Source organism: Saccopteryx leptura, chromosome 2, assembly GCF_036850995.1.
Source record: "Saccopteryx leptura isolate mSacLep1 chromosome 2, mSacLep1_pri_phased_curated, whole genome shotgun sequence".
Taxonomy (NCBI): domain Eukaryota; kingdom Metazoa; phylum Chordata; class Mammalia; order Chiroptera; family Emballonuridae; genus Saccopteryx; species Saccopteryx leptura.
The window spans coordinates 200,908,310-201,052,488 of record NC_089504.1 but is presented as its reverse complement, the minus strand read 5'-3'; the positions used below and the strand labels follow the sequence as shown (position 1 = coordinate 201,052,488).

The following is a 144,179-nucleotide window of genomic DNA, read 5'->3' as shown; positions in this document are numbered from 1 at the left end:
GGAGCTTGTATACTTCTCTTTACCTATGTGTGTGTTCCTCAGTCACTCCTTTATTTATTCACCAAATATGTAATCTAGAGTTTACACCAGTCTCAGTCTGGCCTTCTCTACAGGGTCTGTTTGGAAAATGTCTAGAACTCATAACCCACTGTGTCAGGTAAGAGATATGGAGTGCCATTATCCAATGGCCCATGATTTTTAAAAATTAACATATACACCCGACCAGGTGGTAGCTCAGTGGACAGAGCATCAACCTGGGATGTTGAGAACCCAGGTTTAGAAACCCAAGGTCACAGGCTTGAGCGCAGTTCACCCAGCTTGAGCACAGGGTTGCTGGCTTGAGCAAGGGTTCACTACTCAGCTGGAGCCTCCCCCCCCCCCCATCAAGGCACATATAAGAAAACAATAAATGAACAACTAAAGTGCTGCAATGGTGATGCTTCTCATTTCTCTCCCTTCCTGTGTATCTCTCTCTTTCTTACTAAAAAAAAAGTTAACATGTAAATATAGTTTACCCTCAGTTAAGCGGTAAGTTTCTGGAGGTCTGAGTCTGTGTTTTTGGTTCAATGCAATGTGCATAAGAGGTGCAAAATAAATGTTTTACCTTAAATGTTTTTCAGATTTTAGTTATTTATAAGTCCCTTTCTTGACCCATTCTCCCTCTCCCCAAGTCATATATTATTATTGCCACATTTTAATCCAAATTCAGGCAGATTTATATTCTTCTCTCAGTACCTCTCACTTAGGGGTGAGTCTCCTGCATGGAGGACAGCCTTGTGAAAATTCAAATAAAGATATTTATTTGATATAAAGACACAGGAAGTTTGAACCTGGCCTTGCTTATGTGTCTTCTGGAAGAGCAGCAGAGTTTCATTTCCTTGTAATTGTAAAGTTCTTTCCTATCTTTCAATAAGTGAAGAAGGTAACCTAGGGAAGAACCAAGTGAGATCTAAAAATGGAAGTTTCAACATGTCAAGTATGCACAGTCAGCAAAACCGTCTCCCAGGGCAATGAGCAGAGACTGCTGACCTAAGTGAGATAGAGAAGGCTACGAGTTTGGAGCAGTGCAGGCTGGTAATGCCAATGAACCCCCACTGTCACTGTGCATCTGCCATAAGCCAGGCACTCTGCAAAGGTCATTACAGTCACACTATCATTTAATCCTCACAACCTTCTCATGAAAACAAGACTAGTATTACCCCCATTTAACAGATGAACAAACTGAGACTCAGACTATCAAGCATAAACCCGACCACTACACCACACTGAAAATGTCAACTCCAAGGAATAAAAATGTGTTAAATATGAGCTAAGTATTCTTTATGAGAATGAGGTGATTCTGAAGTTGATTTTTCTAAATGGCTCCAGGAGGTATTTATGAAAATAAATAGTATTAGGAAATAATTAGGAAAGGATTAGGAAGTACAAATTGCCAGTTATAAAAAATGTATAGTCTATAATATTGTAACAACTATGTGTGGTGTCAGACGGGCACTAGACTTATCAGGGTGATCACTATAAGTTATATAAATGTCTAATCACTATGTTGCACATCTGAAACTAGTATAATATTATGTGTGAACTGTAACTGAAAAATTAAAAAGTTAAAAAGCAAAACCTAAAAATAAATTAATAAAATAGCTCCAGATACATTCGAAGTAATTTCCAAGTGTTTAGCTTTAATGTATCAAAAAAGCTCTGAATATCATAGAATAAAATACTTATATGATGCAGCAAGCCCAACTGCCTAGTCTGGCCAATTCTGAGAGCTTCACCAACCACAGGCAAAAAAATAAATTCTCCTAATTGTGCAAAGTGGAATAGTGCTCTAGGTGAGCCATCTTGACCCAGACAAGGATCCCACCTTGACCTTGGGGCTTTAATTGCCCTTATTGTAGACATAATGGGCAGGGCTGAAGATACCTGAATCATTCAGCTGCTGGGAAGAAATGATTGGCCAAGTCAAGGCTTTATGTTCAGTGTTCTAGGGCTGTGCATTTTAAATATATTAGTTATTTGTTAAATCAGTTTAGTGGCTAGTAAACAGCATGGAAGGAAGGAAGGAAAGAAGGAAAGGAGGGAAGGAAGGAAGGAAGGAAGGAAGGAAGGAAGGAAGGAAGGAAGGAAGGGAGGGAGGAAGGGAAGAAGGAAGGAAGGAAAAGAAAAGAAGAAGGGAAGGAAGGAAGGAAGGAAGGAAGGAAGGAAGGAAGGAAGGAAGGAAGGAAGGAAGGAAGGAAGGAAGGAAAAGGGGATAAAACCAAGAGAGAAAATAGAGTGCATTCAATACAGTATGTAAAACAATTTTCTGTTGGAAGTCATTTTTAAATACATATGTTTACTGGAACATAATGTAAAATCTAAAAACACTTGAGAAACACTGGCCTTGATTCCTGATGTAAAAATTTTCTTCAAAATACAAACAGGTGAATTTCCACAATTGCTAGGATAAATGGATACACTTCCCAAGTTTTGCTTCCTACTATCCTAGCTTAGCCCATTGGAGAAGTTTGAGAACCTTTCAGGTTTGCTTACTGTATCTCCAAAATTCCCTCCCTATTCTCCATCCACAGAAGCAGAAAAAAAAAACAAAAAAACAAAAACCCCACAAGAGACTACTTCCTGAACTCTTTTTTCTAACCCCTGAGAGAGCTTCAAGCTTTCTGAAATTTCTGATCATTTCTTGGGTTGGCCACTGAGTTTGGGACAAAGAAGCTCAGTGAGCCCACACTGAGTGAGCGACTCCATGTGTCTACCTCAGTAGTTTTCACAGCCTCTTCATTTCCCCCTCATCAAATTGTTAGCAGTTTGTGCTGGTTCCCCAGGTATAAGATGCACCCTTTTTTGAAAATTTTGGGGTCTAAAAACTGGGTGTGTCTTATACAATAGTTGTAGATTTTTTTATTCGCACTTCCTGCTTTTTTGACAGTGATGAGGAGTTGTATGAATTTTATGGTGAATAAAACTTGAGTTCAATACCTTTATGTAATACATTTTTTTCAAATTTTTGGGCCCCAAAATTAGGGTGCATTTTATACATGGGAGTGTCTTGTACATGGAGAAATACGGTATTTAATATTGCAGTGGCCCAACCACCAGTGCTTCATACACAGCAGGCACTTGGTTGTGAGTGAGTCTGCTATCAGTTCAGATCAGTCAGTTGAAGCACCACATTTAACCTTATCAAGCCATTGAGGAGTGAGTTTCTTTCATGCTTGCTGACCCCTGGGAGTGAGTCTGTTTTTCAAAAAATGAAATTAGTTACAGTTACAGTTTTATTAACTTAAAATCATGTTTGTTTGATAACCAATTTATGGAAACAAAAAGAACATCCATCTGCCTTTTTTTAATGTTGCCTTACACATTTTAAAAATAAATCAATCATACTCTGGATGGTCAGGAGGCATGAGGACATATATGAACACTTGTACTACTCAAAGGGTTAAGGGCTCTTGTTAACCAAGGTGTTAATGAAATTTGCTTGCATAGTAAATGTCTGGTTTTGAACCCAATTAAAATTTATCTTCCACTGATTACCAGCGTTAAGTGAAGGCCTCCAAATCACAGTAGAGAATCTAGGAGACATGTGTTCCCATCTCATAAATGGTGGCCCCTGGGAGGGAGAGTGGCCAGGAGGCCAGTTAATTGCCTGAAAAGGTGAAGAATATGTGTGAGAAGAAAAAGGACTGTGTTTGGGAAGGAGAACACTCACCAAAGGAGGGAGGGTTGACAGCAGGGCCAGCCTCTCTGAGAGAATCAGGGGCAATCAGAAACTCACCCAGAGGCCGGGAAAGAAGTTGGTGCCATACGGGTAAACATGTGAGGGGAGACATTTCCGGGAGGCGCCCATAGGACACCTCTCATAGGGAATTTAGTGCCAGATGAAATGGCACCTGATTTAGGTTATGTCACCTTCAGGGAGTGACCGTGCCCCACCTCATTCCACACAGAGCAACCTCCAAACAGTAATGGTGTCACAGAGAGAGCCTTAGGTTGGCTGACAGGGTGGAGGGGACCCTGGCTACATCACTCCTATTCAGATCCTTCAGCATGAGCCGAGTGTGGGACCCACACATGCAGCAGAGACACCACACTTCTGAGAACTTCAGAATCACTTAGAGACACAGAAAAGGAGAATCCTGAGGGGCATTCTAACCCAGACTGTTGAGTAGCTGCTCAATGCCAGCATTAGCTTTTGTTTCTGTCCCCACTATTAGCCCACCCTTTGTCTGATCTTTCCCAGCTAGTGTGACTTGGCAGAATTGTGGAAAATTCTTCAACATCAATCAGCCTTTTTCCAGAGAATTCAGATATCCGCCAGCCCAACCCTGGGGGGTTCATTCATGTCCAGGAAATGAGCTAATGACTCAGGCCATATCTGCATAATTTCATTATTAAAGAAGGTTCCTATTCTATGAGGAACTACAGAGCTGGACTTTGTCCCTTTTGGCCTATTCTAATTTTAGGATATAGGGCTCCATGGTGCAAAGAACACTTCTCTATGAAGCCACAGTAACCCCTTCTGAAATTACAGTTGGGCAGTCCTCTTGTTTCTATTCCTTTATCATACCAGTTCACTGACAACATGTACCAAACATCTAGGAAATTTTCAAGTATTGTACAATTGCTGAAGAGACTTATACATTGACTCATGGTTTCCAATAAGAGGGGGAGAAAACAGACTTCTTATTTCTTAAAATCAATCTATTCATTTGAAAGGTCATCCACTTGTTTCATTAAAGAACTTTGATGCTCACATGGGTTCTTGGAGAAGCAGAGATATGTGTCCTCATGTTCAAAGAGAGAGAAAACATTGGGGTTCTCATGTTTTTAATATTTTGATTTCTATGCTGTGTGTTTGAATGAAAAATTACCAAAAAAGAAATATAACAATAATTGTTTATTCTGATCTACTATGTGCTAAGGGCTTTATGTGTCTTATTTAATACCCAAATTATATAAGCAGAGCTGACATTCAGCCAGTATGTGACAGTCAGTTGTTAAGCTGCTTACCTGCTTCTTTCCTGGTGTATTTATTGCTCTGAGACAACTGAGTGATAGCCACCTCCTTCCTCATGCACCTGTTCCTCTCCTTTGGGGACCACCACCAACTATTCCACGATCCAGGCTAAAATGTTAATATCAATGACTGCTGCCATGGGTCAGTGTCCACACTAGTTAGATATTCCTAATGCTACCCCTGTCTTGGAAGGTAGATATGATTATCCTCATTTGCAGATGAAGAACCAGAAGCTTTAGAACATATGGCAATGTTTCTTTTCCAAAACTGGCTAGAACAATATTTTCAGTCATGCATGCTCTTTAAGAATTTTGTTGCGTTCCCATCAAGACCTGGCACCTATCTCCCACCCCCAGAACCTGGGACTAGGTTAGCCAAGGAGATTCATTTTTCACTGGGCTCTCTCCCAGGACACACACTGTTGGAATACAACCACTATAAACAACGACGTGAAGAGGCAGGTGCAGGTGCTCTGGCTAGCAATCCTAGTTGAGGTCCCAGCTAACAGCTGGCTTCAACAGCCAGATGTGCAATTGAATTAACCTTCAGATTATTTCAGCCCCCAGATGTCAAGCTACCTCTCAGCCTTTGAGTCTTCCAGCTAAGGCCCAAGACATCAGGGAACAGAGACAAAACTGCTGTGCCCTGTCTAAATTTCTGACCCTAAAACTTATGCATATACAAATTAAGAGGACACTTGTTACATGACAATGCATGATCATAACAGAAAAGTTAAACAATTTGCCCAAGGTAATACAGCCAGTACATGGTGAAGCCAAGACTTCAACCAAATCACCTGATTTTGAAAGCTAGTGCTCTTAACCACCAAGTGAGACTGCCAAGAGGCAACATGGTTGATGAAGATGCCGGCTGAGCCACCTTGCATTTGCTGTATGGAGTTGATGGATAGGCCAGGGCTGGAATCAGGCTCCATGGTGTTAATCCAGGTGCCTTTTATCCCATGGCCTTGCTGCGTGTGGTTCCCATTTCCAACATCATCTCCTGATCCAAGAAGGCTACTCCAGTTCTAGCCCTCATGTCTGAATTCTAGTAATTGGGAAGAAAAAGAGAAGAGCGAGTGTGCACCACTTCTTGTACAAAACTTCCTGGAAGCTGCAGACACTGTTTCTGTGTATCATACCACTGTCCAGACCTTAGTCACATGATACAGCTAGCTGCAAGAGATGCTGGCTGCACTTGCAGCCAGCTGAAAACTAGAGGCATCTTTCTGTGGTTCTGGAGTGTAAAATAAGAGAACAGCTGACATCCAGACAACTGACAATCTCTGCCACAGGAAAAAAAGGTGATTGGGTAGGAAATAAATGATTTTTCATGTGGAGCCAGGTCAATCCCTTAATTATAATACTGTCCCCAATCTTTTTTTTTTTTTTCATCATCTATTATTACATATTTTCTAGAGAATTTAAACATACTTTACTGTAAGGTTTTTGAATTTCCCAAGAAAATAGGAATCCCCTGGTTGTGTTGTAAGGAGAGAATTGTCCTGAAGACTATGTGGGCTAACTCCACTATGGTCCATCATGCTCCACAAGACAGGAAATGCTGGGTAGACCTGGAACTTAAAAAGATAGTGTTGTGTTCAAGTATCACACCACTCAGAAACACATAGGATCAGTTAGGGGTTCTGGCCTAGTTGAGAACTAAAAGTTTCAGTGAACTTTGCGGAGCCCACTCCCAGTGGGCAAGGTATATTCTCTTACCTCTTCAGTGTACATCTAGAGAATATGTCAGAGGATGCCTGCTCAGAGAGCTACACTGCTGACACGGTGTGGGCAAACCAATCTATTTCAAGTTTGTAACATGTGTGTTAGGTTTGCTCGCTTATATTTTGTCTAATTGTTGCATTGGTGTGGGGCAGCGTTCTGTGTGTACAGTCTATAAAAGGCTGCAGGTGCTTCCCTCAGGGCAGTAGACTGCTTGTCTCCATGAGGAGGGATGATTGTTTGCTGGAGAAGGGGTTTTTCCCCCCAGCCTCTTTTGGCTGGAGAGTCAAGGGAGAGAGAGGTAGTGCTGAGGGGCTTGGAAACACTGAGATTTCCTCCTGGCCTGTTTGCCTGGGGACAGCTGAGGTTGGTGGGTGCTGAGAGAGAGGGAAGTGGTCTTCCTTGCCTTCTTGCTCATCCACCATTACAAGACTTTAATAAACAGAATGGCCCACTATCTTCTGGCTCCACAGTTCCTTTACCATCTGTCTGAATCCAATGAGAATCTGCAAGGCCATGGGGATGGCCACTGGCCTTACACATGGATTTCACTGATGTGCTCTAAAATTTGAATGTCTCCTCTCTGACATTTCAAAGAGCCTTCCCAACATAGAAAACATTTAGGTGGGTGGAGGTGAACATCACAGAGTCCCTTGGAACAGACACGTTCTTTGACTTTATTACATGCCTAGAGGTATACATTTTTTAGTGCTTGATAACACAAGCACAAAGAATTATTTGAAGAAGAAACATGAAGTGCAATAATAACCAATGGAAAGGAGTGAAGGAGGAAAAACACAGCATTCCCAACACATAAGTTTATCTCCACATAAATTCTATAAAAATTGGCCACCATGAAAGTAAACAGAACAGAAAATGAAGTGTAGCTTAACAACACACAGAGAGGGCACAAAATGCAAAATCTGCTTTTTGAATTGGAGTCTCTCTGACCTTAATTATAGATGCCTTTGACTCGTTTCTGCAAGAAATGGGACTGAAGCCTGTGGGGAATGCTTCCCAGACCTTCAGTGGAGCTCAGGAAAGGGTCTGTACAGAAGCCTAACCCTGTGACTTCCTCCCTGGAATCTGAAAGCCTGATCCAGAACAGAACTCCACAGGAGCTCTGCAATAGCACTTTAGCAGGAGAAAGGGGCAGAAGTTTGGGTTCTGCCCAGAGGGAAAGGGGAGATGTTTGTGTGAGGAGAAATTTTGCTATGGATGCTTCTCTTGACCACATTAAAAAATTAAGAAACTAGCGTGAATATAAAAGTGTGAGTCTGCATAGCATTTTGTGAAATACAAACAGGTTTTCATAAGCATCACCTTAACCCTCTGTCAGGCTCTTTGCCACTTCCAGGGTGGGGGAGCATGTTGCCATATGATGTCAACAGTGGAAACTGAGGTCAGAACCCTTGAGATTTTTCAGGAGCCACCAGCTGATGAGGGAAGAGCCAGCACAAGCCAGGTCTTGGATACCCAAATAGATTATTCTTTTCCAACACATTTCTCTCTCCTTCCACTCTTCCAGGGGTCCGGACTGTGTAAGTCTATATAGCATAGGTATCATGGTTTTAAAATATGTCCACAAATTCTTTAAAACTTCTTCTTTAAAAAAGAGAGAGCATTTCCTTTAGCATGAACTGGACTTAGAGACTCTCTTAGATCAGGTAGAAGAGGATAGAAATGACTGATAGTTACCAGGTCATAAAAGGTATCATGGATTTCTTTCTGTTCTCTCTTAGATTATTCACTCTGGGGGAAGCCAGCAGCCATACAGAGAGGTTGTTCAAGCAGCCCTATGGGGAGAACTACGCCCCTTCCCATAGTCAGCCAAGAACTGAGGGCTCCTGCCTTGTGAGTGAACCATTCTACAGGGGATCTAGCCCAGCCAGGTGTTGAGATGGCTGTAGCCTTGGCTAACATCTTGACTCTACACTCATGAGAGGCTAAGCCAGAACTACCCAGCTAAGCCACACTCACATTTTGACACAGGAACTGTGAGGTAACAAATACATAGTCACTCTTCCAAATTGCTAAGTTTTGGGGGTAATTTGATACACAGAAATAGATAACGAATAGACTAAGGAACCTTTGTTCTGTGTATACTTTCCATTATACCACGTTTTTCTACCTTTCTCCACTTTTCCAGGAGTCCAGACTGTGCAAGTGCAGACAGCCCAGGGAACCCTAATTCTGTTCCTTGGCTTCCAGAAGCCCTACCTTTAGGGCACATTCCCTGAGATTCATGTTATCTTTTAGCTATTATGCTCATCTCACATGCTAAAGGAGATGCTAACATTGAGTTAGCATGTTAATGTTTAATAATGTGTATCATCTCTTCCACATACTATGTTTTTATTTTAACAGAGAACTTAACAACTTAACCTAAAGGGAAGTCACAACATTTGGTAGAGGGGCAGGGGAATTTCTGCCCTTGGAGATCCCTCAAACTGCACTCATAGTATTCCCTGGTCCTTCTCTCTATGCAGACACTCTACAGGCCATGTGATTATCCAAAGCACCTAGCCATCCATACTCTGGATTTGAAAAGGGTCCGACAAATGAAGTGCTTAAGAAATGAAAAGTATGAAGTTAAATCTAAAAAGGCTACACATTTTGGCCTGGGAAAGGAAAAACTAGAAAGATGATAAAAATATCAGTGGTTTCCAAGGGTTAGGGGCAAGGGAGGAATGAATAAGCAGAGCACAGAGGATGTTTAGAACAGTGACACTATTCCGTATGATACTGTAATAATGGACACATTAATATGAACTCATCCAAACACAGAATGTCTAACATCAAGAGTGAACCCTAATGGAAACTATGAAGTTGGGGTGCTAATAATGTGTCAATGTAGTTTCAGATTATAACAAATGTCCCAGTCCAGTGTGGGATATTGAAGGAAATGGCATGACTGTGGGTATACAGGTTGTATAGGAACTCTCAGTACTTTCTACTCAATTTCCCTGTAAATCTAAAACTGCTATTAAAAAACTAAAATATAAATTCTAAAATAAATGTAGACAGTTAGTCCAGATCATAGATTGTACAGAAGAGAGGCAGACAGCATTGGAGGAGGCCACAGTTTTAAGGGGAGCCTTCATCCAACACCAGAATGCTTGATGCCCTTGTACTGAGGAGCCAATATGGCACCTCATGAACAGTGAGGTCTATGCTGTGTGGTTTCTGCTCAGCCTTGGGCTAGATACTGTGAAGCAAGAAGTTCCAGATGGCTTCTCAGATCTAGGATCTACTTAAGGAAACGATACAATACACAAAAAGGAGGGTAAACAGGAGCAACTAATACAACCTAGGATGGTGTGGCTCTACAAGGTGTGGCATGAGGGCAGGTGTGGAGGGCTGGGTAAGACAGAGAATGAGAAGCAGTGGCTGAGGTGTGGTAAACCATGAAGGGTGCACAGGTAGAAGAGAAAAGGTGCAGACTTGTTGCGAAGGGGGCTGTCTCAATGAGGATTTGAGAAAAGGTGTCTTGGAGAAGCTGAATTCTGAGTGATGTTTTGGAGTATTACTGAACATGGATTTTCAAAGAAATTACTATCTATGTGTGAGGTCGGTGGGCAATGAGGGAAGGTCACGTGAGAAGTCAGATCCAGGAACTTTGGCTGGAACCACCCACACCCATGCACCAAAAAAAACTTCCCAGGAGTCCTTTGGAAAAGAGCAACTGTCTGTCAGCCAATAAGATTTTGCCATGTCATATTACCTCAACCACACAAAACAACCCTTTAAATTTCCCCCATGCGGATCACCCCATAAGACTTCTCTGGCCCCTTGTCCCCCAGACCAGAGAACCTCATCGGGTGGGATGCGCTGTACTAAATAAAGCTTTTGCTTATCCACACTTTGTGGCTACACCCTTCCTTCTTCCTCGGTGGGGAAAATACCTTACACTATAGACTTAATTTTACTCTCTAAAGGCTTAGAAAATGGAGAAAACTCCTGGTGATGAAAATGGAACATTCATGTGCTTCTTACATGTAATGTAGAGAACTGCCTGGTGCCGAGTGCCTGCTTTCACAAGAGGATGTGCTGTTTCCACCAACCGCATGCTCGACTGTCAACCCCCAGCAGCCTGTGGGACTACCCATCTGACCCCAGGTAGGGGTTCCAGAGGCCAGCTGGGTGCTAGGGTGAGGTAGTGCTGCTTGTGGGCTGGGGAGTACAGGGCCCAGGACACTCAGACACAGGTCAGAATCAACTTCCAGACATACAGTGGAGGGTCAGAGTGAGGGGGCTGTGAAGAAGGAGGAGACACAGCCAGCAGGACAGAGACTCTCAGAGATGGGAAGTCCAAAACCTGGACCTTTTTATAAAAGATCACTCCACAATGGGAAGAGGGTGGCAAAGTTCCTATCTGTAAAATGGGGGTGATAATTGTACTTGCCTCATAGGGTGTTATAAATATTAGTAGAATTTATATGTGTATAATCACTTACAGCTATGCTTACCTAGCACAAAGGAGGTGCTTAATAAGCATTAGTTTTTGCTATTGTTTCTAAACCTGGACAGCAGCAGCAACAGCTTCTAGAGGTTGCCAGAGGAACCTATACACCACTTCATGACAAATACACCTCTTGACAGCATGCTAGCTACAATTTCAAAAATGCATTTTGCTGAGCTGAGGCCTTCACCCCCTGCATTAGGGGCTGATACATGTTGGCCAAGCCTCCAGTTCCTGACAGCTGCAGTCCTATTCCACTGTCTGTTTGGAAAGCCATGGGGAACTACCCAGGATTGGAGCCCACACTCTATCACACCCCACAGCCACTGCAAGCCTCAGTCTTCAGCATGTGGCTGGTAAGGAACCACTACTTTCTCTTCAGGGGGAGATGTGACCTGGGATAATCAAACTTCAGGCACAGTGACCCTGAAGTCTGCATTAATTCCCTGAGTGGATGGAAGGAGCAGTTTCTAGGGTTATCTTTAGAATTCACCCTCTAAATGCTATAGCAAGGAGAAAATTTCACTGATTAGTGAGCAGATTAGTGAATGGCTTCACTGAGTTGTCACAGTCACAGAGGACAGAGAAGGTAAATGTTTTAAAGACATGCCTGGCATCCTCTGAGAACTCCCACTTTCTGCCCGCTCATGCAGCTCTCCTTGTCACCCTATTTATTTTGTGTGCCCGAGAAGGAAAGATTCAGAAATCTCAGTATCCCCTCCCCTTTTTTACAGAGACTCTCCCCACAGCCTTTCTTGTGCCAGCATCTGTTGTGTACCCCTCAGCTTGGCTGGTGTCCAGACTTGGAAGCAGCTAGCAATGTTGGTCATTCATTCAGAAATATTTATCAAGGACTTACCACATGGCCAGTCACCATTCTAGGCCCTGGGAGAAAAGAGATGGATAAGATAAATTGCTCCAGGGTCCCTGTCCCCTGGTGGGGTCACAACCATGAAAAGAAGCAACACGGTCAATTTTATACTATAGTATTATTATATCATTGTAGGATTTCATGGAGTGTATGTGAAGGTCTGTTCCTTTTTTGGGCCATGGACTGGTTTAATGTCAGAAAATATTTTCACAGACTGGCCTTTAGGGTGGGATGGATAAATGCACAAAATAAAATTGTGTGACCGGCGTAAAAACTGTGGTATTTTTAAATATAATTGTCGAACTTACGATATCTATTGGGCTAAGTTAAAGTAGGAACGAGCATGTCTTCATTATTCAGGCTGTATTTAAATTTGTTATTCTGACAACATTTTATGTCTGACATCAATAGGTAATATGATAGGTTCAGGCTCGCTACCAATCATGAACCTACAACAATAAAAATAAACATGAATCCACTGTGTACTCATATGCAACTTTATTAGAAGCGTCCTCTTAACATCGCACCAACAACATAACATGAGTAACATCCTCTCTGCCTCCAAACACTTTCTAGTCGCTATGCTAACATTTAAACATGCCTTAAAAATAAGATACAACACAAAAACAAATATAAAGTGCATGAAAAATACAACTCACCATTGTTATGAATATTGTAAGTTAAGGGTTATTTATTATTATGTTTATATAGAATGAGAGATAGTAGCCTATCTCTCAACAATCATAACGCTAAATCAGTGGGAGCCCTGAGCATGTTTCTCTGCAACGAGACGGTCCCATCTAGGAGTAATGGGAGACAATGACACCCGAAGTGTGTTGCTTATGTCCAGTCTATTCCGTAATTTTGTTTTGGTTGCTGTCACTGCAGAAAATCCTGCTTCATACAAATAGGATGTCGGAAATGACAACAGGGTTTTTAGTGCTTTTGTGGCAATCTTGGGGTGCTCTGCCATGACTTTAATCCAGAACACCGGCAGAGTTGTAGTCTCAAACATATTTTTAAGGCTGCCATCATTTGCGATCTCCAGTAGTTGATCCTCTTCTTGCATAGACACACTGGATTCACCTGGTTTGTTGACAAATGGATCGCGGATCCATTCCTTGGCAATTCGTGGGTCTTTTGTGGTTGGGAAGTAGCATTCAAACTCTTTTAAAAGCAGATACAGGTGATCGTGCACCAGCTGGGACAATGAAGGCTTGGGTTCAATCTCTTCCAAAATTCCCGCGAATGTTTGAAACATGTCAAATATACCCCTGTTCACGCGTCATCCCCACAAATCCAGTTTGGCTTTAAATGCAGCTACTTTATCTGCCAACTTGAAGACAGTTGTCATTTTCCTCTGAAGTAACCAATTGAGTTCATTGAGGAGGTTAAATATGTCACACAAGTAAGCGAGTTTGCGACCCATTCCTTGTCACTGAAATGTGCTGCTAGTGGTGACTTTTTTTCTGAGAGAAATCTCTGCAGCGGCTCTTGTAATTCAAACACTCTGACCAGGGACCTCCCTTGGGATAACCATCTTATTTCTGTGTATAAGAGAAGGCGTCTGTGCTCTGCGTTCATTTCCTCACATAGCTGCTCAAACAGGCCCGAGTGAAGGGCGTGTGCTTTGATGTGATTAATAACTTTAACGACATCATTCAATACGCTGTTAAGTTCCAGTGGTATATTTCGGCTAGCCAGCATTTCTCTGTGAATGACACAATGCATAGACTCGCATTCAGGTGCAACCTCCTTAATCTGAGTAGTTAAACCAGACATCCTTCCAATCATGTCAGCAGCTCCATCTGTGCATATGCCGACACAAAAAGACCATTGCAGTTTTCCTGATATATAGTCATCCAGCGATTTAAATAGTTCTGCAGCTGTGGTTTTGGTTGGCAATGATAGTACACATAACATATCCTCATGCACATCCTCTTGATAAAGATAACACACGTAAACAAGTAGCATTGCTTTGATGTCAATATCTGTAGATTCGTCAACCTGGAGAGCGTACCACAGTGATTTATTAATCCTTTCCAACAATTGTGATTCAATGTCCTCTGCTATTTCCTCAATGCGCCGTGTGATGCTGGTAGCCGAAAAAGGCATCTGTGCTATCTTTTTTTTTTTTTTTTTTTTTGTATTTTTCTGAAGCTGGATATGGGGAGGCAGTCAGACAGACTCCCACATGCGCCCAACCAGGATCTACCCGGCACACCCACCAGGGGGCGATGCTCTGTCCATCTGGGGCATCACTCTGCTGCAACCAGAGCCATTCTAGTGCCTGAGGCAGAGGCCATGGAGCCATCCTCAGCGCCCAGGCCAACTTTGCTCCAGTGGAGCCTTGGCTGCGGGAGGGGAAGAGAGAGACAGAGAGGAAGGAGAAGGGGAGGGGTGGAGAAGCAGATGGGCACTTCTCCTGTGTGCCCTGGCCGGGAATTGAACCTGGGACTCCTGCATGCCAGGCTGACGCTCTACCACTGAGCCAACCGGCCAGAGCCCTGTGCTATCTTTTTAACCACAGCCTCTCCTAGAAATTCATGACAAATGTCTTTAGTGGCTGGAAAGATCAATTCTTTGCCAATGGTAAATGGCTTCTTAGCCTTAGCAATACAATTAGCCACCAAGTATGATGCTGTCAGTGCACTCGCATTTATTGATGTAGTGGCCACCAGTAATTGTTTCTGTCCTTCTTGTTCATGCTTTTTTCTTTCGAAGGCTTGTCTTTTAAAGTAGGGTGCTTGATCTCCAAGTGGCAAAGCTGTTTTGAAGGCTTCATTGCCTCATTACTTAGCTGGTCACCACATATTATGTAGAGCGGCCTTGGTGCGCGAGAATCACCAGTTGCGATAAATCCATACTTCAAGTAGGACTCCTGGTATTGTCTGTTAAATGAATCCTTCTTTTTCTTCGAGGTCATAGGTTCTTCTTCTGTCTCCTCACTGGCCCTTTTCCACTTTGCAAAAAAACTTTTGATGGAATTTTATTTTTCACTCATTTTGCTAGTTTATGGGTTTAATTTTAGCAGCAACATATCAAGTGACCGAGACAAGCATCAAGAGTGAGTCTTAGACAGATGTAACAGAGGGAATCTGGTCATTTTTAAAAAACAAAACATCGTTCAGACTTAAATATAAATAAAACGGAAATAATGTAAGTTATTTATTCTTTCTCTGCGGACGAGTACCAAATGGCCCAAAGACTGGTACCGATTCGTAGCCTGGGGGTTGGGGACCACTGCTATAACCCACTGCCTGATGGATGGCTTACAGTTTACTCCTGTTGGGGACAGTCATGTTTTAATGAAAGTTCTGAAAGGCAGAAAGGCTTTCAAGGAAAAAAAAAAAAAAAGAACTAATCTCATACCAATGAGAGAGATTTGGGGGCAGAAATTTTCTGGTACCTTTCAATCATCTGAATCCACTTTCCTTAGAAGGCAGCCCAGAACCCAAAACTACTTCAGGTGCCCCAACATCATTCCAAGGGTCTTTTTTTTTTAATCTTTTTTAAATTTTTTTTAATTTTATTTATTCATTTTTAGAGAGGACAGAGACAGAGAGGGAGAGAGAGGAGAGAGAAACAGAGAGAGAGAAGGGGGGAGGAGCTGGAAGCATCAACTTCCATATGTGCCTTGACCAGGCAAGCCCAGGGTTTCGAACCGGCGACCTCAGCATTTCCAGGTCGATGCTTTATCCACTGCGCCACCACAGGTCAGGCCATTCCAAGGGTCTTATCAAAAGAGTCACCTAATAGTAAGAATTTTCTTGAGAGAGAGGAGTAGGTTTGTCTGCACTTAAGAGAAGTAGGATTTTTACCCTCTGTTTATGTGAAGGTCACTATTTCTCCAGGAGTCAACTCCCTTTACAGGGGAAGAGCACATCAGGTGTCTGTTGCTGATGCATCATCACTTGTCTGGTGAAGAGATGTTAATGGGTTTCCAGCCATGGAAGGGGGTTATCATGGGCTGTCCAGTAGCATCAGCTAAAGTGAGGCTTTATCTCAGCTGGGAGGATCTCCCTATTATGGGAGGTAAAGGGATCTAGTTCTTGCCTTTTTACAATTTATTTCTGGCTAAGAATGACTTCACTGAATGATCTCAACTGAAAGGAAAAGGGGAAGCATCCTGCACATTTCGGGCATCCTGGAAAGAGCCCCCTTTGAAGTCTGCCCTGCCCACTGCCACTGACCTCTGCCAAAATTAGGGCCAGACTGTCCTAGGTCCCTACCCCTGCTAGGAACAGACACTCCTTTAAAAATAAACAAAACTGGAGAAAAAGCCACTGGAGTTGGGTCTGCAGGACAACACAATATCCATAGGACAAATGCTGTGTGAAAAAGTCCAAGATAGGGGACCAGGAGAAATAAAGGACATCACCCCTCACCCTACCTTTGAAGAGTTCAAAGCCACTTGCAATTCACCCCGAAGAGCAGAGACTATCTAATAGCCACCTATACCCATGTCCTGATGAGTCCTGATAAGCAACTAAAATAACAAGTGCTATAAAAGGAGGAAAGAGCCCAGAGAGAGAACAGTTCAAGGCAGGGATGGGGGGGGGGGGGTGTCAAAGAAACTTACAGCAGACACAAGACTTGTTCTGGCTCCTTGGATCCCAGAGAAAGGTAAAGTAAGACAATTTCAGGACTAGCCATTGTAACTTAAATAACATTTCCAGGTATCTGAGCCAGGAATTTGAATTTTACCTGTGAGGGAATAGTACACTAACTTCCTAAAGCTTGAGCTGGCTGCATAGTAAATTTTTATTCAACTATGCATTGATATTAGCTGGGAAAGATTTGTTTCTGTGAAATGCCTGAATCAGTTCAAATGGAAATAAGCAACATATTTTTCTAATTAAAACAAAGGCATTTATTTATTCATTTGTTCAACAAAATACTGAGTGCATCCTAGTGCCAGCCAAGTGTTCCAGCACTAGAGACATAGTGGAGAATAGACACCGGAAGGTCCTGCCTTTGCAGCTTACACTTTGGAAGGGGAAAGCCACAATATAAAACATCAAATTAAACAAGGAGAGATCAGGAAGTAGTAAGTGGAAAATAAAACAAAATCATGCACTAGAACTTCTCATTCAGCTTGGATGGTCAGGGAAGAATGTCTGAGGAAGTGACATTTAATAAGAAATGAAAGGAGAAGAAAGATGGTGATGGAGTAGGGAGACGTTCCAACTGCCACTTCCCAGGACCAAATTGGATTACAACTTAATTTTAGAATAAATGGTGTTGGGAAAATTGGACAGGTACATGCAAAAAAATGAAACTAGACCACCAACTTACACCATTCATAAAAATAAACTCAAAATGGATAAAAGACTTAAATGTAAATCGTGAAACCATAAACATCTTGGAAGAAAACATAGGCAGTAAATTCTCCAATATCTCTTGTAGCAATATTTTTGCTGGGTAAGTGAAATAAAGGACAGGATGAACAAGTGGGACTATATCAAACTGAAAAGCTTTTGCACAGCTAAAGACACCATGAACAAAATACAAAGACAACCCACACAATGCTAGAACATATTCGCCAATACGTCTGTTAAGGGATTAATAACCAAAATTTATAGAGTACTTGTAAAACTCAACACCAGGAGGGTAAACAATCCAATCAAAAAATGGGCAAAAGAACTGAATAGACACTTCTCCAAAGAAAACATACAGATGGCCAATGGGCATATGAAAAAATGTTCAACATCACTAATCATCAGAGAAATACAAATTAAAACCACAATGAGATATCACCTCACACCAGTCATAATGACACTCGTTAACAAAACAACACACAACAAGTGCTGGCAAGGATGTGGAGAAAGGGGAACCTTCCTGCACTGCTGGTGGGAATGCAGACTGGTGCAGCCACTGTGGAAAACAGTATGGAGATTCCTCAAAAAATTAAAAATGGAACTGCCTTTTGACCCAGCTATCCCACTTTTAGGAATATATCCTAAGAACACCAAATCACTGATTCAAAAGAAGAAACGCATCCCCATGTTTATGGCAACATTGTTTACAATAGCAAAGATCTGGAAACAGCCTAAGTGTCTATCAGTGGATGAGTGGATTAAAAAGCTGTGGTACATATACACAATGGAATACCATGCGGCCGTGAAAAAAAAGGAAATCTTACCTTTTGCAACATCGTGGATGGACTTGGAGATTATTATGCTAAGTGAAATAAGCCAGGCAGAGAAAGACAACTATCACATGATCTCACTTATATGTGGAATCTAATGAACAGAGTGAACTGAGGAGTGGAATAGAGGCAGAGGCAGGGTCACAGGGAGCAGAGGGACAGCTGTCAGAGGAAAGGGATCAGAAAAGGTAAAGGGATTAGTGAAACTATATATACATAACACAGAGATACAGATAACAGGACAGCAAATCCTAGAGGGAAGGGGGGATGGAGTTAGGGGGAAGAGGACAAAGGGGGTATAAAAAGGGACAAAGAGGTGGGGGGAGTTATATTCAGTGGGACACTTGAATCCATATAAACACAATAAATTAAAAAGTAATAAAAATTTTTAAAAATGTAATGGAAATGACAAGAAGGAGCTGGAATGGCAGGGATAGGGTCATTTCAGGCAAAAGGAACATGTGTGAAGTACCTAAGGTAGAAGCTGAAAGGTCAGCCAAAGGAGGACACCCGAGTTCAGGCAAGAAAAGTTTATTAGGGGGTCATCTGCCGGGCTGACTCCTAAAGAGGAGGTCAGCAACTGGTTCTCTAACAGGTAGGGTTAGAGAGGGGATTTGAGGGTGGGGGCTGGTAGTCATTAAGGGGGAAAAAAGGATTAACCATAAGTAAACTAAGGGCCTTCCACACCCGGGTGAGTCAATCCAGATGTCTGGGGGGGGGGGGGGGGGTGTGTGATCTGGAATGTCCAGTTTTTTAATGTCTCTTTGTCTACTTAAGGGAAGAGGGGGTCATGGCCCCTGCCTGCAACCCTGATATTCCAGCCTTTTGTTATATGGTTAAGGGGCGATGATTATTTTTCTGTAATTGCTTCCTGCTGACTAGGGGTCATGAGTCATGGGAAGGGAGGGCTGGCCTCAGGCTGCGGTGACGAAGTAGAAGTAGGGACTTTCTGGCAGTTGGCTTGAAGTAACAGGAGCTCGTGGACAGTCTGGTTAGTGAAGGCCTTCAGGTGGTCCTGGAGGAAATTAGAGAAAAGGCACAGGAGACAGGCACCAAATGCTAGAATGACAAAAATGAGAGTGAATGGGCCAATAAATGGTAATAACCAAGACACCCAGTTTGTGCGGAGCCACAGATCCCAGGATTCTTCTTGTCTTTCATGGATTCGTTGAGCCTGTTCTGTTAGTTTTGTTGCTGCATCTTTAACCAGCCCTGACTGCTTGAGGCAAAAGCAACACTGTTCTTCTAGAAAAACACAGATACTTCCCTTTTCTGCAGTCAAGAGGTCCAAGCCACAGCGATTTTGTAGTGCGACAGCGGGCAGGGAATCAGGTTGGTCTTGGAGTATTACCAGAGTGGAGGCAATTTCCTCTAGGGAGTTTTGAAGATCTATATTGCTCGTTTGTTCCTCTGCTTGATTAGAAGAGTGCTAGGGATGGGAAGAGGCTCATTGGATGGAACTATGTTGATGTTAGGGGTGAGGTAGACTAGGGTACAGATTACTGTCCAGTTAGTTAGGAGGCACATGTAGGTGTTTGTCCCACACATGTAGAGAGCCCCTGTCCAGGAGATACAGACTTAGAGGTGAGGAGAGAATAGATGGACAAAGGGTCGTTCTCATCCTTCTGTTTCTGAGCTCCAGTCAGTTAGGGCAGAAGAAAGAGCAGCCCCAATAAGGGGGGAGAAATGAGTAGAGGATTGTTTTGAGCTCATCTTACTAACATACCTGCATATTTTTTTAAATGTAGAATTTAGTGGTTTATTTGGTTTTTTTGTTTGTTTGTTTTTACAGAGATAGAGAAAGGGCTAGATAGGGACAGACAGACAGGAACAGAGACAGATGAGAAGCATCAATCATTAGTTTTTTGTTGCGACACCCTAGTTGTTCACTGATTGCTTTCTCATATGTGCTTTGACTGCGGGCCTTCAGCAGACTGAGTAACCCCTTGCTCGAGCCAGTGACCTTGGGTTTAAGCTGGTGAGCTTTTGTTCAAACCAGATGAGCCCACGCTCAAGCTGGCGACCTTGGGGTCTAGAACCTGGGTCCTCCACATCCCAGTTCAACGGTCTATCCACTGTGCCACTACCTGGTCAGGCTGTTTGTTTTTCAATTTATTGATTTTAGCAAGAGAGGAAGCGAGAGAGAGACAGGAACATCAATCTGTTCTTGTATGTACCTCGCCGGGGATCAGTCCAGCAACTCTGTGCTTTGGGATAACCAACTGAGCTATCCAACCAGGGCCACATGCTTATTTTAATAGAACTCTCTGGGGCATATAAGGCTATTCTCTAAAGGAATAGCTTGTAATGGAAAGTCAGGCAATGGGGGACAGGCAGTGATGGGTCATTATCTGAGGCCAAAATAACCAAGATGGCTTCTCCAAAACTCTATGTAATTAGACTACTGTTTTAACAACAGAACCAGTATTTATCAATCATGTGAGTGATCAATGAAACCATTTCATAAGGAGGCACAGTCACACTGACCCCGTTCTTTCTCAGCTCTTTCACACAATATACCACTGTCACCTGGCTTCTGCTAGCTTCTTCTTTGTCTCCTCTTCTGGTCTGTACCTTTTTGGGTGTAAGGCCCAAGTCCTTTTCATCTCTGAGTCCCTGTAGTAAACCCAGCACCTGGAGTCACATGCATATAGTACACACATGCTTAATGCCTTCTGAATCTGCAGCGTATGTTTAGAACTATCTCTGATCCTTTGAAGGAAGCATAATGTTGTGATCGTCCTTTCCTCCCATGTGTCCAACTCATGTGTTAAGCTCTGGGACTATCAACACAACCCTGGAGCCAGTCCTAAAGGGCATACACTCCAGCAGGGGAGCAAGACTAGTTTAGAAAATCATCATCATCATCATCATCATCATCCCCCTTGAGCAGAAATACTTTCAGGGAGATGAAAGAGTTTAGAGAAAGAAACAACTGGGATCTGGTGATATCTGATTTTACCTTGAAGAATGAGGAGACCAGTAATGTGTGCAAAGTTGTTGTGGGCAGAGGAGCAAGGGTACAAAAGAACATGGTACATTTAGGGAAAAGTGACGTCTTTGAAGGTAGGACATAGGGTATCAATAGCAGGATGTAGGAGATTGTGAAGTTGGGAGGGAGCAAGAGCTATGGCAGAATAACAGGTTGAAGTAAGGTCTGAACATGCTTTATACCATTCTAAGAAGTTGTAATGTGTTATATCAGATACAACAAAAATCCAGTGGAGATTCTGACACAGCCAAAATGTCAAAAACTCAAGTCTGGTGAATTAGGTGGATGATCAAGCAAAGCAATCTGCTTTTGCTCTAAGTCCACAGACGTTCAACCAATAAATGACTGTGGAGTAGAGATTGACTTATCTCATGTTTGTTAAAAGACAGTACTGAAAGAATTCTTCTCAAAATGATTGAAGCAACTGAAAGATCTTGAAAATAAATGTACAGTCATCTGGATGGCCCTTGGGAGGACAAGAACCAACTACATGATGATTCTAGGAAGGATTTTAAAGAGCAATGCTAATTATCTACTATTTTTTAAATTAGTTTTTTTTTGCTTCATAGTCACACAATGAAGAGAACCTTGTAGTGGTGCCACGACCATGGGTAGTGTATGGCTTGTGGTTGGAACAGAATGAAAACACAAAAACAAAATATTTTCCCTAGCTAATTTCAGAGCAGAATCTAAAGCAGGTATCACCTTCACACACTAGCTCCTTGTTTCTAGACTAAGTAACAGAACTCAAAGATGAGTGTCCCTACTTTGGAGTCCATTGTGGCCACCAGGAACAAGCCTGTAGCTGACTATGTATTTTGTAACAACTGCAAGAATGGAAGTAATGCAGCATGCTAGAGAGAGCTAGCACAGAGCTCTTGGAGCAGATGTCAGGAGACACCAGGAGAGGTGAAGTTTTTAAAGTCATTGGGGTGAGTCAAGCAAGGCAAAGCAAAAGTCTAGCAAAGTATGTCCACAACACAACTCTTTATTTACCTATTCACTGAATTGCTGGGGGAACCAAAGTGGGATCCTCTAAACTGACAAGTGAGACTTTGAAAAGCTGAATCAAAAGCAGTGGTAGGGTTAGACCCAGGAGCAGTTAAAATATTCAACCTTTACCTGAAGAACAGATGTTTACATCAAGTGCAGCTACATAGCAAGACTGAGTCAAGAAGCAAGTTAACCCCTCTTTCTCAGATTCTTTCTCTCTCTCTCTCTCTCTCTCTCTCTCTCTCTCTCTGACTTTCATTGAGACAAGATCAAGGTTAGGGAAATCATCAGAGGTCTTCCTGGACTCCATAGATGATCCATGGTGAACTTTAAAATAATGAGTGGCTACTTCTAGACTCACTGAAGCCCCTGTACACAAGTGTACACAAGACAAGAGCTATACTTCTCTGCAAGCTGCTGGCTTCTGACCTTGTTTCCTATACCTGAGAAGTAAAGAGACCTTCTCCAATCTCCCCAGTGCTTACTCTTTAGTATATTCTATTTAAATGATAGTATAATTGCACCCCACATTACAGAGGATTTGTGGATTTTTCTGATTCAGCTTCAGATCAGACAGCATCTTGTTTCTGTTCCAATATGATCTCTGTTATCGTTTGATTACACAAATAATATATATTTATTGTATAAGTTTTAGAAAACCTAGAAAAGGCTGAATAAAGAATTTAAAATCCCTTGTCATATTTGATGTGTTTTCTTAAGGATTTTTTCTTCTGTACATATGTGTACATACTTGTAATGACAACATTAAGAAGCAAGTCCTATTTTCCCACAGGAAAAGTTATAATTGAGATTGCCTTCCAATCTGGTTTTCAGCATTCTATACATCGCAGTATGAGATTTCATTCTGTATGAAATGTAGAAATGAGATGGCCACAATGATGTGCATAAAACATAACTACAGTTACAGACATCTGCAACCACTAAAATTTAAAATTATAAATGAATACTTAGCTTTTAAAATTTTGTAATGTTCACAATTCCTACCACAGACAGTTCTCCAAATTACAGTGAAGACACAGAGGCTTCCATGACACTAAGTACTGCTACTAATCTTTTAAAGAGCTGGGCATTTTTAGAACTAAAGACTTCCCTTCTCAACCTTCCAAGAAAAGAAATCTCCAAGATCACCAGAACAACAGTATTTACAACAAAGCTGGTGCCCACCACCCCAGTCCCCAAATCTGACCAGTTATTGCACTGATATCACTGAGGTCTTTGTCTTTACTCTCTGGAAGCTAGAAGTCAGCTAATCCCATAATCCTTTTATCCCTAAACAATAGTAAAAAAAGGCAAGCCCTCTCCAGTTTCTGGTATCTCACATATTCTTAATTCTATATTCCTTAGCACTTTTTTTCTCCATCCTCTTCCATTATAATTTTTTTAAAGGAAACTTTTTACCATTTTTCTCTGGAATTAGCACTCCATGTAAAGAAATTTCTAATCCCCCCCCCCCCCCACACACACACATACAAACATTTCTGGTAATATCATGGGTTATTTGGAACAACTTCCTGCTGGAAACAACTAAAAGAGAGCTGAATTCACTTTTAAGTCTTCTTAAAGGTGTCAAAGAGTTAAAGAAGCAGTAGGGAATTATAAAATTAAAGATAAAATCACCCAATGAGTTAAATAAGCAGGAAAGCTACTGAGCACATTTATCAATTCAGAAAAGTTACAACTTGGTTTTAATGACCTTGTGGGGTGAAGGGAACACTTATCAACCTCAGTACCTGCACAGGGCAGAGGGTCAGGAGACACAGATACACTTTAGAGCAGTGTTTCCCAACGTGGGGCCCATGCCCCCCAGGGGGGCAATTCGATAGTTAAGGGGGCAATTTGAAAATGGACTCGACAGGACTTGAACTCTTTCGCCCCGGGCCATTTAAATGCAATGCTAGATATTGGTGCCAAATTTAACAAAAAATGCAATTCTTAAATCATTGCAGTAAATAATTATTAAGTATAATTTCGTTTGACGAGACCAAAATATCAACTGGGTGATTGGCGTCGTCAAGTAAACTTCGTCCTGGGTTCACCGCGGAGCATGCCTTCTGCCACGGGGAACCCCGGACGTTTTAAAAACTCGCTAAACAACGCAGTTATTCTCACCTAATTGGCCCATCGCAACTTCTGTAGTGTTTCACATCATTCAGTTGGTGTTAATTTGAAATAAGTGTCAGTCAAAACTGTTGTAAAAGCTCGTTGATTTAATAAATATACATATATATATATTGTATAGATATAATTGGTAAGTATTTGATTTTATTTTTATCAATATTAAACTCTTTATTAAGTACTTCTTGCATCGGGGCTAGAAAGCACTAATATTTTATAAATATTATTGGGGCTATAATAGTGCATGCACGACAATTTTAATTTTAGAAGCATAACTTTCCAGAAAATTTTGTCAAGTGGAAAAAATATAGATACCTTTTGATTTGCGGTGGTAGTGTAGTAAATGTGTTATATACATTTAAATAAATATGAATTTTTAGTATACATTTACTCTGTCACATTGAATATATTTTAACACATATTTTAATATTAGTTTTTAATTGATCTTATTTTTATTTCTTATAGCCCATAGTAAAATGAGTGGTGCAAGCAAGAAAAAAACTCATCAATATTCGGAGGAATATTTAAAATTTGGGTTCATACCCGCTGTTGACGATGAGCGGATTCCTTTTTGTCTTTTATGCCAGCAATGCTTGACCAACGAATCAATGAAACGAGGTCGTCTTGAGGCGCATTTGAAGGCAAAACATAGTGCTCATATTAATTCAGATTTGAGTTACTTTAAAACTTTAAAGAAAAATTTTGAAAAAAGAACAACATTAAAGTCTCTATTTACTGCTCATACTTCAACTAATAATCGTGTTCTTGAGGTTAGTTATCAAATTTCTTTATTCATCGCTAAAACTGGAGAAAATCACACTATAGGAGAGAATTTAATAAAACTGTCAATATCAGCATTTCTTAAAACGGTTCTTGAAAAAGATGACAAAGATGTAAAAGCTATGCCACTCAGTGACAATACTGTTAGCAGAAGAATATATGAAATGAGTGAGGATATTGAAAAACAACTTATTGAAAAGCTGAAAACAAGAAAATTCTCCTTGCAAATGGATGAATCAATTTTGAGAGACAGTGAGGCAGTATTGATAACTTACATAAGATATATTGATAAAGGACATTTTGCTGAAGAAATGTTGTTCTGTAAAAGATTAGAAAGCACCACTACCTCCAAAGATATATATAATAAGCTAAAAAACTACTTAGATGTCAATGATATACCAATGAAAAATATAACATCTTGTGCTGCAGATGGTGCTCCCAATATGATGGGCAAGAAAAATGGCTGCTTAAAACTGATGAAAGATGCAAATCCAGAAATGATTCTTGTGCATTGTGTTATTCATAGGGAAAACTTGGTAGCTAAAAACATCACGCCTGTTCTGAATGAAGTATTACATACAGTAATAAAGTGTGTTAATGCTATTAAAGCTAGTGCCAAATGTGAGTGCCTTTTCAAGCTATTTTGTGAAGAACAAAATGAAGACCATGTGAGACTTTTACTTCATACTGAAGTAAGATGGCTATCTAAAGGAAACTGTTTGAAAAGATTTATGGAACTATTTGATACTCTTAGTGATTTTTTAAGCGGCAAACCTGAAATGAAGTATCTGTTAACAATAGATGGTAAAGCATTTGTGAGTTATTGAGCCGATATCTTTGAAAAACTAAATATATTAAATAAGCAACTTCAAGGAACAAATAAAACTCTTGTCGATGCAAAAGCAAAGATATTTGGTTTCATTACCAATATTGAGTTATGTCAGAAACATATTAACAACAAAAACTTTAAACAGTTTCATTGGCTCCAAAAATGTGAAGTAACTGATACCGCTTTACTTGTTATTGTCAATCATTTGAATATTCTATCAGCTGATTTAAAAGAAAGATTTTCTGATTTAAAACAAATTGATTTCCCAACATGGATGATGCAGCCAATGTTAGTGGATTTGTCTGATATATCAAATATGCAGTATCAAGAAGAACTCACAGAATTGCAAAATGATGAGTCAGTTAAAGCTTTATTTAATATCAAAGGAGCGATGGCCTGGCTTTGTGAGGAAACAGAAATCAAATACCCAAATTCAACCAAATGTGCAAGAAAACTATTGCTACCGTTTCCATCTTCATTTTTAGCTGAATGTGGATTTAGTGCTGTAAATGATTTACTGGTAAAAAAAAGAAATAGGCTGGATAAAACACAAAGTGGAGACTTGAGACTAAAGCTAACCAAATTGGAACCTAATATAAAATCTCTGTGCAGCAAGCATCAAGCGCAAGGATCACACTAAATTAAAATAATAAATTAATATAGAAAAATCTGTATTAAAATTATTTGGAATTTAAATTTCTGTTTTTCATTATATGTTTTGAAATTTTACTTACTGTGTTTTGTTAACAATTTCATAGTGATTTCTTCCTAGAACCTATCATTTATGTTTATTAAGTGAACAAATCAATTTTTTAATGTTAAAAATTATGTATGTTACATGGGGGGGACATAAAAATTTTAGAAAGGTTAAGGTGGGGCATGGCACAAAAAAGGTTGGGAAACACTGATTTACATGGTACATCCAGTGCAGGGTCAAGTACATCTGAGCATAAAGAGAGATTGAGAGCTGAGAGGAATGCCAGCTGTGTGCACCTGCAGCCCGAGAACACTTGGCCTACCTTAACATACCCATACTGAATATTTCATATAGAAATCTATTCCAAAATGGTTGAGGCATCATTCTTGTACTTCATACCAAGTGTCCTCACATTTAATAAAAGAGCATATAGCACAATAGTTAAGGACTCACTCTGTAACCAAGCATAAGTGGATTCAAATCTTACTCTATGAACTATACATTTCTCAATCCAAATGGGAACAATAATAATACCCTTTTCCAAAGGTAATTATAAAAATTAAATGAAAAGATACACATAAAATACTGAATATAGAGTCTACCATCCAGGGAACTTAATAATGATAAGCTACTGTCACTGTATATTAGGTTATAGGAGATTCCTTTTTGGCTATTTGAGATAAACAAAAATTGAGTCAGTTTCTTGAATATCCACCAATACCAGCAAACATATGGATAAGATTAATCCCAATACTTGTGATTACAATTTGTTTATTCTAAAGGTGAATTTCATGATTTAAAAAAATTCCACTTATCTTCATATTTATTTATTTATTTACCTGGTGAAGTTGAGGACAATTTAAAAAATAATTCTATATATTTGAAAGTCATTGGAGAAATTTATATGGCCTTATTTCTTTCTTTCTTTTTTTCTCTTAAGTAAGAGACAAGGAGGCAGAGAGATAGACACTCCTGCATATTCCCCAACTGGATCCACCTTGTAAGTCCCCTACCAGGGGATGCTCCACCCATCTGGAGCCGCTGCTCTGCTGCTTGGCAATCAAGCTATTTTAGCACCAGCAGTGAGTCCATGGAGCCATCCTCAGTGCCCTGTGCCAACTCACTGGAACATTTGAGACATGCTGCAGGAGGTGAAAACAGAGTGAAAGAAAGATAGAGAAAGGAAGGGGAGAGGTAGAGAAGCAGATAGCCGCTTCTCCTGTGTGCCCTGACTGGGAATCGAACCCGGGACTTTCACATGCCAGGTGGATACTCTACTGCTGAGCCAGGTCTTGGCCTTATTTTTTTAGTTTAGTATTTCTGAAGTAGCTACCACCTAATAATGGGATTCTTCAGAACAGTAACTTGTCATGTGTGAAATTATTCTTTTTCTTAATTTTATTTATTTATTTAACTTTTTATTTTTGTATTTTTCTGAAGTGAGAAGCAGGGAGGCAGAGAGACAGGCTCCCACATTTGCCTGACTGGAATCCACCCAGCATGCCCACCAGGGGGCTATGCTCTGCCCATCTGGGGTGTTGCTCCATTGCAACCAGAGTCATTCTAGCGCCTGAGGAGGAGGCCATGGAGCCATCCTCAGCGCCTGGGCCAACTTTTGCTCCAATGGAGCCTTGGCTGCAGGAGTGGAAGCGAGAGATAGGGAGAAAGGAGAGAGGAAAAGGGTGGAGAAGCAGATGGGTGCTTCTCCTGTGTGCCCTGGCTAGGAATCGAACCAGGGACTTCCACATGCCGGGTCGATGGTCTACTGCTGAGCCAACCGGCCAGGCAGGCTGAAATTATTCTTTAAAAGTATAAACTTCTATACAAATATCAGGGGTTATTTTAATTAAGTAAAGTCTTTTTTTAAAAAAATAATTCTGTGTATGAAAAGATTTAAGACCATGGGCCATAAAATTCATCATCTGTAAGGGCTATCGATCTTCGGGTAGCCAAAGGACATGGCACATTGTCTGTGCTTAGTAATGATATATCTTATCATTAACATTGACTTTTTGTTTGCTTTTAGTTTTATAGAAAATCTTACACAGAAGATGTACCAACTTAGAGGGATAGTTATGTAAAGAACTTGAATGTGGAAACCATGAACATTCATAGTGTCATCCCTGAGGTCCTTGCATACCAGGTAGATTCCAGTACTGGTCAATTTAGTGCTAAATCACCAAAGACCCAGATTCTGTCTTTCCATTCAGCTATCCTTAGTGTGTCACTTTTACCCTCAGGCTATTTGGCTTCCTGATAACTTCCCATCCAGACAAAGAGTGTCTGAAGGGAGATTTTTTAACTTCCCTCTATGAGGAAAAAAGATTTAGCGTTCTTCTCCCCAGTATACGCATGCTTCTTCCCAGTCTCCCATCCTCCCAATACAGTCATACCACAGCTTTGTTTAGAGAGATGTGTTTAGCCTGACCAGACAGTGGCAGAGCAGATACAGCATCAGACTGGGACACAGAGGACCCAGGTTCGAAACCCTGAGGTCACCGGCTTGAGCACACGCTCACCAGCTTGAGCGTGGGGTCCTGAGTGTGGGATCATAAACATGACGTTATGGTCACTGGCTTGAGCTCAAAGATTGCTGGCTTGAAGCTCAAGGTCACTGGCTTAAGCCCAAGGTCACTGGCTTGAGCAAGGGGTTACTCACACTGCTGTAGCACATATGAGAAAGCAATCAATGAACAACTAAGGAGACTAAGGAGCTGCAACAAAGAATTGATGCTTCTCATCACTCTCCCTTCCTGTTCATCTGTCCCTATCTGTCCCTCTCTCTGTCTCTGTCACAAAAGAAAAAAAGAAAAAGATGTGTTGACATTTTGAGGACTAGTTAGACATTAAAACTCATATTATGATTCATAATCACTTTCCTGTGCAACTTTGTTTTTTTCTGGAGTTAATAATTATCTATTTTTATTTGTTTATTTTTCAATGTACTACTGACCCAACAGCAAAGCCGCTGTTAATCATTTAAATTTCCTTCAAGATGTTTAGAAACATCAGGTGTTTATTAAATCCTATTCCAGAAAAATTATCTCTTGGATACTTCTGGTGTGTTCTGATCTGGGCTAGCTGCCATTTTGGAATCATTCTTTAACATCACCTACATATTCTCCTTCCTGCCTCTTCTTTCAGCAGTTCTCTTTCTTGGTTCACTCCATAGTTTTCATGGTGCATACCCTCCAGTTTCCTTCTGAAAAAGGAATAAATCAGAGGTAAATTTATACAATCTTGAAAATGTCTTTGTTGTGTTTCACTTGATTGATAGTTTGGTGGGTATAAAATTACAGGTTAGAAATCATTTTTGCTTCTAACATTTTTGAGAACATTCCTTCATCTTCTTTTAGATTCAAGTTTGCCTTTGAAAAATCTAGAACTGTTTTGATCCACAATCCTTTTTTTTTTTACATAAGCTGTTTTCTCTCTAGAAGCTTATAGAATCTTTTTTTTAAAAGAATTTTCTGTTTATTTTTATTTTTTATAAATAAATTTTTATTAATGTTAATGGGGTGACATCAATAAATCAGGGTACATATATTCAAAGAAAACATGTCCAGGTTATCTTGTCATTCAATTAAAAAATATGGAATGCTTCACGAATTTGCGCGTCATCCTTGTGCAGGGGCTATGCTAATCTTCTCTGTATCATTCCAATTTTTAGTATATGTGCTGCCGAAGCAAGCACAATATAGAATCTTACTTATATCCCTGTGCTGTGAAGTTCCCTGGGGCTGCCTTGATGTAAGTCTGTATTCATCCATGTTGATGGTCACTCAGTGGGCTCTGTTTCCTTAGTTCTTTGGCAATTTTGTTGAACCATTTCCTTGATGATTTCTTTGCCTCCATTTTTCCTCAATTTTACATTATAAACCTTTTCCTTCCTTCCTTCCTTTTCCTAATTTATTTTAGAGAGAGACAGAGAGAGACAGAGAGAGAGAGAGAGAGAGAGAGAGAGAGAGAGAGAAAGGGGGGAGGAGCAGGAAGCATCAACTCCCATATGTGTTTTGACCAGGCAAGCCCAGGGTTTTGAACTGGCGACCTCAGCGTTCCAGGTCAATGCTTTATCCACTGCACTACCACAGTTAGGGCTACCTTTTTCTTTTTTTTAATTGCCAATGTAATGAGCAAAAACAATAAATTTATTTTTCTAAACTACTTTATTTATTTTTTTTATAAATAAATTTTTATTTTAATGGGGTGACATCAATAAATCAGGGTACATACATTCAAAGAAAACATTTCCAGGTTATCTTGTCATTTAGTTCTGTTGCATACCCATCACCCGAAGAGAGATCGTCCTCCGCCACCCTCCATCCAGTTCTCTCTGTATCCCTCCTCCTTCCCCTCTCCCTACTTCCCTCCCCCCACCCCCGTAACCAACACACTCCTGTCCATGCCTCTTAGTCTCGCTTTTATGTCCCACCAATGTATGGAATCCTGCAGTTCCTGTTTTTTTCTGATTCGCTTATTTCACCCCGCACAATGCTACCAAGACTCCACCATTTCACTGTAAGTGATCCAATGTCATCATTTCTCCTAGCTGAATAGTATACCATGGTGTATATGTGCCCCATCTTCTTCATCCAGTCCTCTATTTTTTTTTTACAGTGATTAAAAGCCTTTAAGCAAACTCTTGGCCAATACAGCAAGAATCCATAAAAGAGTAGTGTCCTTAACATGTTCACCAAGTCCAAGTTGGCCCCATCACCATGCCAAATCCCTGAAAAATGCAACCCAACCACAGTTCAGTCTGTTAGGAGCTGTCACAGGGAGCAGGAGTCCAGGAAAGTTCTCCACAGGAAAAGTCTGCATGGCACTGGAATTGTTGTCTCCATTCTATACTTTGCAGCTCATGTCCAAGTCCCAATGACCGCTGCTTCTAGCTGGTAATGATTCAGGTAGACTGGAAAAAGCCATTTGCAGCATGCGTGGATATGGAGCTTCTGTTCTCCTCTGCCTGGAGAGTTGAGACCAGGTTGCTTTTCCCTGGAGCTCTGTGACTGTGGCCTGGTAAAGAGAACCTTGGGATACACTAAGCTGGGTGGCAAAGGTAAATTCATAATACAAGTTGGCAAAAGGAGAAAAGAGAGCTCTAAATTAGGAGTAGGTTCCAGCCTGAAATATGAGTGGGGAAAACAATACATTTTTACAAGTTTCAATATTCATTTCTTCGGTTACTAGTCATGTTCAGTAACTTTTCACAGTACCTTTACTATTTTTCTTTCTTATGTTAATTATCTTTTTAAACCCTTTGTCTATTGCATTCCCTTTTTTTCCCCAGCAGGACAAGAGTTAAACCAAAATTGAGAGAAAAACTAATCCTATTTTTAAGTGAAAGATTCTTCAGCCATTATAAAAAGTAAAAGAAAAAAGAAACAAAGAGAAAAGCCTATGTAGTTCCACAACCCAAAGAGAGTAGATATTTTGGTGTTTTCTTCCACCCTCCTTTTCTTTCTTTTTTTTTCTATGCATTTGATTTTGGCCCATGATGTTATCTGACAAAACTATGACCATTCCATATATATAATTATGTGCCTTATAATTCTATCTTTATTTATTTATTTTTTATTTTTGTGACAGAGACACAGAAAGAGAAGACAAAGGGACAGATAGGGACAGACAGACAGGAAGGGAGAGATGATGAGAAGCACCAATTTTTCATTGCGGCACCTTAGTTGTTCATTGATTATTTTCTCATATGTGCCTTGACCAGGAGGCTACAGCAGACCGAGTGACCCCTTGCTCAAGCCAGCGACCTTGGGTTTAAGCTGGTGAGCTTTGCTCAAACCAGATGAGCCCGCACGCAAACCGAAGACCTCAGGGTTTCAAAACCTGGGTCCTCTGTGTCCCAGTCTGATGCTTTATCCACTGTGCCACCACCTGATCAGGCTCTATCTTTATTTTTAAACCTCTAGAAGGCACATTTGAATGACTCACTAAATTCTTTTTTAAAGTTTCTTATCAAGGAGTTCTCTCCTTTAATATTCTAATTTTCACATAGCACTTGTTCTGAAATTATGGCAGGGAAAGGGCTGCATCTTGGAGATATGTGGAATTGGAAACTTAAAATAGTTCTGTGAGGAAAGGGAGTGAGTTTAAAATAAGAGTTGTGAATCTCTAAGATTCCAGGCTCAGGAACTCCCCACTCTTGGGATAACTTCATGATTTCTCTGTCCCTCTTTCTCTCATGAACTGTATCCAGATCCTCTCTACTCTCTTCATCTTAGATTCAAGTCCTTGCCTCACCTTTCTTTTCTCACAGCCCATTCTAGATCCTAGTGACTCACATGCCATCATCCATTGACCTATTTCCCCAAGATACCTTTGTGACTCAGTCCCTCACCTTCTCTAAGTCTTTATTAACCAGTGTCACACACATGCACATGCACACAGATTCCTCTATTCCTATACCTTGCTTGAGGGTTTCTTTTATATGTAATTACACAAATCTATTGTGTTTACTATTTATTTATCCCATTTCCCACCCAAATTTGGAGATCTTAGTTATGTTCACTGATGTAGCCCATGTATGACTAGGACGGTGTCTGGTGTTGATAACTTTCTGTTGAATGAATAAATGATTGCTCAAAGAAGCACATGAGATGCTTCTATCACCTTGACTTTTTCTCACCCTCCCTGTGTCAATTTCCGAACCTGAATGTACCCAACACTCATTTTCTCAGCCTCTGATGCTGTGGCTTCTATTTTCAGGCTGCTGAAAGTTGCTAGGGAAAGTCACTGGTATATGCCAGGTGGATCTGCCAGAAAGTCATATTGCTAAACTTCATATGTGCCTGTAAATCATACCTAACACAGCCTTTGTATTTATCTCGTTGCCTTCCTCACAAATTCCATGCTGTGATGCTATAAAACACCTTTCCCTTTGCATAGTGTGGGGTCAGATCTGTGGCTCACCCACAGACAGGGTTCAGGTTTTGAGCAACAGCTTTTCATTTCTGCAATAGGTTCTTCCCAGCTCTTATGTTGTCCCTAATCGTGATGGCCTTTTCCCCTGACTATTTCTAACTTAGGTAATCTTGCTGAATTTTAAATGATTTCACAAGCTGCTTTAAATTACTTTAACGGAGAGGATTTTAATGTCTTTTTATGTTCTTAGGTGAATTTTAAAATCCTTTCTTGTTAATCTTAATGATGGAATAATAATCCATTATAAAATAATGTACCTAACCTTTACCAGTGTTGGACATACATGTATTTCCCCATTTATTTTGTCATTGTAAGAACCTAGGGACATAAATCTTTATTTTGCATTTCTGAAAGTTCCTTATAGTAGATTGCTAGATTTACTGGGATCAAAAGGTATAAGCATTTTAAGACCATGATAAATTTTGCCACATTTCTTCTTAGAAAAGTTGTAGATTTAGTTCTTACCAGTTACAGTGATCATTTCATTATACCTTCACTAGGACTAGGTGTTTTTGTTTTATCATCTTTTTTCCAAACTGAATAGACAAACAATGGTGTTTTATTTTAACTGCTTCTCTTTCATCATTTGTATATATGACATTTTTTACATATTCATTAGTTATTTGTACCTTTTTATGAATTGCTTATTAATTTTTTCCATTCACCTATTGAGGTATTCATGTGTTTGATCATTTTGTCAATGTACTTGATAAATTTAGTGTAATAATTATGTGTAACATATACTGAAAATAATTTTCCAGCTTGATAACTGCCTTTTCATTCATTTTTGCTTTTTTTATATATACATACTCTTTATTACAAATTGAATTTGTTGGGACGACATTCTTCACAAAACCGTACAGGTTTCAAGAGTACCACTCAATATAACACCATCTGCACACTGCACATGTGCCCTCCTCCCCGAGCAAGGTCTCCTTCCATCTCCATTCCCCCCACATTTGCCCACTGCCACCTAGTCCCCACCCCTGCTTTCCCTCTGGCTATTGCCACCCTGTTATCTGTGTCTATATGTTATCTTTGACTTTGAAATCTTTGCATTTGCTCTCAATTTTGCCTTAGAGGGTCTTTCCTGAATGAGAAATTTGATATTGTCATCCTGACTGGCCCCAGTACACAGTTTACGGGTTCCATACCCAGTCAGGGCACATATAGGAATAGATCAATGTTTCTGTCTCTCTTTCTCTTTCTTCCTCTCCTTCTAAAATCAATAAATAAATTTAAAGAAATTGGATATTGTCTTTTAGTTTTTGTTTTTAATAGTTTGACATTTATAAAAGTTATTCTTTATAGATTAGCATGTGTTATAATTTTTTTTGCTGATTTTTATTTTTTAAAATGTTATTAATTTAAAGAGTTCTAAGAAATTCAACAGGATTCTCAGCAATGATTATTTCTGAGATGTATGAGATTTGAAACATAATTATAAAAGGCTAAAAAACAAAGGATTCATTCCTGTTTTTTCCTTTTTTAAAAAAATTCAGATGATTTGCAACATCAGGACAGTTGAGTAGTTGTGGCACAGCCTCAGTCGTCCTCAAAGTTGTTGCCCCCCCTCATGGGGGCCGAGCATCGCATGGAGGACAGTAATGTATCTTCAACTGGTTTCTTGGGGTTCTCCTCCAGTTCTGTGTTGATTGCTCCAGACTTAAACAATTTCCACTCCAACTCATCTCTTGTCAGGTTCATGCCACCAAACACTAGAGGTCCAATAAATTGAGCCTTGATGTCACCTTCAAAGTAAACAAATACTGTGGGCAGATTCCTGTCAGGAAAATTGGGTATGCAGGTTGTTGAAATGGCTTTGATAAACTTGACGTCAGGAAACTTCCTGGCAAGTCCACTGAAGTGCTGATTTATCAGAGCACAGAGGGGAATCTCTGGTTTGTAAAGGTGTAAGATCACCCACAAGCCCCCGCCAGCTTTGGTAACTTCCTGAATATAATCCTTTCCTGAGATCTCCAAAATGTCTCCAAATTTATTCTTCAGTTTAGTTGCTTCCCACTCAGCCAGTCTCTGCTTCCTGTACATTTCAATAGCTCGTTCATCTTCCTCATTAAATTCGTCTTCATTATCCTCTAATTCTTCCAAAGTCATATCTTCATGTTTTCACAACTGACTGCTGAAGGACTCGCTGCTCTTCCTCTTCTGCCTCCTTTTCCAGTTTGTTCAAACTTTCCTTTGAGGGCAAGATGCCCTTTTTGCATAAGATGTCATTCCACTCAGTGTCTGCATTGGGGTCCTGCATCTTGTCTCAAATAGCTCAAGCCAGGCCGGCCATGGTGTCCGGGCCTGTCACCTCTCTTCTGCGCACACACCAGTAGCCAACTACTTGTCCCAGTTTAGGCGTTTTAGCTGAACCAACATATAACACCTTTTCTCCTTCATGAATTAAAAGCCAATTAAAAGATAAAGACACAATGTGGCCTGGTGGTGTCTTTATTTCTGAGTAAAGCTCAGAATTAGATTAGAACGTGTAATGTTAGATAAATAGTCAAAATAGTCTGCTAATGCATCCTGACCCTGAATTAAGCTGCCTCTGCCACCCAAACCCAGGCCGTGCCTGACTTCAAACAAGTCCCAGAAGGGCAGAAACGGGACTCAGCGAGGCACCACAGAGCAGAAGGTAGAGGGCAGAGGGGGAGGCGAGAACTTGGGAAGGGAGTTGGGAACATGAGTCTAGTGAAGACCCTGTACACAGAAACACATAGTCAGGGAAACGGTTTCTCTGCATTCTTTCCTCCAGTGCCACTCACAGCCCCCTTTCCTTCTTTCCCTCCCATCCTGTTTTGTGATGCCTTCTTTATCACTATTATATACACCCTGTGGGCTCTTTCTGGTCTATCTCTCTGTTTCACTAATAACACTACTAGTAAAAACAAATTGATAACACTATTGTTCTTTTCTGTTCTCTTTTACTCTCCGGGAAAGCTAATTCCTCCCTGCCAATCCCCCTCCCTTTTGTTTTCCCTCAAAATGCTTTGGTTACTATGGCCTATTGTCCTCTAGATGGACTTTAGAATGATTTTGTAATATTCCAAAAACAATGCTATTAGGGTTTTAATTGGAGTTATATTATAACTATAAATTAATTTGGTATGAATTGATATCTTTATAATATTCAGTTCTCCCATACAAGAATATATGATTCTATTTATTCAATCCTTTTTTTATATCTTATAGTAAAATCTTATCATTAATTTATATAAATCTTTCATATTTCTTGTTAAGTTATTCCTAGGCATTTCATCTCTTTTGTTACTATTGGGAATGCAAAATGTTTTTCCATTATGTTTGCTCTCTGATTATATATATAGCAAATCCAGTAATTTTCAGATATTTATCTTTGAATGTGTGTGTATCTTTTATATATTAGATCATCCTTTTTACTCTTTTATTAATGTCAATACTTTCTCCCTTGGGTTTTCTCGGCTGAGCTTTTGAGTTGGAGTGCTTCCTGTGGTCCACTGGTGTGCAGAGAACGAGCCTGCAGTGACCTGGAAGGACCAGCTAGATAGCAGTCAAGGCAGGTTTGATGCAGCCTTTTATAGCTGGTCACCTACAATCATGAAGATCCTTGGAGGCTTGACAGTTTGCCTCAAGTACAGTGGCCCTGACTCTGTGGTCACGATTAGCAATGAGCACAACCAGCCTCATCTGACTCACCCTGCTTCATGGCAATGTGCTAAACTCGGATGATGAGGTGCCCTCCGACCATGATGTTCCTTCAGCGCCAGCCACAGACCACATCTCTGCCCTGTGGTCATGGGGCCATGGAGCCACTAGAGGAGTGTAGGTTCTAGGTGCCCACTGTGCCCAGATCACAGCCCATGGAACACTTGGTTAGGGGCTCAGGGCAGGCACTTCACCAGGTGGCAACTTGGAATCTTGGTCCTGACACATGACAGATGCTGCCACTTATCTGTGGCTGATGGAGTATTTTAGTGACATTCAAGCTACTTGCAAGGTGACCGCTTCAGTAACAGCTGCCTCTTCTTCACATCTAAGCTCCATCACTGCTTTGAAGTACATGATATGAAAAAGTTCTACTGTTGAGAAAAATCTGTTTGCATCATCATCACACATTTCAATGTCACATTTCCAGTCCTTGGCTGTATTGCACCGAAACCAGCAAGAGTATACAAAAAGCCTTTCTTTTCTACATGTCAGTTGGATTCTACTACATTTCATTTGCCTTGTTTTTATTCTTATCCTGCATCTCTGTTGCTGGTCATTAAAAATTGGGGAAAATTCAGTCATTATTCTTTCAAATATTTTTTATGAAGTTATTCCCTTCTACTGTCTTTCTGGGACTCTGATGGCACAAATGTAAGACCATTTGGTATTCTCTCACTGAAAAGAGAGGGGCTTTCAATTCCTACATCTGCCAAATCTTTTTTCTCTCTGCTGTTCCAACTGGATAATTTTCATTGATCTGTCTTTAAATGTAATGACTCTTCTGTTATCTGTGGTCTGGTTAGTCAGTCCATCTGGAGAGCATTTAATTTGACTACTTATTTTTTAGTTCTAAAATTTCCATTTGGTACTTTTCATATCTTCATTTCTTTGCCAAGACTTTCTGTCTTTCCATTCACGTCAAGTCTGCTTGCCTTTACTTCTTGAAGCATCTCTATAACAGCTACTTAAGAGATATAATTCTAAAATCTGTCATCTCAGTGTTGGTATCTGTGCCTTATTTTTTTCTCACATGAGTTCATATTTTCCTGGTTCTTTTTCTGAGGAGTAATTTGGGAGTGTACTTTCACAGTCTGAATGTTATATAATGAGACTCAGAGTCTTGTTTAAATCCTAGGGAGAACAGTTTTGTTTTAGCAGGCAACTGACCTGGTTGGATTCAAGCCACAAGTGCCAAACCGCTTTCTGTGGGTTGTGGTTCTAACGACAGTTCAGTTTTCTAAGTCTTTGCAGGGCTATTTGGATATGTGCCCTGTGTGTGCCATCTTGTGACCAGTGTGGAACCAGCACAGTCCTCTGTCCCATAGTGCAGCCCTCATAGTCTGGTATTCTGTTTAGGGCCAGACCTATACATAGGCAGGTCAAGGGTGAGCCTAAGGGTTCATAAACAACTTTATGGGGTTGATTTCCTGAGCTCTCCTTTCTCTATGATCTCCTTGATACTTTTCAATGCCCTGAGGCTTCCCTTCTCAGGCTGTGTGTGTAAGTACCCCACTCTGCTATGTACATCCTACACCATGGAGTATGCATTCCCACACATGAACTATGCGCACAATTGACAGAGCCAGTATGAGTGCCACATTTCCCCTACCCAGATCATAGCTTAGGACACACTTCAGAGGCTGAGGATGCATTAAACATTTGAGAAAATCAAAGCTCTATGAAGAGCAGGGACATGTCTGCTGGATAGACAACCAGTAGTATCTATAAGCAGCTAGGCAGCTTCTTTCCTCCTTTTTCTCCCTAAACCACTCAGTGTCATCATCACCCTCCCAGTCACTCAGGCTCAAGCCTCAGAGTCTTTTTCCCACTGTGGTTTTCCTGCCCCCCATATCCAGTCAGATGCTCAGCCTAAAGAAGCCCCCTCACCAAGGCCTCTCTTCCATCCTCCCTGTTGAGCTTCTCGTATAGTATTCTTGGGATCAATGCAGTCCAGAAAAGTCTTCTTCTAATGGACTTCTGTGGGTATCTTACTCAGAAAGAAATTTAATATGAGAAAGTACTTTCTCTCCAGCATAGCTGGGTGCTCACTTCTGTGCTGCCAGGCTCCCCGTGCTCCTCACTTTATGTCACTAATCTCTTTGTAATGACTTGGTCAGTGCCTGCTCCCCCATCATAGGCATGCTTTCATATTGTTCTTTCAAGGCAGTCACTGACCTTTCCTTTCTTGCACTGTATGTGTGACACTGGCCACGGTCCCAGGATTGCAGAGAGCACTTACAAATATGTATTCTTTGAATAAAGTTTAAACAATGGAGAAGAGATAAAGAGGTTTAAGTGTGTTATATAACATTACAAATTGAAGTGATAAGAAATAATCTGAGAAGTCTACAATCAACTGAACAGAAAATGAGAATATAACTCAAAATATAGTCTACCCTTATCAACATAAACTTTGACTTTTTCTTCTCCTATTCTCTTCCTGTTACTTAATTCCTAAATTCTTTCCTTCTCCTTTCTTTTCCCTCCTTGTTTGTGACCTCATTTCCATTCTCATTTTCTCTCATGTGAATAGAGTTTCTATGTTGTCATCTGACCACCCAGGTAAAGCTGATATTTCTTAGTACCCCTTCAAGCTTAGTGTAGTCATGTGACTAAATTCTGGACTGGGGGATGTGAGTAGATGATGTATACAACTATGGGGTCACACCCTTAAGGAGAAAGACTGTGTGCTCGCCCCTTCCACTTAAATCTTTCCTGACAGCCAAAATGCAGATGTGATGGCTAGAGCCAGCACAGTCATGTTGGAAGTTGCATGTGAGGGTGGACCAATATGAAACTGAGATTCCTAACTCCATGTGGCCACCAAGCCTGCCCTGCTTCTACCCACACTGCTAGGAAAGGAAGCTAGAGAAATGTCTATTTCATCTAAGCTACTACTATCTTTAACTCTAAAATAACACCAATGTTTAGCCCATTAATAATACAATACATAGCCATTTTTCCCAATAGGATTAAAAAAAGGGATAAAGGTACTTTAAAAAAAATCTTATACCCATAGACTAAAACTCTTATTTTTTTTAAAAAAAAAATATTTATTTTATTTACCCTGTGACAATACTTTTTATCTAGAAACCACCTCCCAAATGGAATGGCATGCACTTTGGGTGCTAGCTATCCCATTTCCAAAGGATAATATTTGTTAGCACAAGGGAATTAATGCAAGCATCAAAGAATTATCTTGTTTATAAATAAGGGGTTAGGAAACTGTTTCCATCTGGACTTTTGGGACAAAAGAAAAAAAATCCAGCAATAATATTACTGATTACTATTTAATGTTACCTTGAGTAGATGGCAAAAGAAAAAGGCCTTTTGAATTATATTTGTTTCTCAGAGTTCTGAATCTTTCATTCACTTATCAATAATAAAAAGCAACTAAATACTTAATTTATGGCCCAAATAAGTGAAGGGAATTATTGGCCAAGAACTCCCTATAACACTTAGGGTAAGTACTGAGATAGTGTGCATTTCATTATATAGCTGCTGAGATCTTTCTTACTCGTTTTCTGCAACTTTTCAAACTTACTGATGATATTTTATATTTTTTAAAAAGAGAATAGACTCTGAGCATTCTTAGATTTAACCTCATGACTGATAATAGTCATGAAAAACTTGGGAAATGTATGATATGACATGATATTACATTTTGCTGCATTTCATGAAGGACATTACATCCTAGAATGATCCATTCAACAGGTTCACAAAGGCCTGGGAATGTTCAGGATCTCACCTCTCAGTATATGACTATCCTCTCTCTCTAGCAGGAAGCTTGCCTGGTTCAATGGTGTCTGTTTATCAGAAATTGGGGAAGGCTTCCTCTTCCTACTACAGAGCCTAGCATTTGAGGTGCTTAAAGGACCAAGAGAAGACTTTTCTTTTGAAGACTTTTTGCTAGTTCATATTGATAACAGAGAGAATCAAAGTGTTAGTTAGTGATCCTTCTTTCTTACAAATCATTCCCTTACTAAAGGGACAGAGAAAACTTTACCAATAGATGTAAAAAACAGTTTGGAAGAAAGACTATCAATAAAGAGATTTCAAGTAAGTAAAGCCCTTCACCATGGCTTCTTGGACTAGAAGTTGGTGTAGTCATTACTCTTTCCAAGTACCTTGTGCAAGGTCAGGTGCATGGCAGGTGCTCAACAAATATTTGTTGAGTAAATAAGTAAATGGATTCTTTGGATAATGCAATGAAGCACAAGAAATATTTCCTGATCTCAAAGAGTTTACCAGTCATACAACACAATACATAAATTAAAAGAAACCAGTGTTTTAAAAAGCAAAGAATTAGTACTGTCACTGTTCTGGAAGTTAGGTAGTTCTCCAGGAATTAAATGAAAAAGTCAAAGGTGAAATGGAACCTAAAAAACAAAGAGGCAGACAGTAAGGAGTTCCAGAGAAACAGAAAGACAGGCATCAATGTGTAAGGGATAGCCAAAGGCAGTGGCAGATGAAATGTCAGGAGGGAAAGGGGAGATTGGGGATGAGGTTAGGAGAAGAAGCCGGGGCTGTGTGTGGACAGCCTGGGATGGCTAGCTGAGAGCTCAGACTATCCTCCAGGTCATAGGCCACCATTGTGGTTTGTGCCATTGAAGGAGGCAGGCAGGAGGGGGCAGAAAAAACAGTTAGGAGGCAATTCTATCTTGTTGGTATGGCCAGATAAGACTCTAAGTTATGGCAGGATGGGGCAATGGACAAAGGAATTATAACAGTGAGAAGCACAGTGAACCACCCATGGGTATGGTCGTAAACCTACACCTTCTGCTAGGATTGCAGGAAGTGAGTCAGTTAACTGTGGCTGCTTTAACATAGGGTAGACTAGAATAAATTCAAAAGTAGAAAAAAATGTATTTTCCTTATAAAATAGCTCTACTGGCTTAGTTTAAAATGTATTCAGAAAAATAAGTTCATTTAAAAAATATGCAATGGTGTACATAAACAAGTAAAAATTATCCCAAATCCCATTCCTACTCACGAATATTACTGTTATTAGTTTTGGTTACCCCTTTCCACACATTCTTATATGTACAAATACATACAGAGCTTAATAGAATCTTATTAAAGTGCAATCACTCCACATATGCAGTTCCAGAATCAACTTTCTTTACTCTATAATATGTTGTAAATCTTTTTTTCTTGTAGGTAAGTATTTATCTTCAAAATGTCAATTTGCCTACCTCACAATGTTCCATTTATTGAGATTTAGATTCTCTCTCTGTATATGTTACCATAAATAATCCGTGTTTAACTTTATAATGCATATCATTTCTCACCTGCAAAAGTATCTCCTCAGTACAAACCTAAGAAGCTGAGTTGCCTAGGTCAAAGTTAGGTGTCATTTTCTGTTTTGATGCAGATTCCCAAACTGCCTTCCAGTAAAGTACATCCATTCATTGATTTACTCAGTAATTATTGCTCAAGCATCCACTATGTACCAAGGACTGTTCTATATGCAACAGTGAATAAAGTGGACAAAGTCCCTGCCCTCAGGGAGTATACATTGTAATGCAGGACAACAGGTAATAAAAAAACAAGTAAACATATACTATATTGTCAAGTGGTGGTAAATGCTAACTAAGAAAGCAAAATAAAACTGAGTAGGGGCTGGAGAGTCACAGGGGAGGAGGAAGGAATAGTATACGTTACACAAGGTGGTGGGGAAAGGACTAGGAGGAAGAGGAATGCAATGAGACATGTGGATGACCAGGTAACAGTGGTACAGAGAGAAGGAACAGGAAGTGTAAAAACACCTGACCTGGGAACATGCCTGGCATGTTCCGTGGCCAGAATAGCAGTGTCTCTAGACACTCGAACAAGAAAATATCTTGGGAAATGTAGGTGAAGAAGTAGTCAGGTCAGACCAGAGGGTGTACATGAGGGGCAGGCATGTCTTTGAGGGGCTTCTTGGCAATTTGTAGAGGTGTTTTGATTGACTATGATGATGGCCAAAGGAACTTGAGCTTCTAGTTCAAGAATATTAAAAGGAGGAGACAGATGGGACCAGATCTGCTTTCATTTGTTTAATCACCACAGCTCAGTCTTCTGTTCATCAGAGACAGTTTAATGAATGTCTGTTCCTCCCCACCTTTCCAGCATATACCTGGGGCCTGGCGAGGACAATCACAAGTAAGACTGCCTGGGAGGTGACTTACGCTGTTCTTGTGGGTACTATTATGAGGTCTTATGATACTTCCAAACTATAGTCAGATTTGAAAGCTTCTCTTGCCTGCCTCTTCACTAAACTAAGGGAATCTCTGCTTCCCAGGTTGGAAACCCACTGGTATCTTAATAAAAACTTGGGCAACAACATAGGCTCATCATGGCTGATATATAAACTTTCTCCAAGCCATCTAACACAGAATTGTTAACATGGAAAGGGTTCTATAAATATCTGATGGATGAACAAAAGAATCTATTTCCAAATTTTCTCTCAAGATCCCTTTACTTGGTAGATGCTCTTTTCTGTTCATTTCATTAGGGTCAATGTCAGAGGCTACATTCTGACCACATTCTCCCACAAGGCTCTTTGAGTATAGCCTCCTGAGTGGGACTTTGGGTGTCTTCTTACCATCTGCTGGGAGGGTCCAGATATTTAAATGTGCCAAATGAGAGCGCCTACAGACAGCATTTTGGGCACAGGTTTCAGTAAACACACTGCTTCACTCTGCCACACGCTATATGAGATGACCACTTCCTCTCCAGTGATATATTAAAAGTTGCATTGGAAAAAAAAAAAAGACTAAGTAAGAGAAAAATAAATGTTAAAAAAAATTAACCCCAGGGATAAAGGTGATTTGTTGACAATGGAAATTGTAATGTTGGTTAATTTACTATTTCTTACTTTAAACAAAATTAAAGATACTTTCTTTTGGTTATAAAAGTAATTCATACTCATTCCAGAAACAAGTTTTAAACACTGAAAAGCATAAAGTAAAACATAAAATTACCCATTATCCATTATGCAGAGATAGCCACTGTTGACATTTTGCAGGATTTCCGTCCATTTTAAACATAAGTATGATCATATTATAAACATATGATTTTATATCTTTCTTTCTCATCTGACAAAATTTTGAACAATTCTCCAATAATATACTGTTTAATATTATTAAAAGATACATAATGTCCCAACTGCGCCTCTGTCATAATTTATATTTATGTGCCTTATTATGGACAATCAGTTGTTTTCAACCTATATCATAAACTCTTGTAAACAGTGTTACAGTGAAGATTTACAGTCATTGTCCAAATCTCTGATCAATGCTCTAAATGACAGTCTCAGAAGTCAAAAGTGTAGTGATTTGGTCAAAATATACATATTTTAAAAGGGGTTTTTGAAAAGTATTTCCACCTGCTTTCCAAAAGGGTTGTGTTTTATAGTCCTCTCCTACAGCCCTCAGCCAGCCCCTCTTCTCATTATATTTTAAGGGAGTAGAAAAGATATGTTGGGTTCTAATATCAGCTCTACTCTCTTAGGAAAGTTATTTAACCTCACTAAAACTTGGTTTTCTCATCTGTAAAATCGGGATAGTAATGGCATCTAGCTCAAAGGGCTGTTATGAGCATTAAGTGAAATGATAATATAAAATTGCCTAGTACAGTCCCCTGCACAAGACATATACTGAATAAATGTTAGCTACTGCTACCAGTAACCAGCAAGATTATTCTTTCCCCAAGTCTCTCCTAGCCAGAATAATATATGGGTGCAAAATCCCCTACACACAGTCTGGAAAAGTACTAAGCTTCCCTGTTTAAGAAAACTGTTCAATACCTGATGTCATTCAATTATTGTGTCCACACACAAAGCCTCAGTATTCTAAAAATAGTAACCTATTTGGTTACCACCTGGAAGCAAAGAAAATCTTCTAAAAGGTGTTTTTCAGCCCTTTATACATTATTTTAGTGATATATTATTTTGTATTATTTTAAGGGAAATATTGTTTAAGGAGCAATGGCCCCAATTTGAAAAATATTTTCTTCCAAAAAGAGAAGAAATCAGCATAATAGCTTTGTACTTCATCATGACAATTAGGCCTCATAGGCACCTTGTACATTTTGGCCATAGCTTCTCGAAAGAGACTGATGCTTTCTTAAAAAAAGACCCTAAGTGCCCTGGCTGGTTGGCTCAGCGGTAGAGCATTGGCCCAGCGTGCTGAAGTCCTGGGTACAATTCCCGGTCAGGGCACACAGGAGAAGCATCCATCTGCTTCTCCACCCTTCCCCCTCTCCTTTCTCTCTGTCTCTCTCTTCCCCTCCTGCAGCCAAGGTTTTATTGGAGCAAAATTGGCCCAGGCACTGAGGATGGCTCCATGGCCTTCACCTCAGGTGCTAGAATGGCTCCCATTGCAGTGGAGCAACCCCTCAAAGGGGCCAAGCATTGCCCCCTGGTGGGCATGCCAGGTTGGATCCCGGTTGGGCGCATGCAGGAGTCTGTCTGACTGCCTCCCTGCTTCTAACTTCGGAAAAATACAAAAAAATAAATAATAAATAATAAAAAAGTCCCTAAGCAACTTAACTAAGAAAAAGTTGTTCCAATGATCTGCTAGAACTTTGTATAGAATTTGCTGAGTTTTTGGTTTGACTGTCCTGGAATTTTTGGTTGAGATGATCTCAAGATAAACAGAAATCACTTATAGAAAGCTGTTTGGTAGATGAGGACCCTAAAACTGTTCCATGAAATCAGTTATTTTCTATTTAAATACAAAATAGACAGTTTTCCAGTGCTTTATGAAAGACATCTGCTTAATCTTTTTACAAAGCTAGATATTTATTAGGTGTGGGAACATTAGTATTCACTTTCTGAGGAGAAACCACTCAGAACTGTTCTGTGTCTGTTGTCTAAAAGGATATTACCACCAGTGAGATAAACACACGGAACTGGTTCTAAACTCTTTGGAGTTCCTTGACGCTGGGTAAGTTTGTGTCATTAGGAGAGAAATGCTGGGGTATTTCACACTGTAAAAATGACAGAGGAAATGAAATTGTTGCTGCTGCTTTCACCTAGAGTTTCTTCTCTAGGAATCTACTAACTTAAAAGCTTGCTTTCTGACGCCAAAGGTGGCATTTGGGAACAGAAAACTGATTCGACTCTTCCCTTTCTGAAGTACAAATAAGCCTCATGTGTTCCCGTCCTGTTTTCCTTCTCCTTACTCTGAGATCAGCATTATCAGACCTGTAAATTTCCCATGCAGTGAGTCACCAAGTAAACAGAGGTATATGATAACAAACTGTTGGGTTTAGACTCCTTCCTGTCCAACTGTATTGGCCAGAAAAGATGGGCAATTCTTCCTGTGAGATGGACTATCAAAACATTCTAATTTAGAGTTGTCCAGAAACTGAATAAGAAAAAGGAGTCCCTTCCTTCACACTGCATTAAAGATTTTTTTTTTTCCAAAGTTAGAAGCGGGGAGGCAGTCAGACTCCCACATGCACCCAACTGGGATCCACCTGGCATGCTTACCAGGGGGCGATGCTCTGCCCCTCTGGGACATTGCTCTGTTGCAATCAGCCATTCTAGCGCCTGAGGTGGAGGCCATGGAGCCGTCCTCAGCGCCCAGGCCAACTTTGCTCAAATGGAACCTTGGCTGCAGGAAGGGAAGAGAGAGATAGAGAGGAAGTAGACGGGGAAGGGTGGAGAAACAGATGGGCACTTCTCCTGTGTGCCCTGGCTAGGAATCAAACCCGGAACTTCCACACGCCGGTCCGATGCTCTACTGTGGAGCTAATTGGCTAGGGTTGCAATAAAGATTTTGACAAGCAAAGCATGAACTAGATTTTGCCCCAAATGGCCTTTTTGGAATGCACAATTGTATCCTGAACCCTAAACTTCATCTTCACAAATGCTAAATGGATTGCTGAATTCCTACAGTAACATCAGAAAAGCAGCAGGGGCAAATAATAAAATATAACTTCAGACCTCAGCTCTAATCCAAAAATCAAAATATTTGCATTGTGATTCTGCACATGCCCAGCACTGTGCAAGGTCTTTAGGGGATACAAATGGAGAATATGGATTCTATGAGTTTCAGAAGGGTAATGATGGTGTAAAGGCCTCTTTGTATATTTCTCATTGCTTGTTATATTGCTTTCTCAATAATGAGAACTTGTGTGAACTACCCTTCTGTTAGGAGTGACCTCAAGAGTCAGACTTCATGGATTCAAATCCTAGCACCTCTGCTTACTACCTATATGATTTTCAGTGACTTAGGTGACCTCTTCCTCAGTTTCCTCATCTGTGAAAATGAGAGTGATAATAATAATAGCTATCTTGCTGGTTATTGTTATTATTCTATGTCCATGATAGCTCTTCTTATAGCAAGGACAGTATATTATCTTTTTTTTTTTTTTTTTTTGTAGGTGAGAGGAAGGGAGATATTGAGGCAAACTCCCACATGCACACCAACCGGGATCCACTTGGCAACCCATCTTGGGCTGATGCTTGAGTAGTAAGCTATTTTTAGTGCCTGAGGCTAATACACTTGGACCAACTGAGCTATCCTCAGTGTCTAGAACCACACTTGAACCAATCAAGCCACTGACTGCAGGAGGGGAAGAGAGAGAGAAGGTAGAGATGGAGGGTGGAGAAACAGATGGTCACTTCTCCTGCATGCCCTGACCAGAAATTGAACCTGAGATGTCCATATGCCAGGCCAATGCTCTATCCACTGAGACACCACCCAGGGCCAGTATATTATCTTAAAAAGTAGGACACCATCAGTTGTCACAATTACTCTGAAGTTGAATTTCAACTTCAGAACTCTAAACAAATTCTGTTTTTAAAATGGCAATTTGGTTTCTATTTCCAGCCATGACAGGTTAGCTTATAGAAAAAAATCATCCCATGAGAACAACTAGAAAAGCCAAATAAAATTCAAATATATGAAAACATTGAAGAGCCACCAAGGTGGCCAGGACTCAAAGGTCAAGATCCCTGAAATAAGAAAAACTCACTAAGAGAAGTCTAGCAGTCTATACTCCCCATTGAGTCATTTGCTGACTCATAGACATAATGAATATAAGACTAAGAAGCTGAGCAAAAGTGGCTGTTAAAAAGGAGAGAAGGTGAGTAGAGATTTTGGCAGACTCAGTGGAGCATCAAATGTTGACATTCAGGGCCACCAAAGCAACCAGGATTTGAGATGCCAAGACTTTGGAGTAACAGAAAGTGCAGAGAAGTTATTCAAATAGACTGAACTGCTTTTTGCCTCTGTACAATGTGTCCATAAAGTCATGGTGCACTTTTGACCGGTCACAGGAAAGCAACAAAAGACGATAGAAATGTGAAATCTGCACCAAATAAAAGGAAAACTCTCCCAGTTTCATACCTATTCAGTGCAGTTCAATGTGGGCTCATGCAGATTTTTTAGGGCTCCTTAGGTAGCTATCCCGTATAGCCTCTCTAGACTCGTCACTGACTGATGGCCTACCAGAACGGGGTTTTTCCACCAAACTGCCGGTTTCTTTCAACTCCTTATCCCACCAAATAATGTTATTCCTATGTGGTGGCACTTTGTTATAAATGCACTGATACTCATGTTGCACTTTGGCCATGGATTCGAATTTAGCGAGCCACAGAACACACTGAACTTTCCTCTGTACCGTCCACATCTTGACTGGCATGGCTGTGGGCTGCTCTGCTGTATATAAGGTGTTACATCATCATCTGTGCATGTGCACATGCTGCCACATCATCCTACAGAAACTGGGAGGGTTTTTCTTTTATTTGGTGCAGATTTCACATTTCTATCATCTTTTGTTGCTTTCCTGTGACCGGTCAAAAGTGCACCATGACTTTACGGACACACGGTATATATATTTGACAACTGGTAAACAGAACAGGCTAAAACTTAGAAAAGCAGAAGGAAAAGTAGCTGTAAGAGGCTGAGACATTAAAGTAAACAACAGGGCTACAGTGCTAAGTAAATAAAGGTGAACATTCAGAGCCTTCCAAAGCAGAGTGCCCTTGGTAAATGCCATCTGCTTTCAGGGCCTACATTCTAGAAATAAGGGTAAAGAAATATAGACCAGCTTTTGTAAAGACTAGAACCCAAACTCAAATCAATGTGCTCCCTGCTTGGTTGAAGGTGTTTTGCTTTTAACCTGCCTGCCTGCCAGAGTTAACATTATTGAGAGGCTCTACAACTTTTTCTGGCACTTTATCTAAAATTACCAGGCATACAAAGGGATGAGTACAAGAGAAAAAATACACAAAAGAGAGACCTGAAGATGGCAGTGGAGTAGGCAGATGCACAGACTCCCAGCTCACACCACCGAACTGGATTATAAACTAATTTATGAACAATCAGCATGAAAAACCAAATCTGGACTACAAGAACAGCTCTCAAAAACCAAGGAGCAAAGAAGAAGCCACAACAAACCTGGTAGGGAGTGACTGAATCTCCCCTGCTTACAGGAACAGAGGGGGGGGGGCGTGAGGCTGGGCTCTCACTCCAAGGAAAAGAGCAGTAAATACTGCTCACAGCTACTTGCCTGGTAACCAGGGAACGAGGTGTGTTGAAAAGGCCAGCTTGTCTTCCAAAAAGAAAGGGGAGAAAGAGAGACAGATGGCGAGAAACAGAGGAATGCAGGGGACGACCTGAAAAGCTGACTCATTCAGTACTGGAGGTAGCCATAGCTGGGGGAGGGGCTTATCCTTCCAAAAAGCAAAATACAAAGTGCTTCCAGGTCACATATCTCCAGATATCTCTCCAGCTTCAATCAGCACAATAAAACACAGCTGAAAACAAGAAGTGGGGAGGAGGGGCAGTAACTCAGGTCTCCATGGAGGTCTGAGATACACCTCTCCCTACTGAAGCTGAGAAAGCAACCTGCCCCCAGAGAGATTAACTGGCAGAAGAGGACTTCAGAGCCTCAGGTTACACCCACCACATTCCTGGATACAGTTTCAAATAATCCCCCTGCTGAGATCAGCAAACAAGACAATCACCTGTTAAGAAAACAAACAAATCAAGACTCCAAAGTGGCCCAAATCTGAAAGTGGATTACAAATAATAGCTGATGCCAACTCAAGAAGACCTAGAAATAACACAATTGAAAACTGGATGCAGACAACACCAAGCCTAGACTCAACCAGCACTACAAACAAAACAACCAAATACACAGATATAATGAGAAGACAGATAAGTGCAATCCAAATAAAACCACAAGAGAAACCTCCAGGAAATGAACTGAGTGATATGGAAATAACCAAACTTCTGGATGCGGAGTTCAAAATAATGATTGTAAGGATGCTTAGGGAATCTTAGAACAACAATGGATGGTCATTACGATCACCTAAATAAAGAAATGGCAAGTATAAAAAAGGATATTGAAATATTAAAAAAGAATCAGTCAGAGATGACAAATACAATATCAGAAATGAAGACCACAATGGAAGGAATTAAAAACAGGATGGATGAAGCTGAGGATCGAATCAGCAAGTTGGAGGACAACTGGAATGAAGGCATGAAAGCAGAGAAGAAAAAAGAAAAGAGACTCAAAAAGTCTGAGGAAACTCTTAGAGAGCTCTGTGACAACATAAAGAGAAATAACATCCACATTATAGATGTTCCCAAAGAAGAGAAAGAACAAGGGATAGACACTTTGTTCAATCATATCATAGCTGAAAAGATCCCTAAATTAATGCAGGAGAAACTCTCACAAGTTCAAGAAGCACAAAGAACTCCATTAAAGAGAAACCCAAAGAAACCTATACCAAGACACATCATAATTAAAATACCAAAGCTAAGTGATAAAAAGAAAATATTAAAAGCTGCTAGAGAAAAAAAGGCTGTCACCTACAAAGGAGCCCCCATAAGGATGACATCAGATTTCTCAACAGAAACACTTGAGGCTAGAAGGGAATGGCAAGAAATATTCAAAGTAAAGCAGAACAAGAACCTACAACCAAGACTACTTTATCCAGCAAGGCTATCATTTAAAATTGAAGGAGAAATAAAAAGTTTCCCCCCCACACACAAAAAAAAACCCCTCAAGGAATTCATTACAACCAAACCAATGCTGCAGGAAATATTAAGGGGCATGGTGTAAACCAGTGATTTTCAACCTTTTTTTTTCATGGCACAAACACACACTAATTACTAAGGTCAGTGTCATTTTCATCTCATGGCACAAATAAATTAGTTTCTAAAGAAGAAGAGGTCAGGGCCCCTTTTTCTTTAGTAATTAGTTTATGAGTGCGTGAGAAACAAAGGTTACTGGGAAAAGATTATAGCAAAAGAGGAATACAGCTTTAAAGAATAAAATGGCAATAAACAACTACATATCAATAATAACCTTAAATGTAAATGGATTAAATGATCCAATCAAAAAACATAGGGTAGATGCATAAGTAAGAAAACAGGACCTGTACATATGCTGTCTACAAGAGACACACCTTAAAACAAAATATGCACATAGACTGAAGGTAAAAGGATGGAAAAAAACATTTCATGCAAATGGAAATGAAAAAAAAAACACTGGGGTAGCAATACTTATATCAGACAAAATGGACTTTAAAACAAAGAATATAGTAAGAGAAATAGAAGGCCACTACATAATGATAAAGGGAGCAATCCAACAGGAAGATATAACTATTATAAATATCTACACACCTAATATAGGAACACCTAAATATATAAAGCAGACTTTGATGGATATAAAGGGCAAGATCAACAGCAATACTATAATAGTAGGGGATTTTAATACCCCACTAACATCACTAGATAGATCCTCAAGAAAGAAAATTAACAAAGAAACAGCAGACTTAAAGGACACACTAGATCAACTTGATTTAATAGATATCTTCAGAATCTTTTACCCTAAAGCAGCAGAATATACATTCTTTTCAAGTGCTCATGGTACATTCTCTAGGATAGACACATACTAGGGCACAAAAGTTGTCTCAACAAGTTTTAGAAGATTGAAATCATATCAAGCACTTTCTCTGATCACAATGGCATGAAACTAGAAATCAACCACAACAGAAAAGCTCAAAAATTCTCAAACACATGGAAACTAAATAGCAGGTTGTTAAATAACAAATGGATTAAGAATGAGATCAAAGAAAAAGTAAAAAAATTCCTAGAAATGAGTGATAATGAGCATACAACCACTCAAAATTTATGGGACACAGTGAAAGCAGTACTGAGAGGGAAGTTCATAGCACTACAGGCACACTTTAAGAAGCCAGAAAAAGCTCAAATAAACAACACAACCCTGAATCTAAAAGAACTAGAAAAAGAACAGCAAGTAAAGCCCAAATGTAGTAGAATGAAGGAAATAATAAAAGGTCAGAGCAGAAATAAATGACATAGAGGCTACAGAAACAATACGGAGGATCAAAGAAACTAGGAACTGGTTCTTTGAAAAGGTAAACAAGATCGATGAACCTTTAACTAGACTCACCAAGAAAAAGAGAGGACTCAAATAAATAAAATTAGACATGAGAGTGGAGAAATAACAACTGACACAACAGAAATGCAAAATATTGTAAGAAAATACTATGAAGAACTATATGCCAAAAAACTAGACAACCTAGATGAAATGTAAGAATTCCTTGAAACATACAATCTTCCAAAAATCAATCTGCAAGAATCAGAAAACCTAAACAGACCGATTACACCAAATGAGATCAAAACAGTTATCAAAAAACTCCCAACAAAGAAAAGTCCTGGGCCAGATGGCTTCACAACTGAATTTTACCAAATATTCAAAGAAGAACTAACTCCTATTCTTCTCAAGCTATTTCAAAAAATTCAAGAGGAAGGAAGACTTCCAAGCTCCTTTTTGAGGCGAGCATAATTCTGATTCCAAAACCAGGCAAAGACAACACAAAGAAAGAAAATTATAGGCCAATATCTCTGATGAATATAGATGCTAAAATCCTCAACAAAATATTAGCAAACCAGATCCAACAATATATGGAAAAAATCATACACCATGATCAAGTGGGATTTATTCTGGGGAGGCAAGGCTGATACAGTATTCGCAAATCAATCAATGTGATTCATCACATAAACAAAAAGAAGGAGAAAAAACATACGATAATTTCAATAGATGCAGAAAAAGCATTTGATAAAATCCAGCACCCATTCATGATCAAAACTCTCAACAAAATGGGAATACAGGGAACATACCTCAACATGATAAAAGCCATCTATGGCAAACCCACAGCCAACATCATGGGCAAAAATTAAAAGCAATCCCCTTAAGATCAGGAATAAGGCAGGGGTGCCCCCTTTCACCACTCTTATTCAACATAGTCCTGGAAATCCTAGCCACAGCAATCAGATAAGAAGAAATAGAAGGCATTCAAGTTGGAAAAGAAGAAGTAAAGCTATCATTATTTGCAGATGATATGATATTGTATATAGAAAACCCTAAAGTCTCAGTCAAAAAACTACTGGACCTGATAAATGAATTCAGCAAAGTGGCAGGATATAAAATTAATACTCAGAAATCAGAGGCAGTTTTATATAGCAACAATGAACAGTCAGAAAAACAAATTAAGGAAACAATCCCCGTCTCTATTACAACCAAAAAAATAAAGTACCTAGGAGTACATTTAACCATGGAGACTAAAGACTTGTATTCAGAAAATTATAAAACATTGATAAAAGAAATCAAGGAAGATACAAACAAGCGGAAGTATATACCGTATTCATGGTTACAAAGAACAAACATAATTAAAATGTCTATATTACCCAAAGCAATCTATAAATTCAATGCAATACCAATTAAAATACCAATGACATACTTCAAAGATATAGATCACATATTCCAAAAATTTATATGGAACCAAAAGAGAACATGAATAGCCTCAGCAATCTTAAAAAAGAAGAATAAAGGGGGAGGTATAACACTTCCTAATATCAAGCTATACTACAAGGCCATTATACTCAAAACAGCCTGGTACTGGCATAAGAACAGGCACATAGATCAATGGAACAGAATGGAGAACCCAGAAATAAACCCACAGCTCTATGGACAACTGATATTTGACAAAGGAGGTAAGGGCATACAATGGAGTAAAGACAGCCTCTTTAATAAATGGTGTTGGGAAAATTGGACAGCTACCTGCAAAAAAATGAAACTAGATCACCAGCTTACACCATTCACAAAAATAAACTCAAAATGGATAAAAGTCTTAAATGTAAGCCGTGAAACCATAATCATCTTAGAAGAAAATATAGGCAGTAAGCTCTCCGACATCGCTCGCAGAGATATTTGCTGATTTATCTCCACAGGGAAATGAAATAAAAGACAGGATAAACAAATGGGACTATATCAAACTAAAAAGCTTTTGCACAGCTGAAGACAACAAGAACAGAATAAAAAGACAAACTACACAATGGGAGAACATATTTGACAATACGTCTGATAAGGGGTTAATAACCAAAATTTATAAAGAACTTGTAAATCTCAACACCAGGAAGACAAACAACCCAATCCAAAAATGGGCAAAAGAGATGAATAGACACTTCTCCAAAGAGGACATACTGATGGCCAATATGCATATGAAAAAATGCTCAACATCACTAATCATTAGAGAAATGCAAATTAAAACCACAATGAGATATCACCTCACACCAGTCAGAATGGCGCTCATCAACAAAACAACACAGCCTAAGTGCTGGCGAGTTTGTGGAGAAATGGGAACCCTCCTACACTGCTGGTGGGAATGCAGACTGGTGCAGCCACTGTGGAAAACAGTATGGATATTCCTCAAGAAATTGAAAATCGAACTGCCTTTTGACCCAGCTATCCCATTTTTAGGAATATACCCCAAGAACACCATAGAACTGTTCCAGAAGGAGAAGTGCACCCCCATGTTTATGGCAGCATTGTTCACAGTAGCAACAATCTGGAAACAGCCCAAGTGTCCATCAGAGGATGAGTTGATTAAAAAGCTTTGGTACATATATACTATGGAATACTACTCAGCCATAAGAAATGATGACATCAGATCATTTACAATAACATTGATGGACCTTGATAACATTATACAGAGTGAAATAAGTAAATCATAAAAAACTAAGAACTATATAAACCCATACATAGATGGGACATAAAAATGAGAGAGACATGGACAAGAATGTGATGGTAACAGGGGTGGGGTGGGGGAGTGGGGAGGGGGTGAGGAAGGAGAGAGAGGGTGTTGGGGGAGGGGAGGGGCACAAAGAAAACCAGATAGAAGGTGACGGAAGACAATTTGACTTTGGTGAGGGATATGCAGCGTAATCAAATGTCAAAATAATCTGGAGATGTTTTCTCAGAACATATGTACCCTGATTTATCAATGTCACTGCATTAATATTAATAAAAATGAGATAAAAATACACAATAGAAAGAGATACACAGATGATCCAGATTCTAGAACTATCAGACCAGAGTATAAAACAGCTGTGACTCACACACTCAAGAGATTAGATGATAAGTGGAGGGCTTTGTCAGAGAATTAAAATTCACATATGAAATAAGCCAAGTAGAAACTCGAAAACTACAAAATACAGTAACAAATAAAACATTCAATAAGTGAACTTAAGAACAGTTTTAGGCACGAGTGACAAAAACATTAGTTCCTGGGAAGATTGGTTGCCAGAAAATAACCAGATGGACACAACCAGATCCTGCCTCTCCCCCCCACATACTCAAAGATGGAAAACAGAAAATAGCATAACATGTAGGGCATTATGAAAAGGTCTAAACACGTATAATTAGAGTTTCAGAAAAGTACCAGAGGGGGACTGGAGAGCAATAGGAACAATATTTGAAGAGGTAATGACTGAGAATTTTCCAAAACCAATTTTAAAGAATCAAATTACAGATTCAAGAAGTGCTACAAACCTCAAGCACAATAAATACAAAGAAAAACATACTTAGAAATGTCATAACCAAATTTCCAGGGTGAAAAAATAAATTTTAAAAGCCCCTTATAAACAGCCAGACTATCTTCCCAAACAAATTATCTTCAAAGGAGCAACAATTAAAAACAAACAATAAAAAAACAGCAACTTCTAAACAGAAACAATGGAAGCCAGAAGACATTGAAATGATATCTTTAAAGGTGCAGAAAGAATATAACTCTAAGCAAACACATATTTTAAAAATTAATCAAATCTGAAGACATTTAAGACAAACAGAAGGTTAATGAACTCGCTGCCAGCAAACCAGTACTTTAAAAACAGACTTAAAAGGGGTTCTTCATATGCATGTGGGGTAATGAAGAACCCTGGAAACTAAGCATAAATGAATAAAGCAATAAAATGGCTATTTGGGGAATTTAAAGAGCTAGTGCCAACCAGCCTGCCTTTCAGGTCTCATCTGTTGAGAAATTTTCATTGTTTATTAAGAAGCCAAAAAGGATAATCTTGACTCAGAATATTGTTTTCTTCCACATTTGAGGCCGTACTGCATCATAATATATACTAAGCCTAACCATTCTACTCATTGATGAATAAGACATGTGATGTGCCTTTGAGGGGCTATTTAAGACCTCATCAGTCACTGTTTAGAAATCAATGCCAGCAAAGGAAACCAGCAATGCTACTGTGGTATAGGGCTCTGTCTCACTGTGTATACATTATCCCAACAAATCATCCCAACAAACCCACCAGGCAGGTGATTTTCTCTCTGTTTTACCAGAGGTCAGGAAAGTTAAGAAAATTGCCCAAGATTGCACAGTTAGAAATTGATGAGGCTGGATTTTAACCTGGGACTAGAAAGCCCATGGTTAAATCACTTCATGAGGCCACAGGCTAGAAAGGTTCTAGCCAGTGAAATAATAATGTCAGTGCACATAATAATTAAAAGGGATGATAACATGTATTCGGTGGGACACTTGAATCTATGTAAACACAATAAATTAAAATCAATAGAAAAGGATGATCTAAATGTGCATAGCAGACATGTAGAATATTCTTCAAAATAAAGTGAGAAGATGGGTGAGTGAATTGGATGGATGGATGGATGAATGGATGGAGTGAATCAGACACAGAAGCCCCTGCCTCAACCCACATATTCAATGTTTGTACTGCAAACCCAGCAAGAATGCTTCAATTTATAGGAAATTCTCTGTAAAAAACTCAGAATGAGCCCAACAGCTGTCTTAGCAGTTCACTGTCACCTGCCAGTAGGTGTTCTTTTAAAATGCAATTTAAAAAGCAAAACAAAGATAAATAAAACTGATATATTTGCATATTAAATAATTTAAACAGTGGTTTTTCAATAAAAAGTAGCTTTTCTTTCTATTTCAAAGATCCAATTTCATTCTCCAGAGGCAATGGTCATTGATTTTCTATTCTCTTATGAGTGTAAAGCTCTATCTATACTATACTTATATCTATGTGTGTATATGTGTGTATGTATGTGTGTACACTTTTCCTTGCACAAATGGAACTATACAATACACTGATCTGAACCTTGATTTTTCACGTAATGAAGATTGTTCCTGTAATGCATATAAATTTAATTTAATGTTTTTTAATAGGTATATAGTAGCCCATTGAAAAGATCAATAATGTTTTATTTAAACAATCCCTTATTAATGGACATTTCAAGTGTTTCTAGTCTTTTGATGTTAAAAATGATACTTTTAATGAAAAATAATCTTTATGCTCTGGCCAGTTAGCTCAGTGGTAGAATATTGGCCCATTGTATGGATGTCCTGGGTTTGATTCCCAGTCAGGGCACACAGGAGAAGTGCCCATCTGCTTTTCCAGCCCTCCTCTTCTCACTTCTCTCTCTCTCTCTTCTCCTCCCTCCTGCAGCCATGGCTCAATTGCTGCAAGTTGGCCCTGGATGCTGAGAATGGCTCCATAGCCTCTGCCTCAGGCGCTAGAATGGCTGCAGTTGCAATAGAGCAATGCCCTAGATGGGCAGAGCATCGCCCCCTGGTGGGCATGCCAGGTGGATGCCAGTCAGGGCACATGCTGGAATCTTTCTCTCTGCCTCCCCTCCTCTCACTAAATAAAAAAATAATAATAATAAACCCAATATTTATGTATATGTGCAAAAAAGTTTATAGAATAAATTCTTAGAAGTGGAATTGCTGAGAAAATGTTTATGTGCATTTTTTATTTCGACAGCTGTTGTCAACTAACCCTCCAAATACATGGCACTAGAATACACCTCTCCAACAGAACGTGGCAACCTGCCTCCACATACCCATACACAACCTATAAATCGTCAAACTCTGTAGTTTTGAAATTTATAGGTTATAAATCCTAGTAGTTTTTATTTGCATGTCTTTAATTTTGAGTGCAGCTGAGTATTTTTCATATTTATAAGTAATTTGTATTTCTCTTCCTTTGAACCATCTTTTCATATCCTCTGCCCATTTTTGCATTGGACTGTTGGCTTTTTGCTTGGTGATATTCATATTTACATACAAGTGACATTAACCCTTGGTCCTTCATATGCTGTTGCAAGTGTTTTTCCTACCCTGTTTCCCCGAAAATAAGACCTAGCACGTCTTTAGGAGCAAAAATTAATATAAGACACTGTCTTATTTTCAAGGAAACAGGGTAGATTATCATTTGTCATTTTCATTTGTTGTTCCACTCAGACGTGCATTCGTTGGTTGCTTCCCGTATGTGCCGACTGGGGATCAAACTTGTTTTTTGGGGGAGGACTCTCTTAACCAACTGAGCTAACCAGCCAGGACCATCATTTGTTTTTAAATGTTATATATGGTATCTTTTCTTTGTAGAAATGTTTAATTTTTCTATAACCAAATTATCAATTTTTTCTTTATAACATCTAGATATCAGGTAATCATCATTCATGAGGCTGAATGCTCAGGAGCTGCATCATATTCAGGAAGCTTGTTAAACTGTCTCAAGATGCAGAAAAGTTTGCAACAGTATTAATAAAATCTTTATACTTGGGTATTAATAAGCAATAACAGCACCTTTCCTGGAATTTTTTCTTGAAGCCCATTGCTAATATTTGTGAGATTCTTCAAGATGGTATTGTTAACATATGGATGTTGCCTATAGAAACATTTTTGTGACTATTTAGGACTTATCCTCCCCCTCATTGGGAAGTTGCCACTTAACATTGCAAAGAGGCAGTTGTAGAAGAAGCTGGTGCACATGTATCTTAATCCAAAAAAAACAACACTACATCTCTCATTGTGTAGTGATATCTCATAGCAATGACACGCTACCATTTTACAAAATTATAAACTGTTCATTATACAATCTGACTCACAAGACAAAGTAAACAACCAGGGGTTGCTCTCTCTACTTTGCAGATATGAAAATTAGGAAAGGCAGAGGTATGTCCAAGCTCATACAGCTACCAAGGAGCAAAAAGCAGCTAGGTCTTTTGATCATAGATTCAAAGTTACTTTACAAGTCTTTTTGGCTCAACTCACTATTTCTCTCACTGCTGCTGAAACATTTCACTACCAAAGCCTCGTCAGCATGTCATACTTGGGGTTGGTATGCAACAAGGTACCCTGACAGGTCACAGGATTAGAGCTATACTGGACCCGAGACTGTCAGATGGCACTAAAGCACCAGCTGATATATACTCAAATTTAATGACACCTGTGGACTATAACTGTAGGCAAACTGTCAAGTCCTTGCTATGTTAGAAAGGATTCTAGTGTTCACAGTACCTACCTGCAGATTAACCTTTACAGTTTCAACTGATCATAAGCCTCTTTGGGATCTCACTTCTTCCACAGATGGGCTGCCACTCTAAAGTATGACACTAAAGATACAGCCCAAAGACTTCTGTTCAGGGCCTATGACTATGAATTGTCTATATATAAAGAAGAAGAATGGCCCTGGCTGGTTGGCCTAGCAGTAGAGCGTTGACCTGGTATGTGGAAGTCCCAGGTTTGATTCTCGGTTAGGGCACATAGAAGAAGCTACCATCTGATTCTCCTCCCCTCTCCCTTCTCTCTCTCTCTCTTCTTCTCCCACAGCCATGGTTCGATTGATTCAAGCACATTGGCCCTGAGTGCTGAGGATGGCTCTGTGGAGCTTCTGCCTCAGGTGTTAAAAATAGCTAAGTTGCATGCATGGCCCCAGATGGGAAGAACATCAACCCCAGACAATGGTTGCTGGGTGGACCCCAGTCAGGGCACATGCAGGAGTCTGTCTCTCTATCTCCCCTACTAGAAGATGAAGAAGAAGAAGAAAGAAGGAGGAGGAGGAGAAGGAGGGGGGGGAGAGGAGGAAGAGGAGAAGGAAGAAGAAAAAAGAAAGAAAGAAAGAAAGAAAGAAAGAAAGAAAGAAAGAAAGAAAGAAAGAAAGAAGAAAGAAGACAAAAGAAGAAAAGAAGAAGAAGAAGAAGAAGAAGAAGAAGAAGAAGAAGAAGAAGAAGAAGAAGAAGAAGAAGAAGAAGAAGAAGAAGAAGAAGGAGGAGGAGGAGGAGGAGGAGGAGGGGGGGGAGAAGGAGAAGGAGGAGAAGGAGAAGGAGGAGGAGAATGAAGAAGAAGAAGAAAGAAGAAAGAAGAGTAGAAGAAGGAGAAGGAGGAGGAGGAGGGAGGAGGAGGAGGAGGAGAAGGAGAAGAAGAAAGAAGGAGAAGGAGGAGGAGGAGGATGAAGAAGAAGAAGAAAGAAGAAAGAAGGAAGAAGAAGAAAGAAGAAAGGATGAAGGCAGGCATTCTGAGCTACCTAGCGGCCTCATATCAGCTACTGTCTCTCAGTCCAGCAGTATTGGTAGTTTGGGGGAGGCACAGGGTTATCCTGTGTACTGTAGGATGTTTAGCAGCATTTAGCAGCATTCCTCTACCCACTAGATACTAGTAGCAACCCTCCACCTCCCCCAATTTTGACAACCAAAAATGTCTCCATACAATGGGGAGCAAGAATGCCTTCAGTCAAGAACCCCTAATATAAGTCCTTGATATGTTGTGCCAAATTCTTAAAAAGCCCCTTGATTCCCCTGATGAAGCTATTATGTGAGATCCCAGATTGGCCCATTGCTCAAAGTGAATGGGAAAGAAATAACTAATAGAAAAACTATCTGAATGCACCAAAAATTATAATTGAAGGTTGTAAACAAGTATGTCAATTAACTGTTTCCAAAGGATGTCTTTACCTATCTCCATCTTGGGCAGAATAAGGACTTCAGATAGAAGATTAAACTGATTACATTCATCAATCGATGACATCATCAGTCCCTTCTCTTACATGTGTGCATGCAAGTATCTAAGTATTTTCTTTACCCCCATTTCTCATTCTCATCCCCTTCTCTTCTTAGTGAGATCTAGCCTAATATATATATTTAACATATATCTTTCTGTTTGTAAGTGTCCTTGTGTGATGTGCATCACTGTAAATATATTCTTCTTATTTAAGTAAATAGAAGTCCACAATCACTTATTCACAATTCTGAAACCAAAAAAGTTCTAGACACCAAAAGTGATTTCTTAAATTCAGCAGCAAAATCTAACTCAAGGGACAGGGGCTTATTTGTAGTCATCATCCACTTTGTGTAACCATTCCTACATTTTGTTGCAGAAATAGTGTTTGATCATAAGATGCTGCCTCTTCCCTTTCTAAAATCCAAATTTTTTGAATTCCAAACCAAATCTGACTCTACATCTAATATTATATACAGGTCTTATTCTGTTTTTACCGTATATTTTTTACCTAGTATTATGTTTACAAGATCTATCCATGTTGCTGCATGTACATCCAGTCCATTACTCATAACTGCTGCAGAATACGCCATGAATGGGTCCCTCACATTTTACTGACTCACTCCCCCAGTGCTGGGGAATTATTGTAGATTGCCTCCGACTTCTTCCCACTACAAACACTGGCTTAATGAGCATTTTCACACGTCTCTCTTGGAGCCTTCATAAGAATCTTTTTGGGATATATACCCAAGGTAGAACTCTGCATCATCAGATGTGCACAGACTGAATCTGCCCACACCATGCCAGAATGTCTTCCAGCACAGCTGTATCGGTCTTACTTGCATTATACCAAGAATACTAGAATCCTACATTTCCACAGCACTTGTCAGTAATGTACCAATTTTCTCAGTCTCAGAGTTATAAAATGATATCTCATTCTTGTTTCATTTGTACTTTTTTGATTATAATATTATCTGAGTATCTTATGATGCTGGTTAGCTTTTGGGGTTTCCTCTCTGTAAATCTCCTGTTTACAAACTTTGTCCATTTTCACTGGGATTTCTGTCTTTTTCTTTCTGATTTACAGGAGTTCCTTGTATACTTCCCTATTGGTTTTAGACATTGCAAAATATCTTCTCCTAAGCTGTCAGCTGTCTGTTAACTTTGTCCATGGTTAACAGGAAATCATACTATAGAAATTTTTAATTTTTATGTAATCAAATTTATCAGTATTTTGTTGTATGGCCTGGAATTTTTATGTTTTTTTAAAAAAATCCTTCATCTTCTTGAATCACAATATAGTTTCCTACATTTTCTTCTACTCCCGTAATAATTTAGTGTTTAACGAACTTCCAAATGGCTTGGACTCTGCATTTTGTTTTAGGTTGGAGTTGTTTTATTTTTTACCACACAGTGAGCACTTTCTAATAAATAATTCATGCTTTTCTCATTAATCTGGATGCCCTCTGTATCTCGTACTAAATACCCATATATATGAGTTTGTTCTAGTTTCTTTATTTTGCTTCAACAGTTCATCATTTGGCTGTTATTTTTATTTTATTTTTTTAGTAAGCGAGAAAGAAACAGAGAGTAAGGGAGAGAGATGAGAAGCATCAACTCATAGTTGTGTCACTTTAGTTGTTCATTGATTGCTTCTCATATGTGTCTTGAGTGCCTTGACTAGGGGACTCAAGCCGAGCCTATGATTCCTTGATCAAGCCAGCAACCTTGGGATCATGATGATGATCTTGCGCTCGAGCTGGCAATATTGGGGTTTCAAATCTGGGACCTCAGCGTCCCAGACTGATGCTCTATTTACTGTGCCACCACTGGTCAGGCTCATTTGGCTATTTTTTTTTTTTTTTTTTTTTTTTTGTCAAACACTATTTTTATTACCATTGCTTTGAACTATGTCTTTATATCTGGAAGTGCTACTACCACATCTTTATGATTCCTTTACAAGTTGAGCTTAGTCAAAGGCTTTTATTCTTACATATTTTAGAGTAGATTTATTATTAAGTTCCTCAGAAAATTTATTTCTAATTAGTATTGAGATTACATTGAATATGTACATTAACAAAAAAAGACTATATTTTGAGCTTTATATAATAAGGCCTTTCATGCAAGGTTAGAGAATGTATTTCCATTTCAATTAATCCACTCTATGTTCTTGATTAGACTTTTAAATTTTTCTCCAAAGACAATTCTGTACTTATACTAACTCATGTAATAAACACAACAACCCAAAATATGGGTACTTTTATTATCATTTTCTAGATGAGGAAACTGAACTCAGAAAGATAACTTGCGCAGGAACACACAGTAACAATACAAGTAACAGAATTTGGATTTAAATAGTTTAGAGGCAATACTCAACTATTATACTGCCCCTCTATAGATAGGCAGTTACTTTATGTAGTTTGGCTGCTACTGTGAATAGTATCTTCTTTTCATTATTTATTTATTATCTGGCATATTATTTTTATTATATTTTCTAATTGGTAGTTGCAGATGTACCACCATTTGATTTTTGAAAGTTGATAACTATCCAGTGAAGTTGCTGAATTCTCTTATTAATTCTACTATTTGCTCTATTGTTTCTGTTGTTTTTCTATATATCAACTGTAAATAATGATAATTTTATTTTTTCTTTCTAATTTGTAAACCTCTCATTTCTTTTCCTTTCCTTATAGCATTGGCCAAGACTTCCAGTACAAATGCCAGACACTATGTAGTAGTGATCACGGGTCAAATAATGTCTCTTGTAGAAAAGTAATGTTATTCCAGAAGTTTTTCATTTTATCTTGACTACGGTATGTGCAGCACATCAGATAATTGTTGCAAAAGAGTATAGGTTAGAAACTATGTCTGAGCAGGGGTCTGTGCTTATTTATGTCCCAGAAATTACTTTTCCAAAAGAGATGGCCTTCCAGGGAGAAATCCTGTGATAGGCTTGACTCCATTCTGACTTTAAGTACATTTAATTCCATCCTAAACCCCTATGGCAACAACATAGCTATGTACCTGTAATTTGCTTCACACAATCTGTTAGATGTAATTGTTTCTGACAACCTATGCTCTCTATCTCTATGGGGGAATTCACAGACAGTAGCCCTGGAAGGAGCCTCAGTGGTCAACTAGTACTCTTATTTGCATACATCTAAAAGTCCCTAAGGTGGGTGCCTTATCATCTTCAAGCAAATGATGGGGGGGGGGGGGCAGCGGTGATGCCAACACAGAGAGAGCTTGAATCAGACCAAGGGCCAACACAGCTTCTTCCCAATTGGCTTCATCATCTTCAGTAGAGGTTGGCCCAGCCAAGTGTTCATCCCAGGGCTTACAATGATCCCATCTATCCAGCTATCAATGTGGAACTGGAGGAGAGAAAGAGGAAGTGCCCACTCTTCTCTCCTGTATTCCAAAAGGCTTATCCCTATCCAAGATTGTTGAATCTGCTCAAGGCTGGACACTGGCAGCTCCATAGTGAAGTCCTAGGGCCTTAGTGCAGTACAACCCTTCAGAAGCTTTAAATGGGTGACCAAACACATCCCTCCCTTTCATAAATACCCAGGGTGACTAATGCTTGTGGTAGAAATGAATGACCTGAAAAGTCCCACAGGAACCTCAAACCCAACACATCCAAAATGGAACTTCACATTGTCTCCTCCAAATCCACTGCCCTGTTACAGCAAGCCCTGTGCAGAAACTGGAACAATCTCTAGTCAACTATTCTCAGGCCTCCTCTGGCCCTCACACCTGAGGAGTTACCATGCCTTGGCCCCTTCCTGTCCTGAGAATCCCTCTTGCCCACCCTTTGCTCTTCATTCTGAATGAGGCCGTGGCATGCCCTCCCAATTGCTTCCTCTACTCCACTCCTGACCCCAGAGATCCATCCTCTATACTACTGCTGAAGAAATCTTTGCATCATGCATATCAAATCATATCTCCTGTCTAAAACTCTAGAAGGCTCCTCACCACACTTAGCAGAATGTACACTCCTTAGCATGGAATCTACTACCCTTCTGGCACAGCCCTGTAGTCCTGTCCAATCTCACACCTTGACAGCAGGACCCCTAGAGAGCCACCTCCCTGCCCCCTCATGACAGCATTCTGATCCTTGTTCCCCCTACCGAGAACCCGCATATCCTCCAACTGGACACTGTCTAATGCCTACTCATCCCTCAACACTCTGGCCGAGGGCCTCGCTCCTAGAAGCCTTTCCATCTCTACTCTGATGGCTCCTACTGAGGCGCCATCCCTCTGATCTTCTCCCAGGACCCTGTGCATCCTTTCCACTAAATTTTCATGATTCACCTGGCCTGTGGTGGCACAGTGGATAAGGCATCAACCTGGAACACTGAGGTTGCTGGTTCGAAACCCTGGGCTTGCTTGGTCAAGGCATATATGGGACTTGATGCTTCTTGCTCCTCCCTGACTTTTCTCTTTCTCTCTCTCTCTCTCTCTCTCCTCTCTAAAATGAATGAATAGCCTGACCAGGCGGTGGCACAGTGGATAGAGCGTTAGACTGGGATGCGGAAGACCCAGGTTCGAGACCCCAAGGTCACCAGCTTGAACGTGGGCTCCTCTGGTTTGAGCAAAAATTCACCAGCTTGGACCCAAGGTCGCTGGCTCAAGCAAGGGGTTACTCGGTCCGCTGAAGGTCCATGGTCAAGGCACATATGAGAAAGCAATCAATGAACAACTAAGGTGTCGCAATGTGCAATGAAAAACTAATGATTGATGCTTCTCATCTCTCCATTCCTGTCTGTCTGTCCCTGTCTATCCCTCACTCTAACTCTCTGTCTCTGTAAAAAAAAAAAAAAAAAATTAAAATGAATGAATAAAATATTTTTAAAATTAAATTGTCACGATTCTCTCCTAGACTCTCTAAGAAACTGGATTCTCGATGACAGTAGTTATTATATGGTCTGGTTTTGTCCCTTTTCATGTTTAAGACAGTGCCTGTGAGCAAAACACATTGAATCAGATTTGGTGTAGAAGTACCCCAAAGGTCGTGTTCACCACTGGGTGTCCCATGGCTGGCACAATGTCTGCTTGGCACATTGTGGACCATATGAATGAATGGATGAATGGATGGATGGATGGACGGATGGAAGGACAGATGAATGGACAGAACAACATACAGACTAACAAAAGAACAAATAAATCGGTTGTCCAACCCAGTCCAGAACTAGGTGGGAGGTCACGATCAGGGTACGTCTGGATATGCTGGATGAGTGGGTGGCAGCACTCGGCGCTCCGTCGGAAGAGGGCGCTGCAAGGAGGTGGGGTGAGGGCAGGGTAACTGGGAGTTGGAAGTGGGGGACCAAGGGGGTGGGCGTCGCGTCGGCCGTGCCCGGGGGCCCTAGCGGCAATCCTGCGCGAATTTCGCTTTCGCTTTGGGCCAGGCCGGAGGCGGCGGGGCCGTCCCGAACGCCTGCGGTGGGGCACCGGGGAGTTAATCCGAAAGCGCCGCAAGGCCCCGCGGGCTGCTCTCCGCGTGTCACCGAGAGGCTGATGTAGAGAGAAAGCAAGCAAGAGACCAGAGTCCGGGGAAAGTCCTGCCGCGCCTCTGGACAATTATAAATATGTGACTCCCCGGGCCGCTTCCCAACCACCGCCCTCACCTGCAGCGTCCAGCGGTCCGCGTCCAGCTGCTGGCTCGGTGTCCGCGCAGCGCTAGGCTCAGCATGCGTACCCCGCACAGTGAGTAGCCCGGCAGCCCAGACCGGGCTCGAGTGGGGAGGGCCGGCAGCACGGGAAGAGGAGGCAGAAACTTGCTACAGCTAAAGAGAAGCTGAAAACAATCAGCTGGTTCCAGTAGAGGAGAAAGAAGGGGTTGGAGAGACTTAATTGCTTGCTTTCTATGCATTAAAACAGACATTGTCTCTTTTGATCTTGAAACAGCCCTTTGAGCTATAAGTATCATTATTACGCCCACTTCACAAGTGAGAAACTGAGGTCCCACCGGGATGGTTTCTTGGGTCCCTCAGCTGCAGCTCCAAGAGGGCAGATCCCAGCCAATTTCAAAATGAGGCTTTGATACCCCACTCTTCCCAAAACACTGGGTCAATCACTTCACCACCTGGCCTCAGTTTCCCATTTAAGTGGAGAAATTTTCTGGCTGAGCTTTGATTCCAGCACCTTTGTCTGAGTTCATTGGGACTTCCTTGCCGTGAGTTGGTTTCTAACCCTAGCACAAAGCACTGCCTTCCAAGAACTTAAATCATCTCTCAGATGTTTAAGGAAGATTCTTATATGGTGGTGGGAGGTTGGCGCCCAGAGAGTCAGTTGGGTGGAGATAACCAGAATAGATGGATGGTAGAGGGATGCTAAATCAGGTGGACCACCTCAGCCAGCCCCCCCCCCCCTATTCCCACCCAGACCTCCTCCTTCTGGCCACCCTGGTCCTCCTACACCATCTCAGTTTGGCCAGGAACCTTCCCACAGCCACAGCAGACCGAGGAATGTTCCAGTGCCTCAGCCGCTCCCAGAACCTGCTGAGGGCCATCAGCGAAACGCTTCAGAAGGTGAGCTTTTCAAAGGCCTGTTCACACATTGCAGCTTCTTTAGAGAAGGGCTTTTGTAAACCCCTGGTCACCTGAAGGGACTGCAGGGAAATTGTGGAGGTTTATCAGAAGCTGTCAAGAGAGGAAGAGGGTACTTTACAAATGGCCCAACTATTAGCTAAGGAGTCTCAATGAAACTGTCTCCAGAGAAAGCAAGAGTGGTAATAAATTATCATGGCATTCCTTTGGGCTGTGTCTACACAGAGGACAGTGAGTATTTACAGTGTTCCCTGTAGCCTGCCAACAGAGATGGAACTGTGTCAGGCCCATACTTTCTGACACTGACCAATTCAGGAAACCGTGGTTAGGTGCAGCCTCCGTGCTCCAGGGGCTACGATGAATCAGACTTGCCCTCAGCCACTCACCAACATCCAACAGAGGACTCAGTGCGGTCAGCACAATGCAGTTCAGAGAGCCTGGGACAGTGCCATCCAGCTTTCATTTTCTAGGGAGAGGATTATCTAATCTTATTTAAAGTTTCACTCATTTTTTTAGGTTTTATTTTCCTTTCATAAAAGAAAAAAATATTTTTTTCCTTTTAAAAGTGCTCCAATAAAAGATTGCTTTTGCTGCAATGAGCTAAGATGTTTTAAAAAATGTCCTTTTGCTTTCCTGCTCTCTAGTAAATCTTTCTTGAATATTTTTAGCTTTTTGTTTTATGAGTGTCTTAAACTCAGAGCCATAAGGCCTCCTGAAAGAACGCTTTTTTTCCTTATCTTTAATAATGTGCTGGCAATTCCTGAAGATTCAATGTAGATAAAATTTAGGAGCTCCAGTTTAAATAGGTGCTTTAGATGAAAAAGCTGACTCTTCTATTCCCACATGGAACACTTAAAAGGTCAAAGGATTGCAGAATTCAATTTGATTTTTTTATATATATCATTCCTGTGTCGTTTGGCAAAAAAAATAGCTGGCCGTTGCAGAAAACAGGTGGCCAGTGCATGCCATTCGCAGGCCACACACCCAGCACACGGATTTGTCATTTGGCCTATGTCTTTTATATTTTCTTTTGATTCTTTTTAAAGTGAGAGGAATGGAGATGGACAGACTCCTGTATGCGCCCCAACAGGGATCCACCTGGCAACCCCCAGCTGGGGCTGATGCTTGAATCAACGAGGTATCATCATCTGACCAGGGATCGAACTGGGACGTCCATATGCCAGGCTGACGCTCTATCCACTGAGCCAACTGGCCAGGGCCTTTTGATTTTTTAGTTTGACGCTATTTTATGGAAGTGGACTTTCCATAAAAGAATCTAGATTTTCAGCTTCTCTTGAAAAGATCTGAATAGCTACAGCCATGGGCCCACATTCCCAAACCTAACTTTTTACAGTCTGCTGAATCTGGCGGCTCCCAGGTCTGTATGAAAACTTCCAGGAATAAACAGTGTATTTGTTTTCTGTGGCTACCCTAACAAATTAAACAACATGAATTTATTATCTTACCTCCCTGGAGGTCAGAAATCCAAAATGGGTCACACTGGGCTAAAATCAAGGCTATCAGCAGAGCTGTGTCCCTTTCTGGAGACTGGAGTAGACTGTGTTTCCTTACCTTTTCTAGCTTCTGGAGGCTGTCCCTGCCCTGTCCCTTGGGATGTGGCCCCTCCCATCTTCAAAGCCAGCAAAGGCCAGTTGAGTCTTTCTCATGCTGCATCACTCTGACCAGACTCTTCTGCCTCCCTCTTTCACTACTAAGGACCCAGTGATTACATTGGGCTTACCCAGATGATCCAAGATAACCTGTTTTAAGGTCAGCTGACTAGCAAACTTAATTCCCTTCTGCCGGGTAATGTAACAGATTCTCAGGTTCCAGGGCTGGCAGATCCATTTGGTGGTGTGTGTTGGGGGAGTCATTCTGCCTGCCACAGACAGGAATTTTACTCCCGGTCCCAAACATGTTCTGCACTCCCAAGTCTTGCTGCCCGGCTCTGCAGTGCCCTTGGCCAGAAATCCTCCCTCTGCCTGCCAGCATTCTAACCCTGCAATGGCCAATGTCCCAGCTCTGGTGCAGCCTTGGCTTCCTTTCCACTCCCTCCTCAGAACTGTCACACCCTGCTCAGCTCTTCTCACCTGAACACACGTCTCCCAGTCTGGGCACTTGCCTGTCACCTCAGATGAACCTGGAGTTCTGAAGGGCACAACATAGTCCTCCTCTTTGTTATGATTCTTAGTACTTAACCCAGTGCCTGGCACACATCAGACTTAGTGAGTGAAAAACAATCTATAATAGATTTTCAATCAAAAAGTCATTAACTTCTTAGGATAAATTTTATAATTATACTCAACAGTGCTGTATAAGGTTTTCACAAGATGTCATCTTTGTGTGTGTGTACCACAAATTAAATCTCAACTTGTCCTTAGGGTTGCCTGTTTGTCATATCCATCAATTTGTGACCTTAACGGTTCCCCTTTAGAAGTTATAATTGAAATATATATATAGCCATAAACCACAGGCACTTTGGCAAAAGAGAAAACATTTTCACCAGAAGCAAGTATCATAGTGTGGTATAGATGCTGACTAGCACAGCCTGTTGAAATGATTTATAGTGTTTATACAATGGAAAAACATGTTACCCAGGAAAACACATCCTAAGAGCGAAGGGAGAGGAGGGAGGGACAGAGGGTAAATGATCTGTTTCCTGTTGTTTTCTGAAGAGCTTGAGTTTCCTTTAAGGTCAAAGATACAGAAGTCAAGGGCAGCCAGCTCTGGCTCCGCTGGCCCCCAGGGAATGAGGAGCCAGGGATCTTATTAATATTATAAAGTGGGTTTCTTCTGTTTCATACAGGTCAGCAAGACTCTAGAATTTTACTCCTGCACTTCTGAAGAGATCGATCATGAAGATATCACAAAAGATAAAACCAGCACAGTAGAGGCCTGTTTACCACAGGAATTAACCACGGTATGGACGATACTCCTCCCAAAGCACAATACAGTTAAAAGCTGCGTTTTAAACTTTACCTTCTTACAAAAATGGGCATGTTTCTGGTCTTTACTGTCATGAAACTCTAACAGGTCCCACTTCAAAGTTGGAGGTGAAAAAAATTGATAAGAACAGATATGGTTTTTCAGAATATGACTATACTTAACACCACTGAACTGGACACTTAAAAATAGTTAAGATGGAAAATTTTGTTATGTTTTTTAACCTCAATAAAAAAAAGATATGTTTGAGAAGAAAAGCCAGAAAATTTTATATTAATACTATCTTTGATCTGTGATATTTTTTCTAGAATGAGAATTGTCTGGGTTCCAAAGAGATCTCTTTCATAACTGTAAGTTGGAAAATTAAAAGTTTCAGTCTAGCCTGACCTGTGGTGGCGCAGTGGATAAAGCATCGACCTGGAAATGCTGAGGTCGCCAGTTCGAAACCCTGGGCTTGCCTGGTCAAGGCACATATGGGAGTTGATGCTTTCAGCTCTTCCCCCTTCTCTCTCTCTCTCTGTTTCTCTCTCTCCCTCTCTCCTTTCTAAAAATGAATAAAATAAAAAAAAAAGTGTTTTAAAAAAAAGTTTCAGCCTATTTTATGAATTTATACCATTGATGTCTGATTATTTTTTTTCTTCTAGAATGGGAGTTGCCTGGTTTCCGGTAAGGCCTCTTTTATGATGGTGAGACACAAGCTCTTTCCTCAGATGCAATGGGCGGGGGAAGAAAACATCTTTAGCTCATATCAATAGTTTCTTTCCTATTTTGTCATGTCGCCCAGACCCTGTGCTTTAGTAGTATCTATGAGGACTTGAAGATGTACCAGGAGGAGTTTAAGGCCATGAATGCAAAACTTTTGATGGATCCTAAGAGGCAAATCATTCTGAATCAAAACATGCTGGCAGCTATTGATGAGCTGATGCAGGTAAGACCTTCCTCCTATCAGTGAGAGCACCTTTCTTATTCTGAGATAGCCAGCCAGGGCCCCTAATGGAGACAGTCAGCCCTTTCTGGACTGGGAGAGGCCTAAAATCCCTATTCTAAAGCCTCTGTGGAGCTATGGCCTCGAGGGTGTCCTCTAGAGCAGTGGTTCTCAACCTGTGCGTCGCGACCCCAGCGGGGTCACCTAAAGCCATCGGAAAATACATAATGCATATCAGGTATTTACATTCCGAATCATAACTGTAGCAAAATTACAGTTATGAAGTAGCCACCAAAATTATTTTTTGGTTTGGGGGTCACTGCAACATGAGGAACTGTATTGCGGGGTCACAGCATTAGAAAGGTTGAGAACCACTGCTCTAGAGCAAAAGCAAACATGAGCAGATCACATTTAGAAAAGCAGCCATCCATCTATTAAACCAAGTAGTATGCACCAGGCTCTCTGCAAATGTTTTCATACATTTTCTTCCATTGTCCGGTCTGTACAACCATATCAGGTCTGTACAAGAGAGGAAACCAAAACTTAGAGTTAGCCACTTGTCCAGGGTCACACAGCTTGTGTAAGTGGCTGCGCCAGGATTTAAGCCTCCATCAAAGGGATTCCACTACACTTCTTGCTCACTTCTAAAGTCTCCTAGATGTCCATGTGGGGGACCAGTATGCACATCTGCAAATATTGGTAGAGACAACAAGCAGGGTAGTGCCTGGGTATGACCCATTCTGAACCAAAATGTGAATGAAATAAAAGAATGACATCATCTGGGGATAGCCACAATGTCACTCATAGACAAGAACTTGCCTTATAATTTCTAAATCATCGTAGCACACAGTGCTAATACAAAACATAGAAACATTCACATAAGAAAGAGCAGGGTGACTACCTTCGTGACCAGGGCACAGGATAAAAATAAGGTGTCAGAAATCATTGCCCAAAGAGGAATCTTTCCTTCCTTCTTTCTTTCCTCTTTCCTTCCCTTCCTCCCCCCTCCTTCCCTCCCTCCTTTTCTTTCCTTCCTTTCACCAAATTATTTATTTGAAAGGCACTGAACATCATGCTGCAAGTATCAAAGAATGTTCCTATCTACCTACAGAGCTATAGATAATAATTTCGTTTTCAGATAGAGTTGGGTGGTCTGGGCCCTGGAATCAATTCCATCAGTAATCAGACAACTATGCCCAAGCCCTCTGTGCCTCAGTTTCTCACTCTGTAAAATGGGAGGACTTTATCCATCCTACCTTTCTTCTAGGCTTTCTAGAACAAATAGAATTATTGATCATTGTGAAAATATAAGGTTACTTACTTCGAGTTATCAAATCAGAGGGCTAAAACTGGGAGGTCTATTACCAGGTTTATTTATCTGACACAAAGCAATCTTTGGAGTAAACAGGTCTGTTGCCAATAGAGTTTTGATCAATAGCAATCCATCACATCCCTGTTCTAAAAAGGGCGTAGCTTCCTAATGTAACATTTAAGAATATCTCAGCAGATGTCATCTTAACAGAATTATTCCTTTCTAAAATGCAACTTCTGATGATTATCTCAACCACTTTAAGGGTCTCTTCAGTGCTCATTAAGATACATAAGCTTGGATAATGAGAATTCGTCCTCTCAGGTTCTGCCTGCCCCTCTGGCTGGGGGTAGACTGGGTTGGGTTTAGATGTCGTAAGGGAGTGGGTTGCAGGCTCTGAGATGTGTGTTGGCTTTCCCCATTTTTATGGGTGAATGTTTTAATTTTGGAACACCATACATGTCATGTTCATTACTTGCTCTCCTAGGCACTGAATTTCAACAGTGAGACTGTGCCACCAAGACCTGCCATTGGAGACCTGGATTTTTATAAGACGAAAGTCAAGCTCTGCATCCTTCTTCAAGCTTTCAGAATTCGTGCAGTGACTATCGACAGGATGATGAGCTACCTGAGTTCCTCCTAAAACAGCGGAGCTCTCTCCTGACCTTGAAGTCATTTTTTATAAAAATCTGAACCAGAGAAATTTTTATAGGGTGTGGGGGAGGTGACGGCTTGAGCTAGTCCTACTTAAGCTAGCAGTGTTCATGTTGTTTACAGTTCACATTTACTATGGATAAATTATTTTAAAGTTTTCATGAGCAAATTGCTAAGGAGGAAAATTTTCTTCACTGAATATTTTTCTTTTTTAATGGAAGAGCAAGAATTTATAAGTTTTTTCTATACCGAAGTGTTTGTTGAAACACTCAAGCATAATTTATTTGGAAATATTTATTTATGTAATTTTGTGTGCATGATGGCATGTAAACTTTTATTTATTATATTTATTAAAATATTTATTTTCAAATGGATTTGAGAAAAATGCCTTATGTTCTAAAAATAAAATGGTTGAATTAAAGTCATTCTCGTATTTCTCTGGTATCAGTGGGATATTTTAAGTATTAAGATACACATTGTAGGAAAACAAAACTCTGATGAAATTTGAACAAAATTACCTTGAAAGATTGGAAAAATATTCTTACTCATTTCCTAATTAATCAAATACTCTAAAGGGCGCCTTGTTGGGCTACATATGTCTTAATGCTGAGGTCCTCAAGTGAGTTACCTTAGTTTTGTTCAACATCTGAATCTAAACTACATTAACCTGTTTTTCCCTGTTAGCCACAGCCCAATTAACATGCTGTGCATTATTAGACAAATACATTATATCCTCCAACTTGGAAAAATGTCATTCAGAGGCCTTTCAATTAAATTATTCTCATTTTCATGACCCTTTTTGCTCTCAGGGGAAAGTTGTTTCTAAATTACAATGAGAAAAATTCTCCATTAGCTTTAAATTCTATAGAACTTCTGCCTGAACCAATGGGTAATTGCCTTGCTTTGGCTGAACAGATGTACTCTGAATGACCCAAATATTAAATTCCATCTTTTTAATTCTCTAAATCAGTGGTTCTCAACCTTTCTAATGCCGTGACCCCACAATACAGTTCCTCGTTGCGGTGACCCTTAAACCAAAAAATAATTTTGGTGGCTACTTCATAACTGTAATTTTGCTACAGTTATGATTTGGAATGTAGATACCTGATATGCATTATGTATTTTCCGATGGCTTTAGGTGACCCCGCTGGGGTTGCGACCCACAGGTTGAGAACCACTGCTCTAAATCATGTGAATTTTAAGATTCACCTGACAGAATAACACATCATTTTAGTACTCTGATAATCATATTTCTCTCTAATATGAAAAGTCTCTAAGCAACAAAATATCTAGAGAGCCCCCACCATGTGAACCCTCCCCACCAGGTCCCAATTGGTATCCTTGTGAATGAACTGGGAGGAAATGTGTTTGGCCAATCCAGGTTCTCATTTATGTGACTTTCTTATTTTCAGATTCTCACCATACTGGAAAGAAATCATTGGACACTAGATCCCATCACATACCTCCTTTTCTTCAGGGACTACATGACCCACAGGTGATTCAGACAAGAGTTCTTTGCCTTTAAATGTAGGGCTTGGGGTTTCAGCAGCTTTGATTGTGGGAAGAAGGGCTTGATGGCTTGATGGGGCTGGGACTGTAGAGTTGCTGCCACCCCTCACACAGAATGGTGACTTGTCTCTTATCTGCGCCCAAATAAAGGAGAGGCCCTGGCCAGTTAGCTTAGTCGGTTAAGAGCGCCATCCCGAAACATGGTTGAGGGTTCAATCCCCACTCAGGGCACACATGGGAAGCAAGCAAAAAATGCATGACTGACTACAACAATAAATGTTTCCCTTCCCCCTCTCTAAAAATCAATAAAAATTAAGCTCTGGCTGGATAGCTCAGTTGGTTGGCACGTCATCCTAGAGCGTGGAGGTTGCTGGTTCGATTCCTTGGTCTGGGCACATACAGGAGCAGCTCGATGTTCCTGTCTCTCTCCCTGCCTCTTTCCCCCACTCCACCCCCCAAAAAACAAGGAGAGGCAAGCAAGTGGCCCATTCTATGGATTGGGTTTATGCAGAAGAATACAAGGGTTACTATTGTTTATAAAAAGTACCATGACATATGCTTCAAAAATATGACCAGCCAAGAAATGTCTTCACAACTAATCAGCTTTCATTACATGGTCAGTTTTCCACTTTTTTTCTCTACATCTGGGACTGCAATTTATAAGTTGTATAACGTGAGCACGTTGTTTCAACTTTTCCATTTCCATTTTTAAGAATAAAAGATAACACTAGAACTCGCCTCAAAGGCCAGTGTGAGGGTTAAATGGAACAACTTACCCAAACCACTCTCACTGGCCTGGCAAGTAAAATGTGCACAATAAATGTGAGGGATTTCTGGAAAATTTAACTTGTTATTGGGCTTGGTGACCAGGTCAAATTGGTTGAAACCTCTTTGCTACTATTATCTGTGAAATTCAGAAAAACTGTAGGCCCTGTTTCCCAGTGCTCTTGCGAGGATTCAATGATAAGTCCAGTGTGGGCATCTAGTCAGTGCTCAACAGAGACTGTTTTAAATTGTTAAGACTGTTTGCTTCAAGACCTGAGTAACCAGGACGCCCCTCCACAGTGCTTGGCATTATTGTGGGACTTGATAGTAGGCTGTTTGTGGCAAGATACAGGGCACAAGGGCAGAGTCCTTGCTTTCACAGAGCAAAGAACAAAGAGTGGAGACCAAAGTCCTCAGTAGGATGGAGGTCCCCTAAAAATATCCCCACTTCTAGCCTATTAGAAATTCATTTGATTGATAAATTATTTTTAAAAAGTAAACAGTGAGTGTTTCTCAAACATGAGAATGACTTAATCAGAAACTTAACATGAAAACCAGCTGACAGCTTTCCCTCTGAGGGCCCAGAACTTTGGGGAACAGGGACAGTTCTAGGGAGGGATCGAACCAGACAGCAAAAGGTGGGTGCTGGACAACTCAAGACATGCAAAAGGCCTTAAATACCCTAAGGAGGAAGGAGGACATAGGGTCAAAAACGGACAAACACCAGCTTGGTTCAGGCCAGCCCTGCAGACCATGTGTCACCCTGGCCCATTCAGTTATTGTCCATGTTTGAGAACTAAACATTTGGTGGTAGAGAGCATAATTTTGGTTTCCCAGTTTAAGGCAAAGTGCATTAAATATTGCTATGGACTGAATGTCTGGTTCCCCCTAAAACCCGTAAGTTGAAGCCCTGATCCCTAAAGGGATGGCATTTGGAGACGGGAACTTTAGGTTGTTAGTTAAGTCATAAACATAGAGCCATCATGATAGGGTTATTGCCCTTATCAGAAGATACTCAAGAGAGATATCCCCCACCCACCACCTTGTGAGGACAGTGACAAAGTGGCTGTCAGAAAATTGGGAGTGTCCCAGCCTGTAGATGCCAACACTATGCCCTTTGGTCTCTCGTATTAAGGTCATAGTAAGTCATGGGACACTTTCATCTTAAGTGTACAAATACCATCAGTTCTTGTATATCTCCTCTCCTTCACTACCCTCAGGGTAGGAAACGTCATGCCATTCAAGCATGTGTCCTCAGGCGCTGGCACTCAAGAATGGTGGAGAAAGGCAAATCTCATGAGTTCCCACTTGTTTTTCATTTCTTTTTGTAATTGAGGAAGAAAGTTTTCATGGTTTTTAGAATCAAATTATTTCCAACTTCAAAAATGTTAAAAATTGGTCCTGGCTGGTGGCACAGTGGACAGAGCATCATCCCAGAGTGCTAAGGTTGCCAGTTTGATCCTGGGGTCACCAGCTTGATCCCTAGTCAGGGCACGTATGAGAAGCAATCAGTGGGTCCACAACTGAGTGGAACAGCAAGTTGATGCTTCTCTCTTTCTCTCTCTCCCCTCCCTTCCACTCTCTCTCAAAAAACAAAACAAAAAACAAATCCACATTAAAAACTGTAAAATGTACGTGCTTGTTTGGTTCAAAACAATTAAACATAATTACATTGGGGGGGCATTCAAAATTCATAAGCCTGTTGATTTTTTTTTTTTTTTTTTGTATTTTTCTGAAGCTGGAAACGGGGAGAGACAGTCAGACAGACTCCCGCATGCGCCCGACCGGGATCCACCCGGCACGCCCACCAGGGGCAACGCTCTGCCCACCAGGGGTGATGCTCTGCCCTTCCGGGGCGTCGCTCTGCCGCGACCAGAGCCACTCTAGCGCCTGGGGCAGAGGCCAAGGAGCCATCCCCAGCGCCCGGGCCATCTTTGCTCCAATGGGGCCTTGGCTGCGGGAGGGGAAGAGAGAGACAGAGAGGAAGGGGGGGGGGGGGTGGAGAAGCAAACGGGCGCTTCTCCTATGTGCCCTGGCCGGGAATCGAACCCAGGTCCCCCGCACACCAGGCCGACGCTCTACCGCTGAGCCAACCGGCCAGGGCCAAGCCTGTTGATTTAAATAATTGATATATCTACAGTTTAGGATTATGGGGTTGCTATCCTTCAGGAGCAATGTACCTACACACCACACTGGTGAGCTGGGATGTCTTCACCAGACGTCTTAGAAACAATCTTCTGGATGATAGTTTGAGAGACTCTAGCAATCACCTCATCACCTCATCAGCTGGTTCCCACACTGTCCCTGATAGGAGTGGGTCGGGGGTGTCAGCTGGGCTCCTCAGTCATCCCTCAGTAGCCTCCAGAACTGCCCTCACCACCAGAGCAGCACCACTTTTGAATGCTTGGCCAATACAGGTTCCAGGTAAGATTTCCTTTCACAAATGGCTTCTACAGCAAAGGAAAAGTTAAACATCTCCTGAACTTGTCCAAGTTCCTCCTTGCAGTTAGGTTTTTATAAGGAACAAAACCATGTTTTAGATTTCTCAACCTGCTTAAAAATAAACACTGCTCTCAACACAGACAGCGTTTTCTATATACGAAACTCATGCCAGAGGTCACAGCAGGCAACAGGAACGAGCCTCCACAGGAACCACACCATGCAGTGACCACCTGGATCTCAGCCCCGGGAGAGCCCAAGGGTAGAGCCGGCGGTCCCAGGTCAGGAGCAGGAAGAACTTCAGAACTGCACTCTGAATCCAACCTCAGCCCCTCCACTTCAGCGGCAACAGCTACAGCGCCATTATCCCTGCTCACGCTGCGGCTGGAGAAGACACAACCCCAGCAGTAACTACCAGGGTACCCAGAGGGCGCTGCTGCACCTCAAAGACTTCCGGCAACTGTGCAAACGACCACCCTCCTGAGAACATGGGCACAAACTGGCAAATACAATGGCCTCTTCAGAAACAAGAGTGAAATAGTGCTTCCTCTTGACAAGGCAGGGGAGGAAACTTCTGCCCTAAAGCAATACAGTAAAAGAATAAAATGAGCTTCAAACGTGCAGAAAAGTTCCAGTAGAGCCACATAGACAAGGAACTAATGTGAGTCCACCTGGTTTAACATAAAAATAGACCTTTCCCATCACCAGGAGTGAAAAATAAAGCACCCTCATAGTGAGATGGGTTAAGGGTTCTCCTGAATCTGTGCAAACCTTGGGGTGTACTAGTTTATTTGCAGTTACATGCACACAGCCTCAGGAACTCGACACAAAACAATATCCAGTTACGGTCACAGCAACTGAAAAATATAATGCTGTAAGAAATTACTCATAAGTAAGAACACAAGAAGCCACGTTTGCACTGTACAGATGCAGACTTATTTTCCTTCCCTTCATCCACAGCATGAAAAAAGGTTGAAAATTGTTAGGAAAACAGCTTATATACAAAGCACCTCTAAAATTATGCTTTTCTTGGAAAAACAACATAAAAAATAAACATTTAAACATTCAAGTCCTTTAAGTAGTTTATTTATACTTCTGAATGTTAAAACTCCATGTATTTCCTAAAATATAGTACAATTAAAAAAAACTCATTAAAGTGACACAGATTAGAATTCCACAGGATCCCTGACAATTAAAAAATGTTATTCCCTATAAGGTAAATCTGTTCTTCACAGGCAAAACTATAGTTAAAGTGTGTTTCTCTGCTTAATTCATTGAGATTTATTTTACTCTCCAGCTAATGTAGACAGGAAGACTAATGGTAATTTATACTGTCTTTAAATAAATTAACAAAACATATCCAAAATGTTAATCACCACATGCATGATTTTGGGAGAGTGACTATCTATACATACATACCAAAAAACAAAAAAACGACACTTCACCAATTATCAAGAGCCAATGTGACCCATTACTCCCTAGAGCAAGTCTTCTTCAAGAAGAGATGACAGTTTTCCCTTAGTCCTGCTAAGCCAAGGCTATCTCCGAGTGGATTTCCCCCCTCAGAAAATAAATGACACCAGGGTGAAAACAAAAAAATATAGTGTTAGCCCAGTGATTTCAGAAGGCTGATGAAAACTGCTGCAACTCTAACAACCAGTAGGTGAGGAGATCCCCTCCGAGCGTGCTGATCAACACTATGATGGGGAGAGGACTCCATTCCTTTCTAACCACTCTAGGACCAGCTAACACGATTGGGTTTAACGGTTTAACAGACCACTCGCCAGACAGCTTAGTAATGACAGATTATACCCCACATAAAAAATACATTGCACCCGAGGCACATGGGTCTGTCCCTGTGGAATCTAAAAGAATGAGAACCTCTCATTATTAATGTCAATGTGATAAAAGCTAAACTGAATTGGTGCAAGTTTAAGTACAGTATTGTTTAATTGCTAAAAAGTGTTTCAAAGACTTGATAGGAATTTCATAGTCCATAGACTCCAAAAAGAAAATTACAACATATCCCACCTCCCTGAGTCGCATCATTTGAAGCACCCTTTGTAATTATACCTGTTGGGGAATGGGCAGAGGGATGGTGCAAGCAGGATGTGCCAAAAAAGAAAAAAATCTTGATATTATAGAGCTGTTTTCTTCCTCAAGTTTTCCAAAATGTTACATTCTTTGCCCCTGGATAGTGTGAGCTATGGAGGGGCTGTCTGTAGACAGCCGCTGCCAGACTGTGAAGTTCCAGGTCTCATCAAGTCTATATCCAGTGACCGGCTGAAATGGTGTTTTGCATATAAAAGTTCCTGAGGCTTCTTTTTTCAATTCATCTTCCAAATTTCATATTGCCTATAAGAAACCTGGCACAATAGAAAATTAAATAAATTCAGGAATTCACTGCTGGGAGAAAGAGGAGAAGCTCTGAAATAAAATCACCTATTAAGAAAAAAGAACTCCTGACCATTGCTGAGCTTTCCTGAGCTTAAGAGAAGCCACTGTAATGTATAAAGATACAATGATTACAAGATACCAAAACATCCTGATAAAAATATAAAGTTTAGCCATCAACCATGCAGTTTGGCTCCAAGAGGGCAAAAATATTGGTAAATTTTAAGGGGTTTGTCCATTTTTAACTCACAGAGGATATTTTTTCCCCTAATGAATAAGGGGATTGGGCTAATAAGTTTTTATGATTCCTTTATTGGTAAAATATGTCACTAACACTCATGTATTTCTAATGTCAGTGAGGCAGAAGCAGATAAAAACACACAGCAAAAAGACCCCAAACAACAACCCATTATAAAAAAGTTTGAGATAGATTTCCTGAGCCTTCCTTTGAGGGAAGACCCCAATATTTGGTTATCACAGTGCAGTATGGCCACTGTTGTCAACAGGCAAAAGCGCCCACATGCAAATAAGCAGATTCACACATGCTGGCCTCAGTAATTCACGTCATTTCAACATATCTAAGAACAAGAATGATAAATTTGATTTTGAAACTAGACATTCTAGGCTGACTTGTGGTGGGCGTGGTGGATAAAGTGTCGACCTGGAATGTTGAGGTCTCTAGTTTGAAACTCCAGGCTGTCCTGGTCAAGACACATATAAGAAGCAATTACTACGAGTTGATGCTTCCAGCTACTGCCCCTCTCCCCTTTCTCTCTTCTCTCTAAAAAAATAAAATTAAAAAACAAAACAAAAAAAACTAGCTATTCTATTTGCTCAAGGCTTCTGCATCCAAAGTGCACAGAGGGAGTTAAGGAACCTTGCCCATCATCTCTGAAAGTATCCTGAGAGATCACCAAAAGCTTGTGCTTTCATGTAAACTTTTGGGGTGTTTTACACACTTTTATACCCTCTTTGAAATAAAAAGTCAAACAGCATTCCAAATAAAAACCTTTCTCTGATTTATTGAGGGTTCTAAGAAGTAATACTGAATTTGTTAACGATGGTGACAATATAAAACAATAAATGTTAAACCTTGGATATAATGAAATCAAAACCACAAGAAAGGGCTTAAAAACAAAGGAAAGGAACCCTGTAGATTTTTTGGATTGAGACTAGAAAACAACACCCTTCAGCTTCCCCGCTCGGATTTTTCCCTTCCCCTCTAAGCCATTTGAGGCTCAGTGGTGCCACCCAGTGGACTCCCCAAGCACTGCTTCCGAGCCAGACAAGGCCCAGCGGGCTCAACGGTAGCTGTCTGTAGCTACCAGTTACATCTCAAATACAATAATGACATTCGTATCTACGCCTTACTGAGCCTTATTACCTGCCTGAAGCTTTACATACATTACCTCTTTTTATCCTCACAACAGACCAGGACATAGAAGTTTCTGCATCTATCTGACAGATGGGAACAGACAAGCCTTAAGTGAGGTTAAGAATTTGCTCAGTCTCAAAGCCAGACAGCACTTGAGTTAGGATTTGAATGCTTCCTCTGACTCCACACACAAATCGTCTTTACTTAGGTTATGGCAGCCCACAAGCTTACTGCCATATCTGCATAATAACCTGAACCCAGCTTATAAATAAACAAACAACACATTCCACAGTAGAAACTTTCTATTCACAAAGACATGGCTTCATTCCAAGTAAATGACTTTAGGTAATTGCCTGCTCACCTTCCAGCACATCTTGGACTTCAACTGAGACGTTTTTCAAGCAGTTATACAAATTCTGGACTGTGGCATTGCTCTGATTCTTTTCTTGCCACCTCTTCAGCATCCTAAACTTAGAAATTACGATGTCGTCTTCCTTCTCCCGAATAGCATCAATATCGCTGATATCCAACTCCAAGTTGGCAATAGCAATTCTTATCCACTCCTTCCCCAGCTTCCCAGCAAGGGTGATCAACTGAGCGTCTGTTAACAGGGTCTGTGTTCCATCTGAAAGCAAATGAGGACTTCTGGAGCTCCTCTCAACACTTCAGTCATGTATAACTTACTTACAATGAAAATATATTCTCTTGCCATTAAAAACGGCACTATAGCCCTGGCCGGTTGGCTCAGTGGTAGAGTGTCGGCCTGGTGTGCGGGAGTCCCGGGTTCAATTTCTGGCCAGGGCACACAGAAGCACCCATCTGCTTCTCCACCCCTCCCCCTCTCCTTCCTCTCTGTCTCTCTCTTCCCCCCTCCCAAGGGGGAAGAGAGAGACAGCCAAGGCTTCACTGGAGCAAAGTTGGCCTGGGCGCTGGGGATGGCTCTATGGCCTCTGCCTCAGGCACTAGAATGGCTCTGGTTGCAACAGAGCAACGCCCCAGAGGGGCAGAGCATCGCCCCCTGGTGGCCATGCCGGGTGGATCCTGGTTGGGCTCATGTGGGAGTCTGTCTGACTGCCTCTCTTTCCAGCTTCAGAAAAATACAAAAAAAAAAAAAAAAAAAAAAAAAAAAAAAAAAAAAAAAAGGCACTATATTTGTAACTGACTTTAAAATATATTTAAATGTCAAAACACAACACAAAAACAACCCCTGCTTTCCAAAATATCTTAAGGACTATCTGAAAGGGAATGCTTTCATATAATAACATTAATATTATATAGTTAATAATAATTATGAGTGAGACATTTAAAAGTAGCACACATTAAGTTAGAATAAAAAAATTAGGTACCGAATTTATATGGCTCAAAAAGAAAAATGCAAGCTTTGCCCTTGTCCATCTGTGTCTCTCTCTAAATGTCAGCAAGAGATATGAAGTCTCCATTATGCCATCTCCTGGCATTAACAGAGAAGCACATTCCCCAGCAAGGTCATGGGATGGTATTCATAGTATCTGTTGATCTCCAAGAAACAGTGTCATAATCTTGGAAGGGCATGTATCTGTCAATGCAAACCATTGGCCCCATAAAAAAATGTTAGTCATACCATTCAACTAGATTTTCGAAAATCACTTTGTGCTATGATGCAGTCAAGCTCACAGGTTGCAGAGTTTTGGGTAACAATCCTTGAGGCATTACAAATACCGGAGAAGACATTAGAGGACTCCTTCAGGACTGTAACACCTCTGCTCTAAAGACATCGATGTATTAGTGAATCTAACATGTGTACTCGGACCCTTTCCCACTGCAGTTTCCTCTAACTCTAGACTGAAGAATGGGTTCTTGAAGATGGCCTGCCCCCCCTAGTGGTTTGCCGATAAATGGCCGACTGCTCCTAGCTCTCAAAACTTCTATCGGTGAAAACTACTGCAGTCATCCCACTAAATTAAAACTAAAAATCTACACCACAGAAAAACCTATATACACGGACATTCTCAAGACCATCCCTAAACTCACTGAATCAGATTCTAAGCCTAAATTTTAACAAGATCTCAAAGTGATTCTGTGAAGGTTGAATGCTGACCACATTTTTAAAAAGCAATCTCACATACCGATTTTGAAAACTACCAGGCTAGTAACTGGGTATCTCAAAGAATGTTGCACAAACACCTAAACAAACGAACAAAAATCTTTATTAGTTTATTTAGATCTTCCAAAAAGGTTGGAAATCTTTAATCCTTCTAAGGATTTTAATTCTATTTCTAGTTACTTGATATTGGAGCTATTTTTAAATAGCCGGATAACTTGATGACTATAGCTAATAAAACTGTACTGTATTGTACACTTAAAATTTGCTGAGATCATAGATGTTCTCCCCACTAAAATGAAAAGTAACTCTGAGATGATGGATGGGTTAATTAACTTGGTTGGCAAATATTTCACAATGTATATGTATACCAAATCATCATGCCATGCACTTTAAATACATACAATTTCATCTGTCAATTATACTCAATAGAACTGGAAAAAACTGTATCTCAATTTAGACTTTAAAAAAATAATTCCAGAGTCTCACTTATTTTAGTGTTGACTTAAAAAAAAAAAAAACATTTCTATAGTGATACATAGTAAAGTCATATGTATGTCATCCTCACAGCCTTCTACTCTAGAAAGTAAAGAATTTATTTCACTTTACAGTGTGTCTGCTTTTAGAGATTCCTTCTTATAGTAACAGTAAAAAGAAAAGGTACTTTGACAAAAGGGTTAATTTGGACAGTTATGTGAGGTCCTTGAGTGCTTGAGGCACTGTGTCATATAATTTAAGTCTGGGTTTTTAAACTTCGATTTTTGAATTCTTGCTGGACTTGCATTTTGAACTACAAATACCATCTTCTGGTTCCTTAGAGTAGGGTTAAATGTTTTAAACTTCTATTGTATTTTCACCACTGTTGAGCCTTGGTCTCTGCCACTTAATTGAAAGAAATTAAGATGAGATCTACCTCTAACAACCCAGCTGGAGGGGTTCCACCCGGAAGTAGCCAAGAAGTATGAGGCCGAAGAATGCACATATGGACATTACACTTCCATTCATCCCAGCAACACTCACCATCCTCTACATCAGGGGTTCCCAAACTGCGGCCCCCTGAGGCCATTTATCTGGCCCCCACCGCACTTCCGGAAGGCGCACCTCTTTCATTGGTGGTCAGTGAGAGGAGCATAGTTCCCATTGAAATACTGGTCAGTTTGTTGATTTAAATTTACTTGTTCTTTATTTTAAATATTGTATTTGTCCCTGTTTTGTTTTTTTACTTTAAAATAAGATATGTGCAATGTGCATAGGGATTTGTTCATAGTTTTTTTTATAGTCTGGCCCTCCAACGGTCTGAAGGACAGTGAACTGGCCCCCTGTGTAAAAAGTTTGGGGACCCCTGCTCTACATAAAGGCTACGGGAAGGTCAAGATGGACAGCAATATTAATACCTACCCTTAAGGGTTATAAGGGCCCCCTCCCCCCCAGTGCTGCTGAGTAAAGGGGGGGGGCGTGGCATCAAACTGGAGAAACAGGCGGGGCAGACCAGGAGGGCCCTCTCCCGGGGCTGAGGAGCTGGGACACGGAGCACGCACAATTGGGATGTGGTTCTGCTGAGAACCCAGGTTCACGTTGACGGGGGACCAGGGAAATAATATATAGCTGCTGATGACACTGTAACAAACCTGAAGTGTCAACCTGCTTCGTTCTTTTACCAGGGACCTCGTCGTCAGATTGAGCAATACTCATTTGAGGTGGTCGCTTCTTACCTTAAAAAAATAAAATCAACAAATTGACTTTCCATTATGTTTATTATTTTTGACCCACCTTCAATCTGGATTTTTAAAAATTTATTTATTGACTTTAGAGAGAGGATGGGGTTGAGGGTAGAGGGAAAAGAGAAACATCAATCTGGTCCTGTATGTGCCTGGTGATCGAACCAGCAACCTCTGCACTTCTGGGTGATGCTCTAACTAACTGAGGGATAGATCTGCCAAGCGATGTATCTGGCCAGAGCATCAATCTGGATTTTTTTTTTTAAATCATCATTCAGGTAGAAATCAATTGAAAATGGATTCTAAGGTTATTCAGATGATTAAGAGAGTTACAGAGCAATTAAGAAACCCTTAATGTGACCACCTTTGCGCAGCAAAATAAAAATCCTAGCAGATGAAAGGAATAGCAAAGTGGGTGAAACTCACTTGCTGTCTAGTTACTGTACTTACCAGTTCTGCTTTTCTGACTCTGGTCATGTTGAACCCAGTCACCTGTTAAAGTACAATAGACATTACTTAGAAAAAGTGGCATGAAGACTATACTTTCAGGGATCACTTCTATAGTCTGAAAAAGTGGCATGAAATTAGAATGAAAGAAATCGATTTGTGAAAATGTGTGAGGCTCTAGTCTTGGCAACCTCCCAGAAGCTCATCTATCAGTTTGGGGTTGAACTTGGTAGGTACGCAAATGCACTGGGCTGGAATTTTTCAGATAAATAAGTAGTCCTTCTGACAGGTCTTGTAGGGCAAGTGTTTCCCAATTCAAGTCCTCTGCATACCACTGTCAGGATTTCTGCCATGCCCATAAGTCAAGTAAAATGTTATTTACTCAGTATTTCTTTAAATCTATAACTACTGTGAATCAAACACTGGGATCACCTGCCATATGGAGAAGGAAGCCATAAAAATAAACACTTAAGCCTGACCAGGCGGTGGTGCAGTGGATAAAGTGTCGGACTGGGATGCAGAGAACCCAGGTTCAAGACTCCAAGGTCGCCAGCTTGAGTGCGGGCTCATCTGGTTTGAGCAAAGCTCACCAGCTTGGACCCAAGGTTGTTGGCTCGAGCAAGGAATTACTTGGTCTGCTGAAGGCCTGTGGTCAAGGCACATATGAGAAAGCAATCAATGAACAACTAAGGTGTCGCAATGAAAAACTGATGATTGATGCTTCTCATCTCCCTCTGTTCCTGTCTGTCTGTCCCTATCTATCTCTCTCTCTGACTCTCCCTCTGTCTCTGTAAATAAATAAATAAATAAACACTTAAAAATTTTTAAATGTAGTTATACGTACTCCACCAAAACAATCTCACACATTTTCATGCTGTACTTCGGAGAACACTGTACTTACGGTTCTTTCAGGACACGTCACTGAGATTCACCACCACCTTCCTCATGTGAAATTTAGCCCCTGATCTGAGTTATCTATGTTAGTGAAGATGCCTTAATAGTGATGACTAATCTCAATTAACCAGTAGCTGAAGCCAAAAAAAGCCAATAGAGACCAGAACATCTTACGTTGTGGTTAAGTATTATATTAGTAAAGGAGTTTCACCAAAAACCCCCCCCCCAAAACAGAAAAACAAAACCATACATAACAAGATGCCTTATGAAGAAAGAGGTCTTTAAAACCAAGAAAGGTATTCTTAGTCCAGAATAACATCTGTTATTCAGTTTGCTACATGCTATCCCTATAGCATTTGTTTTGATTAAAAAGTAACATTTTTCAGGTTCATTTATTTGATCAAACTAATGAATACCAAGAAAAACAATATAATTCTCAACACAGAGTCCAACTGGACTTTTTACAGGTAATTTTATCTTGGATAAATAAGAGGGCCTATTTCAAAATGGCTAACATAAGGGTATAATATTGAGAATAAGAATCAATCACATCTAACGAAAAGGCTCATGCTTGAGCTAGAACAGAGGATTCCACAGGTTTCATTTCTGGAGTATAAAGACATGATAGGAAACACGAGAGTCCACATGTAACCCAATGGATACAGATGAAAAGAACTACAAAAGGATTCCAATGTTGTTCCGGTGATAAAGACCTTTACAGAACACTTAACAGATCCTTGATGTTATCACATGGGTATAGCAAAATAAAAATCTGAAGGACAAAAGAAATAAAAGAATGGTTACAATCCCTTTACCACCTAGCTGCTGGCACGGGTCACTTACACTGCTCTTCAGAATGACACAGTAGTCAACACAGGACTGCGTGGGATACTGGGCAAGAGTTAGGGCATCAGAGGCCGAACTGCAATTGATGCAAAGGTCATTTCTATAACAAACATGTGGCACTGGCAAGAGGGACTTCAGTGCCATCTGTAGATAAGGGTGCTACAGTCACAAATGGGTGAGAAGACTGGCCCACAACCCCACGTGGAGCTAGTTAATTTTACAGCTGAAACAAGACCACATGACCTTACTCCCAAACCACTGCTTCTGCCTTCCTTTTGGCTCCAAAATGTGATCACTACTCACATGTCTGTTGTTCTAAAAACACCCTTCAAGTAGAATTGGAGGTCAAACTCAGATCTGCCTAAGGAGGAGGTGTCCCCTGAGATGCCCCTCTCCAGAGGGAGTCCCATGGGTTACAGCCCTCGCCAACTTCTCCCAGAGCAGGAGAGGATGTTAACGAGGGTTGTCAGAGGGCTTCCCAGCACCAAAATACTGAATGGGAAATGTGGTCCCACAGCAGAGCTGTAATCACACAAAGCGGGAGCTATTAATTGAAGACCCAAGAGGCAGTCAGCAAGGAGACACGTAATAGCTAAAACACAGGTCCACATCCAGGTCACAGAAGAGACTGTGTCACAATACCCCTAAGTCACATGAAATGATCTGAGATCTGCCTGACTGGTGGTGATGCAGTGGACAGAGCATCGACCTGGGACACTGAGGTCCTGTGAGAAACCCTGAGGTTGCTGGTTTGAGTGTGGGCTCACTGTCATGGTCCCAAGGTTGCAGGCTTGAGCAAGGGGTCACTGACTTGGCTGGAGCCCCCTGCTCAAGGCACGTACGAAAAGAAATCAAAGAACAACTGAAGTGTTCTTCTCATCTCTCTCCCTTCCTGTCTCTTTCTCTGTCTCTCTCTTGCTAAAAAACAAACAAATAAACAAACAAAAAATCCCCTGAGATCTAAACCTCAGAGGGATAAGAAAAAAAACCCCAACTAGACTGGCCAAGCCCCTCCACATCGGGAAGCCTCGGCACTCACACTGGAGCACTGGCTGACCTCCAGGGACCCAGCGCCGCGGCCTGGGAGCCAGCACCCATTGCTTCTGTTCCAGAGCTGCAGCCCTTCTCTCATCAGATTTTACAAGTTATGATGATGGTGGGACAACGTGCTTGCGCCTCCACCCTCACCCCCATGAATCAGTCTCCATTTAAGATGCAGACACTCACACTCTCTCAGCGTCGCTTTCCACACAATGTCATCGGAGTCCATCTCCACCAGCACTAGTTTAAACTCCACTGGGCTCTCCAAGTAAACTTCAATATAACTTTTCAGTTTTAAAAGCGAACCATCCAGAAATTCAAATTCCTTTAAAGAACAGATTTTTTTTTTAATTGAAACATTTTGTTCATTATAACATAAAATATCAACCAACCAATGATGTCTATTAGAGGGGTTGATGCTTGCTTGAATGCTCACAGACATCTTGACCTTGGAAGTCCCACTCCTGAATCACACACTTTCTTATTCTCTTGCTTCTAGCTCCGCTGCCCCTTGTTCCAATCTCCTCTGCTTCATTTTCCTAAAGCTGAACTTTTCAGCCCTTCCCTGATTTCATGTTTCGTGTTCCCAAACTAGAATGTGTGCTCACCCACCAGTTGCCCTTCCATAAGTGCTTTTAAACTCCTCACCATCTTCTGCTTCAATCATTCTACAATCTGGAATAGACTCAACACTTATAGACTTCGCTGAGTGTTTTATCCACACTCTCCCACTGAACACACCACCTTCCCCCACTAAATCCTTTTTGCTATTTTCTGGATAAAAAATCTCAGAGAAGCAAACTAACTTGCCCAACTTCACATCTAGGAAATGGAAGAACTCAGCGTGAATCGCACCTTCTGACTCCAAACTGTGACCTCGCCCCACAACACAGACTGCCTCCCCTCTTCCATCTCCATGTCTCCAGGCTGCCTAGTGAGCCTGGACGGGAATGTATTTTTAAAAAGGATAGGCATACCTTGTTTTACTGCACTTTGCAGACATTATGCCCTTCACAAGTTGACTGTGGCAAGCCCTATCAGTGCCATTTTTTTGACAGCATTTGCTCACTTCATATCTCTTTGTCACATTTTGGAAATTCTTGCAGTATTTCAGACTCTTTCATTATTATTATATTTGTAATGGTGACTGGCAATAGATGATGATCTTTGATGCTACCATTGTAATTGTTTTGGGGCATCACAAACTCAGCAGATACACATGTGTTCTGACTGCTCTACCACCTGGCTGTTCACCCATTTTTCTCCTTCTCCTCAGGCTTCTCTGTTCCCTGCGACACAACCATACTGAAAATAGGCCAACTATAAGCCAAAAATGGCCATTTAGTGTTTAAGCTAAAGGAAGAGTGTTGCATTCTCACTTTAAGTCAAAAGCTAGAATTAATAAGGCTTAGTGAGGAAGGCATGTTGAACACTGAAACAGGCTAAAAACTAGGTCTCTTGTGCTGATTAGTCAGGCTCTGAATGCAAAGGGAAAATTCTTGATGGAAATTTAAAATGCTACTCTGGTGAACACATGGATAATAAGAAAGAGAAACAGCCTTATTGCTTGCTGATATGATCAGTTTTTGTGCTCTGGATAGAAGATCAAATCAGTACAACATTCCCTTAAGCCAAAGCCTAAGCCAGAGCAAGGTCCTAATGCTCTTCAATTCTGTGAGGCTGAGAGAGGTGAGGAAGCTGCAGAAGAAAAGTCTGAAGCTGGCCCTGGCTGGTTGGCTCAGTGGTGGAGTGTCAGCCTGGCGTGCAGGAGTCCTGGGTTCGATTCCCGGCCAGGGCACACAGGAGAGGCGCCCATCTGCTTCTCCACCCTTCCCCCTCTTCTTCCTCTCTGTCTCTCTCTTCCCCTCCCGCAGCCAAGGCTCCATTGGAGCAAAGATGGCCCGGGCACTGGGGATGGCTCCTTGGCCTCTGCCCCAAGCACTAGAGTGGCTCTGGTCGCAACAGAGCGATGCCCCGGAGGGTCAGAGCATCGCCCCCTGGTGGGCGTGCCGGGTGGAATCCGGTCGGGCACATGTGGGAGTCTGTCTGTCTTTCCCCGTTTCCAGCTTCAGAAAAAAAAAAAAAAGAAAGAAAAGTCTGAAGCTGGCGGAGGTTTAAGGAAAGACGTGGTCTCTACAACATAATAGTGCGAGATGACGCAGCAAGTGCAGATGAAGGAGCGGCAGCAAGTTATCCAGAAGATCTAGCTGAGATAATTAATGAAGGTGGCAACACTAAACAACAGATATCCTTTTTCGTTTAAAAAAAATTTTTTTTAAATTTATTTTAGTGAGAGATTAAGGGAGAGATACAGAGACAGGAACACTGATCTGCTCCTGTATGTGCTCTGATCAGGGAACAAACCGGCAACCTGTACTTTGGGATGATCCTCTAACCCACTGAGCTGTCCCGCCAGAGCTTCACAGATTCTCAATGCAGACAAAACAGTCTTGTATTGGAAGATGATGCCATCTAGCACTGACATGGTTAGAGAGAAGTCAATGACTGGCCTCGAAGTTTCAAAGGACAGCTGATATTCTTGAAAGGGGCTGAGGCAGCTGGTAGCATTAGGTTGAAGCCAATGCTCATTCACCATTCTAAAATCCCAGAGCCCTTAAAAACTATGCTAAATCTGCCCTGGTCGGTTGGCTCAGTGATAGAGCGTCGGCCTGGCGTGCAGGAGTCCCAGGTTCGATTCCCGGCCAGGGCACACAGGAGAAGCGCCCATCTGCTTCTCCACCGCTCCCCCTCTCCTTCCTCTCTGTCTCTCTCTTCCCCTCCCGCAGCCGAGGCTCCATCGGAGCAAAGTTGGCCCGGGCGCTGAGGATGGCTCCATGGCCTCTGCCTCAGGCACTAGAATGGCTCTGGTTGCAACAGAGCAATGGCCCAGATGGGTGGAGCATCGCCCTCTGGTGGGCATGCCGGGGGGATCCCGGTCGGGCGCATGCGGGAGTCTGTCTGACTGCCTCCCGTTTCCAACTTCAGAAAAATACAAAAACAAAAAACTATGCTAAATCTACTCTGTCCGTGCTCTAGAAACAGAACAACAAAGCCCAGATGTCAGAACATCTGTTACAGCATGGTTTACTGGATATTCGAAGCCCACTGTTGAGGCCTACTGCTCAGAAAAAAAGATTCCTTTCAAAATCTTATTGCTCATTGACAATGCACCTGGTCACTCACGAGTTCTGATGGAGATGCACAATGAGATTAATGTTTTCATGCCTGCTGATACCACATCTGTTCTGCAGCCCACAGATCAAGGAGTAAAGTCTTATTATTTTAGAAATCTATTTCCTAAGCTATAGATGCCATAGATGGTGACTCTTTGGATGGGTCTGAGCAAAGTCAAGTGAAAACCTCCTGGAAAGAATTCTCCTTTCTAGATTCCATTAGGAATATTCATGACTCATGGGAAGAGATCAAAATATCAAGTTTGGAAGAATCTGATTTCAGCCCTCATGGATGACTCTGAGGGCTTCAAGACATCAGTGGAGGAAATAACTGCAGATGTGATGAAAATAGCAAAGAACTGGAATTAGAAGTGGGGCCTGAAGATTTGACCAAATTGCTGCAATTGCAAGGAGAGACTAATGAATGGGAGTTGGATGAGCAAAGAAAATGGCTTCTTGATATGGAATCTACTCCTGGTGAAGGTGCTGTCAAGACTGTTGCAATGACAACAAAAGATTAAGAATATGACATAAACTTAGTTGATAAAGCAGTGGCAAGGTTTGACTCCAATTTTGAAAGAAATCTACTTTGGGTAAAATGCTATCGAATAGCATCACCTGCTACACAGAAATCTTTTGTGAAAACTAGAATCTATCTACACGACAAACTTCATTGTCTTATTTTTTTAAAACTGCCACAGGCCACACCAACACTCATCAGCCAGCACCCTGCTCAGCCAGCAGCCTGCTCAGCCAGCACCCTGCTCAGTCATCAGCCATCAACACTGAGGCAGGACCATCTACCAGCAAAAATGCTCTGACTTGCTGATGACTGTTAGCATTTTTTAGCAAAAAAGTATTTTTAAATTATGTACATTGTGTTTGCTTCTTGTGACTGTCTTCATGTGCCATCTACTAGGGCTTGATCTGCTTGGCCGGCTGAGAATCAGTGTCTCAGAATTAGTGACTAGGGGCCAGGCGCTCCTGATGCTCAAGTGTGTGCTGTGATTGCCTGCCTGCTCTGCACGCTATTCCCACAGCTGCACTGCTGTAAGGCTCAAATGACACTGATGAAGAGAGACCCTTCTAAACAGAACCAGACAGTCTGCATTTGGAAGTTATGGAAGACCGATCAACCTGATTGCTTCAGAGAGTCTGAGGCCCCTGATAATACAATAAAATAATGCCCATATTTTACATTTTACATTTACTGTTAAAATTAGCTCTCTCTTGCTTTATTTTATATAATAGAATTAAAACATGCTTTCAACTTGTCATGTACTACAAAATAAATGGGAAGAAGTATACAAAAGTAATTTCCACAAAGATGGCTAAGCTAGGTAAGCTATGATACACATTCAGAGCACATACTGAAAATTAAATTTTAAAAATAACTTAGTCATTTACGAGAAACTGAAATCACTTACAAATGCTGTGGCACGTACAGTGAATAGTTTAAACCTAAATGGGCAGTATGTTCCCATACCTACTTTTGAAATGCCTTCCAGTAAGAAAAGCCCAAAATACCTTGTTGGCAATTGCTTCCCATTAACCTTTTTTTTTTTTTTTTTTTTTTGTATTTTTCTAAAGTGAGAAGTGGGGAGGCAGAGAGACAGACTCCCACCTGCGCCCGACCGGGATCTCCCCGGCATGCCCACCAGGGAGCGATGCTCTGCCCATCTGGGCCATTGCTCCATTGCAACCAGAGCCATTCTAGCACCTGAGGCAGAGGCCATGGAGCCATCCTCAGCACCCGGGCCAACTCTGCTCCAGTGGAGCCTTGGCTGCAGGAGGGGAAGAGAGAGACAGAAGGAGAGGGGGAGGGGTGGAGAAGCAGATGGGCGCTTCTCCTGTGTGCCCTGGCCAGAAATCGAACCCAGAACTTCCACATGCCCCAGGCCAATGCTCTACCACTGAGCCAACCAGCCAGGGACCCCAATAACCTTTTAGTGCTCTGCAACTTAAAACTTGAGTTTTTTACTCCTTTGACACAAACACTAAAGAATTTGATAAACCATTCAAGAAAATTTTAAACCTTTTAAAAAGGGAAAGTGACTTGCTAGTCTATTTTTGCAATGGTTGCAGACTAATCCTTAAATTCCATAGTATCTATGGAATAAGCTACAAGACTAGCAAAACAACTATTTTCTTATAAATAGGAAATAAAAAATGAGTACAAAAGAAAATTCTTCAAAATACCATAGCGAACACATCCCCTACCGCTACTCCAAGCTGATCTTTAAGATATATATACATACACACACACACACACACACACACACACGCACACACACGCACACACACACACACACACACACATATATATATATATATATATATATATATATACCTCCGGGGTGATATCAGCCTCTGGTTCACTGACCAGTCTATATTTCTTCCCATTCTGCAGCAACTTCTGGCAAACAGGTGGCTTGTCTATTTTCATGAATTTCTTCAAGGAGTGCTTTACAGACTTGGAAATATCCTAAAGATGGAAATAGAATTTGGTTTTGAAATGCACCTATGACAATGGGGAGGGCTGTGAGGGACTAAGCTGCGTGGTGTGGCCACAACCTCCGCCTCCTCCTACGGAAAGGTGGCCAGAGCACTCAAAAGAAATGCCATAGCCTGACCAGGTGGTGGCGCAGTGGATAGAGCGTCGGACTGGGATGCGGAGGACCCAGGTTCGAGACCCTGAGGTCACCAGCTTGAGCGCAGGCTCATTAGGTTTGAGCAAGGCTCACCAGCTTGGACCCAAGGTCAATGGCTCGAGCAAGGGGTCCCTTGGTCTGCTGTAGCCCCACAGTCAAGGCACATATGAGAAAGCAATCAATGAACTACTAAGGTGTCGCAACGAAAAACTGATGATTGATGTTTCTCATCTCTCTCCATTCCTGTCTGTCCCTATCTATCCCTCTCTCTAACTCTCTGTCTCTGGAAAAAAAAAAAAAAAAGGAAAAAGAAAAAAAAAAGAAATGCCTTTGGAGGCCGAGGCACCTTCCACCTGTACGGCAAGCTCCAAGGTCTGCAAACGTCTTTCTGCAAAAGCTCTGCAGCCGAAAGTAACACATGCAGCCTGTGGGACACCACAGTTTGCTTCTGAAGGACCTGAGAATTTGAAGTTCGCACTAGTATGCTACATCAGTACTGATCACACGCCCGCTCACCACGGGAAGAGAAACGACTATTTGACTCCACTCAGTTCCAGTTTACTCAGTTTGTGTCTAGCCAGCACTCTGTTTCCATCCTCATGCTCACACCTGTCTCCCTGACAATGTCCAACGAGGGGACATTGATTTTGCATGGATTAACCTCAGGGCCCAAAGAGGTTCAGGTAACTTCTGGCCCAGCTTCTCTGGGGGAAGCAGTTGAACTGAGGACAGAAATGTAGGTTTGCTGAAAGCAAAGTTTAAGGAAATCTTTTCAGATAGAGGGAAAAAAACAACCAACCTCAGCAGAATGGAAGCATAAACCGTGCCCCAGGAGGGACTCCCAGCCTTAACTGTGCTGTGTCCTCTGCTGTTCCAGCAGCGTCCTCCACAGCTGGGACACAGTCCTCCTGGCCCCACTTCCAGCAAGCTCGGAGAAGACTTTTTTTTTTAATTTATTTATTAAATTTAATGCAGTGACATTGATAAATCAGGGTACATATGTTGAGAGAAAACATCTAGATTATTTTGACATTTGATTGTGCTGTATACCTCTCCCCCAAAGTTAAATTGTCTTCTGTCACCTTCTATCTGGTTTTCTTTGTGCCCCTCCCCTCCCCCAACCCCTGTCTCCTTCTTCACCCCGTCCCCCCCCCCCACCCCCCCTGTTGCCATCCCATTCTTGTTCATGTCTCTGAGTCTCATTTTTATGTCCCTTCTATGTATGGATTCATGTAGTTCTTAGTTTTCTTTCTGATTTACTTATTTCACTCCGTATAATGTTATCAAGGTCCATCCATGTTATTGTAAATGATCCGATGTCATCATTTCTTATGGCTGAGTAGTCTTCCATAGTATATATGTACCTAAGCTTTTTAATCCACTTGTCCTCTGACAGACACTTGGGCTGTTTCCAGATCTTCGCTATTGTGAACAATGCTGCCACAAACATGGGGGTGCATTTCTCCTTTTGGAGCCGTTCTATGGTGTCCTTGGGGTATATTCCTAAAAGTGGGATAGCTGGGTCAAAAGGCAGTTCGATTTTCAGTTTTTTGAGGAATCTCCATACTGTTTTCCACAGTGGCTGCACCAGTCTGCAATCCCACCAGCAGTGCAGGAGGGTTCCCTTTTCTCCACATCCTCGCCAGCACTTATTCTGTGTTGTTTTGTTGATAAGTGCCATTCTGACTGGTGTGAGGTGATATCTCATTGTGGTTTTAATTTGCATTTCTCTAATGATTAGTGATGTTGGAGAAGACCTTTCTAATGAACCAAATTTAATTTTAAAAATAAAAAGTTCATTAACTGAATGCTTATTCCAAAACTATGCTATTTATACTTTAGATGGGACTTTTTTATACCATTTTGAAGACTAGTTTCCCAATTGAACGTGTTATCTTTGATGACATTATAGGAAGCAGATTTTACCTTGTAAGGAAGAAACTAAACGCCGTTTACCTACTAAAGGTTTTAAACGTTCATATATGTTGCTAATTATAAGCAATGTAACCTATTTTTAAAGATGAGAAAATACCACAATCTGTAACATTGGGAGTAGTTTGATGTAAATTGTGTAACTCGAACTAGGACTCATCAATTAGTACACTACATTATATACCTAATGCTTTTTAAAATCTTTTGTTCTTTTTAATGCTTATGATTTTATAAGCATTATTTTAACATGTCAAAATTAATTTTGAGTCACTGTTTTACCTGTTGACTTTATTTTTTTCCTCCACCAACCTCTAAGTCAGGCTTCCCCAAACTACGGCCCACGGGCCACATGCGGCCCCCTGAGGCCATTTATCCGGCCCCCCACCACACTTCCAGAAGGGGCACCTTTTTCATTGGTGGTCAGTGAGAGGAGCACTGTATGTGGTGGCCCTCCAATGGTCTGAGGGACAGTGAACTGGTCCCCTGTGTAAAAAGTTTGGGGACCCCTGCCTAAGTCATTATAAGTGCAGACAATGGCTAAAAGTATGAAAGGAGATTCCATTACCACTATTCTGTTCTTCTAATCAGAAAATAAGCTAAATATCACAGCCTTATTCTACATTCTAGAAATCTGAACTATTACGAATAACCAAGCCCCACCTTCCCTTAAGCACAATAGGTGATTCATGAATATTTGCTGCTATAAAACTCAGAATGTTGAATCCACAAACCATAGGTCAATTTTTAGCCAAAACACTGTTCTGAATGAAATGAGTTAAACTGGGAGGCCTTTTTTCTCTAAGGAGCTCTAGGCCAAGGAAACATCTCAAGCTACCCTACATTTGACCCAAAGTCCCCAAACATCTCCGCAGTGTATCCTGGAACAGGTGCTTCTCACACTCGAAAGTGTGCAAGAATCCCCTGGGAAGCCTGCCAAGTAAGTGCAGGCTCTGATTCTGTAGGTCTGGGGTGCAGCTGAAAGTAAGCTAACATTTAATAAGCTTCCAGCTGGCACAGATGGTCCTGGTCCCCTGGTTCCCAGACCACACTGGAGTAGCAATGCTACAGAAAACAGCAGACCTTGGCTGGCCCTCACGCAACTGTCTCCAAGGCCAGGCCGGCTTGCCTGGGTCAACACCATCTTTGGAGAGCTGTTTCCCCAGCTGTTGTCTTCCCAATGCTCTTTTTAAGTGCAGACATCCACCCATACTACACGGATCTGAGGACTCAGGGTACACCTAGGCACTGACAGTATAACCTCCGTAAATCCGAAGGTGAGTGACAAATCAGACCCAAGGTGGGGTGTACTTAACAAGGACTGGACCCACACCCAAATGCGGTGTCATGTTTGACCACAAAGTAAGTACTCAACATTTATTATGCATTTATATTGGCTATACCTTGATGAAGGAGTCGTTATTGGTTGCTATGTACACACGAAACAACAAGGATGGATTATTGTCAACGACTTTGTACAGAATTACGGCCCCATGGTGGTATAACATTTCTTCACTCTGAATAACAGGTCCCACGGGAGAAAGAGAGCTCACATGCCATTTGACGTGGGTTGCAGAATGATCCACAGTACATTCTAATGAGGCCCCAGAACTTTTGATATGTAAAACTCTGAATGTCATATCCGCATCATGGCCTGTTAAAATATGAAAGTAAATTAGTGTTCCAGGTGTCATAGGAGTTGCTCACATGCATACATGCACACAATCAGTAAAATTTTAGCAAACAAATACTTACGACCCAAGCAGAGGGAATGTGGAAACTGGATGGAGGTAAGAGAGGTTGGGTCACATTTAACATCAAACAAGGGTCCCCCAACAGCCCAAGGCTTAACAACCAGGTCTGCATATTTGCTCCAGGACAAAACGCAATACTTGATGTCAACTCTTCTGTTAACTTCAAATATCAGGCCAGTTTCCGAGCACTCATAAACTCCTTCTGTGTCCAGCTTCAGTCTGCATTGGATAGGTAAAATACATACATATCTAGTCCTAATGTTTGGTTAGAAGGAGGACATCTTAAAATTATTTATATTTTTAATTTCATTCAAGAGCATTAAGGAAACTACAGCATCTCGAAGAGCCATCACATCAAAGAAAGTGATTCAAGTAATTATATAAAATGTGTAAAATTAGTTATGCTGCTTTGTGTTTCCCCTCACTGGGGTTACGTTTATGCAAAAAATTAATGACTGATGATTCTAAGTCTCCTGTATGCACAACTACTTACAAAAACTGTCCCCTGGAAAGGCGTCTGGGGGTCACATGTTCATTGTGTTTCTGGAGGAAAAGTACATATAGAATATATAAATAAATAATATATAAGTAAATGTTTTCTTAAAGCAATTAGAAAACCATATTTTATAATTAAAAGATACTTACATTTTCAGCATTACAGTGTCCACAGTGAGGTTCAATTTTAATAAATTCTAAATAAGAGAGACAAGGTTTTACTTATATGAATATGATTGGCATTTTCAAATAAAAATTTTTAAATAAATATATATATGTACAGATTATAAAATTCAAAGGTATATATATGCCCCTCAGCAATAATGACAGTTAAAAGAATGTTTAGGAAAACCTAAGCTCATACCTGAATTAAAATGATCTGTGGGCAATTCTTTATCTTCCCATTCTTTATCTGTAAAAGACATCATTACACAGGTACTGGCACAAGTCAATCACAGGGTTAATTACCTGCTACTTAAACACATACCTTCAGCTCCACAAGCCACAGGAACTTTAAACTTATATTGAAACATCTCTGTGAGTCAATTCAAAGACACATGACATGTTATCATATGTGTGAATCCCAGTGTTGGTCTATCTCATGCATGAAAATGAGTTAGAACAGTGGTTCTCAACCTTTCTAATGCCCGCAATACAGTTCCTCATGTTGCGGTGACCCCAAACCAAAAAATAATTTTGGTGGCTACTTCATAACTGTAATTTTGCTATAGTTATGATTCGGAATGTAAATACCTGATATGCATTATGTATTTTCCGATGGCTTTAGGCGACCCCACCGGGGTTGCGACCCACAGGTTGAGAACCGCTCAGTTAAAAAGTGACTCAGGTTTCCTCACCCAATTTGGGCACACCATTCTTTATCTGATGATGTCATACAGCAGCCACAGCTCCCATCGTCCTACAACCTGACCCTCTCTTCCTCCTCTGACATCTGGCAGGGAGGGGGCTGGGGCTGGGAATCAGACAAAACAAGGGGGCAAGTACTCTGACTCATTCTTACCCTGTGCGGAAGCTCCCTCAGTGGAAGACTCTCCCAGTTCCCCATCTGTGGAGACAAGAAGGGCTTAGGGCACAGGTGCTCATGAACAATATCATTAGTTACCCCTCCCCCAGGCCAGCTTCTCAACTGGAGTGCTGCAGCCCAGGGACAAAGCTGGAGTCACTACCCTCCAGATAAGGTTTGGCTGGCACCAGCCCTCCAGGCTATTACAGAGTTAGAGAAGGATTAGTGAGGAAGTGAGAAGGGGATTAACATCTGATTTTAGGCATAAACTAGAATCTGAATTGAGACACAATTTGTAAAACTCTCTGACCCAGCACACAGACTCCTTCCATATGGCCATATGGCGGCAGGCCAGGTGATGTGGACCAGGCCCAAAGCACATTCACGACTCAGGGTCTTTGCACTTCCCATCTCCTCCTATTCATGTTGCTCACTCCCTCACTTCCTTGAGGTCTCAGCTCAAGTCTTGCCTTATCTAAGAGGTTTTCCTGCTGGCCTCCCTGAAATAGGGCCTGCCTGCACACTACCTCCTCCCCCTTTGTTTTCCTTCAGCACTGGCCCCCACACCTGGTACCCTACAGAAGTGTTTCTGCTTCCTAGCTCTCTCCCCTCTAGAGGAAGCTTCAGGAGGCCTATTAAGTGCTCACCAGAATTCCGTAATACAAAAAATGTACTATAAAAGGGAACAACACTGAACTTTTCCTGTTATCTACACTGGCCACTAGGTGCATGAGCTTAGGCTCTCTAGTTATGTCACTAAGTCTCTCTGTGCCTCATTTTCCTCATCTGTTAAATGGGGGTTAAAATAGTACCACAAAGTTAGAAAAATCAATTACAGGTAGGGATTGTGCCTGGCACTTAGCAAGCCTTCAGGGTGTGTTACCTGTTAGTAACTATTATTTTGTTATGGAAATCATTTAAAAATTCAAGAATCCTAAATAAGCACCTTGTCATTTGGGGTCAGGTGTTGTATTTTAAAGGTCACCCCAGGGGTTACATAGGCACACCTCAACACACATGTAAGGTCCTTTACTGCCACCAGTGCCCTGAAGGTACAGACTTGCTCCCAGGACAGAGCTCCAGCCCTAGCTGCCCAATTTCCCAGACTATCAGAGCAGCTGGTGTCCAGGGGCCAGAGCTGGGGGAGAGAACTAATTTCAAAAATCAGCATTAAAGTAAATGGCAAGAGACTAAAAAGTATTCAGATCCTGGACTCAGAATACAACAGATGAAAAGGTTCTGGAATACTGACCCAAGTCCTGCACCACACAACCTGCCAATCAGGTTTCCTCAGCCACTGTCCTTGAAGGAATCATTAAATTCTAGATTATTTAATGGTATACATCTACACTGTATACCACCACATCCCACGTTTTTCTGTCTTGCTGTTAACCTTGGGAGCAGAGAAAGTGGAAGAGGTTAGACTCTTAGAGAATCCTAACCAGCAGGCAAATGCAGTCCCTGACCAGGTCTTCCCAGCCATAGCAGAGAAATGGTTGCAATTCTCCCCAACCTATAGGGCCACAGCTTCTCTTCAATCCATAGGACACGAACGATCTCAGAGCTCAGGCCTGTGAGGAGGTTCAGAACTAAACACCAGGCTGGCTGGCATTGCCCCCCACCAACACAGGAGCAAGCCCCAGGGGTGGCCCACCTCCTTCTCTACCTGATCTGAGAGTGGAGGTGAGCAGCAGAGTGTCTGTCCCATCTCTCTGCCAGTGTGGAGAATGGCAGGCCCTTTTACAAAGAATAACCCTGGGTGAAGGCAGTGCCTTCTGGGCAAACCTAGGACGAGCATCCTTCGCCCACAGATGTCGGAGCACTTTCACTGCCAAAGACATCCAGGCATCTAATCCAGCCAACTGCCTGGGCAGCTGCTCCCTGACCCACACAGGCCCTATCTGACCGCACTGACCACAGCTTGCCACCCAATTCTAAGCTCATCCTGAGCTTCACTGACCTCAAATGCCTCCCAAGGGATTGCTTGCCATGCCCAGACCTGGCTTCTTGACCATGATGGTCCTGCTTCTGGACTCTGGGCCTCCATGGCCACATAACCAGTTAGTAGCCAAAGACAACAAAGACGTGACTCCGGGATGCCACTTTCTATGTTAATCCCTACCCTAACCCAATCAATGTGTGCAGGCTGGACTTCTGACTACATCTTGAAGAATGCGATAATCCATTAACATATAAAGAAGACTGGGTGAAGGAGGGCCGGTTCCCATTTCTTTCCCTTATGGGTATCAGAATGTGATATCTACTCCACAAGGGAAATACAGAGATAATTACAGGTTCTTATCAATACATAATGTGATGGCCAGGAACTTGCAACTGTCTTCAGAGAATCCCCGCTGGGAAACCACAGAGAAAATTAGATTAAATACTGAAGGACATCTGAGTGAAGAGACTTCATGTATTTTAAGTGTTACAAAGAAGTTATTTGTGTTCATGGGAAGATCATATTCTAAGAACTGGGACAAAATCCTACAGTATAATAAAACCAGTTAAAATATAAGCTCAGTCACTCACAAAACTTGAGATGCAAAACCCTATTTTATATTCAGAATCCACGTCTTTAAAAATGGTTTCATACCCAAGTTGCTCACAAACAGCCAGAACAGTGAGCCAGAAACTTTAAACTACAAATGGCACAACATTTTTCGCAGCCAATTGTTTTCTCTGAGATAATCTGTGAGCAGGGACCAGCACGGAAGAAGCTGGCACCACCTGTGGCCATGTTGCAGATCAGATGCAGTCTCTCAAACTGTTCTCCTTAGGGAAACTATGAGAGTGGAAGCCCACAGGCAGAGACTTAAGTATCAGTGCAGAGAACACAGTCCTTATAGTCCAAGTGGAGTGAGATCAAAATTTCAAAATGCTCAGATGTTGCCTGATGTTTAACTCAGTTTTGCACAGAAAAAGATCATGAGAAGACAATTTGCAACTTAAAAACCCCAAAGCCACCATGGCCAGTTGGCTCAATGGTAGAGTGTTGGCCCGGCGTATGGAAGTCCCGGGTTCGATTCCCAGCCAGGGCACACAGGGGAGGCGGCCAACTGCTTCTCTACCCCTCCTCCTCTCCTTTCTCTCTGTCTCTCTCTTCCCCTCCCGCAGCCAAGGCTCCACTGGAGCAAGGCTGGACTGTGTGCTGAGGATGGCTCTATGGCCTCTGCCTCAGGCACTAGAATGGCTCCAGTTGCATCAGAGCAAAAGGCCCAGATGGGCAGAGCATCGCCCCCTAGTGGGCATGCCGGGTGGATCCCTGTAGGGCACATGCAGGAGTCTCCCTGCTTCTTACTTCAGAAAAATAAAAAAATAAAAAAATTGTGGAAATAGCAATTTGGGAAGCACAGGGAGTCCTCATGTTATAACCGTCTCAACATACGACATTTCGAGTTTACTATGCTCACTCCCATAAAAAATAAAAAATAGAAAATAAAAAAATAAAAAGCCCAAAGGCTAACCTTAACCTTCTCTTTCTTCTTTTAAACAAAATAGGATGAAATTTAGAGGAAGAATGTACTCACTTATTTTTTCTGTTTCTGGCTCCTCATTATCTACCCGCCAAAAAAAAAAAAAAGTCTAAGTTAGATTCAAGAGAAAACATAGGCTAATAATGAAAGAACAGGTAAAATGTTTGCCTTTCACCAATAGCAACCGTTCCCATCTTTCTTCCTCAGCTCATCCTGTTTTGCCATTTCACTTGCCAACCGGATTATTTCCTATGCAAGTACTTTTTCAGAACTTTACAAAACCATGCTAGAAATTATTATGTCCTCAAGCAATGAGTGATGCATGCATTACTATAAAATAAAAATAAAGATTTACATGTTTCACTTGACTTAAAGAAACAAATACATGTATTACTTACCAGAGTCACTCTCAGAACTGCTGTCTTCTTCTAAATAAAAACAGATGCCAGAAGAACACAACGATTAAAAAGGAGGAGCCACTTTAATCATACATATTCTAAAACAGATACAAATTCAAGTAATTCCTTCTTTTAGTCAATTCTCAACTCCATAACGAGTCTGATTCATTTAAAAGGGGGCTTCTTCTTTGGAAATGGATAAAATGAACTTTCACCGATAAAAGAGGAGTCAGCTCGCTCACACTGACTGTAATCACTTATATGAGTGTCACCCAAGTCCCATCCAGCCTTGAACTCCCCTCCTGCTCCCATCTTGCCCCTGTACTATGCATCGGAAGGTCCCCAGGCACAAGTTCAAAGACACAACAGCACAGAAACAACAGTGCAGGACGCAGGTGTATAGATGCCATTTCACAGAAGCACAGAACAAACTTAGTCCATGCTATCCCACTCCTACTGAAGAGAGTGGTCCTCGAGAATGCTCCCTTCCCTTTTTCACCCCAACTCTGTACCTCCACTCCTTGCACTCAGGCTTCTGTTCCCACAACTACTTTGGGACCCTTTCCCTGATGTGCCCAAAGTCCTGCTCACCCCAGAACCCAGGCTCCCTCCTACTCACACGGTCCTCCTATGGAGCCTGTCCTGGCTCTCCTGCCTTTCTGAGCACCCTGTACACTTGCCCCCGGACTCCTCTCCACTCCCACACCCAATGACTAACACCCCAGGCTGTCCTCCCCGTTCTCAGCTTCCTTTCCATTGAGAGCCCTGGGAGGAGGGTATTTCACCTAATCCCAAATCTGTGAGTCCAACCTTCACCTCTAGGAGCACCCTGGACCTCTCCTGGATGACCACAGAGATGCCCAGGCACACTTTGTCCAGCCAAACCCATCCCTTCTGCACTCTCCCCAACTTCTCTGGCTCTGAGTCTCCCCTTCACTCAGGATCAGGAGTCAGTGAGGGAATATCAGCATTATTCCCAATCTCCTCTTGCTATGCATTACTAGAGACAGACAGACCAAGGACTGGCAATAAATACATGGGAAAGGTAAAGATCTGAGAATAATGAGAACAAGAATAAGAGCAGCTCCTGCCCTGACCTGTGGCACAGTGGATAGAATGTGGGCCCTGCATATGGATGTCCCGAGTTCAATTCTCAGTTAGGGCATACAGGAGAAGCGACTATCTGCTTCTCCACTCCTGCACTTTCCTTCTCACAGCCCCGAGTCCTGAGGATAGCTCAGTTGAATCACATCTGCCTCAGGTGCTAAATATAGCCTGGTACTTAAGCATCATCCCTAGATGGGGTTGCCAGGTGGATCTCAGTCAGAATGCATGAGGGAATCTGCCTCACTATCTCCCATCCTCTCACCTTAAAGAGAAAAAAAAAGAGCAGCTGCCTGACCTGCAGTGATACTGTGGATAAAATGTCGACCTGGAATGCAGAGGTAACTGCTTAGAAACCCCGGGCTTGCTCGGTCAAGGCACATATGAGAAGCAACTACTACGAGTTGATATTCCCCCCCCTCCCCCCCCCCTCTTCATTCTCTCTAAAAATCAGTAAGTAAAATAAAAGGACAAGAGCAGCTAATTGCAGCTTTTCTGGAGTGTTCACTATGTGCCAGGCCCTATACATACACATTTACTCATTTACATGTACTTACTCATTTAAATTTATTCACTCATTTTACATATACATCTATATATTCTACATATACTTGTGACAGTGCTTTACAGTGTTTATGTTAGTTCTCAGAACTGCCCAATGAGGTAAGCTGAGGCCAATTAATTCAAGACCAAGACAGCCACCACCACTACCACCATTACCTTCTCCCGGGGAAGTCTGGAGCTGGGATTTCAACTCTGACCATGCTGTGACACTTACAAACATGCTTATTATTACTTAGGCAGCTCAAGCCCCAGGCGGTGGAGACTGGTTGGAGTGGGGGGTGAGGTGATGTAGGAGAAGGCTCCTGTGTGAGGAGATGTCTAAGTAAGCAGTGAGCAGGAGGAAGTCACTGTGTATGGACCAGTGTTGGGAAATCAAGGTAAGAAGACATGGTCTCACCATCCAGGGCTGGCAGGCAGCACAGGCCAGCGGTTCTGGACCTTGGCTGCACTGAAATTACCTAGGGAGCTATCTAAACACACCCATGCCTGGGACTCTGCCCTTCCTTAGAGGATCTGATTTAACTGGTCTGGGGTGAGGCCTGAACAGCAGTATTTTTTTAAGGCCCCCCAGTAATTCCAATGTAGCCCAGATTGAGAATCACTGGAATAGAACCAACCTATCTTAATCATGCCCGGTTCCCCAAACTCATACCTGGGATGACGGCCACTCCTTCGTCCGTGCCTGCAGGGATGCCTTCCCACTACCTGCAAACCCTCTCCCCAGACCCACCTGCAGAGCTTCTGGGTACCCACCAAGACCAGCCCAAATGTCACTTTTGCTGAAAGTCTCCCTCCACCCCGCCATGTCTGTCATGCCTCCTTTGTAATCTACCCTGTGGCATTTATACCACTGCTTCATCTTCTGAGCCCCAGAGGACTGCGGCTGTCTTACCACCTTGATTTCCCACAACAGCTGCTCAAGGAATGAGTGCATGTATGATGAATAGACAAATACTCTGCCCAGTTTTAAAGTACCAAGCAGACCCTCCCAGGGCCCCTCTTTATTCTGTCAGCTCCTTCTAAGAGGGACACCCCTGCAGGACTGTAATTCCGCCTGGTCTAGCCCTGGTGAAGCCGCCTTCTACTCTAGATGCTGGGAGATGGGAGTCTTCCTGGGGGGTAGGGGAGGTGTGACTCTGTGGTCACCCCTCCAGTTCACCTGCTCACTAGTTTTGGTACTAGGACTCCTAGTCCTAGCTCTGCTCCCTAAGCTCCCAGGGCCATTTTTTCTGCCTCACAAACAAACCTGAGGACTAACTAAGATATCTATAGAGTGACCAGCTGGGACCTGGCACACAATAGGCGCTTAATAAGTGGCAGCTATTTTCACTAACAGGTCACACTTACTCCTAAACTTCTGTGACCAGCACAGGCCCACCCCGTTATTACAAGCACTAAGCCCTTCCCATGTTTGTGCAAGGGAGAGTCTGGCAGCAGAACTTGTGTTCTCCCATTCCAGCCACTTGACCTTCCTCAGTCCCTGGAAGCAGCACTGTACACCTTCCCACATTAGATCCTTTACATCTGCAAGTTTCCTGAACTAAGACAATTCTTCCCCACCTTTGCCCTGGAACCCCAATTTATCACCTCCTCCAGAAGCTTCCCAGGACTACCCTAGCCAAGTGTCCACCACACAGCTGGTCTCACAGAGGACCCTGTGTTAGGTTAGAGTGGCCAGTTTAAAAATGACCCAGTTGTTAGGTTTGGGTTCAGGGTTCCTTTAAATCCAGAGCCCCTTTAAACTCAAATTTCTCTCACCCAACCTCCCCTACTAGGGCAACCTCTTTATTAAGCAGCTCCCTCATCCAACCTCCCCCTCCCCTTAAGCAACTCCCCCCACCCTGGGAAGGTTCTGGGAAACGTCCTTGGGACAAGGCCATCAAGAGGGACCTGAGGGCTGGGAAAGGGAGGGAGTCTGTGACCAAAGGCAACAAACAAGGTATGCTAATCTGAGCATGCCCAAGTGTACCCAACCCCATGCCAGCAAATGCCTGCAGCAACCTCTATATCAGACACCCCCACCTCCTGGAGCTCAGGGTTGACACCCATTGCTGGTCTCAGCCCACCTGCACCCAGGCACTTCTAAAATAAACTTTCCGTTTGGAACAAACGAGCCTTGCGTTTTCTGTTCAGTCTGCGGTTTCTGCCTTTCACCAATTACCTGACCTGTAGTGGCACAGTGAATAAAGCATCAACCTGGAATGTTAAGGTGACTGGTTTAAAACCCCGGGCTTGCTGGGTCAAGGCACATACTGCTATGAGTTGCTTCTCCCTCCTTTCTCTCTTTCTTTCTCAAGTCAATAAAATAATTTTAAAAAATTAAAAAATTAAAAAAAAAAAAATTGCCTCATCAGAAAAATGTTCAATTTCACTAAGTACAGCTTTATTACCAAAACTTAAAGTAACAGATTTAACCAGAACAGGTAATCATATAGCTTAAAAATTTATTCAACTTTTTCATGTAAAAAGATGGAAGTCCCTAACTTTCACTCAAATTGTTTGAAATGAATCAGAAAATCAAATATAATTTATCTTGCTATCAATTGGTTATTTAGTAAAAATTTCACTTAAGCATTTACCAATATTAATCATATCCCTTACCTGATTTAGAGTCCTTTGAAATATCTAGGTTGGAAGTAGAGGAATCTAAATTTTGAGAAAGAAATAAATGTTTAATGTAAATATTTTTTAAAAGTGAAAATACAAGAATAAAAAAAGTTATGTTCTTTCTTGTAAAAGTCACTAAGCAAATAATAATAGAAGTACCTTCTACTATGAATTGAATCACCTCTTTAGACCCACAGCCTTGTCAAACTAATGCAAATGATGCCATATTCTCAGAGGAAAAACTGTAAGCCTCTTTCAGTAGAGGGAAAAGAGAAAACCAAGAACCGGAGATTTACATTTGGTCAGTTCCTTGCTAAACTCTGAATATTTTGCCAAAGTAGCTATATCGTTTCTTTGATTAGCTCAACAGCTCCCTAAACACATCCCTAGCCATTAAGTAACATGACACCAGAAAGAAAAAAAACCACCTGGTTTTAGATTTTGTAACTGAAGGACAGACGATGGCATCACTATATCAAAGAATCAATGTTCTTCCCCAGGCAAACGTTGGGAACAATTTAGTGAAATGACACAAATTGGTTGCAGCTAAGGCTCTGAAACTGGCAGGATACGTAGAGAGACAGGGGAAGAATTGGTAATCCTGGTGATTCTCCTACAGGAATGACAGAGACACAGATGAAAAGAGCTTCAAACTGGAGTGGGCCTTGGGTGGCCCCTAAGATGTCGGTGACTATTGCAGGGCATGGATATTCAGTATGGATCAAACTCCAGACAGCCTCACACTAAGAGGCCACTGCAGAGACCCAGATACAAAGTGAAGAGCGTAGGGCCAATGTGAGAGGGCAGAGAAATGAAGATAACACAGCTTAAGGAAAAGAAGGGGGCTGCGAAGTTATCTCCAGTATTAAAGATGTCAAGAACATTTCTCCATAGGGAGGGACAGCTCCTCAGTCATCACACCCCGTGTCTGCACAGCAGGCGCAATCCGACTGTCCTAGGGAACAGGGCTTGGCAGTTCCCTGTCTCATCAGTCTGGGGCGCCCATCCACTGGGCTGGTGAACAACAGAGGCTTAATTACTGGTAGACAAATACCCCTTGGGCAGCGAGACACTGCTGTCCCCTCACTTTTATGAACACTGCCTTAGTGTCTACTGGGTGATGGGCCCTTTGCAGAAATTAGGAGAACATCCATGCATCAGAAAAGAGCTGACAGGTTAATGCAGTTGTGAGGGCAAAGAGCAGCTGTGCATCAGGCAAATCATTGCAAGAAATCACAACAATACAACATGAAATTAGGCCAGTGTTTTGCTGCTCCAGGGGAGAAACTGAGACCAATCACTGAAGAGGAGGGCATCGGCCCAAGTTCATGAATGTGGATGAGCTGGAACAAGTCTTGGAGGTGGAATGTTAGGGAAGGGAGGGGCAGCGCAGGCAGACAGAAACAGGGGCAAAAGCATAGCAAGGCATGTGTTTAGTGCAGGTGGGAGGTTGAGGTCAGCACTGTTACGCAGGAAAGCCTCCCAGGTCTAACCATAGTCTTGACAGCCGCATGGTGTCCCCATGTACTGCAGAGTCCAGCCAAGCCTCACAGAAGCCTTCATTTTAATCACGACACTTTTATTGGGCAGGTTATTATTCTGCACTGAAAAAATGAACCACAAGAGGGATACAAAACTTGTAAAAGTAAGACAGTAGCCAACGGGCTAAGGAGTCTCCATGTCAGACTGCAGCTGAGTGACGCAGATACCACCTTCAAGTGGACTCGGCACCAGCCTCCAGAATGGCTCTCAGCCACACAGCGTGGGGTAAAGCAAGGGGCCAAAGCAAGACATGCAGTCCACACACATTTTACAGCTTTTCAAAACAAGCAGCATACACACAAAAAAGACTTGACCATCAGCAGTCTCCCACTAAACCCAGATGCAGGCCTAGTTTATTCCTTTAATAAGAAGAGTTGTTATTTGACCCAGATTCAGGGAGAGAATGTGTTGCTTTTTTCATTAAGTGTAAAAAACTGATAATCACACTTAAGTATTAAAGATAACACTTTTTAATACATGGAAAATTCATAGAAGCCAATTGATAATACTTCACTAAACTTACCTTACTGAATTTATTATTACATTAAAAAGAACATTAGACCCAGAGTTTAAAAGGAATGAGATATAAGAGTATGTACTTTCTATTATCAACTGGTGAAAAGCTACAAAGACCCAAATTCTTTATGTTTCACTTTTTTTTAATATCTGTTGGAAAATATTCTTAAAATTCTAAAAAAAGTCATATCCCATCATTCTAATCTAATGACTAAGTACATTTCTACATGTCAGTAAATACAAATGTAACAAAGCAATTGCAACCAGTAAGTAAAATCAGTTAAAGAAATATCATTTTCTAAAACTGCAAATGTTTCATATAGTTTTTCCATAACATTGACCTACAGTACCATACCTTTCTCTTCTGAATAGGCACTGTGACCATCACTAAAACAAGAAAATAAAATGTTTTAGAAACTGATACCAATTGTATACATAATAATTATGAAAGTCTTCAAAATGACCATCGTATGTTTCTCCAGAAATGCTGCAGATGAAAGAATTCTCTCCCCCCTCAATCCTCTCACTGCCCCTCTCAATCTCCACAGGTTGACCTCAAACCACAAAGAGAGGGAGCCTATCTGGTGTGCCCCTGAACCCCTGTCTGGGTACATTCCCAGGTGCACAACACTGCCATGTCCATGCTCGGCCATCAGCCTTCCTGAGTCACATCACTTATAACATAATCCTAATCGCCCATCCTGCACTGGCCTCCAGCTCCTCCACTGTAGGGCTCCCTCTGAGAGCCTCTCCCCAAGCCTACTCTCTGCTTCTCTGGCCTCTTCCCTCAGACTCCGCATGCTTGAGACACGAAGGGCTCAGAGAGCTCCCATTTAACTGGGAGGGCCCTCCCCTAACCTGTGCTGCACTCTCACCACTGCCGGCACCCTGTCTGCCCTTTCCAAGCCAGTTGCCAAAAGAACTGTCCCCACATCCCCACTCTCTCCCAGACCCAAGGCCACCGGGCTTCTGCTCTCCCATGGAACTGAAACCATGCTAGCTAGAGCCACCAATGACTCCCGCCCAGCAGACCCAATGGGCTTATTAGTGACCTCTTTCTCTTTTGATGAAGTAGGTAACAGGCTCCTCCATGGCTACCGGGCTGTCTCTCCTGGTCTGCTCCCACTATCCATCTTCCCTGTCTCAGAGGCCTCTCCTTTCTCCACGTGCTCCATCTCTTCAGGACTAACACGACCCAGAATCACACTGTGCACCCTCCTCTTACTGCTCTTCACTGCCTCAATGCTCACCTCCCTGCCAGACTTCAGATCCCAAATCTTCCCCTCCTTCTCAGGCCTCTTCTCTGAAATCCAGATGCCTGAGACCTGGGGGTTCCTGAACCTCCTCCAGCACACCTCTCATGTCTGGCCCCTCCTTGACATGCACTGTTTCTCTCCCACCCTCACTGTCTCTCACCTAGTTGGCTGATAATTTCCTGCCTGCAGTCTCTCTCTTGGCCCACCGTCACATGATCACCAGCACTGCATAATCATTATCGTGGCTTTGCTTAAAAGCCCCTGTGGCTTCTCACAGCTTCTTGGCTGAAGCCTAAGTTCCTTGACATGGCATGCAAGGCCCCCACATGTTCCCCATCTCCCTGCCTGCTCCCTCAGAGTGGAAGACCGTGGGGTTTCCCCTGCTTATCACACATTTCCACACTCACGCTACTCTCCGTGAAGTCCCCAGGGTCACTGCCATTGGCTCTTGTAGGTTACGCACCCCAACTCTGGGTGCTCCATGGACATATACAGATGCCCACGAAAAATTGTTTTTCTAGGCCAGTGAATCAGAACCTTTGGTGAATAAATGAAAAGGCAGGAAGAAAACAACAGCAGTGTCACCTGCATTTATGGGTGTTGAAAATCTTTATTTTCTTGTTTAATCATCTCAATAAGCCTATGAAGGCTATTTTACAAATGTAGAAACTGACACTCAGAGAAGTTAATTAAGTTCCTCAAGGACACACAGCTAATAAATTAGAAAAAGATGCCCTTGACCCTAGGTAATTATGACTTCCAAGTCCATGCCCTTGCCTGGCTCTGTGTCTTCCCTCACTCCCCACCACTACACCCCCAAATCCCCAGTTCCTTCCTCAGTTTCATAAAAGTAAACTGAGGAAAAAAACAGCAAAAGGTGCAGATGAAGTGCTCGCTCTCTCCTTTCTCTGCCTGTGTAAGTCAGGAACCCCAGATTCTGAAAGCCTCCCTGACTCAGGATTTTGTATTGGTAAACTTTTTGAGTACACAGTGTTTCCCAAGTTCCATGATTTTAGGAAATACATGTATTCTCATTTTCAGACCTAAATCCTCATCTTTTAATCCTAAACTGCTCAAAAGGTCAGAGTGTCAATGAACCTGAAATTGGAGCTAAAGTATGGGTCCTGATGAAATGCATAAAAGAACAAGCCAACTGTTACACCCTTCTTCCCTCGGGATTTGTACCTTTTATAATGCAGTCACAATGACTTATAATTTTAAAATAATAATTATGAGAACATGGATTGAGATTTAGGCTTTCTTATTTTACAAAATATTTCTGCTTAAAACCCACTTCTGCTTAGAACTCAGTGACAAAAGGGCATTTTCCTCTTAACTGGCATTTTCATAATCTCCTTTCTCCAGCTGCTTATCTCTATTTCCAGACATGCATAACCTGTTGAGATATTAGACCTTCTGCTAAAACCCAGAAAGCTCTGTATAAAACCTTTATCTTCTCCATGAAGTAGATGACAGAAGTCGTGATTAAGACAAGATTAGTAAGGTTGTGGGGTAGATGGCCAGCTCTCTTCACAGAACACCTGACAATTAAGGGAAATGAAGATGGACTTAGACCCAATGAGAAGGGCCCCTCCCACAGGGCAGCCCCCTGCCCCCTTGTACAGTCAGGGAGAGGAAGCAGATGCTACAGGAGCCATAGGGCCTTTGCTATTGCATGGATGCCTAGAGCGAGAGCACCCATTCCAAATGCTCACAGTGCAATGCAGGGACTAGACATCAGTAGGGAAGGTGCATGGGCATTCACTTAATAGCACTTAAAACTCCTTCATCTGATCAGAACTTCATCATTTGTACTAGGTATAACTTCATGCCTGTCAGCTTTCCTTATTATCCTTTTCCCTCAGCAGAATGGAGGTGGGGGTGGGGGGTTGCACTTTAGCACACTAAAATCTCTGAGCTACAACAAGACTTAAAAAACAGGCTTAAGCCCTGGCCAGATGGCTCAGTGGTAGAGCGTCGGCCTGGCGTGCAGGAGTCCCAGGTTCAATTCCTGGCCAGGGCACACAGAAGCGCCCATCTGCTTCTCCACCCCTCCCCCTCTCCTTCCTCTCTGTCTCTCTCTTCCCCTCCTGCAGCCAAGGCTCCATTGGAGCAAAGTTGGCACGGGTGCTGAGGATGGCTCTGTGGCCTCTGCCTCAGGCGCTAGAATGCCTCTGGTTGCAACAGAGCGACACCCCAGATGGGCAGAGCATCGCCCCCTGGTGGTCATGCCGGGTGGATCCCGGTCAGGCGCATGCGGGAGTCTGTCTGCCTTCCTGTTTCCAACTTCAGAAAAATACCAAAAAAAAAAAAAAAAAAAAAAAAGAACAGGCTTAAGACTTCAAAGGTGCTAATATTAAATGTGGGTGTTTACTGTGTATTTGTTGAAAAAATGTAGATTATATCAAAATAGGTACAAATGAGTAAAACAACCAAACTGTGGTTGGAATTAAGTCGTGGCTGCAATGGAATGAAACCTAGAGCAGCAGACCCGCGCCTGGGCAGAGCATGTTAGTGCTTCCAGAACATTCCCACACCCACAAGTGTACCAGCCTCTCCCAGGCACTGGCCAGGGAGGAACACAGGCTGTGCCATCCCCCTGTGCAGAAGAGGACATCAACTCTTAGAGGTGTTAGATCAATGGGCCAGACCCACACCAGCTGATGAAGCAGAGAGCTGCAACTGGAATTCAGAGGAAGGCTTTTCTCCAATCTCAGCACCTACGCTCAATTTTGTGCAGCTTGGATAGGTGGGTGTTAGAATGATTTTACGCAAGTCTGGCTCAGAAAGTAAATAATTCTCTAGTTAAATACTTTTGAACAATGCTTAAAATAAAAATAAAACTGTAATACGATCATAGCTCATATTTACTGAGCATTTATTGTGTGCCTGAAACTAAGCCAAGGACTTGGCTTATATCAATTAGCTTATCACAACAACCTTTCTGGTGCCTGACAGTGAACCACTATTATCCCCATTTTACTGATAATGAAGCAAGGTCCAAAAATCTTAAGGAACTCATCCAAGAACCCTGGTCCATCTGATTGCAATGCCCACGCTTTTACCGGTACATTTCACAAGAGCAGAACACTAACCAGTCTCTCTTCCTAATGCTTCTACTGCCTGTGAAGGTAATTATCAACTATAGTTAGATTACAGTAACTAAAAGTTTTCAAGCATAATTAAATCCATAAGCCTCAAATACTCTTTTAACTTTTCACTATAATTAAACCAAATACTGTTTTACCTCTTATACCCAATACACCTTCTAGGAAATTAGCCAAAAGAAGTAAATTGGTGCCTGACCAGGCGGTGGCACAGTGGATAGAGTGTTGGACTGGAATACAGAGGACCCAGGCTCGAAACCCCAAGGTCATCAGCTTGAGTGTGGGCTTATCCGCCATCATGGGTTCACCAGCTTGAACGTGGGGTCACAGGCTTGAAGCCCAAGGTCGCTGGCTTGAGCAAGGGGTCACTCGCTCTGCTGTAGCCCCCTGGTCAAGGCACATATGAGAAAGCAATCAATGAACCACTAAGAAGCTGCAAAGAAGAATTGATGCTTCTCATCTGTCTCCCTTTCAGTCTGTCTGTACCTATCTATCCCTCTCTCCCTGTTACAGAAAAAAGAAGTAAATTGGTTAAAGTGTGTTGGTCAAATAAGCTTGTAAATAATGACATACATGTTTGCTCGCTTAAGTTTCCATTGGGTGTGGGGGACAGGCTGTAAGCAGGCAAGGTGGTTATAGCCTAAGGCTTAGTTTTAAGACTAAGCTTTTCCCCACACGCTTGACGAATTGCATGATGTGGGGTGGTGCACTCTCATGAGGAATCCCATTATGACTCAGATAAGTGACTCTGTATCAGAGACTTCCTTGTTTGTATATTAGATTAAAGGTTTTGATTTCAATACTATAAAGTGGAGCAGACTGGGAGCTTGCTCTCTCTCAGTTCCTGAGATTAGTGTTAGCAGGGAGAGCAGAGAAAGAGGAGAGCAGAGAGAGGCCACGTGGAGGAGAGGAGAAACAGCCAAGATGGTGGATTGCATAGGGAGAAGCCAGTTTGTGCAGAAAGAAGGAGATGGGGAACAGAGGTGAATAAGGCTGGTGCGCTAGAAACCTTTGATTCTAGAAAACTTGGATAAGTCAGTAGCTTTGTGAGCACTGAATGAGTGGGTTTTGGAGCCCAGTGTGTGTTTTTACTTGCCTGCCAGGTGCAAGCTAGGATTAAAGGTGATGGCCCATCAGGTTTTGGCTCTGTTGTTTCATTACTGACTGTCCGAATCCAATGCAAACCTGCATGGCTCAGACTGCTGTGATGGTGGCCCTGGCTACTGGCTTCACATTTGGTGTAGTCTGTGGCAGGATTTGGAATTCGGTATGGAGCCACCACCACTTTTGAGCGGTGGAGTAGAGGACTGGCTGCTGTTATGGTTCCCCATGACTGTCCTTTTGGGGACTGTACACTGGCTGATTTTTACAGCCATGCGTGAGGAAACCGAGAGCTCTGTGGAGGAGGCTACCCGAGACCTGCAAACTGAGCAGTGGAAGGAGCTGGAGCAAACGGAGAAAGAGATGCCAACTCTGGAGCTGAAGTAAACACCGGAGGCGGCCGACCTGGTTCACGAGATTCGCTTGGAGATACAGCAGCTGCTGGAGGAGGAATCACAGGTTCGTGAGTTGCAGCATGCCCTGGACATTGTGGAGAGCCAACCAGCAGCGGGTGGCCGGGGCTGAGGCTGGAGCTGGAGCTGCAAGGTCTGCAGAGAGGAAGGTGCCAGCAGCCTGGGATCTGAGCCCGGTAGTAGCTCAGGACTCAAGCCGGCAGAGAAAAGGAGATAGGGAACAGAGGTGAATAAGTCTGGTGAGGGAAAACCTTTGATTCTAGGAAACTCAGGATAAGTCAGTAGCTTTGTGAGCACTGAATGAGTGGGTTTTGGAGCCCAGTGTGTGTTTTTACTTGCCCACTGGGTGCAAGCTAGGATTAAAAATGATGGCCCACCACTTCTTGGCTCCATTGTTTCATTACCGTGTGTCCAAATCTAATGCGAACCTGCATGGGCCAGGCAGCTGTGATGGTGGCTGCGGCTACTGGCTTTACATTTGGCGTAGTCTGTGGCAGGATTCGATACAGATCGGTATGGAGCCACCACCACCTTTGAGCGGTGAAGTAGAGAACTGGCTGCTGTTATGGTTACCCATGGCTGTCCTTTTGAGGACCGTAGGCTGCCTGACTTTTACAGCCATGCGTGAGGAAACCAAGAGCTCTGTGGAAGAGGCTGCCCGGGACCTGCAAACCGAGCAGTGGAAGGAGCTGGAGCAAATGTGGGAGAAACAGATGCTGACCCTGGAGCTGGAGGAAGCAGCCAACCAGGTTTGCAAGATTCACCTGGAAATGGAGCAGCCACTAGAGAAGAAATTGCAGGTTCTTGAGTTGCAGCATGCCCTGGACGTTGTGGAGAGTCAGCAGCAGCAGGAGGCCAGGGCTGAGGCTGCAAGGCCTCCTGAGCAGAAGGCAGAGGCAGCCTGGGGTTCGAGCCCAGCGGTGGGAGCTGGCATTTCCAGTTCCTCTACTGAGGATGAGAAGACTGAAGATGCTGCCTGCAGTCTCTCCGGAAGATGAGAGCCCAGCAATAAGGAGTACCTGCTATGCCCCTGGTAGGTGTGCGATTTTGGGACACAGGGGTGGCTGCCATCATGCTCTCCGGAGCAGAGATGGAAATGCTGACTGCCAGTGCCACATGCTTCTCCTTGGGACAGTATAAGGGGGGTGGCTGAGGCCCCATGTGCGTAGCCTGATTCCTGGACTATGACCGACTGGAGTGGGCACTGGCTCCTTTGTTGGATGGACTTACGGATTTTGGACAATGTGAAATACCTTTGGGGGTGGGGGGCAGCTTTGCTGGAAGCACTTCCCTGCCCCGGGAAGCCTTTCAAACGGCTAGAAAGAAGGCCAAGGACATTTGTGCTTTTAGCAAAGTGCTCAGAGACTGGTGAAATGTACCTTTGTAATTGTTGAAATTGTATGATTTGTCATGTTGTTGTAATGTGTAATGTGCCTAATTTCCTTGTGCAAGAATACCTGTGCTTTAGACTGTAAGCAAGCAAAAGGGGTGGAATATCGGTCAAATAAGTTTATAAATACGATATATATGTTTGCTTGCTTATAGTTTGCATTGGGTGTGGGGGACAGGCTGTAAGCAGGCAGGATATTTGTAGCCTTGGGCTTAGTCTTAAGACTAAGCTTTTCCCACCCTTTTTGATGTAGGGTGGTCATGAGGAATCCCATAGGCCCATAAGTGACTTTGTATCAGAGACTTCCTTGTTTATATATTGCAGGAGTCAGGAAGCTATGGCTCGCGAGCCAGATGTGGCTCTTTTGATGGCTGCATCTGGCTCACAGACAAATCTTAAATAAAAAATAGTAATAGTCCTGGCCGGTTGGCTCAGTGGTAGAGCATCTGCCTGGCGTGCGGGGGACCCGGGTTCGATTCCCAGCCAGGGCACATAGGAGAAGCGCCCATTTGCTTCTCTACCCCCGCCCCTTCCTTCCTCTCTGTCTCTCTCTTCCCCTCCCGCAGCCAAGGCTCCATTGGAGCAAAGATGGCCCGGGCGCTGGGGATGGCTCCTTGGCCTCTGCCCCAGGCACTAGAGTGGCTCTGGTCACGGCAGAGCGTCGCCCCTGGTGGGCGTGCCGGGTGGATCCCGGTCGGGCGCATGCGGGAGTCTGTCTGACTGTCTCTCCCCGTTTCCAGCTTCAGAAAAATACAAAAAAAAAATAGTAATAACAATAAAAACATAAAACATTTTCATGTATTACAATCCAATCATTTCCTACTGTTCATGTTCATGGTTGCGGGTGGCTGGAGACAATCACAGCTGTCCTCTGGGACAACACCAAATTTTTATTGGATAATGCGTAATGTACATGGGTCGTTGTATGGCTCTCACAAAATTATATTTTAAAATATGCAGCGTTCATGGCTCTCTCAGCCAAAAAGTTTCCTGACCCCTGGTATATTGGATTAAAGGTTTTGGTTTCTATACTATAAAGTGGGGCAGACCAGGAGCTTGCTCTCTTGGTTCCTGAGATTAGCATTACAGAGGAGAGCAGAGAAAGGAGAGCAGAGAAAGGCCATGTGGAGGAGGCCAGGAGAAGCAGCCAAGATGGCAGAATGCTGAAAGAGAAGCCAGTTTGTGCAGAGTTCGTGCAGAGAGAAGGAGATGGGGAACAGTGGTGAATAAGGCTGGTAAGCTAGAAACCTTTGATTCTAGGAAACTCGGTAAGTCAGTGGCTTTGGGAGCCCTGAATGGAAAGGGAAGTGTTTTCCCACTAAGTGTATGTCTTGCCCACCAGGTGCAAGTTAGGATTAAAGCTAATGGCCCACCAGTTCTTGGCTCCACTGTTTCATTATCGTCTGTCTGAATCTAATGCGAACCTGCATTGGCCAGGCGGCTGTGATGGTTACCCGGCTACTGGCTTTACAAAGTGAAAGAGTTTAAATTAGTCACAAACTAGAGTTAATTTGTATAATCACAAGTAGCTATACTTCCCAGAGCATAATGTTAACGAAAGTAATACTCTACAATACAGATGTCTTCTATCAACTCAAATTAACAAACACCTATTTACCATATAACATGTGCTATTCTAGGTGGAAGGTGTTGGGCAGATAAAATATATTATGCTCACTTTGTTAAAGATGGCGCTGCCCACATGGAAGCCCGTCACCCAGGTGATATTAATGTGTGTTGGGGATAGGCTGTGGGTAGACAGGATCTTTGTAACCTGGGGCTTGGTTTTAGGACTAAGCCTTTCCCGCCCTTTTTGATGTAGGGTGGTGGAATCCCATTATACCTCAGATGGGTGACTTTGCATCAGAGACTTTCTTGTTTGTATATTAGATTAATGGTTTTGCTTTCTACACTATAAAGTGGGGCAGACCGGGAGCTTGCTCTTTCTCGGTTCCTGAGATTAGCATTAGAGGACAGAGCAGGTTGGAGAGCACAGTAAGGCCACGTGGAGGAGGCCAGAAGAGGCAGCCAAGATGGTGGAGTGCTGAAGGAGGAGCCAGTTTGTGCAGGGAGAAGGAAGGAGACGGGGAACAGAGGTGAATAAGTCTGGTGAGCTAGAAACCTTTGCTTCTAAGAAACTCGGATAAGTCAGTAGCTTTGTGAGAGCTGAATGAGTGGGTTTTGGAGCCCAGTGTGTGTTTTTACTTGCCTGCCGGGTGCAAGCTAGGATTAAAGCTAATGGTACACTAGTTCGTGGCTCTGTTGTTTCATTACCGTCTGTCCAAATCCAACGTGAACCTGCATGGGCCGGGCGGCTGTGATGGTGGCCCTGGTTACTGGCTTTACATAAGGGGATATAAAAGTAACAGACTCATGAATCTGTCCCCCCAAGAGGCACACTAATGGAGGCAAATCAGTAAATAAACGAATGTGATGCAAGAAAAGCAAAATAAAAACAAATTTAAGCTATACAGTATTGTGGATGGAAGAGGCACCACACGCTGACCCTGACAAGCTCAGAGAAAGCCTACACGGTGTCCTTACAGACTCAGGGACCCAAAGTAACCACACAGGATGGTATGAAATTGAAACTTTTTAACTAAAAGGGGTTTATAGTGGGTAGAAATGTCCTAGGGAGTTATTCTCTATCTGAACTAAGGTCAATGTTTGCTTTGAAGCCTGTCAGTTGCCTTTTGCATCTAAAATAGTGTACCTGATCACATGCCTTTGAGGTATGGAGGTAATCTTTTTCTGCCCCCTCAGGGCAGGCATTCCACCAGAGCAGGAACCAACAAACCCCTTCATTGTTATTATCATGTTAATTAACTTCCTATCTTGTGTCTCCCTGTGTAAAAGAAGTATATTAATTTTTACTTTTTATCCAATCCCAGAGATTTCCCTGCTTTGCTTTCTTCTGCCTCCCCAACCCCTTCCATCTTCCCCTTTGACTCTGATGTATAAAATAAGTGGCGAAATCGCCATTTTCTGGAGCACTTTCTCAATCTGCTTGAGACTCTGCTTTCGGGCAAAAGTCAGTTTGGCTCAAAAAAACGCATAAAAATTTTTACAGGTTTGGGAAGTTGTTTTTTTTTTTTAAGTTGACAGTATTATCTCAGAATAGGCTGTGATGAACTGGGAAGAACTGAGCTCTTACACTAAGAACACAGGTTACAATGTAACTTAACTGCAAGGCCAGATAAACTAGGATGCTGTTGGTCAAATAGTTTATAAATGGATATATATGTTTGGTTGCTTATAGTTTGCATTGTGTGTGTGTGTGGGGGGGGGGGTACAGGCTGTAAGCAGGCTGGATAGTTATAGCCTGAGGCTTAGTTTTAAGACTAAGATTTTCCCCACACCCTTGACTGATTGCATGATGTGGGGTGGTGCACTCTCATGAGGAATCCCATTATGCCTCAGATAAGTGACTTTGTATCAGAAACTTCCTTGTTTGTATATTGGATTAAAGGTTTTGATTGCTATACTATAAAGTGGGGCAGATGGGAGCTTGCTCTCTCTAGGTTCCTGCTATCACTATTGCAGGGGTCTCCCCAATCCCTTGCCCTTGGTGGGTGTTGGTCAAATAAGTTTTTAATATGATATATGTTTGTTCGCTTATAGTTTGCATTGGGTGTGGGGGACAGGCTGTAAACAGGCAGGGTGGTTATGGCCTGAGGCTTAGTTTTAAGATTAAGCTTTTCCCCACACCCTTGACTGATTGCATGGTGGGGTGGTACACTCTCATGAGGAATCCCATTATGCCTCAGATAAGTGACTTTGTATCAAAGACTTCTTTATTTGTATATTGGATTAAAGGTTTTGATTTCTACACTATAAAGTGGGGCAGACCGGGAGCTTGCTCTCTCTCAGTTCCTGAGATTAGCATTAGAGGAGAAAGCAGAGAAAGGAGAGCAGATAAAGGCCACGTGGAGAAGAAGAGAAGCAGCCAAGATGGTGGAGTGCTAAGGGAAAAGCCAGTTTGTGCAGTATTTGTACAGAGAGAAGGAGATGGAGAACAGAGGTGAATAATGCTGGTGAGCTAGAAACCTTTGATTCTAGGAAACTTGGATAAGTCAGTAGCTTTATGAGCACTGAATGAGTGGGTTTTGGAGCCCACTGTGTGTTTTTACTTGCCTGCCGGGTGCAAGCTAGGATTAATGCTTATGACCCACCAGTTCTTGGCTCCGTTGTTTCATTACCGACTGTCCGAATCCAATGTGAACCTGCATGTGAATGGCCACAATGGTGGGCCCTGGCCATACAGATGCTAAGGCTAGCTTGCATTTTCAGAGTGCAACCATACCCCAAACAGGATACTCTAACTGTTAAGAAAAAGTTGAAACCAAAAGTAACCTACAAGATCCTCCAAGTCTAATTAATCACTTTACAGAGGGGGAGATGGGACTACAGGAGAGGTCAAGTGAATAAATACTCAATAAATACATAGCAATTCATAAGCAGAGACCACATCTTGTCTCAGCGCCCTGGCTTATGTATCAATTTGTTCATTTAACAAACTGCATGGATTGTGTGCCAGGCACCAGTGAACAAAGCAACTGGGTCTGTGCCTTCAAGAAAACAGCAGTGAGGCCCTGGCCAGGTGGCTCAGCAGATAAAGTGTTGCCTGGGCACAATGAGGTCATGGGTTTGATCCCTGGTCAGGGCACATACAAGAAGCAATCAGTGAGTACACAACACAATGGAACAACTAGGTGGAACAATGAGTTCATGCTTCTCTCTCTCTCATTTACCCCCTCTCTCACTTATCCTTTCTCTCTTTCTCTCAATAAATGGGAAAATAGAAAGAAAGGTGTAAGGCCAGTAGCCACGGCCACTATCACAGCCACTTGGCCCATGTGGGTTTGCATTGGATTCGGACAGACGGTAATGAAACAATAGAGCCAAGAACTGGTGGGCCATTAGCTTTAATCCTAGCCTGCACCCAGCGGGCAAGAAATACACACAGTGGGAAAACACTTCCCTTTCCAGTCAGGGCTCCCAAAGCCACTGACTTATCCGAGTTTCCTAGAATCAAAGGTTTCTACCTCATCAGCCTTATTCACCTCTGTTCCCCATCTCCTTCTCTGTGCACAAACTGCACAAACTGGCTTCTCCTTCAGCACTCTGCCATCTTGGCTGCTTCTCCTCTGCAATGCTGATGGCAGGAACCCCAGAGAGAGCCCCCCCCCCATCCCCGTCTCCCTTATTTTATAGTGTAGAAATTAAAACCTTTAATCCAATATACAAATAAGGAAGTCTCTGATACAAAGCCACTTATCTGAGGCATAAATGGGATTCCTCATGAGAGTGTACCACCCCACATCATGCAATCAGTCAAGGGCGTGGGGAAAAGCTTAGTGTTAAGATCTTAGTATTAAAAGGGCGTAAAAGGCTTAGTCTTAAAACTAAGCCTTAGGCTATAATGACTTTGCTGGCTTAGAGCCTGTCTCCCACACCCAGTGCAAACTATAAGCAAGCAAACATATATATCATATTTACAAACTTATTTGACTGACAAAAGGAAAAAAGAAAGAGAGAAAGAGAGAGAAACCAGCAGATTAACCAGCAGCCCGATGGGGAAACTCCTCCTGCATCAGAAACAGGGAGTGCTTTGAGAAAAGACAAGAGAGCTTTTCTAAGATTGAGGTATTGGGGAGGGCTCTGGGGGAAGTCACATTTAAACTGAACCAAAGAGGATAAGCAAGAATGGACCAGGGATGAAGAACTGGGTGGGTGGCAGGGAGACAGGGGTGGATTCTATCTGAGGCAGGAAGAAGTTGATCAAGATCCAAGAACAGCTAGTATGGTCGGGGGGAGAGTGGCAGGAGATGAGAAGGGACAGGGAAGTGGAGAAACCCTAACTGTGTAACCAAACTGACGGCAACCACTCAGTCTGTGGGAATAACTGAAGTCTCTAAGATTAACTGAAACGTGGGAGCAGAGAATGTCAATTGTTGTGCAGGGCCCCAGAATCTGTCTCCAACATCACACATGTGCTCATTCAGGGACCCGGACACAGAAGAAAAAAGCCATGGAGGGGGGATTTTGTCATGGGCAAGTTGGTGGAAGTGGTGCCTGCCCCTCTGCGATGTACTGGCAATCTGCAGGTTCAGACATTACCTGTGTTGCGTCCAAAAGGCCCAAGCATTTCCCTAAAGAAAACCTCACTCTCCCAGGCCACATAAACAGTCTACCCTACCCAAGAAGCTGTAGACTAGATGAAAAATCCCTCTCAGGAAGTTAGGTAATTTTAAAGCATACTTCAGGGAAACAGCCTTCATTCAGAATCGAACTCTGGAAGCCAACAATAGAGTCACCTCCATATTGCCCAAGACAGGACTTCCTCAGTGCCAAGCTGTATGGGACCAGGGCCTGGGGTGGATCAGGGTCTTAAGAAGGGGAAGGTGGTAGGCAGGAGCAGGTAGGAAAGAGGTTAGGTACCTTGAGCTGCCAGCTATCGATCCCCGTAGGGGGCACATTCCTAGCCAGGTTGGTTTCTCATCATCACCCAGTTTCTTTACTAAACATCCCAAACATCACCACTTCCACCAACTTGCCCATGACAAAATCCCCCCTCCATGGCTTTTTTCTTCTGTGTCCGGGTCCCTGAATGAGCACACTTCTGATGCTTCTGAAGGTATTTAGCTCTGGCAAAAGTGGGAAAGCCACAGGGTGGGCTCTCCAGGCTGGCTCCTTCACCTCCCCCTCTTCCTCCCTTTTTGCAGTCACACTAGGTAAAACTGGTAGCTCTATGGGTATGAAAAGGCTAAATGACTCACTGCTTCATTATTTGTAAAAGGCAAAAGCTGGAAACTACCATGCTCATCAAGAACAGAACAGATGAACCAAATGTGATAGTTACTTAGCGGGAACAAAAGAACAGCTACACACACCATGTGTATCACTCTCACACACAAAGGGTATATACACTGTGTGATTCTACTTTGATAAAGTTTATAAGCAGGCAAAACTAATTTCTGGTTGCTTTGGGGAGGAGGAACATGACAGTAAAAGGAATATGAGGGGCATTTCTGGGGTGCCATGTTTTATTTCTCGACTTGGGTGGTTATTAGAGAGATGTGTTTACTTTGTGATAATTCATTAGGTTGTACACTTGTCTGTGTTTTCTGTATGACTGTGTATACATACGTACACACACACACACACAAACAGTTTTCAGCATCTTGGGAAAAGTAGGACTCTGGCTTTGCAGGCCAAACAGAGAATGCCCCTGGGAGACAATGGGAAAAGGTGACAAAGGTGACTGCACTGCGATAAAGCCTAAACGGCAGGGGTGAGGTGGCAGGAATTGGTGAGAGGCATGCAGTTTTTAGGGCTTACTCCCTTCTTCCTTTTTGTAACTGTTAATGACTCTGCATAATGTACTCCAAAGGGAAATGGGGCCAGTAAGGGAAAGGGTTGGAACTGGGCTGGCAGGGAAGAGGGAGGCAGCAGGAGCATTCTCAGCAGTGAGAGGACTAGGAGGAGAGGAGGCAGAGACAGAGAGAAGAAAAAGAAATCCTAAGTGCTCAGGGTGGGCAAGAAGAGCTCACCTGGGCTGGGGCTGCACTGGAGCGGGGAATCCCACCACTCAGCCCTTCTTGATTCCCCTCCCTGAGCCAACATTTGGTATACAACTGGATTAATGGTTTTATTGTACTGCTCTGCTGTGTGTGTGTGTGTGTGTGTGTGTGTGTGTGTGTGTGTGCACGCGCACGCACGAGTGCAGCCAAAGATTCTACATTCCCATTGTTTGGTATACAGTTTGCACTGGGTGGGGGGGAGAAAGGAGGACAAATAAATGACCGGATATAGCAGGGGGCGGGAACGTTTTTGGCTGAGAGAGCCATGAATGCCACATATTTTAAAATATAATTTTGTGGCCTGACCTGTGGTGGCGCAGTGGATAAAGCGTCGACCTGGAAATGCTGAGGTCGCCGGTTCAAAACCCTGGGTTTGTCTGGTCAAGGCACATATGGGAGTTGATGCTTCTAGCTCCTCCCCCTTCTTTCTCTCTGTCTCTCTCTCTCTCTCCTCTCTCTGTCTCTCTCTCTCCTCTCTAAAAATGAATAAATAAAATAAAATAAATATTTAAAAAAATATATATATAATTTTGGGTGAGCCATATAACGACCCGTGTACATTACGCATTATCCAATAAAAATTTGGTGTTGTCCTGGAGGACAGGTGTGATTGGTTCCAGCCACCCGCAACCATGAACATGAGCGATAGGAAATGAATGGGTTATATAATACATGAGAATGTTTTATATTTTTAATGTTATCATTTTTATTAAAGCTTTGTCTGTGAGCCAGATACAGCCATCAAAAGAGCCACATCTGGCTCGCAAGCCATAGGTTCCCGACCCCTGGGATACAGTATGTAATTAGACATAAGGTAGAAGGCTCTTTTCCTCAATACTTCAGAAATCTGTAATAACAGCTTAAATGGCCAAAAAATGTGGGAATGGCTACGTATCAAGAGTGGCATACTGTGCAGCTAGCAAAAATTACAAGCAACAGTAGCAAACACTTGGAGGGTGCTTTACAGTTTACTAAGAATTGTACCTCATTAATAAGTACAAATTGGTTGTTGAATAGTCATGGGGATGTAAATTACAGCATAGGGAATGTAGTCAATATATTAACAGCTATGTAAGGTATCAGATGAGTGTGAGAATTATCAGGATGCCCATTTAGTAAGTTCTGTAATGTCTCATCACTGGGCTGTACACCTGAAATTAATATATTGTATATCAACAATAACTGAAAAATTTAAAAAAATATATTTTTTAAAAGAGGAATGGCACCTCACCCTTGCCTGACACAGAATTATATGGACTTTGCTGCCACACTGAAATGTGAAATGACACATTAGCAACCATCTTGGCCCTGAAGGGGCCAAAAGATGAGATAGTGGACTAAGAAGTTTTCATGGAAAGGGTAGAGGAGGGTCAACATTTTCTTTTTCCATCTTTTCCAAGTGAGGGGGGGAGGAGGGGGATAGAGAGACAAACTCCTACATGCACCTCAACCAGAATCCACCCAGCAACCCTGACCTGGGCCAGTGCTCTGTCCATCTGGGGCCATGATCGCAACCAAGCTGTTTTTAACACCTGAGGCACCTGGGCTGATGTGCTTGAACCAACTGAGCCATGGCTGTGGGAGAAAGAGAGAGGAGAGGGAGGGGTGGAGAAACAGATGGTTATTTCTCCTGTGTGCCCTAACCAGGAATCAAACCTAGGACATTCGCACGCCAGGACAACGCTCTACTACTGAGCAAACCGGCCAGGGCAGGTTCCAGAGAGCTGGCAATTCTGAATGGCCTGTAGCTAATGTTTGGTTAGCTCTTTTTGTGTAAATAGCTGTGCTAATTTCACATGCTATATTTCCATTCACTTCCTCTTTCTATTGTTCCTTAGGGAAAAACTTGACTTTTAGCCACAATTTGATTCCAAGTTCTTTCAACAATCATTCACAAGTCTTGCTGTTGAGTGAAACCGCTCAAAAGCATGTTTGATGTTGGAAGGGGCCTCAGCTCATGTTCCAGTGTGGTTTTATTGATGCTCCTAACATCAATTATAAAACCGGACAGACTTTTCTATCTTCCTGCTTGCAACAGTGTTTTAAAGAAAGAAACAAACCAAAACCCCCCAAAAATACCTCCCTCCACCATGAGAAGCTGGGCCAAATGTTTAATGATTTATGAAAAACTTTAGCATGGACTCTTGAAACCTTGGCATTCCCTTCTTCCTCTAGCTGTTCCTATAGAAAGTATTGAATAGAAACTTTGTTTTGCAGTTTGTGACTGTCCCAAATGTAAATTCTCTGCAGACCATAATCTTTGCTGAGTGTTTCTGCACTGCTCTGGGTGGACTTCCTGCAAGCAATGACTACAATGACAGGATTACTGAAAACAATAAATCTCACAAACCACCCATCACATATCTTTTGCAGATGAAAGCAAGTACTTCTGGAAGATGACCAGCCCACAACAGTTAGGGCTTCCCCAAATCAGTTCTTAATTTTTTCACGTAAAAAGCCACTTTTAAAGGGCACTGGCTACCTTTACAATAGCAGAAATCCTTCAAGCAAAAAGTTTTGCGGGCAAGACATCAAGTTAGTGCCACATGTGGGTGGGGGGCTGACAGATGTGGGGGGCCCCACGCATAAGCAAAGGGGTCCCTTAGGGAACTATTCCCGCTCTCCAAATTATTTATAAGTCAGTGGCCAAAGTGCCAGCGGTGTTCAGAAAAATACTGAGTATGCTACTGGGGTCCCACGTTCTTCTCCAGGTACAGAGAGGGCAGGGACTCCGGGGACCTGAAGCTGGAGAGGTGGGCACATATGAGAACGTCAGAAGCCGGGACTTGGGGCCGGGAGTCACTTGCGGAGGCGGAAAGAGAGCCAATCCACCGCGAAGAGCAAGGGAGGCAAGCACTGCATTCTGCCCTCTTCAGCCGCCAGCCACCGCCACTGCCACCGCCAAGATGTAAACAAGGCACATGCACCTGCGGCCATGGCCACTGCCCCTTGAAAAGCAGTAACAGCAGAGGGCATCAGCGCCGCCAGGGAGTGGGTCCACCCCACAAGCTGTAGGCCGCGCCCCCCAACTTCACGCCACCTCCTCCCGCCCGTGGACCCCGCCCCCCAACCTTAGACCGCGCCCCCCCCAAACGTGCGCCACCTCCTCCCACCGCCTCCCGCCCGTGGGCCGCGCCCCCCAGCCACGCGCCCCCGCCCCTGGCCTGTAGGCCGCGCCCCCGGATCCGCGCGCCCCCCCACTTCCAGCTGCGCGCCATCGCCTCCCGCCCGGGGGCCTGCGCGCGACCCCGGAGCCGCCTGCCCTACCTAGATGCGACCATCTGGCCCTGGGCCGCAGGGACGCCTCACCTCCGCATGGTCTGCGCCCCACCCAGGGCAGGTGCTGGCGTGGAAGAGGTCTTTGTGCGGCCGGAGCGGAGATGCCTGGCTACAGTGTAGCCCTCACCCTGCCCAGTCAAAGACGGGGGCAGAGCCCGCGGTCCGTGTGCTACCGAAGCCCCCGCCCTCACTTTGCGGGGACCACCTCCGCGCCCCCCCCCCCCCAGGCCCGTGCTGCGCCCACCTGCGCTCTGCGGCTCCCGCGCCGCAGCTCATCGTCACTGGGCGGCTAGGGCTAGCACAGCGCACGCCTGAGAGTCGGTGCTCCACCCGCTCTGCGGGCTGCAGGAGGGGTCGCGCAGGGAACGCTGCCCTGCGCGCCCGAGGCTGCGGAAGCGAACAGGGTGGGAGGAGGTAGGACCGGCGCGGGCTGGCGATGGCTGCCGGGAAAGGGGACAGCGGAGGCGGCGAGGGGAGGGGACTGGGCGGGAGGCGCCTGGTGCGCGCGCAAGGCAGCCTTGGGCAGGGGCGGGGCTGGCTCCCGGAAGCGCAAGCGCTCCTGGGGACCTTGAGCAACTGCTCCCCTTGCTGCTTTGGGGAAACCACGGCCCTGCGGGAACTTGGGCTTGGTGACACTAGGCCCGTGCTTCTGTAAAGAAGGGCCAGTGCCATTCTGGAGGGAACAGAGAGCTTACGTCACCGTGACTGGAGCTGAAGATGTGTATCTGGGGATTTTTACTGGGGACCTTGAGCCCCCACCCCCCCAGGGTGTTGTCAAGTACCTGTACCTCAATTCCGCGGGTTTATGTAGAGACACCAAGTCCAGATTAATTTTGAAGAGTTTTATTAAAGGAGGATGTAAAGCCAGTAGCCACAGCCACCATCACAGCTGCCTGCCCCATGCAAGTTTGCATTAGATTTGGACCCATGGTAATGAAATATTGGAGCCAAGAACTAGTGGGCCATTAGCTTTACTCCTAGCTTAGACCTTGTGGGCAAGTAAAAACACACTCTGCATTCAGTGCTCATAAAGCTACTGACTTATCCGAGTTTCCTAGAATCAAAGGTTTCTAACCTCACCAACCTTATTCACCTCTATTCCCCATCTCCTTCTCTCTGCACAAACTCTGCACAAACTGGCTTCTCCTTCAGTACTCTGCCATCTTGGCTGCTTCTCCTTTCCTCCACGTGGTCTTTGCTCCTCCTAGAATGTAATCACTCTTCCTTTTAAAACCTTTTGGCAGGAAAGACCTCCCCCAACATATACTAATACAATCACGCCCATCCCAAGCAAGAAGGGCAATTAATACTATCACCTGGGCAACAGGCTTCCAAGTGGGCAGTGCCATCTTTAACAAAGTGAGTATAATATATTTTCTCTGCCCAACAGAGTAGATTTATTAAATATGCCGGCCACTTATGGCTGACATGGGGGAGTTACAATCCCAAATCAGGTGCCCAAAAAACATTTCGGGAGCTGTTTATATACCCTTGATCACACACGGGCAGGGAAGAGCATGACATCATGGCAAGAGCTTACAACATTTGTTTAGGGGTGTAAAGCCAGAAGCCAAGGCCAGGGCCACCATCACAGCCGCCCAGCCCATGCAGGTTCGCATTGGATTTGGACAGTCGGTAAAGAAACAATGGAGCCACAAACTGGTGGGCCATAGTCTTTAATCCTAGCTTGCACCCGGAAGGCAAGTAAAAACACACACTGGGCTCCAAAACCCAATCACATTCAGTGCTCACAAAGCCACTGACTTATCCGAGTTTCCTAGAATCAAAGGTTTCTAGCTCACCAGACTTATTCTCCTCAGTTCCCCATCTCCTTCCTTATCCCAGATACAAACTGTACACAAACTGGCATCTCACTCAGCACTCTGCCATCTTGGCTGCTTTTCCTGGCCTCCTCCACATGGCCTCCTTCTGTTGCTGGCTCTACTCTCTCTGCTCTCTCATGCTAACCTCAGGAACCAAGAGCACAAGCTCCCGCTCCGACCCCATTTTATAGTGTAGAAATCCAAACCCTTAATCCAATATACATAATAGGGAAGTCTCTAATACAAAGTCACTTCTCTGAGGCATGATTGGATTGTACCACCCCACATCAAAAAAGGGTGGTAAAGGCTTAATCCCAAAACCAAGACCCAGGCTACAAGGATTCTCAACACACATTAATATCACCTGGGCGACGGCCTCACGTGGGCAGCGCCTATTTTTAACAAAGTGAGCATAATACATTTTATCTGCCCAACAAGGGGATACACAGAAACATTAAGATGTTCAAGGTAACACAATCAAAGATGTTTACAAATCGTTTAGGGTTCATCTCCCCTCCTTTGCCTAGGTATGTTACTCTCAAGATTCCAGGAAGGGGGAGGAACTACAATCAATGTAGGGTGGTGTTGGGCAGATAAAATATATTATGCTCACTTTGTTAAAGATGGCACTGCCCAGGGCCTGACCTGTGGTGGCGCAGCGGATAAGGCGTCAACCTGGAAACACTGAGGTTGCTGGTTCAAAACCCTGGCTTGCCTGGTCAAGGCACATATAGGGGTTGATGCTTCCTGCTCTTCCCCCTTCTCTCTCTCTCTCTCTCTCTCTCCTCCCCCCCTCTAAAATGAATAAATAAAAAAAATAAAAAATAAAATAAAAAATAAAGATGGCACTGCCCACATGGAAGCCTGTTACCCAGGTGATATTAGTGTGTGTTGGGGGCGGGCTGTGGGCAGGCAGGATCCTTGTAGCCTGGGGCTTGGTTTTAGGACTAAGCCTTTCCCACCCTTTTTGATATGGGGTGGTGAAATCCCATCATGCCCCAGATAAGTGACTTTGTATTAGATACTTCCCTATTTTGTATACTGGATTAAAGGTTTGGATTTCTACACTATAAAATGGGGGCAGAACAGGAGCTTGCTCTCTCCATTCCTGAAATTAGCGTTAGAGAGCAGAGCAGAGAAAGGCCACGTGGAGGAGGCCAGGAGAAGCAGCCAAGATGACGGAGTGTTGAGTGAGAAGCCAGTTTGTGCAGAGTTTGTGCAGGGAGAAGGAAGGAGATAGGAAACAGAGGTCAATAAGTCTGGTGAGCTAGAAACCTTTGATTCTAGGAAACTCGGATAAGTCAGTAGCTTTGTGAGCACTGAATGAGTGGGTTTTGGAGCCCAGTGTGTGTTTTTACTTGCCTGCCAGTGCAAGCTAGGATTAAAGATGATGGCCCATCAGTTTTTGGCTCCATTGTTTCTTTACCGACTGTCCGAATCCAATGCAAACCTGCATGGGCCAGGCAGCTGTGATGGTGGTCATGGATACTGGCTTTATAGGTGGTATAAAGCCTGTCTCCCATTGAAAGAGAAGTTTCTCAGTTAACCTTTATTTTAGATTTAAAACTAAATGACCCATTGTTCTTGCAAGCCAGAAACTTCTACATTCTTCTCCCTCCTCTCCCCAAAGGATGGGACAGGAAAGCCTGACCTTTTCTCCTAGAATATCAATATTAATTTTTCAGCTTTTTGGTACCTTACTACAAAGGGTTCTGTAAGGCCAGGAGCCGCCATTGTGGCCATTCACATGCAGGTTCCCATTGGATTCGGGCAGACGACAAAGAAATGGCGGAGTCAGAGGATGGGGGGCCATCCTATTTATTGGTGTCTCACCAAGACAGGCAAACCACAAAAGAAGACAAGGGAAAAGCAGAAAACCAGCTTTTCCCATGAAGGGCAAGGGATCAGGGAAGCCCCTGCAATTGTGATAGCAGGAACTGAGTGAGCCAGCTCCTGGTCTGTCCCACTTTATAGTGTAGAAAACCAAAATCCCTTAATCCAATATACAAACAAGGAAGTCCCCAACACAAAGTCACCTATCCAAGGCACAATTGGATTCCTCATGAGAGTGCACCACCCAGATCATACAATCAGTCAAGGGTGTGGGGAAAAGCTCAGTCCCAAAACCAAACCCCAGGCTACAACAACCTGGCCTGCTTATAACCTGTCCCCCATACCCAATATAAGTCACAAGCGAGCAAACATATATATCATATTTACAAACTTATTTGACCAACAGTTTCCCAGATTCGTTTCTTAAGATCTGTAAGTCCCCTGAAATTCTATGCCAGATTTTGTATATAAAATAGTAGCATCTAGAGTGAGAGACCATAGCCTTTATTGGGTTAAAGATCTGTGTGACCCTTAACCCCACCCCAAACTATAAGGATGGATGGATTAAACTAGTAGTTCCTTAACTTTGCTTCAAGATAATCGCCCAGGGATCTTTTTTTGTAAGGCACCAAAAAGCTGCAAATAAATGTTGATATTCTAGGAAGAAAAGGTCAGGCTTTCCTGTCCTTTCCTTGGAAAATGGAGGAAAAGGAATGTAAAAGTCTCCTGACTTACTAGGATGACTAGGGTCATTTGGTTTTAAGTTCTCTGAAAGGATTAAGGTTAACTGAGAAACTTCTTCCTTTTCAATAGGAGGCAGAATTTACATACCACCTTGCATTGATTGTAGTTCCTCCCTTTCCTGGAATCTTGAGAGTAAAATACCTCTAGGCTAGTGAGGGAAGAGGAACCCTAAAAGATTTGTAAATATCTTTGATTGTGTTACCTTGAAAGTCTTAATGTTTCTGTGTTACCCTAGACCAGTGGTTCCCAACCCCTAGGCCGCAGACCGGTACCGGTCCATGGGCCATTTGGTACCAGTCCGCAGGGAAAGAATAAATAATTTACATTATTTCTGTTTTATTTATATTTAAGTCTAATTGATGTTTTATTTTTAAAAAGTGAACAGATTCCCTCTGTTACATTTGTCTAAGACTCACTCTTGATGGTTGTCTCTGTCACGTGATACATTTATCTGTCCCACCCTAAAGGCCAGTCCATGAAAATATTTTCTGACTTTAAACCGATCCGTGGCCCAAAAAAGGTTGGGGACCACTGCCCTAGACCAAGGGTAGTCAACCTTTTTATACTTACCGCCCACTTTTGTATCTCTGTTAGTAGTAAAATTTTCTAACTGCCCACCAGTTCCACAGTAATGGTGATTTATAAAGTAGGGAAGTAACTTTACTTTATAAAATTTATAAAGCAGAGTTACAGCAAGTTAAAGCATATAATAATAATTACTTACCAAGTACTTTATGTCAGATTTTTGCTAAGTTTGGCAGAATAAATCTTTATAAAACAACTTACTATAGTTAAATCTATCTTTTTGTTTATACTTTGGTTGCTCTGCTACTGCCCACCATGAAAGCTGGGATGCCCACTAATGGGCGATAGGGACCAGGTTGACTACCACTGCTCTAGACAAATGTTATAATCTTGTTAATGACTGTGCCATAATGTCATGCTCTCCCCCAGCCGCGTGTGATCAAGGGTATATAGGAAGCCCCTTGAACTATTTTAGGGACTGCATGATTTGGGCCTGCTGATGCCCTGTGTCAGCCATATGCAGACGGCATATTTAAAAATTCCTCCTTTAATAAAACTCTTCAAAATTTATCTGGACTGGGTGTCTCTATTTGGACTTGATGAAGTGAGGTATGGTGCCTTTCAGAATCTGGGGTGCAGTACTTTATAACATTTGGGGGCTCATCCCGGATCCAGTGTTTTGCGTCACCGGGTAGAGACACCCCGAATCGGATGGACTCTTTGCTGAATTGCACTGCCCCGCTTCAATCTTGTGAAGAAGCACGCCACCTGACACTTTTCAGGGCTCTCGGTCTTCCTGTGGGTCTGGACTGTTCTCCAGTAGACACCCTGTTGGGCAGATAAAATGTATTATGCTCACTTTGTTAAAGATTACGCTGCCCACGAGGAGGCTATCACCCAGGTGATATTAATGTGTGTTGAGAATCCTTGTAGCCTGGGGCTTGGTTTTGGGATTAAGCCTTTCCCACCCTTTTTGATGTGGGGTGGTACAATCCAATCATGCCTCAGAGAAGTGACTTTGTATTAGAGACTTCCCTATTTTGTATATTGGATTAAGGGTTTGGATTTCTACACTATAAAATGGGGACGGAACGAGAGTTTTCCCTCTTGGTTCCTGGGAGATTATCATTAGAAGAGAGAGCAGAGGAGAGCAGAGAAAGGCCACGTGGAGGAGGCCAGGAGAAGCAGCCAAGATGGTGGAGTGCTGAGTGAGATGCCAGTTTGTGCAGAGTTTGTATCTGGGATAAGGAAGGAGATGGGGAACTGAGGAGAATAAGTCTGGTGAGCTAGAAACCTTTGATTCCAGGAAACTCGGATAAATCAGTAGCTTTGTGAGCACTGAATGTGATTGGGTTTTGGAGCCCAGTGTGTGTTTTTACTTGCCCGCCGGGTGCAAGCTAGAATTAAAGACTATGGCCCACTAGTTTTTGGCTCCATTGTTTCTTTACCGACTCTCCGAATCCAGGGCGAACCTGCCAGAGCCGGGCTGCTCTGATGGTAGCCTTGGCCCTGGCCTTGGCTTCTGGCTTTACACACCCCCAGTTCCCAAATTCGACAATTTGGACTATTCAGCAGACAACTCGAGGAGGTAGGTAAAGCAACTCTTTTTGCTTTACTGAATTTTCTAGCTTTCCTCTGAACCCTTGCTTTTGCTTCTTTATGTTTGGAGGTACGGTGAAATAGATCAGACATGGTCAGCATGTTCGCTGTACGCTCTCCAAGACTGAGACGTTGGTGGAGAGTTTCTAGGTCCTGCCTTGGACTCTAGGGGATATCTGCTCATACTCTGGAGGGACATTAGTGAGAACTGAGTGAACCAGATCCACCAGTTCTGCCTCAGGCCTTCAGAGATGTCCAGTTCTCTAGAGAACTATTAGTAGGGACTTTGTTTGTGCTCTAGAAAGGTATAGTGGAGATTGGGTCTATCCAGGATTAGTCAGTCTCGCATCGCACTGAATCAGTGGAGACTGAGCTAACCTGGATTGATTAATCTCGCCTTGGACTTCCAGAGAATTCTCTTTGTTTATTGAGATCTTAGTCTTTGTTTTAATGCTTATGTCTAAAACCCCTGAGCTGTGTGTGTGAATGGGGGTCTCTGGTGCCTAAGCCAAAGTTCTGGAAACATGGCTAGGAGAACACCTGAGAGGCCTGAGTGATTGGAGTGTGAATGGGGGTCTCTGGTGCCTAAGCTGAAGTTCTGGGAACGTGGCTGGGAGAACACCTGAGAAGCCCCTGAAAGTGGAATACCTTCCTTTGTCTATTGAGCTGTGTGAGTGAGTAATCTGTTTTGTCTCTTTGTTTGTCAAAAAATATCTCAAGTATAATTTTAATTGGAACAAGTAAAGTGTGCTCATTGAAATTTCTTGATTTTTAATTTGTGTATGTGAAGTCTTTGTTTAATGTGTAACTGTGTCTATTTCTAAGGCCTGAATTGAAGTTTTGCATGCAAAATTAGAAATTTCTGGGCAAAAGTAAAAGAAAATTTGTAAAACAAGCCCCCAAAATATAAAATCTCTTTTCTTGGATCCAAGACCTCTAGCTTCAGGGCACTCTACCTGACTTCTCCCCTGAAGAAATTATTCTCTTCTGTTGGCTCCTACTTCTTGTCTTCTGTCCTCTATAGTCAAACACTCTTTATTCTGAGTGCTAGTTAATTGTCTTATTTTTCTTGCTTTTTATTAGTGTGCTAATTCCTGCCTTCTCTGTGAACAGTTTGAAGTGTTTCCCCATCCTCTAGGGTGAAGGGCTGACAAGTAAGTGGTTTGGGAGAGAAAAGAGCAGAAAGCAGGGCTGGGATGTGCTGTGTGCAGAACACGAGGGGAAGGGCACTAGACTAAATTGGCAGGGACAACTAAGGGTGAAGGGACTAGAGCTGTGCTGGCAAACCTTTTTATAAAAACTTCCCACTTTTGCAGTTCTGGTAAACCTGGTCCCTCCTGCCCACTAGTGGGCATTCCAGCTTTCATGGTGGGCCAATCACAGTGCCATTTGGGTGCTCTGCTACTGCCTACCATGAAAGCTGGAATGCCCACTAGTGGGAGGGAGGGACCAGGTTGACCAGCACTGCAAAAGTGGGTGTGTTGGGCAGATAAAATATATTGTGCTCACTTTGTTAAAGATGGTGCTGCCCACGTGGAAGCCTATTGCCCAGGTGATATTAATGTGTGTTGGGGGCGGGCTGTGGGCAGCAGGATCCTTGTAGCCTGGGGCTTGGTTTTAGGACTAAGCCTTTCCCACGCTTTTTGATGTGGGGTGGTGCAATCCCATCATGCCTCAGATAAGTGACTTTGTATTAGAGACTTCCCTATTTTGTATATTGGATTAAAGGTTTTGATTTCCACAATATAAAGTGGGGCAGACCGAGGGCTTGCTTTCTCTCGGTTCTTGAGATTAGCAGTAGAGGAGAGAGCAGAGAGGAGAGCAGAGAGAAGGCCACATGGAGGAGGCCAGGAGAAGCAGCCAAAATGGTGGAGTGCTGAAGGAGAAGCCAGTTTGTGCAGAGTTTGCGCAGAGAGAAAGAGATAGGGAACAGAGATAAATAAGACTGGTGAGCTAGAAACCTTTGATTCTAGGAAACTCAGATAAGTTAGTAGCTTTGTGAGCACTGAACGAGTGGGTTTTGGAGCCCAGTGTGTGTTTTTACTTGCCCACTGGGTGCAAGCTAGGATTAAAGCTAATGGCCCACCAGTTCTTGGCTCCATTGTTTTATTACCGTCTGTCCTAATCCAATGCAAACCTGCATTGGCCAGGTAGCTGTGATGGTGGCCATGGCTACTGGCTTTATATTTGGCATAGTCTGTGGCAGGACTCAATACAGATGAGTATGGAGCCACCACCACCTTTGACTGGTGGAGTAGAGGACTGGCTGCTGTTATGGTTCCCCATGGCTGTCCTTTTGGGGACTGTAGGCTGGCTGGCATTTACAACTATGCGTGAGGAAACTGATAGCTCTGTGGAAGAGGCTGCTCATGACCTGCAAACCAAGCAGTGGAAAGAGATGGAGCAAATGTGGGTGAAAGAGATGCTGACCGTGGAGCTGGAGGAAGTGCTGGAGGAGGAGGCCGACCAGGTTTGTGAGATTTGCCTGGAAATGGAGCAGCTGCTGGAAGAGGACTCACAGGTTTGTGAGTTGCAGATTGTCCTGGATGTTGTAGAAAGCCAGCAGCAGCAGGAGGCCGGGGCCAAAGCTGCAAGGTCTGTGAGTAAAAGGTGATGGCAGCCTGGGGCTCGAGCCCAGCAGCTGGAGCTGGTGTTTTCAGTTCCTCTTTGGAGGATGAGGAGAATTGAGCTGGAGTTGCAATCCACAGTCTCCAGAAGATGCAAGCCCAGCTGGAAGGAGCACCTACTATGGCCTGGTAGGTCTGCAATTTTGGTACATAAGGGTGGATTCCATCATGCTCTCTGGAGTAGAGATGGAAATGCTGACTGCCATTGTCACGTGCTCCTCTTTGGTACAGTGTATGGCAGGGATGAGGTGGGAGGCTGAGGCCCAGTATGCATGGACTGATTTCTGGACTATGATTGACTGGAGCGGGCACTGGCTCCTTTGTTGGATGGACTTATGGATTTTGGACAATGTGAAATACCCTGATGGGGGTAGGGGGCAGCTTTGCTGGAGGCCCTTCTCCTATCCCAGGAAGTTTTTCCCATGGCTAGAAAGAAGGCCGAGGACATTTTGTGCTTTTGGCAAAGTGTACCTTTGTAATTGTTGAAATTGTATGATTTGTCATGTTGCTGTAATTTGTGTAATGTGCCTAATTTTTTTGCACAGGAATGCTGGTGATGTGGATTGTGGGTAGTAAAGTGAGCATAGGGGTAGATTGTTGAGCAGATAAAATATATTATGCTCACTTTGTTAAAGATGGTGCTGCCCACGTGGAAGCCCATCACCCAGGTGATATTAATGTGTAGGAGCGGGTTGTGGGCAGGCAGGATCCTTGTAGCCTGGGGCTTGGTTTTAGGACTAAGCTTTTTTCACCCTTTTTGATGTGGGGTGGTGCAATCCCATCATGCCTCAGATAAGTGACTTTGTATTAAAGACTTTCCTATTTTATATATTGGATTAAAGGTTTTGATTTCTGCAATATAAAGTGGGCCAGACCGGGAGCTTGCTCTCTCGGTTCCTGAGAGGAGAGAGCAGAGAAGAGAGCAGAAAGAGGCCATGTGGAAGAGGCCAGGAGAAGCAGCCAAGATGGTGGAGTGTTGAAAGAGAAGCCAGTTTGTGCAGAGAGAAGGAGATGGGGAACAGAGGTGAATAAGGCTGGTGAGCTAGAAACCTTTGATTCTAGGAAGCTCAGATAAGTCAGTAGCTCTGTGAGCACTGAATAAGTGGGTTTTGGAGCCCGCTGTGTGTTCCTAACTTGCCTGCCAAGTGCAAGCTAGGATTAAAGGTAATAGACCACCAGTTCTTGGCTCCGTTGTTTCATTACTGTCTGTCTGAATCCAACATGAACCTGCATGTGAATGGCCACGATTGTGGCTCCTGACTTTACAGGGCAGTTTTTATAAAAAGGTTCACCATCACGAGACTAGAGAAAGGATAGAATAGAAATTAGTCTCAGTTTTACCTATTTGGAAAATACAGGGTAGGAATAGCATTAAAGATTAGAACCTTGCTTTAGAACAGGGGTCCCCAAACTTTTTACACAGGGGGCCAGTTCACTGTCCCTCAGACTGTTGGAGGGCCGGACTATAAAAAAAAACTATGAACAAATCCCTATGAACACTGCACATATCTTTATGTGCAGTGTTTATTTTAAAGTAAAAAAACAAAATGGAACAAATACAATATTTAAAATAAAGAACAAGTAAATTTAAATCAACAAACTGACCAGTATTTCAATGGGGACTATGCTCCTCTCACTGATCACCAATGAAAGAAGTGCTCCTTCTGGAAGTGCGGCGGGGCTGGATAAATGGCCTCCGGGGGCCGCATGCGGCCCGCGGGCCATAGTTTGGGGACCCCTGCTTTAGAATAATTTTAGAAAAGGAAAAAGAACAGGATTAGGTAAGGATTTAGAAATTAACCATGGGTATGGACTTTGCTGGTTAACAGTTTTTTGAAATGAATTGCAAGTGATGGGATCATGAGTAATAGGATTATAGGAAACATAGACAGGACAGTCCAGAATAAGTAATGGAATCATAAGTAACAGGATTATAGGGGATGGTATTATCAGAGACAGGCCCTCCATCTGCCTCTCCCCTTCCCCTCCCTAGTACATAGGGGTCGTGTGAGCCCTCCATGGATTGGGGTTAATGGCTTATTACCCTCCACTGATGTGTAGGAAGTTATAGAAGGGAATTTTGGGAAATTAGAAACCTCACATAGGCTAAAGCAACTCACTGTTAGGAAGGTAAATTTTTAAAAATTTAAATTTTTTATTTGCTGCTTATGTTGGAAGAAGTAAAGCTAAATGGGGTGGGGGATTGGCTTAGTTCTTAGAAATGTCAGGTTGTGCAAGAAGGGACAGGCCCGCTGGATGCATCTGCCTTTTCCCCCTTTCCTAAGTACCCTGGTTGGCAAACTGGCACTCAAAAACAGCTCGTGGACCACATGGGGCCTTTTTGGGTGTAGCTCCCCAACGAAGTGCCATTTGTGGGCACTGCTTTGGTAGGAAGTGTGCCTACCTATATAGTTTAGGTTTAGAATTTGCCTCTCAAAAGAAATTTCAGTTATTGTACTGTTAATAATTGGCTATATTGACTAATAGGTTTTCTGACCACTGGGTTAGGACTAGTGACTTATTGTCCCCACTGATCTGAAAAAAATACTTTCCATGTTAAAAATATATATATTATTTCAAAGATCTTTTTTTAGTTCTTTTTATTTGCTGTTTCATGGCTGTATAATGTTAAAATCTTGGTTTGAATATTTGGAAAATATGTAATAATTGTTAATAATATCTTTTTATGTAATGTTTAGTTTATTATCATTTTGAAACAATATTGTTCAATGCTAAGTAATATAAGAAAAGGAATTGTATTCTGGAACTCCTATAAATCTATCTTTTTCATGCTCTTTGTTTAAAATTTCCTTCAAATGCTAATGTACTGAATTATCCAGTAGGGAAGAGACTCTGGAATCCTAAAGGAGATACCAAAAACTTGTTTTTCTTGATTTGATCCAGCTAATAATGATGCTTTTGTCTTTTTCCAAAGGTTATATAAACATAAAAGGACCCTCAAGCCCCTCAGTGAAATCTTCTGAGCATAGCTTTTAAGATCTAAAATGACCAAGAAAGTATAGTAACAGAAAAGGCAAATAGAGCCCAAAAGAGATCAGGAAAATACCAGCTCTTGGCATATGCCCTTGGAGGCTCCAGCGCCCCAAAGGGGCTTCATAGGATTCCATCACTGCCCTACTTCAATGGTGGAAAAAAAGGTCATTAAGCTAAAGCCTGCCAGGCTTCTCGCCCCAACCAGGAGACATACCTCTGCTGTGGTAAAAATGGACATGAGAAGGTAAGCAGCCCCCTTGCTCCATGGAGGGATGGTTCAGTCTCTTCCAACCCTTCCCAGCTACCTGTGACTTGACCTTGCCCAGCCTGCTGGGACTTGCCACTGAAGGCTAAAAGGTATCCAAGGTCATTGGCTCCATTCATGACACCGTTCATGAGCCTAAGGTATTTCTTCCAAGTAGCAGGTAAACTGATCTCATTTCTTGTAAACACAAGGGCAATTGACTATGCCTTGCCTGAATATTTAAGTTTTATTTATCCCTCAAAGATCTCTACTGTGGGTATAAACAGCCTATTTTCTGTCACTTTGTTTAATGTATAGTGTCTCCTTTATTCCTCTTGTGTCAATGCCCCATGCCTATTGTAGGCTGCGATCTGCTCCCTATTCTAGCTAGAAGCATTAATCATTAGGACTTTGACTCTAGCTGCAAAGTGTAGAAACGTTACCACAGTTCCAGTGCCTCGTGGACTTTTTCTGAATATATGTGACTCCTGCTCTTTGGGACATTTCTCAGACTAAAGTAAGATTGAATTACATTTGCAAATGATATAAAGCAGTGATAGTGTCAACATAGACTTAGTAAAATTACGTAAACATGTTAAGAACATTTGTAACTGTAAGAATTTTATTTTGAATCCCGTTATATTGGTTAGAACTTTATTTTGTTTAATAATCTAGTAGGCTTTAGTCATTTTATGTATTAAGACGCTTGTTATAATATTTGTTAACATTAGGTATTTGAATTTTATTGTTAATTCTATATTTTTCCAGTCTGCCTCAAAATCGGAACATAGTAATTCAAATGAATAGATGCCACTCAAAAACAGTGGGGTCTTGGGCCCTGGCCGGTTGGCTCAGTGGTAGAGCGTTGGCCTGGCGTGCAGAAGTCCTGGGTTTGATTCCTGGCCAGGGCACACAGGAGAAGCGCCCATCTGCTTCTCCACCCCTCCCCCTCTCCTTCCTCTCTGTCTCTCTCTTCCCCTCCCGCAGCCGAGGCTCCATTGGAGCAAAGATGGCCCGGGTGCTGGGGATGGCTCCTTGGCCTCTGACCCAGGCACTGGAGTGGCTCTGGTCGCAACAGAGCGACGCCCTGGAGGGACAGAGCATCACCCCCTGGTGGGCAGAGCTTCGCCCCTGGTGGGCGTGCCGGGTGGATCCCAGTCGGGCGCATGCGAGAGTCTGTCTGACTGTCTCTCCCCGTTTCCAGCTTCAGAAAAATACAAAAAAATAACAAAATAACAAAATAACAAAATAAATAAATAAATAAACCCCCCAAAACAGTGGGGTCTTGGGACCCTTATTGCAAAAGGATTATTCAAAACCAATTTGAAAAAGATTTTGCAACAGGAAAAGGATAATTAGAAAAGCCAAACTTAGAATCTATTACAGAAGGCATAATATCTGAGTATTTAGTTTGTGTTCAAGTGAATACTAAACAAAATAAAGAAATTATAAAAAAAAACAAAGAAAAAGCCTCTCCCAGGTGTGTTTGGAGCTCAGAGTGCATTCTTAGCAGCTGTGGCTGATGCAATGCTGTGAACTTTTCTCCAACTTCCAGAACCCTCCTGGGCATACCCAGGAAGGGAGCTCGCCTGCTATAAGGAAGTGACTCAGCGCCAACCATATAGCTCCCTGATCTTTTCAGCCATTGGATATGAAGGACACACTGTAACACCCTATAGGCTGAACCTATGTATATAAGCTAGTTTACTTCCTGAATAAAGTGGATCTGCGTAATTGAACCTCGTCCCTGGAGCTGGGTCTTTGTGTCTCCATCGTCCTCACACCCGGTGGGACTTGTCCACATTCTGGCACCTCAAACAGAGACCCAGCTGGCACTCAAAGAACAGGTGAGTGACCCTCTGCAATGGGAAACCTCCCTCACTCTCGAACACCACAGGCTCGAGCACTGCACGCCCTATTGCAGAGTAGGGGAGTTAAAGTTAGTGAAAAGGATCTTTGTACCTACTGGGAAATCCTCTCAGATTTCAATCCTTGGCTCTGGGACACACATCTCTGGGACCCAGATACTTGGGCCCACGCTTTCCAGCACGTCTGTTTGGCTGAAGTACATGAAGGACAAACCTTCCCTCTCGGCCTCATACATGCCTGCCTGACCAGTGCTCCTCCTGGGGACCCTCCATCGGTGCTAAAAATATTGCAGGCTGCCTCTCTCTCTGGGGAGCCCCTACCTTCCTATTTGCCTCCCTCCACTGAGGAGGAAAATAGTTTAGCCTCCGAGTTTGACAAAATCGTGGCTCAGCACACAGAAATGAAACCAACCAAATTGCTAACTGCGCCATCAGCTCTGCCGCTGGAAAAAGCAGAAGTTGCTATTTCCACATTCCCTGCTAGGGCTCAATGCCCCACCCTAGCCTCTCAGACACCATTTTCTACCCTAGCTTTAACTCAAACACGTGTTCTTGCTGCAGACCCATGGGCCAGCCTATACGCCCCATGTGTCTTTTTTCTTTCTGTCTATCTGTCTTGTCTATTTTTCTGTATCTTTTACTTTCTCTCTTCCCCACCCTTCTCTCTGAATTGATGCTAGAAGGACCCAGCCACGGCACAATGCTGGGGATCACACCCTCTTCTAACACAAGGGAGAGGTTATGCTTGTGTTTTTCCGTCAAGTTGGATCCCCAACCTGCTTGACAGGGTTTCTTGGGCACCCACTAAGTGGTTCAGTCTTCACCCATCCAAAGCCACAGCCCTGGCCTTTCCACACTGACTATTCTTGAGGGGAGGAAGTCCTCAGTGCTCCAGAAGAAGATCTCATGGCTGGTGTGAGCACCCCATTACCTGTGAGAATGTGGAGGTTTTAGCAGAGCAAGCCCAGAGAGTGGCCCCTGGCAGGCCCCCAGGTCCAGACACTCTGTTCCTCCTCATGTGTGCCATTATCACAGCGAACTACCAGGCATGAGGAGATCCTCATGTCTGGGCGGTTGTTCCCTACCCTGGCATAATTATGCCTGTTGAAGTTAATAGCCCAGCTTCCAGCAGTATATTCCAGTCACTGCTCCCTTAGTCTCCCTTGTGACAGTAGTGGCCGGGAATCCCAAAAGTGGAATGGCACTATATGGGGTAACCTCAGTGACCCAATGCTACTTAAGTTTACTCTGAATAATAACACCGTCCCCTT

At 42.5% G+C, this 144,179-nt stretch overlaps 2 protein-coding genes, 1 non-coding gene and 1 pseudogene across 3 annotated transcripts; 1 reads left to right on the top strand and 3 right to left on the bottom strand.

Moving 5' to 3' along the window:
- Nucleotides 1–30,238: 30,238 nt before the first annotated feature.
- On the bottom strand, nt 30,239–30,346 carry LOC136396442 (U6 spliceosomal RNA). The gene has a single exon (XR_010749729.1). It is a non-coding gene; the product is annotated as a U6 spliceosomal RNA (small nuclear RNA).
- A 4,787-nt stretch (nt 30,347–35,133) lies between these two features.
- Nucleotides 35,134–35,914, bottom strand: LOC136393282 (phosducin-like protein 3 pseudogene; annotated as a pseudogene).
- A 30,801-nt stretch (nt 35,915–66,715) lies between these two features.
- Nucleotides 66,716–74,027, top strand: IL12A (interleukin 12A). Its single transcript, XM_066369917.1, has 7 exons — nt 66,716–67,108; nt 67,787–67,932; nt 70,757–70,870; nt 71,202–71,243; nt 71,538–71,579; nt 71,678–71,821; nt 73,615–74,027. Exons 1-7 carry the CDS (start codon nt 67,093–67,095, stop codon nt 73,768–73,770), a joined length of 660 nt encoding a protein of 219 aa, XP_066226014.1. The 5' UTR covers nt 66,716–67,092; the 3' UTR covers nt 73,771–74,027.
- A 5,535-nt stretch (nt 74,028–79,562) lies between these two features.
- On the bottom strand, nt 79,563–135,277 carry LOC136391769 (uncharacterized). Its single transcript, XM_066363586.1, has 19 exons — nt 135,029–135,277; nt 134,265–134,404; nt 128,896–129,324; nt 110,878–110,909; nt 108,459–108,503; nt 104,190–104,219; nt 103,846–103,875; nt 100,313–100,357; nt 99,656–99,703; nt 99,442–99,488; nt 99,290–99,339; nt 98,798–99,015; nt 98,446–98,696; nt 94,813–94,947; nt 89,476–89,614; nt 86,512–86,553; nt 85,972–86,055; nt 82,625–82,888; nt 79,563–80,860 (listed from the first exon to the last, which is right to left on the bottom strand). Exons 1-19 carry the CDS (start codon nt 135,275–135,277, stop codon nt 80,850–80,852), a joined length of 2,289 nt encoding a protein of 762 aa, XP_066219683.1. The 3' UTR covers nt 79,563–80,849.
- Nucleotides 135,278–144,179: the final 8,902 nt, after the last annotated feature.

What these genes read in the sequence shown, in the direction of transcription:
- IL12A (XM_066369917.1), top strand. An exon ending in TCAGCGAAACGCTTCAGAAG is followed by an intron (nt 67,933 to 70,756) that starts GTGAGCTTTTCA and finishes TGTTTCATACAG; the next exon opens with GTCAGCAAGACTCTAGAATT. An exon ending in CTATTGATGAGCTGATGCAG is followed by an intron (nt 71,822 to 73,614) that starts GTAAGACCTTCC and finishes TTGCTCTCCTAG; the next exon opens with GCACTGAATTTCAACAGTGA.
- LOC136391769 (XM_066363586.1), bottom strand. Translation starts at nt 135,277, where the DNA reads ATGCTGACCATGTCTGATCTATTTCACCGTACCTCCAAACATAAAGAA. An exon ending in CAGTTCTGAGAGTGACTCTG is followed by an intron (nt 103,876 to 104,189) that starts GTAAGTAATACA and finishes TTTGGCGGGTAG; the next exon opens with ATAATGAGGAGCCAGAAACA. An exon ending in TGAGGGAGCTTCCGCACAGG is followed by an intron (nt 99,704 to 100,312) that starts GTAAGAATGAGT and finishes TGTCTTTTACAG; the next exon opens with ATAAAGAATGGGAAGATAAA.